Genomic DNA, 144,179 nt, shown 5'->3' on the forward strand with positions numbered 1-144,179 from the left:
ATCAAGCCTTGGTAAATTTAAGAAAATTGAAATCATATCAAGTATCTTTTCAGACCGCCACACCATGAAACTAGATATCAATTACAGGAAAAGATCTGTAAAAAATACAAACACATGGAAGCTAAACAATACACCACTTAATAACCAAGTGATCACTGAAGAAATCAAAGAGGAAAGCAAAAAATACCTAGAAACAAATGACAATGGAGACACGACGACCCAAAACCTGTGGGATGCAGCATAAGCAGTTCTAAGAGGGAAGTTTATAGCAATACAATCCTACCTTAAGAAACAGGAAATATCTAAAATAAACAACCTAACCTTGCACCTAAAGCAATTAGAGAAAGAAGAACAAAAAAACCCCCCCAAAGTTAGCAGAAGGAAAGAAATCATGAAGATCAGATCAGAAAAAATGAAAAAGAAATGAAGGAAATGATAGCAAAGATCAATGAAACTAAAAGCTGGTTCTTTGAGAAGATAAACAAAATTGATAAACCATTACCCAGACGCATCAAGAAAAAAAGGGAGAAGACTCAAATCAATAGAATTAGAAATGAAAAAGGAGAAGTAACAACTGACACTGCAGAAATACAAAGGATCATGAGCGATTACTACAAGCAACTATATGCCAATAAATTTGACAATGGGAAAAATTGGACAAATTCTTAGAAAGGCACAACTTGCCGAGACTGAACCAGGAAGAAATAGAAAATATGAACTGACTGATCACAAGCACTGAAATTGAAAGTGTCATTAAAAATCTCCCAACGAACAGAAGCCCAGGAGCAGATGGCTTCACAGGCGAATTCTATCTAACATTTAGAGAAGAGCTAACACCTATCCATCTCAAACCCTTCCAAAATATAGCAGAGGGAGGAACACTCCCAAACTCATTCTACGAGGCCACCATCACCCTGATACCAAAACCAGACAAGATGTCACAAAGCAAGAAAACTACAGGCCAATATCACTGATGAACATAGATGCAAAAATCATCAACAAAATACTAGCAAACAGAATCCAACAGCACATTAAAAGGATCATGCACCATGATCAAGTGGGTTTTATTCCAGGAATGCAAGGATTCTTCAATATACGCAAATCAATCAATGTGATACACCATATTAACACATTGAAGGAGAAAAACCATAGGATCATCTCAATCGATGCAGAGAAAGCTTTTGACAAAATTCAACACCCATTTATGATAAAAACCCTGCAGAAAGTAGGCATAGAGGGAACTTTCCTCAACATAATAAAGGCCATATATGACAAGCCCACAGCCAACATCGTCCTCAATGGTGAAAAACTGAAACCATTTCCACTAAGATCAGGAACAAGACAAGGTTTCCCACTTTCACCACTATTATTCAACATAGTTTTGGAAGTTTTAGCCACAGCAATCAGAGAAACAAAAAATAAAAGGAATCCAAATTGGAAAAGAAGAAGTAAAGCTGTCACTGTTTGCAGATGACATGATACTATACATAGAGAATCGTAAAGATGCTAGCAGAAAACTACTAGAGTGAATCAAGGTATTTGGTAAAGTAGTAGGATACAAAATTAATGCACAGAAATCTCTGGCATTCCTATACACTAATGATGAAAAATCTAAAAGTGAAACTAAGAAAACACTCCCATTTACCACTGCAATAAAAAGAATAAAGTATCTACGAATAAACCAACCTAAGGAGACAAAAGACCTGTATGCAGAAAATTATAAGACACTGATGAAAGAAATTAAAGATGACACAAATAGATGGAGAGCTATACCATGTTCTTGGAATGGAAGAATCAACATTGTGGAAATGACTCTACTACCCAAAGCAATCTACAGATTTAATGCAATCCCTATCAAACTACCACTGGCATTTTTCACAGAACTAGAACAAAGTATTTCACAAATTGTATGGAAACACAAAAGACCCCGAATACCTAAAGCAATCTTGAGAACGAAAAATGGAGCTGGAGGAATCAGGCTCCCTGACTTCAGACTATACTACAAAGTTACAGTAATCAAGACAGTATGGTACTGGCACAAAACCAGAAATACAGATCAATGGAACAGGATAGAAAGCCCAGACATAAACCCACGCACATATCGTCACTTTACCTTTGATAAAGGAAGCAACAATATATGGTAGAGAAAAGACAGCCTCTTCAATAAGTGGTGCTGGGAAAACTGGACAGGTACATGTAAAAGTATGAAATTAGAACACTCCCTAACACCATATACAAAAATAAACTAGAAATGGATTAAAGACCTAAATGTAAGGCCAGACACTATCAAACTCTTAGAGGAAAGCATAGGCAGAACACTCTATGACATAAATCAGAGCAAGATCCTTTTGACCCACTTCCTAGAGAAATGGAAATAAAAACAAAAATAAACAAATGGGACCTATTGAAACGTCAAAGCTTTTTCACAGCAAAGGAAAACACAAACAATACCAAAAGACAACCCTCAGAATGGAAGAAAGTATTTGCAAATGAAGCAAGTGACAAAGGCTTAAGCTCCAAAATTTACAAACAGTTCATGCAGCTCAATATCAAACAAACAACAGCCCAATCCATAAATGGGCAGAAGACCTAAATAGACATTTCTCCAAAGAAGATACACAGATTGCCAACAAACACATGAAAGAATGCTCAACATCATTTTTTAAAATTAATTAATTAATTTATTTATTTTTGGCTGTGTTGGGTCTTCATTTCTGTGCGAGGGCTCTCTCTAGTTGCAGAAAGCGGGGGCCACTCTTCATCGTGGTGCGTGGGCCTCTCACTATCACGGCCTCCCTTGTTGCGGAGCACAGGCTCCAGACGCACAGGCTCAGTAGTTGTGGCTCACGGGCCCAGTTGCTCCGTGGCATGTGGGATCTTCCCAGACCAGGGCTCGAACCCATGCCCCCTGCATCGGCAGGCAGATTCTCAACCACTGCACCACCAGGGAAGCCCTGCTCAACATCATTAATCATTAGAGGAGTGCAAATCAAAACTACAATGAGATGTCATATCACACCGGTCAGAATGGCCATCATCAAAAAATCTAGAAACGATAAATGCTGGAGAGGGTGCGCAGAAAAGGGAACGCTCTTGCACTGTTGGTTGGAATGTAAATTCATACAGCCACTATGGAGAACAGTGTGGAGGTTCCTTAGAAAACTAAAAATAGAACTACCATACGACCCAGCAAACACACTACTGGGCATATACCCTGAGAAAACCGTAATTCAAAAAGAGTCATGTACCACAACGTTCATTGCAGCTCTATTTACGATAGCCAGGACATGGAAGCAACCTAAGTGTCCATCAACAGATGAATGGATAAAGAAGATGTGGCACATATATACAATGGAATATTACTCAGCCATAAAAAGAAACGAAATTGAGTTATTTGTAGTGAGGTGGAGTCTGTCCTACACAGTGAAGTAAGTCAGAAAGAGAAAGAAAATACCATATGCTAACACATATATATGGAATCTAAGAAAAAAAATGTCATGAAGAATTAGGCGCAAGACAGGAATAAAGACACAGACCTACTAGAGAATGGACTTGAGGATACGGGGATGGGGAAGGGTAAGCTGGGACAAACTAAGAGAGTGGCATGGACATATATATACTACCAAACCTAAAATAGATAGCTAGTGGGAAGCAGCCGCATAGCACACGGAGATCAGCACGGTGCTTTGTGACCGCCTGGAGGGGTGGGATAGGGAGGGTGGGGGGGAGGGAGATGCAAGAGGGAAGAGATATGGGAACATATGTATATGTATCACTGATTCACTTTGTTATGAAGCAGAAACTAACACACCATTGTAAAGCAATTATACTCCAATAAAGATGTTAAAAAATCAAAAAAACAAAATAAGAGAACAAAACCCAAAGTTAGTACAAGGGACAAAGTCACAAAGATCAGAGAAGAAAGAAATGAAATAGATTTTAAAATATATAAAATATCAATGGAGGTAAGAGATGATTCTTTGAAAAGGTAAATAAAATTGATAAACCTTTCGCCAGACTCATCAAGAAAAAGAGAAAGAGGGTCCAAATCAATAAAATCAGAAAAGAAAAAGAGGTTAGAACCAACACCACAGAAATACAAAGGATCATAAGAGATTACTATGAACAATCATACATCAATAAAATGGACAAACTAGAAGAAATGAACAAATTCCCAGAAAGGTACCGTCTCCCAAGACTAAAGCAGTAAGAAATAGAAAATTTGAATACATCAATTATCAGTAATGAAACTGAATTGGATAATAAAAAAAGGATATATTTTACAGCACCAGGAATACAGCCAATATTTTATAATAACTTTAAATGGAGAATAATCTATGAAAATGTTGAATCACTGTGTTGCACATCTGAAACTAATATAACATTGTAAATCAAATACACCTCAATAAAAACAGACATTAGGGAGTAGAGAGCAGAAGCAAGAAGAACTACAATCCCACAGCCTGTGGGACAAAAACCACAATCACAGAAAGATAGACAAGATGAAAAAGGAGAGGGCTATGTACCAGATGAAGGAACAAGATGAAACCCCAGAAAAACAACTAAATGAAGTGGAGATAGGCAACTTTCCAGAAAAAGAATTCAGAATAATGATAGTGAAGATGATCCAGGACCTCAGAAAACGAATGGAGGTAACGATTGAGAAGATGCAAGAAATGTTAAACAAAGATCTCGGAGAATTAAAGCACAAACAAACAGAGATGAACAATACAATAACTGAAATGAAAAATACACTAGAAGGAATCAAGCGCAGAATAACTGAGGCAGAGGAACAGATAAGTGACCTGGAAGACAGAATGGTGGAGTTCACTGCCACGGAACAGAATAAAGAAAAAAGAATGAAAAGAAATGAAGACAGCCTAAGAGACCTCTGGGACAACATTAAACGCAACAACATTTGCATTGTAGGGGTCCCAGTAGGAGAAGAGAGAGAGAAAGGACCCGAGAAAATATTTGAAGAGATTATAGTGGAAAACTTCCCTAACGTGGGAAAGGAAATAGCCACCCAAGTCGAGGAAGCACAGAGAGTCCCAGGCAGGATAAACCCAAGTGGAAACACGCCGAGACACATAGTAATCAAACTGACAAAAATTAAAGACAAAGAAAAACTACTGAAAGCAACAAGGGAAAAATGACAAATAATATACAAGGGAACTGCCATAAGGTTAACAGCTGATTTCTCAGCAGGAACTCTACAAGCCAGAAGGGAGTGGCATGATATACTTAAAGTGATGAAAGGGAAGAACCTACAACCAAGATTACTCTACCTGGCAAGGATCTCATTGAGTTTGATGGAGAAATCTAAAGCTTTACAGACAAGCAAAAGCTAAGAGAATTCAGCACTACCCAGCCCGTTTTACAACAAATGCTACAGGAAGTTCTCTAAGTGGGAAACACAAGAGAGGAAAAGGACCTACAAAAACAAACCCATAACAATTAAGACAATGGTAACCGGAACATACGTATCGATAATTACCTTAAACGTGAATGGACTAAATGCTCCAACTAAAAGACACAGGCTCGCTGAATGGACAGAAAAATAAGGACCATATAGATGCTGTCTACAAGAGACCCACTTCAGACCAGGGGACACATACAGACTGAAAGTGAGGGGATGGAAAAAGATATTCCATGCAAATGGAAATCAAAAGAAAGCTGGAGGGCTTCCCTGGTGGCGCAGTGGTTGAGAGTCTGCCTGCCGATGCAGGGGACACGGGTTCGTGCCCTGGTCCGGGAAGATCCCATATGCCACGAAGCGGCTAGGCCCGCGAGACATGGCCGCTGAGCCTGCGCGTCCGGAGCCTGTGCTCTGCAACGGGAGAGGCCACAACAGTGAGAGGCCCACGTACCACAAGAAAAAGAAAGAAAGAAAAAAATAGCTGGAGTAGCAATACTTGTATCAGATAAAATAGACCTTAAAATAAACAATGCTACAAGACACAAGGAAGGACACCACATAATGATCAATCCAGGAAGAAGATATAAGAATTATAAATATATATGCACTCAACATAGGAGCACCTCAATACATAGGGCAACTGCTAACAGCCATAAAAGAGGTAATCGACAGCAACACAAAAACAGTGGGGGACTTTAACACCTCACTTACACCAATGGACAGATCATCCAAACAGAAAATTAATAAGGAAACACAAGCTTTAAATGACACAATAGACCAGATAGATTTAATTGATATTTATAGGACATTCCATCCAAAAACAGCAGACTACACTTTCTTCTCAACTGCGCATGGAACATTCTCCAGGACAGATCACATCTACGGCCACAAATCAAGCCTCAGTACATTTAACAAAATTGAAATGATATCAAGCATCTATTCTGACCACAACGCTATGAGATTAGAAATCAATTACAGGGAAAAAAACGTAAAAAACACGAACACATGCAGGCTAAACAATACGTTACTAAATAACCAAGAGATCACTGAGGAAATCAAAAAATACCTAGAGACGAATGACAATGAAAACACGATGATCCAAAACCTATGGGATGCAGCAAAAGCAGTTCTAAGACGGAAGTTTATAGCAATACAAGCCTACCTCAAGAAACAATAAAAATCTCAAGTAAACAATCTAAACTTACACCTAAAGGAAGTAGAGAAAGAAGAACAAACAAAACCCAAAGTTAGCAGAAGGAAAGAAATCATAAAGATCAGAGCAGAAATAAATGAAATAGAAACAAAGAAAACAACAGCAAAGATCAATAGAACTAAAAGCTGGTTCTTTGAGAGGATAAACGAAATTGATACACCATTAGCCAGACTCCTCAAGGAAAAGAGGGAGAGAACTCAAATCAATTAAATTAGGAATGAAAAAGGAAAAGTTACAACAGACACTTCAGAAATACAAAGCAACCTAAGAGACTACTACAAGCAACTCTATGGAAATAAAATGGACAACCTGGAAGAAACGGACAAATTCTTAGAATGGTATAACCTTCCAAGACTGAACCAGGAAGAAATAGAAAATATGAACAGACCAATCACAAGTAATTAAATTGAAACTGTGATTAAAAGTCTTCCAACAGGGCTTCCCTGGTGGCGCAGTGGTTGAGAGTCCGCCTGCCGATGCAGGGGATGCGGGTTCGTGCCCCGGTCTGAGAAGATCCCACATGCCGCGGAGCGGCTGGGCCCGTGAGCCATGGCTGCTGAGCCTGCGCGTCTGGAGCCTGTGCTCTGCAACGGGAGACGCCCCAGCACTGAGAGGCCCGCGTACCGCAAAAAATAAATAAATAAATAAATACATCTTCCAACAAACAAAAGTCCAGGACCAGACAGCTTCACAGGTGAATGCTATCAAACATTACAGAAGAGCTAACACCCATCCTTCTCAAACTCTTCCAAAAATTTGCAGAGGAAGGAACACTCCCAAACTCATTCTATGAGGCCACCATCACCTGGATACCAAAACCAGACAAAGATACTACAAAAAAGAAAATTACAGACCAATATCACTGATGAATATAGATGCAAAAATCCTCAACAAAATACTAGCAAACAGAATACAACAACGCATTAAAAGGATCAGACACCGTGATCAAGTGGGATTTATCCCAGGAATGCAAGGATTCTTCAATATATGCAAAACAATCAATGTGCTACACCATATTAACACATTGAAGAAGAAAAACCAAATGATCATCTCAATAGATGAAGAAAAAGCTTTTGAGAAAATTCAACACCCATTTATGATAAAAACTCTCCAGAAAGTGGGCATAGAGGGAACCTACCTCAATATAATAAAGCCCATATACGACAAACCCACAGCAAACATCATTCTCAGTGGTGAAAAACTGAAAGCATTTCCTAAGATCAGGAACAAGACAAGGTTGCCCACTCTCACCACTATTATTCAACATAGTTTTGGAAGTCCTAGCCACGGCAATCGGAGAAGAAAAAGAAATACCAGGAATACAAATTGGAATAGAAGAAGTAAAGCTGTCACTGTTTGCAGATGGCATGATACTATACATAGAGAATCCTACAGATGCCAACAGAACACTACTAGAGCTAACCAATGAATTTGGTAAAGTTGCAGGATACAAAATTAATGCACAGAAATCTCTGGCATTCCTCTACACTAATGATGAAAAATCTGAAAGAGAAATTAAGGAAACACTCCCATTTACCATGGCAACAAAAAGAATAAAATACCTAGGAATAAACCTACCTAGAGAGACAAAAGACCTGTATGCAGAAAACTATAAGACACTGATGAAAGAAATTAAAGATGATACCAACAGATGGAGAGATATACCATGTTCTTGGATTGGAAGAATCAACATTGTGAAAATGGCAATACTACCCAAAGCAATCTACAAATTCAATGCAATCCCTATCAAATTACCAATGGCATGTTTTACAGAACTAGAACAAAAAAATCTTAAAATTTGTATGGAGACACAAAAGACCCCGAATATCCAAAGCAGTCTTGAGGGAAAAAATGGAGCTGGAGGAATCAGACTCGCAGACTTCAGACTATGCTACAAAGCTACAGTAATCAAGACAATAGGGTACTGGCACAAAAACAGAAATACAGATCAATGGAACAGGATAGGAAGCCCAGACATAAACCCACGCACCTATGGTCAACTAATCTATGACAAAGGAGGCAGGGATGTACAATGGAGAAAAAGACAGTGTCTTCAATATGTGGTGGTGAGAAAACTGGACAGCTCCATGTAAAAGAATGCAATTAGAACACTCCCTAACACCATACACAAATATAAACTCAAAATGGATTAGAGACCTAAATGTAAGACCAAGCACTATAAAACTCTTAGAGGAAAACATAGGAAGAACACTCTTTGAGATAAATTGCAGCAAGATCTTTTTTGTTCCACCTCCTAGAGTAATGAAAATAAAAACAAAAATAAACCAATGGGACCTAATGAAACCTAAAAGCTTTTGCATAGCAAAGGAAACCATAAACAAGGCCAAAAGACAACCCTCAGAATGGGAGAAAATATTTGCAAATGAAGCAAGTGACAAAGGATTAATCTCCAAAATTTACAAGCAGCTCATGCAGCTCAATAGCAAGAAAACAAACAACCCAATCCAAAAATGGGCAGAAGACCTAAACAGACATTTCTCCAAAGAAGACATACAGATGGCCAAGAAGCACATGACAAGCTGCTCAACATCACTATTATTAGAGAAACGCAAATCAAAACTAAAATGAGGTATCACTGCACACCAGTTAGAATGGGCATCATCAGAAAATCTACAAACAACAAATGCTGGAGAGGGTGTGGAGAAAAGGGAACCCTCTTGCCCTGTTGGTGGGAATGTAAATTGATATAGCCACTATGGAAAACAGTATGGAGGTTCCTTAAAAACTAAAAATAGAATTACCATATGAGCCAGTAATCCCACTCCTGGGCATATACCCAGAGAAAACCGTAATTCAAAACGACACATGCACCCCAATGTTCACTGCAGCACTATTTACAATAGCCAGGTCATGGAAGCAACTTAAATGCCCATCGTCAGATGAATGGATAAAGAAGATGTGGTACATATGTACAATGGAATATTACTCAGCCATAAAAAGGAACGAAATTGGGTCATTTGTAGAGATGTGGATGGATCTAGAGACTGTCATACAGAGTGAAGTAAGTCAGAAAGAGAAAAACAAATATCCTATATTAATGCATATATGTGGAACCTAGAAGAATGGTACAGATGAACCAGTTTGCAGGGCAGAAATAGAGACGCACATGTACAGAACAAACATATGGACACCAAGGGGGGACAGTGGGGTGGTGGTGGTGGTGGGATGAACTGGGAGACTGGGATTGACATATATACACTAATATGTATAAAATGGATAACTAATAAGAACCCGCTGTATAAAAAAATAAATAAAATTCAAAAATTCAAAAAGGTAAATATATAAAAAAAAATAAAAACAGACATCACTAATTATCAGAGTAATGCAAACCACAAGTACAATGAGATATCACCTTAGAATAGCTACCGTCCAAAAGACAACAGGGACTTCCCTGGTGGCGCAGTGGTTAAGCATCCACCTGCCAGTGCAGGGGACACGGGTTTGAGCCCTGGTCCAGGAAGATCCTACATGCCACAGAGCAACTAAGCCCGTGCACCACAACTACTGAGCCTGCGCTCTAGAGCCCTCGAGCCAGAACTACTGAGCCCGTGTGCCACAACTACTGAAGCCTGCGCACCTGCAGCCTGTGATCCACCACAAGAGAAGCCACCGCAATGAGAAGCCCGTGCACCGCAGCAAAGAGCAGCTCTGGCTCACCTGCAACTAGAGTAAGCTCGCGCACAGCATCGAAGACCCAATGCAGCCAAAACTAAGTAAATTAATTAATTCTTAAAAAGACTACAAATAACAAATATTAGTGAGGATGTGGAGAAAGGGGAACCCTTGTACACTGTTGGTGGGAATGTAAATTGGTGCAGCCACTGTGGCAAACAGTATGGAGGTTTCTCAAAAAACTAAAAATAGGACTACCATATGACCCAGCAATTTCAATCTTGGGTATATATCTGAAGAAAACAAAAACACTAATTCAAAAAGATACATGCACCCCAATGTTCACAGCAGCATCATTTACAATAGCCAAGATATGGAAGCAACCTGAGTGTCCATCAATAGAGGAACGGATTAAGAAGATGTGGTATGCATATACAATGGAGGATAAAAAGAATAAAAATTTGCCATTTGCAACAACATGGATGGACTTGGAGGGTATTATGCTTAGTGAAATAAGTAGGACAGAGAAAGACAAATGATCTCACTTATATGTGGAATCTAAAAATGAAAGCAAACTATTGAATACAACAAAAAAGAAACACTCTCATAGATATAGAGAACAAACTAGTGGTTACCAGTGGGGAGAAACAGGGGAGAAGGACGAGATAGGGGCTGTGGATTAATAGGTACAAACTACTATGTATAAAATAAATAAGCTACAAGGATACATTGTACAGCATGGGAAATATAGCCAATATTTTATAATAACTATAATGGAGTAGAACCTTAAACAATTGTGAATCACTATATTGTACACCTGAAACTTATATAATATTGTACATCAGCTGTAACTCAATTTAAAAAAACCCCGATAACCCTAAAGTCTCCACCAAGAAACTGCTAGAACTAATAAATGAATTCAGTAAAGTTTCAGGATTCAATTTAATATACAGAAATCTGCTGCTTTTCTCTACACTATAATACACTATACTCTGAGAGAGAAAGCAAGAAAACAATCCCATTTAAAATAGCTTCAAGGGCTTCCCTGGTGGCGCAGTAGTTAAGAATCCACCTGCCAATGCAGGGGCCACGGGTTCAAGCCCTGGTCTGGGAAGATCCCACATGTCGCGGAGCAACTAAGCCTGTGGGACACAACTACTGAGCCTGCGCTCTGGAGCCTGTGAGCCACAGCTACTGAGCCCGTGTGCCACAACTACTAAAGCCCGCGTGCCTAGAGCCTGTGCTCTGCAACAAGAGAAGCCACCGCAATGAGAAGGCCCCACTTGCCGCAACTAAAGAAAGCCCACGTGCAGCAACAAAGACCCAACGCAGCCAAAAATAAAATTAATTAATTAATTAATAATAATAAATAAAATAGCATCAAAAAGAATAAAATACCTAGGAATAAACTTAACCAAGGAAGTGAAAGACCTATACTCTGAAAACTATATATAAAACACTGATGAAGGAATTTGAAAATGTTCCCCCAAAATGGCAAGATATACTGTGTTCTTGGATTGGAAGAATTAATATTGCTAAAATATCCATACAGGAAACACAGGGGACCCCGAATGGCCAGGGCAGTCTTGAGAACGAGGAACGGAGCTGAAGGAGTCGGGCTCCCTGGCTTCGGGCTGTACTACAGAGCTGCAGTGGTCGGGACACTGTGGTACTGGCGCAGAGGCAGGGAGATGGATCAATGCAACAGGATGGAAAGCCCAGAGATGAACCCACGCACATATGGTCACCTTATCTTTGATAAAGGAGGCAGGAGTGTACAGTGGAGAAGGAACAGCCTCTTCAATGGGTGGTGCTGGGAGGACTGGACAGGTACATGTAAAGGTATGAGATTAGACCACTCCCTGGCACCATGCACAAAAGTAAGCTCAAAATGGATTGAGGGCCTGAATGTAAGGCCAGAAGCTGTCGGGCTCTTAGAGGAAAGCATAGGCAGAACACTCTATGACATAAATCACAGCAAGATCCTTTTTGACCCACCTCCTAGAGAAATGGAAATAGAAACAAGGGTGAACAGGTGGGACCTAGTGAAACTTCGGGGCCTTTGCACAGTGGAGGAAACCATAAGCAAGACCAGGGGACCACCCTCAGAATGGAAGAAGGTGTTTGCAGATGGAGCAACTGACAAAGGATTAATTTCCAAAATTTGCAAGCAGCTCGTGCAGCTCAATAACAGAAAAACGGGCAACCCAATCCAGGAATGGGCAGGGGACCTGGGTAGACATTTCTCCAAGGAAGTTGTGCAGCCTGTCAGCAAGCACATGGAGGAATGCTCAACAACATTAATCATTAGGGAAATACAGATCAGGGCTGCAGTGAGATATCATCTCACACCGGTCAGAATGGCCATCATCAAAAAATCTAGAAACAATGAATGCTGGAGAGGGTGTGGAGAAAGGGGAACGCTCCTGCACTGCTGGTGGGAATGTGAATTGGTACAGCCACTATGGAGAACAGTATGGGGGTTCCTTGGAAAACTACAAGTGGATCTGCCACGTGACCCAGCGGGCCCACTACTGGGCATATACCCTGGGAGGACCATGGTTCAAAGGGAGCCATGTACCAGGATGTTCATTGCAGCTCTATTTACAATGGCCCGGAGATGGAAGCAACCTAGGTGCCCATCATCGGATGAATGGATGGGGAAGATGTGGCACATATATACAATGGAATATTACTCAGCCATAAAAAGAAATGAAATTGAGTGAGGTGGGGAAATTGGATGAAGGCAGTCAAAAGGTACAAACTTCCAGTTATAAGATAAATAAGTACTAGGGATATAATGTACAACATGATAAATAAAATTAACACTGCTGTATGTTATATACGAAATCTGTTAAGAGAGTTCCTAAAAGTTCTCATCACACAAAAACCTTTTTTTCTGTTTAATTATGTATCTACGTGAGATGATGGATGGTCACCAAACTTATTATGATAATCATTTCATGATGCACGTAAGCCAACTCATTATGCTGTGCACCTTAAACTTATACAGTACCGAATGTTAATTACATCATAATAAACTGGAAGAAAAAATATTTATCAGGCAGCTCTAGACATCCAAATCAAGGGGCATCTTGAGTTTGACACTTTTGAGAAAGGGAGAAATTGGGCTGATCCAATTATCACACCACAGCAAAAAGCAACCGAACTTGGAGTAATCGAGTTGAACAGAAAATCCTAAACCGAAGTTGATGCTACTTACCATCCCTTCTTGTTGAATCGTCTCCTACCGCCATCCAGGTTTCCACGATACGGTTTGCCTACAAACAGCCTCTCCAAACACTCCTCCTCTGTCTCTTGCAAGCTTCTTTTATTGTCTTTCAATATTCCCTAGCTCAGTGAATATACCAGCAGCCATTCATTTGGGCAAATCAGAAAGTTATACATTTTTCTTAAACATTTCCTTTTACCCCCGTGTTCAAATTACCATGAATTGCTATCAATTTTACCTGCTAAATATCTCTTTAATCTGTTCACTTCTCTCCATCGCCACTACCCTGGACCAACACACCATCACCTCTGGCCTTGCCTACTGAACAGCCTCCTAGGATTGAATCCCAGCTCTGCCACATTCCAGCTGTGCCATCTTGGGCAAGTCTCATCACTTCTCTGAGCTTCAGTTTTTTCACAGTTATAAGTGGGGATAATAACAGTGGCTACCACATTCACAAGGGGCTGTGAAGATTCAATGACAGTATGGAGAAAAACCCTTTAAAACAAGTGCTTAACACACAGTAAGCACAATGTAAATGATAGCTTTTTAAATTTTAGCCGCATTCACAGGTACTCAGCAACCCATTCATTCTCCACACTGAAGTTTGCTTTAGGGAACAATTCTACCTCAGGCACAAACTTCAGGGGTAACTAAAAATTCAGTAATCGGGTTTCCCTGGTGGCGCAGGGGTTAAGAATCCACCTGCCGATGCAGGGGACACGGGTCCGAGCCCTGGTCCGGGAAGATCCCACATGCCGCGGGGCAACTAAGCCCGTGTGCCACCACTACCGAGACTGCGCTCTAGAGCCCGCGAGCCACAACTACTGAGCCCACGTGCCACAACTACTACGGAAGCCCACCCGCCTAGAGCCCGCGCTCTGCAACAAGAGAAGCCACCACAATGCCTGCACCGCAACTTAGGGTAGCCCCCGCTCGCCGCAACTAGAGAAAGCCCGCGCCCAGAGCCCAAGAGCAGAAACAAGGACCCAATGCAGCCAGAAATGAATAGATTGATTTCTTTTTAAAAATTCAGTAATCAAGATAAAGGATGTTTTCATGTAGTGTTTAAACTAATGCAAATATAATCCATGAATAACTGATGATCAAAGTTTCAGATAAAAGTACACTCCAACTCTGCATTTGCTCCAGCACGTCTCGGGCAACTCATTATTTATGTGAACCGGTGGCCCACAAAGCTCCCCAATGTGACTTATTCAAACACCGCACGGAAATATCGACCTCGATTCCCGCCAGGCAGAGTCCCCGCCCCCGTCCTGGGCCTCGAGTGTACCGGAAGGGCGGGCCGCCGTCACGCCCCGGGGCTTTCAGATCCGGAGCCGAGGAGAGGGACTCGCGAGAGCGCCGCCCACCACCCGCGCGGCAGCCCGCGCCACCCGAGACGCCCGCTTACCGCGTGAGTGCGTTGGGGTACTGAGTGTGCTGGAAAACGCTCTCCAGGTCCTGCACCTGCACCTGCACCTGCGTGAACCTGGCGCGGGGGGCCCGCCGCTGCCCGTCTGCGGCCTCGGGACCCTCGACGGCGGCCCGCGGGGTCTGCTCCTCGCCGCCCGCCTCGGCCTCGGCCTCGTCCTCGCAGCTTTCGCCGTCCGCGGGGCCGGCGGCTCCGACGCTGACCTCGCAGCCTTCCTTTCCTTCTCCTTCGTCTCCCGCCTCTTTCCCCTCCGCGGCTGCTCCCTGCTCCGGTTCGGACTGAGCTTTCTGCTCCTCTCCCCCCTCTCCGGGAGGCGACATCTCCGCGGGCTTCACCTCTGCAAGGGAGGAAACCCAAAGAGAAAGATTAGGCCGTCGAGTGAGCCCGGCTCTGGGGAGGGCCTGCGTCCGAGGGGGGTCCTGCCGTTCGCCCCGCCCTGGGAAAGTACCTTTCCTGGAATCCGTTAAAGCGAGTGCCCCACCCGCCACTGACCTTTCGCTTCTTCCCGCTCCTCTTCGACCCCCAGCTTGAAGAAGCCGGCAACGGCTGCATCCGTGACGTCATAGGCATCGTGGCTGCTCTGCGGCTGACGCTCCATGTCCCGACTGCTGTCGAGGAGGCTGTGAGCTTCAGCGGAGGCTGCTCTGGATCTCCTGAGACCCCCGGCTCACGACTCAAGGCTAGAGCGGTGGCCCACGATCCAGCACGTTAAGGCTCCTCTGGCGGCTGGTGGTGTTTCAGAGATTCTGGTATGACGCCCGCAGTGGGTTTACCGCAGCCTGCTGGGGGTTGGGTTAGCTGATGTGCGCATGCGGCAGGGCGTCGGCCGTCTAGGGGCCGTCTAAGGGGGCACGGGCAGGGCGGGGAGGATGTTGCGTGCCGCCCAGGCGCTGGTAGGGAGCATGCGTGAGAGCAGAATTCCGGGTCCCAGGTTGCAACCTAGCTGACTAAGTACTCCGCACTGGGTCGGGCGCCTTCCCAGACCAAGGGGCTGTGCCCGATTTGTGGAGGGTAAGAGAGAGACCTCACCCCAGCTCCATAGACCTTGGAGAAGCGTTTGGGGACTATCTTGACCGAGCCCTCCATATCCGGCAGCCAGTACCAAGAAGGGAACAGTAATCAAAGTAATACGGTCGCCCCTTGGTATCCGCGGGGGATTGGTTCCAGGACCCGCCTCGGATACCAAAATCGGCGGATGCTCAGGTCCCATAGTCGGCCCTCCACATCTGCTGATGTGAAACCCATGGCTATGGAGGGCCGCCTGTATATTTATTGAAAATTTTTTTAAGAACACCAAAAACCTGTGTTTAAGTGGACTTGCAAGTTCAAAAGCCGTGTATTTGAAGGGTCAACCGTATTATGAGCTAGGAGTTTGCTTGCTCTGAATTTTTGCAATGAGGTTGAAGTCAGAGTCCGCCATACTCCCCGGGTCTCCAGGAGCAGGAGTTCAGGGCTGGGTTTTCTGAGCATGCCTGGTGCTCAGATCCACTATGCAAACAAAACAAAAAAAAAGCGCAACCCAGCGCCCCCCCCCCATTAGCCTATAGATTTTTAGTAATGAATCAACATCAGATTGCAGGTGTAGAACCCTGCACAGTGTTTCAAGCACTCAAGAATGCTTACCGGGTACAGATTTCCTGCCTTTTTTCTTTTTTTTTTTTTTTGTCCTTGTTGCAGCTATGGACTATGCTACATCTTTGTGCACAGCCCCTAAGCTCCTATTGCTTCTGGCTGTAGATCTTCTACAAAAGCATACATGTCCCTTGTGGTGGGCCCCTGTGGACATGGGTAAATTTACCCGCTTTCTTGCCGCTGCCTATCCCCCCATCTCATCTCCTCACGTTTTCTCGAAATGTTCTCCTGAGCCCTTGCTGAGGAGTAAATAAATTTTATTTATTGTCAAATAAAAGAGGGCCAGGCCAGATTTACAGCTCTATGGTTATTCCTAGGAGAAGTGTTTTATAGATGCCCCAAGACTTAATATCCTAAATATTGAAAATAGCTTATAATGATGGGCCCTGTACTTGACAATGTACTTGATTTAGCCTGTGTTTCCTTGGACGCCATTTTCATCAACCCCATTGGGGATCAGAAGCCAAATCATTTTTGTGGGCTCCTAAATATATATTTTGTGGGCTCCTAAATAGATATAAATATATATATATATATATGGGACCTAGTCCCCTCACCTACAGTGCCTAAGGGATAAGTGCCCCTGCCTCATGTCTGTGGAGGGTGGTCCAGAAACTAAAAAAGGTTTGTTGACCAATTCTCTTTCAAAAACTGGTAAGACATGGCAATATGAGGACCTCCTCCTGATTTTAACCAAGACATTTCCTCCTCAGGTTGGCCCTCGGTGAGTTCGGCAGGCCTCTCCCTCTCTTGGCTGGATACCCTATACACAATTTTGGTTCCATATTAGTTATCGCATGAGAGACCTATGAGGGTTTTTATCATGATTTGCATTAGACAAGCTAGGAGGTCTGTGACAGCTCCGGAGGTGTGTCCTTCCACATCTCAGATTTCCACAGTGAATTTGTGTTTTCTCAACTTTAGTCACCCATGTGACCCTTGACAAGTGTTGCCCTACCTTGGCATCAGTCATGGTCGTATTTATTTAAAAGTTTTACTTAACTTCACACTTTGAAAACCTTAAATACTGAATGGAGCTTCATCCTAAGCAGTAACAGCCATGAATCGTAGTCGATGTAGAAGATTTATGGGAGCAGGGGCCCTGGAGCCAGATTGCTGGCATCTAAATCCTGGCTTTGCTCAACGCTTGCTAGCTGGCTAAACTGTTAGGTTGCTTATTCTCACTTAATCGTGGTTTCCACATCTGTAAAATGAGGATAGCAATAGTAACTACCTCACCAGGTTATCGTGAGGATTAACTGAGATGGTAAAAACACAGTGTTACCAATGGCCATACCGTGCTGTCTCACATTTCCAATTTTCATCAATTTTGTGGTTTATTTATTCACAAAGGTCCATGAGAGAAGAAAGATGATGGCTATTCTCTGGCAGTTGGCAATGAGGACAGAAAGTTTTCTTGTGAATATGTCGCTACCATGTTTTTGTGTCCCTTTATATGCTTCAGTCAGTAATCCTCTGTTGGCTGCTCTGTTTACAAGGCCCTGCCTCAGGCAGTGTGGAGAGTGTCATGATTCCAGACGCAGCTATTGTGCCATGGGTTCTCACAGTCTGGGGAGAGAGATCAGCCCACGTGAGAGAGAGAAGCTGAAAATTTTGGAGACAGAGTGCCCAGCCCCACCACCACTAACTTGCTGTGTGGCCAGAGGTAAATTAGCTGACCTCTCTGTGCCTCAGGTGCCACATCTGTAGGATGGGGATCGTGATGGTACCTGCTGTACCGTGTTGTGAAATTTACATGAAGGAATACAAATAAGGCCCATGGTGAGGGCTCAGATAACTTTAGCTGATGCTAGAGTTAAGGGGTCGGGACTGACTGCGGTCATTCTGCACAGGAGCCTGCACTGTGACTGAGGATGCTGGACACGGAGTGTCGCCCCTGCCCCTGAGTGGATATGAGAGTCTGTGGAGTGGCACAGAGCTGTGCTTGCTCAGGCTGGTGACACCATGTGGGTGCTCACTGTGCACCAGGGCCTGGCTAATCGATCTTATAGCCGTCCCCTGAGGAGGGGGCCGTCACTCTCCTTAGTTCCTAATGGAAGAAATGGAGGCTCGGAGAGGTTCAGTGACTTTCCTAAGGTTACATAGGTCAGTGGAAGAGGGCCAGGATTCAAACCGTTGAAGAGACTTTGTTCTTAGCAGCCCGTGGTAGAAGCAGATTTGGCTTTTTTTGCAGGGTGGTGGGGTTTCCCTTACACCTCACAGAGTGAGTCAAATTTTGGTAAATGCTAAGCAGGCCGTGCATGGAACTTCAGTTCAGGGAGGTAGTATGAGCAGCCCCAGGAGTGATCAAGTGTAAAGCTTGTCTTAGGGAACACCAACCCAAACAGGGTGGCCAGGAGAATGAATGCATATGAGGTGCTGACCTTGAGAGGGAGCTGGAGGGGGAGCCTGGAGAGAACTCTGTACTGGGTGGGAACTAAAGTTTAAAAGTTAGGTTGGGGTCCAATTTATGGAAGGAGTTAGAATGTCTGCATTTGGGATCATGGAAAACTGTAAGAGTTTTGTGCCAGGGGAGTGCCTTAATGAAAGCAGTGTTTTAGGATGTGTTTATAGGAAGGGAATCTCTAGGCTGGCTCTTGGTTCAGTTCACTGCAGTTACTGGGCCTGCGGGACAAGGTACAGATCCGGAGGGCTTACTTGGAGGCCACAGCTGGCTGTCAGCGGGATTGGGAGTCCCCTTGAATTTGAATGTAAAGTTCCGTGTGTATGGTGGCATTAGAATAGTGTGTGCACTTTTCATCAGAAAAAGTGGGACACAGTGCCCCTAACCACCCCCTCCCACCCAAAATAATAAGAAGAATAAATAATAAGTAGTGATAATAATCGGAAAGACCAAGGAATTGAGTAATGGAAGCAGTCTCTGGAGTTGCAGCATATGCATCTGGTTTTAGGGCACTTCTACTTTCCTGCTCATAGCAAGAGCTTTGGCCCTGAATTCTCACTACACGACACTGACAAGCCTTATTGTCCCTGAGCCTTAGTTTCCCGAACTATAAACAACTATTACTCTTACTACTATTATTTGCTAAGATAAAGATAATCATCTCACGGGATTCTTATGAAGTCAGAATGAAGTATGGAAAGATACTCTATTAACTTTAATTGTGTATAAACATAAGGGGTGATTTATGTAATTGTTTTATTCTTTTATTGAAGTATAGTTGAATTATAATGCTTTGTTAATTACTGCTGTACAGCAGAGTGACTCAGTTATACATATATATATATATATATATATACATTCTTTTTCATACTCTTTTCCATTATGGTTTATCATAGGATATTGAATATAGTTCCCTGTGCTATACAGTAGGACCTTGTTGTTTATCCATTTTATATATACTAGCTTGCATCTGCTAATCCCAAACTCCCAATCCATCCCTCTCCCACCCCACCTTCCCCCTTGGCAGCCACCGGTCTTTTTTTTTTTAATATTTAATTTTATTTATTTTTGGCTGAGTTGGGTTTTCGTTGCTGCGCGCGGGCTTTCTCCAGTTGTCGCGAGCGGGGGCTACTCTTCGTTGCGGTGCACGGGCTTCTCACTGCGGTGGATTTTCTTGTTGCGGGCATGGGCTCTAGGCATGCAGGCTTCAGTAGTTGTGGCACGCGGGCTCTAGAGCGCAGGCTCGGTAGTTGTGGTGCACGGGCTTAGTTGCTCCACGGCATGTGGGATCTTCCTGGACCAGGGGTCAAACCCGTGTCCCCTGCATTGGCAGGCAGATTCTCAACCACTGCGCCACCAGGGAAGTCCCACCAGTCTATTCTGTATGTCCCTGATTCTGTTTCTGTTTCATAGATAAGTTCATTTGTGTCATATTTTAGATTCCACATATAAGTGATATCATATGGTATTTGTCTCTCTGACTTACTTCACTTAGGATGATAATCTCTGGTTGCATTGTAATTGTTACTTGTGATAGGGGTTTTACTCATTTCTTTTGAAAAACACTTTTTATCATGAAAATATTCAAATATACACAACAATGGCAAGAGTACTGGAACGGACTCCCATAAAAACCATCATCCAGCTTCAGCATTTATCACGATCTTACCAAATTGTTTCATCTATCTTCTTTCCTTGCTCCCTCCCTCCCTGCTTCCCTCCCTCCCTCCCTTCTTTCCTCCCTTCGTTCTTTCTGTCCTTCTCTCTTCCTCCCCTCCCCACTCACTCTCCTCTTCTTGCTGTGCTGATTTAAAAGAAACTCAAGACAACTTGTGTTTTCATCCCTGTATCTTTATGTGTATATGCACTTTCTAAAAAATACAGTCTTTTTTCCTACATAACCAGAGTGCCATCCAGGCGCCTGAATGGTAATACTAATCCGTTGGCGCCATCACCCAGTCGCTTGTATTCTGAATTCCCTGATTGCCTCAAAAAATGACTTTTTACAGTTGGTTTTTTTAGGATATAAGTTTTTCTGTGTCTATGCTGATAAAATAAAAGGAAAACTTGAGGGGGTGGGCATTTGCATATCTAATCCCAGCCTTAGAAAGCGGAGGAGGAAATTAAAGACAGCCCTGGATATATACTACTGCTGGTGGTTGTATGTGGCAATAAAAGTGATTCAGTGTTTGCATTCACTGCCCTATCTCAGGACAGCATGGACCCTTTGGGTTTGTTCCAAATCATTTGCAGACTAAATCCCAGTCCAGACACTGGGACAGTGCATCCCTTTGCTGTAACCAGGCATTAAGGGTAAAATTGCATGATTTTCCTTTAAATTCTGCCGGAGATATTAGGCCATTATGAGCAGCAAGCTTGTAGAACCACCGCTGTTCGTGGCTCCATGTGGTGAAGCATGAACCAGGCGTCTCGCTAAGGATGTCTTTACCTTAGGCAGCCTGGGCTCAAGCCTCAAGGGTTGCTCCCTGTAGCCACATTCTCTGCGGGCATCCTTCAGAGGGAAACCTTACATGACATTCTTGAGCCTTGCTAGGACTGGGAAAAGCTATTTGCTTTTTATTTATTTATTTATTTTGTTTGGCTGCATTGGGTCTTCATTGCTGCGTGCGGGCTTTCTCTAGTTGTGGCGAGCAGGGTCTGCTCTTCGTTGCAGTGCACGGGCTTCTCATTGCGGTGGCTTCTCTTGTTGCGGAGCATGGGCTGTAGGCACGCAGGCATCAGTAGTTGTGGCACGCGGGCTCAGTACTTGTGGCTCGCCGGCTCTAGAGCGCAGGCTCAGTCGTTGTGGCGCAGGGGCTTATTTTCTCCGCGGCATGTGGGATCTTCCTGGACCAGGGCTTGAACCCGTGACCCCTGCACTGGCAGGCAGATTCTTAACCACTGTGCCACCAGGGAAGCCCAAGCTATTTGCTTTTAGTCTACTCGATGGTAGAAGAAATGCAACGTGCTAATTCCTGTCAACTTTCAGATTTTTCAAGTTCTAGCTCAATCCCCATCTCTTGGAGGAAGCCACAGTACTCTCATCTTCTGAGCTCTTACTGCTCTTCAAATGGGACCAATTCATTGGATCCCTATCACACATTGCTTCCATTGCGAGTCAGTCTTAAATGTATGGAAGCATGAACGGTGTATGTATGTATGTGTGTGTCCATGGGTGAATGTAATATGTATGTACACGTATGTGCATTTTGTGACTTCTCAGTTACGGTGTAAGCTGGCACTTGACACACTTGTTAGCATTCCCCATGCAGTACCCCAGAGCAGTGCTGTGTACATAGCGGGCATTCAGTAAGGACTTGTTGATTGGTTGAAAGTGAATATAGAAGAAGGGTGGATGGCCTTGACTAAGGCCACTGAGCCTGGGGACTTTTACTAGCTGAGCTTGTCCAGTGTTGGCTCCATTCTCTTATTTTCCTCCCAGCCCATCTGGCAGTCCTGAGTGACAGACTCTGAGGTAGCAAAGATCTTCCCAGAAAGGCTCTAGCACTTAGCTGGTGGCCTTCCATAGGGGTGGAGAAACAGATCAGCAACGTGCTCTCCTCTGTGTCTGAAGCACTGTGTGTGGAGCTGCCCTGGAAGTCTGAATTGCAAAGGCTCTTCTCTCCTCTTTCTCTCTCCTTCCTCATAGTTATCATCCTTTTCCTCCCTATCATTAGTGTGTGTATGTGTCGGTGTGTGTGTATAATTTTTTAATTCATTGTCCATGTACTATAAATGAGGGCCAAAGAAAGACATAAGCAAGTCATGGAGAGAAAGAAAATACATGAGTTAAAGTCACATATATTCTGGAACAAGACAAATGCCACAGGTGAGTAACAAAGCAGTAATATGGGAGTTCAAAGAAGGTAGATGTTACTTTCAATACAAATCTGGAAGCATACTTGAAGAAGTGGACTTAAAGATGACTCAGGTGTGCGTGGGAGTTCTTATTTGCCTTCCCCAAAGAAACACTCAAGAACAAAAGTAACAGATTATCATTGTAATTTACATGGAGATGATGAAGAAAGCAAAACTGAAACAAATTAAACTGAACTATAACCTTGTCTAACATCCAAGGGTGATAATGAAAACTACCTCTTCAGTTTCTTATCCTATAATTTCTTTTACAAGTACTATATTCCACATACTGTAGATAGTGTGCAGAGTCCTGCTCTTTGTATAATTTGAATTCATGCTAGATTATCTTGGCACTCACAGGTAGAAGTTTAATTTCTAGGACACCAAAACTTCACAGACAGTAACTATACCCACCACTTAGCTCAATAGCCGATGGCGTGCAGGGAAAAAGGCTTTGTAGCCTGGTTCCCAAGCCCTGGGCAGCAATTACATAAATGTTGATGCAAATGAATATGAAGAAGGCATACAGACAATGAACTTAAAATGTTTGTACACCTTTTAAGGACCTATTCTTTTTTTTTTTTTTGCCTTGTACACTTTTTTAACGTTTTTATTGGAGTATAATTGCTTTACAATGGTGTGTTAGTTTCTGCTTTATGACGAAGCGAATCAGTTATACGTATACATATATCCCCGTATCTCCTCCCTCTCGCGTCTCCCTCCCTCCCACCCTCCCTACCCCACCCCTCTAGGTGGTCACAAAGCACCGAGCTGATCTCCCTGTGCTATGCGGCTGCTTCTCACTAGCTGTTTTACATTTGGTAGTGTGTATATGTCCATGCCACTCTCTCACTTTGTCCCAGCTTACCCTTGCCCCTCCCCGTATCCTCAAGTCCATTCTCTAGGAGGTCTGCGTCTTTAGTCCTGTAAGAACCTATTGTTGAGCAATTGACTTCATATGTGCTTGAGTAGATGGATAGAGATCCATAATCAAATGTATGTATATAGGTATAGTTTATACAAAGGTGTATACATATATATACAAACAGATATATATATGTGTGTGTATATATATACATATATGTGTGTGTGTATATATATATACATATATATATATCTTTGTATAGACTCTGCCTATATAAACTTATATATTATATGTCTCTGAATTCTACACACACACTCACACACACACGTTCAATTCCTTCTAACACTGGCATCCTTTAGGTACCACTTCTGTGTGGAGTCACACTGAGGTTAAGTCTGAAGTGGCAATTATTCAAATTAATGCACCGAGGAGCCCAACTATATTAAGTTATTTAAAACCAGGCATAAATGCTTTGCATAAGGAGTGAATATGTGAATACTTAGGCATTAGAGTGAGGGGATAATTCACACTCAGAACACAACAGACGAGCAACTGATGTATGTTTAGTGAAGGTGACGCTGATGCGGAGGGGAGAGCGTAGAGTCCAAGTCTGCTCCTCCCGCAGCTGTTCTTTTGTTATCTTTTCCACAGAGAGTGGTTTCTTGCTTTTAGAACAAAATAAGATGCTCTCAGAACTTTGGTTAGCAAAGAAAATACTTTTAGGACTTTAGAATCTTTTAGAACTTTTGTAAAACACCATTTTGTCAGCTGATGAAGGAGGCACTTGAATGTCGAACACTTTCCAGAGGCGAGGGCCCGGGCTGGGTGGCACAGCTCACAGGCTTTGGGTCCCCGAGCTGTCCCACTGGAGGCAGCTCGCTGCCTAGGGCAGGGCTTGAGCTGCTGCCAGTGTGCTGAGGGGCAGGTCTGACTTCCTTGCCCTGACGCCCGCGGTGCCCTTCTTCTCCAGCACCCACTCAGGGCTCTTCCTCGCCACCCCCGCCTCACAATCCTGCACGGGACCCTGTGCAGGAGACACAGCTGGGGGCTGAGGGCTGGAGCGGCCTGGCTGGCGCCCAGGTCAAACCAGGCAGGGAAAACGGTGAGCTTCCCCCCAACTGAGGTGGCCTCAGAAGTCCTTCTACAACAGCCTCCGTGCCTGGACCCCGTTCCAGGTGACATCCGCCGGGAACAAGCAGTTGTGTCTAGGAGGGCAGGAGGTGAGAGGCCCCCTCACTGGCGGGTGTCTGTACAGTAGGTGATCACTTGTTGGGGGTGCATACGTCCTTGCCTGGGGACAACCTAGGCCAGGATCAGCCCATGAGAGCCTGGCAGTGTCCTGGGAAGGAAAGCCAGAGGCCCCGTGCCCAGTGCTGCCACGTAAGGCCCAGCCTGGTGTAGACCAAGTAGGGGCTCCCAGCAACTACAAACGTCTGAGGTAGGAAAACAAGGCTGCCCAGCTCATGGCAGCCCCGACAGGGATCCCCCAGGGCTGATCTGCACTTCCAGCCCAAGGGCTGAGGAGAAGAGGTCCCCTCCCCCCACACACACAGCCCCATAGGAGAGAGGCCCTCTCCTGCTGGAGTTTCTAAGTGTTTGGTAAAGTAGTGGAGAGAGTGGCAGCCCTAAATCCTCATTTTCTGGAATTCTTTGATATGCCAGCCTGAAAGCGTGGCTAACATAGTAGGTTTTGCATTATAGTGGAGGTGGGAGGGCGAGTTGCAACCTTTGAAATATGTCTAAAGAGCAAAACAAACTAAAACAACAATTTCAAACAAAGTTTCACCGACCTGAGAAAGGTGGAAAAGAGTTATACAGAGTGGAACGTACGCCGTGAGGATTCCTCACACCTTCAAAGTTTTGAGACAACCAAATGCATTCGTGAATAGTCTCTTGACGAATTTCTGACACCTGAGGCTTTTCTTCCTTTTCGTGGTACTGTTAGGAAGAGATGGGGTGTGTGGAATTTGTTGGTAGTGGAGGATGACTCTTAGTTCAGGCAGGATTCTTACCTGTGGTAAGGTGAAATACTTATGCTCTTCCAGTGATGAGTAGTTTGTGAGTCAAAGGATCAGGAGTGATTATTTGAGACTATAGAAAAGCCTAAGTTAAATCAAAGGAGTATTTGTGGGGGGAAAGAAGAAGAAAAGAAAGAAAGAGAGAAAAAGAAGAATCGGGATGGGTTCACTAGCTTTGCTGCAGAGAGCGTGTGTGAGGGCAGTGATGGACATGGGCTGCAGAACTGGTGGTGGGGTCTGGAAAGCAGTGCTGGTGGCCTAAGGCCACGGGCTGGGCTCACAGTCAGGTCTGGCCAGGGCTAGGGAGGCGCAGACCTCTGCTTTCTCAAGCAGGCAAAGCAAGCTCAGAGGAAAACAGAAACTGAAGTTTTGGTGGCTTGCTTCTCCTGGGTTTACGTACTGGTCTCTTAATGGAGTTATGAAGGCAAAAGGAGCAACAAGAAACACATGAAGAAGACGAGAGAATGTTTTCATCTATCTCCAAACTGTACAGCATGAGCGTCCCAAAGAAACATTTAATGGACACCCTCCCTTGGTTTGCAAGGACAGTAGGAGTTGTTTTATGAAACCAGTATTGGAAATATGGAAGTAGTGTCAGCCTGAACCTCACATAGCCAGCTTTGCACATTGCTTATGTTTATGCAGATTTGACCATTGGTACACTCGAACCCCCCAAAGTGAGCTCTATTACACTGGCTTTTCTCGACTACATATTCATGCAGCAGAAGGACCCAAATACTAAGATGGGAGAGGGAAACTGGGGCGACAGAGAGAGGAGGCCCTTGGTCTCATGTAAAATTTGCCGCGTGGAAACATCCAGAAATCTAAATATGGCATAATTCCATTAACTGAGATGCTGAGGGAGCAGTGCAGCCCCCAGGACAGGTTTTACTCTCAGTTGTTAATAGTTGGCAGATGTTTAGGGGGGAGCCGTTTTGTGACGCCTCACTCACGTGGTTGTCGGCTGTCTTCCTAAAATGCAGGTTGCGCCCTCTTGACTTAAGCCTAAAGGACAGGATGGGGATCTCCTGGTTGATTAGCAGCACCTAGAGGGCGCAACCTTGCTGGGCACCAGAGGCTCTGGTCCAAGGCCCTGCAACTGTAGCCAGAGCGGAGTGAGCTGACCTGGTCCTGAGCCCAGGAAGGTTTGGAGGGTGGGGCAGGTTGGAGAGTACAGAATTGACAGTGGTGACAATGGTATGCCTCTTTCCCCCAAACCCTTGTCTGGGCAAAGATTGTAAGAATTATAGTAAATTTGGGCTGAGTTCGTCTAAGCATTTGTTACCCCTATAGTCTAATATTAAGGCAGTGTCCAGGGCTTCAGTTCCGGTGTCCAGGAAGAGAAGCCACAAAGTCCCTGGGCCCCCCATGACCAAACCTCCCTCACAATACCATCTCCATCTTTTTAACCATCGCATGGTTCCAGAGGATGAATGACCCTTTTTACTCATCCTTTGGAAAAACTTTTGTTTAAAAATCCAACCCACTCGTATTGATTACTTACTGTAACCAAAGATGGGTTTTTCAAAATGGGGACCGTTCCCATCAGTATGATTTTAAAAGGCACCCACTTTTTCCTATGCACAACTTCCCCCATAACTAAGGTGACACCTGCCCAATGAGTAGGGATTAGTGGCAGCTGGAGCTGACGGTCAGTTGTCAGGTCGCAGACCTACCAGGCATCGTAACAACATCAGGGAAAGAGCGCAGTTGGTCAGCTCCACCTGCGTGTAAGAGTGGGGGAAACAATAGTAAAGGTGGGAGGGGAGAGACAAAGCCATATGCCAATCCAGAGCCTGGCACATAGCCGATGCTCGCTGTTGGGGGGGATGGCGGCTGAAGGGAGCGCCTTCAGCTACATATCCTAAGATACTTTAGCAAGAAGGAAATAGCTTCTCCTGATGCACTTTCAAATCTTCAAGGCACTGAGAGCTCCCTGCTGCAATTTTTCATGTCTGACATGAAATGCTCAATATACTAATCAATCCCTTTTTCTCTCTGCTTGAAGGTTTGGTTTAAGAGTAGAAGGGCTAAGTGTCGGAGACATCAGAGGGCAGTAATGCTCAGAAACGTGCCCCACGTGCCCCCGGTCCTCCCTGCTGTCATCAGCGTGTGTGAACGCTGCCGTGCCATTCTGCTTCAGGAGCTGGATTGGGTCCACGTTTTTGTGGAGCAAGTGCCACTGGAGCTGCCTCTGCTGCCCATGCCGCCCATGCCACCCATGCCGCCCATGCCACCTAACGTGCCTGTGCCGCCTGAGCCACCCAGGCCGCCCATGGCACCCTTTCCTCCTATGCTGTTGCCTCCTCCGCCCTGTCATTTTCCACACGTGCTTCACTGTCGGTGCCCTCATGTGGCATGGCGTCATTCCTTTCCATTGGAGATCCTTCAGCTGCCCCAACTTTCTATTGAATTGTGTCTGTGACACTTTTTTCCAAAGGGCCTTTGAGCCAGTTTCAAATTCTGCATACCTCACCACCAAGAAGAGTTCCCCAAAGGCCTGCAAAGTATATTAATTACAAGTAGAGTCCTTGACCCACTGTTTTAGGGCATGTTTTGTATTTTCAATAAAGTTGTGAGTTCTCTGCATAGTTGTTCTCTGTGTCACATGGGGTTAGTAAATTTGATGGAAATTGCTAAGCCAACGCCATTCAGACCGAATGCCCAGGAGGCCTCCTTTCATGCAGTAACAGCCCTGAGTCACCATCATAGGCCATGCACATCTCAGAGGTTTGCCAGGTGCCCATGAGATGTTTACACAGACCCACCTGTTCTCTTCCACCCTCTCCTCCAGAACCCATGCTCCCCGCACCCTGCCCCAAGGGGACCACCTAAATGTGGAAGAGGGGTGGTGTGAGTCTCGAATGGTAGAATAGTGTGTTTCAAAGCCGCATTTATGGTGACCAGCTCAGGTACAAGGAGGATTCCAAGGGACACTTCTGCAGTGACTACTCATAGGGCTTCACGGAAGAGAGGGAGCGGGGCACCGTCGCCTTCTCTCCCAGTTCTGTTCACCGCCTTCCCTGTTGTGAAGGGCACGTGGGGAGAGAAACCACGCTAGCGGAGGGGGAGGGGCCTACCTCTGCGAAGGTAACACAAGAGGAGACTGTCCAGGCCCGCATGCGTCTCTTATCACCCCCTCTCCCCCAACCCCAGATACGGAAAGCATATCGTAGCTCCTTCCCCAGCTCAGAGCTAACGGATGATGTGGCCTTGAACTGTATTTTGTCACCTTCAACATCCTTGGGAGAACCCTGGTTCCAGCTAATTCAACACTGAAAGGGAGCCTCTTGGATGAGTGTTGCCTGAAGCCAGGAGGTGGTGGTCCCTGAGCACTGATCCAGGATAATCACTTTATTTAAAAGAAGCAGGTAGGGCTTCCCTGGTGACGCAGTGGTTAAGAGTCTGCCTGCGGGAAGGTCCCACATGCCGCGGAGCAACTAAGCCCGTGCGCCCCAACTACTGAGCCTGTGTGCCACAACTACTAAGCCCGTGCGCCCCAACTACTGAGCCTGTGTGCCACAAATACTGAAGCCCGCACACATAGAGCCCGTGCTCCGCCACAAGAGCAGCCACTGCAATGAGAAGCGCCGCAACTACAGAAAGCCCGCGCACAGCCACAAAGCCCCAGCACAGCCAAACATAAAATAAATTCATTTTAAAAATAAAAATAAATAAAAGCAGCAGGTATGGGAACATATGTATATGTAAAACGGATCCACTTTGTTATAAAGCAAAAACTAACACACCATTGTAGAGCAATTATACTCCAATAAAAGTGTTAAAAGAATAAAAATGAAAAATAAAATAAGAGCAGCAGGTAGACCTTACCTTTGCTCATGGGGCCTTCTTCAAATGGAAGTGTCAGGTAGAAAACACACACGCACACACACAGATACTACACAGGTATGCACCCTATATCCCATGTCTGTGATAGAAGCACAAACATACCCAGAAAATACCCGGAACACAAGCAGAATTGGCTTGTGTTATTAAAATAACCCTTCTGAAATGTATCTAGTGGCCTGTTGTCCTTGCCTTCGGTTATCTCAGCTTCGATGCTGGGAAAGAACGTGTGTCCTCGTCCACCCTGGCCTTGCGGACGGGGAGGGGCTCATGCGGAACTGAAGCAGTGTCCATGCTGCATCGCCAGTTTATTTACACAGGCACACACAACCCTTCTTGTTGGTAGGACGACCCCAGCCTGAGGAAGAATTTTGCTGACGGACCAAAAACCGTTTCCACGGCTAGTCAGGTTTGGGCGGTAGCACTGCAGAGGGTTCTTGGAACCTGGACACCTGAGATCTTCTCTGAGATCGGAATCGCCTCCTTCTTACGCAGTAGCGATGGTTTCAGCATCGTGCCTCCGGATGGAGAAAAACATAGCCTTTCTTTGAAGTTCCCCAAGCCCAGCAAAGTCGCAGGCTCCACGCTTAGACACCACTCTCGCTCCCATTCTAACCTCAGGCCCGAGACCTGGATGGCCTCAGCCATCAGCTGTGTAGGCTTCAGCCCAGGCTCCCGAAACCAATCCTACAGCTCCTGCTCAAGGTGTTACTCTCAAGAGCTGTCCTGGGCACCATCTTCCCTTGTGACTCCAGGATACTTCTGCGCAAATGGCAAGTTTTGAAACTGCCTCTTGGTACGTTCCTTGATGGAGGTCTTGCTATTCTTTTCCTTTGTGCATTTTAATAGTCAGGTGCTAGAGGGGAAACTGGCTATTTTCATTTATTTATTTTATTTGGGTGGGATAATGACATCTTTATTTTGGACTACCTCGTAAAGAAATGTAGCATTTCCTTCCTCCCCCCAGTTTTATTGAGATATAATTGACATACAACACTGTATAAGTTTAAAGTGTGCAGTATAATGATTTGACTTACATACATCATGAGATTATTAGCACAAGTTTAGTGAACATCCATCATCTCATATAGATACATGAATAAATAGAAAAAAAACTTTTGTGTGTGATGAGAACTCTCAGGATTTACTCTCTTAACTTTCATATGTAATATACAGTTGTGTTAATTGTATTTATCGTGTTGTGCATTACATCCCCAGTGCTCATTTGGCTTATAACTGGAAGTTTGTATCATTTGATTGCCTTCATCCGTTCCCCACCCCACCACAAATCAGATCTCTTTTTCTATGAGTTTGTGTGTTTCTTTTTGAAGTATAATTGACCTACAACACTCAGTTAGTTTCTGTTACATAGTGATTGGGCATTTCTATCTATTTCAAAATGATTTCCACGATAAGTCTAGTCATGATATGTCACCAGAGATATCACATTATATTCCCCACACTGTACATTTCATACCTGTGACTCATTTATTTTGCAAGTGGAAATTTGTACCTCTTAATTTCCCTCACCTATTTCTTTCTTTCTTCCACCCCCCTCCCCCTCTGGCAACCACATGTTTGTTCTCTGTATCTGTGACTTTGTTTCTGGTTTGTTATGTTTATTCACTTGTTTTCTTTTTCAGATTCCACACATAAGTGAAATCATACAGTGTTTGTTGTCCTCTGACTTATTTCACGTACCATAGTACCCTCTAGGTCCATCCACGTTGTCACAAGTGGTGATATTTCATTCTTTTTAATGGCAGACTAATATTCTGTTGTATTTATATAATATACAAGTTCTTCATTCATCTATTGATGGGCACTTAGGTTGCTTCCATATATTGGCTAATGTAAATAATCATGTAATGAACATACAGGTGTATCTATATTTTCTAATTAGTGTTCTTGTTTTCTTTGGATAAATACCAAGGAGTGGATCATATGGTAGTTCTATTTTTAATTTTTTGAGGAATCTCCATACTGTTTTCCATAGTGGCTGTATCAATTTTCATTCCCACCAACAGTGCACAAGCGTTCCTTTTTCTCCACATCCTCACCAACACTTGCTATCTGTTGTCTATTTGATAAAAGCCATTCTGACAGGAGTGAGGTGATATCTCATTGTGGTTTTGATTTGCATATCCTTGATGATTAGTGATGCTGAGCATCTTTTAATGTTCCTGTTGGCCATTTGTATGCCTTCTTTGGAAAAATGTCTATTCAGACCCCCTGCGCATTTTTAAATCAGATTTCTTGTTTTTTTGATGTTGAGTTGTGGCAGTTCTTTGTATATTTTGAATATTAACCCTTGATCAGGTATTTGTTTGCAAATATCTTCTCCCATTCAGTAGGTGGCGTTTTCGTTTCGTTGACAGTTTCCTTCACTGTGCAAAGCTTTTTAGTTTGATGTAGTCCCATTTGTTTAGTTTTGCTTTTGTTTCCCTTGCCTGAGGAGAAATGTCCAATTAATATTACTAAGACCAATGTGAAAGAGACTACTGCCTCTATTTTCTTCTACAAGTTTTATGGTTTCTGGTCTTACATTTAAGTCTTTAATCCATTTTGAATTGATTTTTGTGCATGGTGTGAGAGTAGTACAATTTGATGCTTTTGCATGTAGCTGTCCACTTTTCCCAACACCATTTATTTTTATTTTATTTTTTTATTTATTTTTTTTTAAACATCTTTATTGGGGTATAATTGCTTTACAATGGTGTGTTAGTTTCTGCTTTATAACAAAGTGAATCAGCTATACATATACATATGTTCCCATATGTCTTCCCTCTTGCGTCTCCCTCCCTCCCACTCTCCCCATCCCACCCTTCCAGGCTGTCACAAAGCACCGAGCTAATATCCCTGTGCCTGATGGCTGCTTCCCCCCAGCTATCTACCTTACTACGTTTGTTAGTGTGTATATGTCCATGACTCTCTCTCGCCCTGTCAAAACTCACCCTTCCCCCTCCCCATATCCTCAAGTCCGTTCTCCAGTAGGTCTGCGTCTTTATTCCTATCTTACCCCTAGGTTCTTCATGACATTTTTTTCCCTTAAATTCCATATATATGTGTTAGCATACGGTATTTGTCTTTTTCTTTCTGACTTACTTCACTCTGTATGACAGACTCTAGGTCTATCCATCTCATTACAAATAGCTCAATTTCATTTCTTTTTAAGGCTGAGTAATATTCCACTGTGTATATGTGCCACATCTTCTTTATCCATTCATCCGATGATGGGCGCTTAGGTTGTTTCCATGTCCTGGCTATTGTAAATAGAGCTGCAATGAACATTTTGGTACATGACTCTTTTTGAATTTTGGTTTTCTCAGGGTATATGCCAAGTAGTGGGATTGCTGGGTCATATGGTAATTCTATTTGTAGCTTTTTAAGGAACCTCCATACTGTTCTCCACAGTGGCTGAACCAATTCACATTCCCACCAGCAGTGCAAGAGTGTCCCCTTTTCTCCACACCCTCTCCAGCATTTATTGTTTCTAGATTTTTTGATGATGGCCATTCTGACTGGTGTGAGATGATATCTCATTGTAGTTTTGATTTGCATTTCTCTAATGATTAATGATGTTGAGCATTCTTTCATGTGTTTGTTGGCATTCTGTATATCTTCTTTGGAGAAATGTCTATTTAGGTCTTCTGCCCATTTTTGGATGGGGTTGTTTGTTTTTTTGTTATTGAGCTGCATGAGCTGCTTGTAAATTTTGGAGATTAATCCTTTGTCAGTTGCTTCATTTGCAAATGTTTTCTCCCATTCTGAGGGTTGTCTTTTGGTCTTGGTTATGGTTTCCTTTGCTGTGCAAAAGCTTTGAAGTTTCATTAGGTCCCATTTGTTTATTTTTGTTTTTATTTCCATTACTCTAGGAGGTGGGTCAGAAAGGATCTTGCTGTGATTTATGTCATAGAGTGTTCTTCCTATGTTTTCTTCTAAGAGTTTGATAGTTTCTGGCCTTACATTTAGGTCTTTAATCCATTTTGAGCTTATTTTTGTGTATGGTGTTAGGGAGTGATCTAATCTCATACTTTTACATGTACCTGTCCAGTTTTCCCAGCACCATTTATTGAAGAGGCTGTCCTTTCTCCACTGTACATTCCTGCCTCCTTTATCAAAGATAAGGTGTCCATATGTGCGTGGGTTTATCTCTGGGCTTTCTATCCTGTTCCACTGATCTATCTTTCTGTTTTTGTGCCAGTACCATACTGTCTTGATTACTGTTGCTTTGTAATATAGTCTGAAGTCAGGGAGCCTGATTCCTCCAGCTCCTTTTTTCGTTCTCAAGCTTGCTTTGGCTATTCGGGGTCTTTTGTGTTTCCATACAAATTGCGAAATTTTTTGTTCTAGTTCTGTGAAAAATGCCAGTGGTAGTTTGATAGGGATTGCATTGAATCTGTAGATTGCTTTGGGTAGTAGAGTCATTTTCACAATGTTGATTCTTCCCATCCAAGAACATGGTATATCTCTCCATCTATTTGTATCATCTTTAATTTCTTTCATCAGTGTCTTATAATTTTCTGCATACAGGTCTTTCGTCTCCTTAGGTAGGTTTATTCCTAGATATTTTATTCTTTTTGTTGCAATGGTAAATGGGAGTGTTTTCTTGATTTCACTTTCAGATTTTTCATCATTAGTATATAGGAATGCCAGAGATTTCTGTGCATTAATTTTGTATCCTGCTACTTTACCAAATTCATTGATTAGCTCTAGTAGTTTTCTGGTAGCATCTTTAGGATTCTCTATGTATAGTATCATGTCATCTGCAAACAGTGACAGCTTTACTTCTTCTTTTCCGATTTGGATTCCTTTTATTTCCTTTTCTTCTCTGATTGCTGTGGCTAAAACTTCCAAAACTATGTTGAATAAGAGTGGTGAGAGTGGGCAACCTTGTCTTGTTCCTGATCTTAGTGGAAATGCTTTCAGTTTTTCACCATTGAGGATGATGTTTGCTGTGGGCTTGTCATATATGGCCTTTATTATGTTGAGGAAAGTTCCCTCTATGCCTACATTCTGGAGGGTTTTTATCATAAATGGGTGTTGAATTTTGTCGAAAGCTTTCTCTGCATCTATTGAGATGATCATATGGTTTTTCTCCTTCAATTTGTTAATATAGTTTATCACATTGATAGATTTGCGTATATTGAAGAATCCTTGCATTCCTGGAATAAACCCCACTTGATCATGGTGCATGGTCCTTTTAATGTGCTGTTGGATTCTGTTTGCTAGTATTTTGTTGAGGATTTTTGCATCTATGTTCATCAGTGATATTGGCCTGTAGTTTTCTTTCTTTGTGACATCCTTGTCTGGTTTTGGTATCAAGGTGATGGTGGCCTCGTAGAAGGAATTTGGGAGTGTTCCTCCCTCTGCTATATTTTGGAAGAGTTCGAGAAGGATAGGTGTTAGCTCTTCTCTAAACGTTTGATAGAATTCACCTGTGAAGCCATCTGGTCCTGGGCTTTTGTTTGTTGGAAGGTTTTTAATCACAGTTTCAATTTCAGTGCTTGTGATTGGTCTGTTCATATTTTCTATTTCTTCCTGATTCAGTCTTGGCAGGTTGTGCATTTCTAAGAATTTGTCCATTTCTTCCAGATTGTCCATTTTATTGGCATAGAGTTGCTTGTAGTAATCTCTCATGATTTTTTTTATTTCTGCAGTGTCAGTTGTTACTTCTCCTTTTTCATTTCTAATTCTATTGATTTGAGTCTTCTCCCTTTTTTTCTTGATGAGTCTGGCTAGTGGTTTATCTATTTTGTTTATCTTCTCAACGAACCAGCTTTTAGTTTTATTGATCTTTGCTATCGTTTCCTTCATTTCTTTTTCATTTATTTCTGATCTGATTTTTATGATTTCTTTCCTTCTGCTAGCTTTGGGGTTTTTTTGTTCTTCTTTCTCTAATTGCTTGAGGTGCAAGGTTAGGTTGTTTATTCGAGATGTTTCCTGCTTCTTAAGGTGGGCTTGTATTGCTATAAACTTCCCCCTTAGAACTGCTTTTGCTGCATCCCATAGGTTTTGGGTCGTTGTGTCTCCATTGTCATTTGTTTCTAGGTATTTTTTTATTTCCTCTTTGATTTCTTCAGTGATCACTTCATTATTAAGTAGTGTATTGTTTAGCCTCCATGTGTTTGTATTTTTTACAGATCTTTTCCTGTAATTGATATCTAGTCTCATGGCGTTGTGGTCAGAAAAGATACTTGATACAATTTCAGTTTTCTTAAATTTACCAAGGCTTGATTTGTGACCCAAGATATGATCTATCCTGGAGAATGTTCCATGAGCACTTGAGAAAAATGTGTATTCTGTTGTTTTTGGATGGAGTGTCCTATAAATATCAACTAAGTCCATCTTGTTTAATGTATCATTTAAAGCTTGTGTTTCCTTATTTATTTTCATTTTGGATGATCTGTCCATGGGTGAAAGTGGGGTGTTAAAGTCCCCTACTATGAATGTGTTACTGTTGATCTCCCCTTTTATGGTTGTTAGTATTTGCCTTATGTACTGAGGTGCTCCTATGTTGGGTGCATAAATATTTACAATTTTTATATCTTCTTCTTGGATCGATCCCTTGATCATTATGTAGTGTCCTTCTTTGTCCCTTTTAATAGTCCTTATTTTAAAGTCTATTTTGTCTGATATGAGAATTGCTACTCCAGCTTTCTTTTCGTTTCCATTTGCATGGAATATCTTTTTCCATCCCCTTACTTTCAGTCTGTATGTGTCTCTAGGTCTGAAGTGGGTCTCTTGTAGACAGCATATATAAGGGTCTTGTTTTTGTATCCATTCAGCCAATCTGTGTCTTTTGGTGGGAGCATTTAGTCCATTTACATTTAAGGTAATTATCGATATGTATGTTCCTATTCCCATTTTCTATATTGTTTTGGGTTCGCTACTATAGGTCGTTTCCTTCTCTTGTGTTTCTTGTCTAGAGAAGTTCCTTTAGCATTTGTTGTAAAGCTGGTTTGGTGGTGCTGAACTCTCTCAGCTTTTGCTTGTCTGTAAAGGTTTTAATTTCTCCATCAAATGTGAATGAGATCCTTGCTGGGTAGAGTAGTCTTGGTTGCAGGCTTTTCTCCTTCATCACTTTCAGTATGTCTTGCCACTCCCTTCTGGCTTGTAGGGTTTCTGCTGAGAGATCAGCTGTTAACCTTATGGGGATTCCCTTGTGTGTTATTTGTTGTTTTTCCCTTGCTGCTTTTAATATGCTTTCTTTGTATTTAATTTTTGACAGTTTGATTAATATGTGTCTTGGCGTGTTTCTCCTTGTATTTATCCTGTTTGGAACTCTCTGTGCTTTCTGGACTTGATTAACTATTTCCTTTCCCATATTAGGGAAGTTTTCAACTATAATCTCTTCAAATTTTTTCTCAGTCCCTTTCTTTCTTTCTTCTTCTTCTGGAACCCCTATAATTCGAATGTTGGTGCGTTTCATGTTGTCCCAGAGGTCTCTGAGACTGTCCTCAGTTCTTTTCATTCTTTTTTCTTTATTCTGCTCTGCAGTAGTTATTTCCACTACTTTATCTTCCAGGTCACTTATCCGTTCTTCTGCCTCAGTTATTCTGCTATTGATCCTATCTAGAGTACTTTTAATTTCATTTATTGCGTTGTTCATCATTGCTTGTTTCATCTTTAGTTCTTGTAGGTCCTTGTTAACTGTTTCTTGCATTTTGTCCATTCTACTTCCAAGATTTCGGATCATCCTTACTATCGTTATTCTGAATTCTTTTTCAGGTAGATTGCCTATTTCCTCTTCATTTGTTAGGTCTGGTGGGTTTTTATCTTGCTCCTTCATCTGCTGTGTGTTTTTCTGTCTTCTCATTTTGCTTATCTTACTGTGTTTTGGGTCTCCTTTTTGCAGGCTGCACTTTCATAGTTCCCGTTGTTTTTGATGTCTGTCTCCAGTGGCTAAGGTTGTTTCAGTGGGTTGTGTAGGCTTCCTGGTGGAGGGGACTAGTGCCTGTGTTGTGCTGGATGAGGCTGGATCTTGTCTCTCTAGTGGGCAGGTTCACGTCTGGTGGTGTGTTTTGGGGTGTCTGTGGCCTTATTATGATTTTAGGCAGCCTCTCTGCTAATGGGTGGGGTTGTGTTCCTGTTTTGCTAGTTGTTTGGCATAGGTTGTCCAGCACTGTGGCTTGCTGGTCGTTGAGTGAAGCTGGGTGCTGGTGTTAAGATGGAGGTCTCTGGGAGATTTCCACCGTTTAATATTATGTGGAGCTGGGAGGTCTCTTGTTGACCAGTGTCCTGAAGTTGGTTCTCCTACCTCAGAGGCAGAGCCCTGACTCCTGGCTGGAGCACCAAGAGCCTTTCATCCACACAGCTCAGAATAAAAGGGAGAAAAAGTAGAGAGAATTAGTAGAAGTATGAGTAAAGAAAGAAGGAAAGGAGGAAAGGAAGGAAGGAAGAAAGAAGCAAAGAAGGAAAGAAAGGAGGGAGGGAGGGAGGGAGGGAGGAAGGAAGGAAGGAGGGAAAGAAGGAAAAAAGACAGAAAGAAAGAAGATACAGTAAAAATAAAATAAAGTATAATATAGTTATTGAATTAAAAAATATTTAGAAAAAAAAAAAGGGACGGATAGAACCTTAGGACAAATGTTGGAAGCAAAGCTATACAGAGAAAATCTTACACAGAAGCATACACATACACCTTCACAAAAAGAGGTAAAGGGGGAAAAATCATAAATCCTGCTCTCAGAGACCACCTCCTCAATTTGGGGTGATTCGTTGTCTAAAGGAGGGAAGGAAGGAAGGAAAGAAAGAAAGAACGAAGGTAAAGTATAATAAAGTTATTACAATTAAACTTAATTATTAAGAAAAAGAATTTAAAAAAAAAATCATGGACGGATAGAGCCCTAGGACAAATGGTGGAAGCAAGAGTATACAGACAAGATCTCACACAGAAGCATACACGCACACATTCACAAAAAGAGGAAAAGGGAAAAAAATCATAGATCTCGCTCCTAAATTCCACCTCTTCAATTTGGGATCATTCCTTGTCTATTCAGGTATTCCACAGATGCAGGGTATATCAAGTTGATTGTGGAGCTTTAATCCGCTGCTTCTGTGGCTGCTGGGAGAGATTTCCCTTTCTCTTCTTTGTTCTCACAGCTCACAGGAGCTCAGCTTTGGATTTGGCCCTGCCTCTGCGTGTAGGTCGCTGGAGGGCGTCTGTTTTTTGCTCAGACAGGACGGGGTTAAAGGCGCCGCTGATTCGGGGGCTCCGGCTCACTCAGGCCGGGGGTTGGGGGATGGGGGAAGGAGGGGCACTGCGTGCGGGGCGGGCCTGCGGCGGCAGAGGCGGCGTGACATTGCGGCAGGGGCCGGCGTGACGTTGCACCAGCCTGAGGCCCGCTGTGCGTTGTCCCGGGGAAGTTGTCCCTGGATCCCCGGAACCTGGCAGTGGCGGGCTGCACAGGCTCCGCGGAAGAGGGGTGTGGAGAGTGACCTGTGCTCGCACACAGGCCCCTTGGTGGCAGCAGCAGCAGCCTTAGCATCTCCCGCCCGTCTCTGGGGTCCGCGGTTTTAGCCGCGGCTCGCGCCCGTCTCTGGGTTCGCGCTTTTAGCCGTGGCTCGCGCCCGTCTCTGGGGTTCGCGCTTTTAGCCGCGGCTCGCGCCCGTCTCTGGAGATCCTTTAAGCAGTGCTCTTAAACCCCTCTCCTTGCGCACCAGGAAACAAAGAGGGAAGAAAAAGTCTCTTGCCTCTTTGGCAGGTGCAGGCTTTTCCCCGAACTCCCTCCTGGCTAGTCGTGGTGCACTAACCCCTTCAGGCTATGTTCAAGCCGCCAACCCCAGTCCTCTCCCTGAGCTCCGTCCAAAACCAAAACCCGAGCCTCAGCTCGCAGCCCCGCCCGCCCCGGCGGGTGAGCAGACAAGCCTCTCGGGTTGGTGAGTGCCGGTCGGCACCGATCGTCTGTGCAGGAATCTCCCCGCTTTGCCCTCCGCACCCGTCGCTGTGCACTACTCCGCAGTCCCGAAACTCCCCCCTCCGCCTCCCGCAGTCTCTGCCTGCGGAGGGGCTTCCTAGTGTGTGGAAACTTTTCCTCCTTCACAGCTCCCTCCCACTGGTGCAGGTGCCGTCCTTATTCTTTTGTCTCTGTTTTTTCTTTTTTTCTTTTGCCCTACCCAGTTACGTGGGGAGTTTCTTGCCTTTTGGGAGGTCTGAGGTCTTCTGCCAGCCTTCAGTAGGAGTTCTGTAGGAGTTGTGCCACGTGTGGATGTATTTCTGGTGTATCCGTGGGGAGGAAGGTGATCTCCACGTCTTACTCTTCTGCCATCTTCAAGGTTCCCCCCGTGGGTTCATTTCTGAGCCCTATGTTCTGTTCCATTGGTCTATGTGTCTGTTTTTAATGCCAGTGCTGTACTGTTTTGATGACTGTAGCTTTGTAGTATAGTTTGAAATCAGGGAGCATGATACCTCCAGCTTTGTTCTTTCTCAAGGTCATTTGGGCTATTTGGGGCCTTTTGTGTTTCCATGCAAATTTTAGAATTATTTATTCTAGTTCTGTGATAATTCCGTTGGTATTTTGATAAGAGATTGCATTGAATCTGTAGACTGCCTTTCTTTTATAATGCAAAACAGATTTATCGGCATGCACGACTATGAGGATTAGGATCCAAGATGAAAAGGAAAGAATACTTCTGTCCAACAGAGAAGAAGATCAAGATTCTTAAGTAGCTGACTTTGGGACCTGCTGGGCGGGAAGACTTGCTGTGTTGCCTTCAGATGTTGTCTCTTTACCTGATGCTTCAGATGCTTTAGCAGCCTTTTCAAGCTGTCCCTCACTCTGGGCTGCCTTTTCTAAGTCCTTGGGATAGTTAAGTTGGTATTCCAGATAGCTTATGTTCCTGGTGTGTTGATCCAGGAACTTTTTCATGAAGCGTGAGAGATTGGTTTCTGTATTTTTAGAAGCCGAGGCCTTCACGTGTTGCAGGAGGTTGTTTAATGCGTTCTCCAACTGCGGAGCAGACTCTACGGCTTGTTTGTCAGTTCCCTTGTGTCGTGTGGCCATTTTAACAATATTATAAGTGTCTGCTTATTTAGGCTATATTTACACCAGTTGGATAGGTACCTTTGAGCTAACGGGTCCCGGTCTGCTGTGAAGAAGTAAACAATATAGAACCAATATACAGAGTTAATCTTGGGCTCACTTGTATTACACCGCAAAGAATCATGTAACATTATGCTCTATCTAGAAATAGATTATAGCTAGTTAGGAGAAATGATAGTATCATTTTAATTCCTAACAGTAATCATGCGTTATAGGTACTTGTTTGATGATTAAATCATGAGTACAAGCAGCCACCTGTCCAAATCTGTTTTGGCTACTTACAGAGTGATAGCTTAGATTTGTTTTGTGGCCCACTATCTACAAAGTGTATTCTAGAAGCTGAATTAGTTTTTTTTTATGACATAATTAATTCATTAGTACATCTTATTTCAAAAGTTTTGATAATACAGAGAAAAACCCCAAAGTTCCTCTTCTCCAAGCCCCAACACCCAGAACATGCAGAGGGAAGCCTGCAATCCTACCCTTGGTTTTTCTGCTCCCCTACTGATTTAAGCAAGTGAGTGTTTTGGTTTGGTTTGGTTTCGTTTTCTGGCCACACCGTGCATCGTGAGGGATCTTAGTTTCCCGACCAGGGATTGAACCAGGGCCCTTGGCAGTGAAAGCGCCGAGTCCTAACCACTGGACCGGCAGGGAATTCCCAGCAAATGGCTTTACACACCTGAGACTCAACTTCCTCATCTGTGCAACGAAAAAAATAGTTTCTATCGCAAATCCAGAGACAGAAAGCAGATTAGTGGTTGCCAGGGGCTGGAGGAGGGAGGACTGGGGAATGACTGCTGAATAAATAGGGATGTCATTTTGGGGTGATGAATACGTTTGTCTGCTTTTATTTGGCTGCACCAGGTCCTAGTTGCGGCATGCGGGATCTTTGCTGCCGCGTGTAGGATCTTTAATTGGGGCATGTGGGATCTAGTTCCCTGACCAGAGATTGAACCCAGGCCCCCTGCATTAGAGTGCAGAGGCTTAACCGCTGGACCACCAGGGAAGTCCCGATGAATATGTTTTGAAGCTAGATGGTGGTGATGGTGGCAGAACATTGTGAATGTTCTAAATGCCACTGAACCATACACTTTAAAACGGGTAATTATATATTATTTGAATTTTACCACAATTCTAAAAAATGATATAAGAGGAAAATAATTGTTGTGGATAGACTGTGATAAAGGGTATGAGTGGAATAAGACGTGGGACAAGGCGTCAGTTTGACTGTCCTAAGCCTCTTTTAGGTATTGGTGTTCCCCTAACCCAATCCCACTCTCATTAACTCTTATTTTTGTTTGTTTGTTTGGGCACCTATTGTTGTCCTCTTGGATGCACCTGGTGATAGCAGAATAAATATTGAGAAGAAAAGCCTTCAGGTATAAAGGGGCTACATCTAAAATTAGGTAATTAGTCCTTTTATATTTTTAATTCTTTCAGAAATTTGTGTCAACTTTTGAGTTGTGAGATGCTTGATGATATTTTTATCTATGGAAAACGGAGATCTAATGGCCAGATTTCAAGGTCAGGTAAGAGCTTAAAACCATATGCTACATTTGGGCTTACGTGTTTATACTGAAATTAATACAGATGATGCAAGTAAGACTTTAAATGAGCACTAAAAACGTGACCTATGTCATGACAGCATTCCATATGAGGGCTCATAGTAGTTAAATCCCTTAGGATACTCATGAGACAATCAAAGCCAGAGGACCAATGAAGCCAGTTGTTACAATTCAAAATAGTCAGTTTGTGAGAAATTAGAAGTTTTTAAACAAAGACTTAGAAAATATAAAGAGGAACAAAACAGAGATGAAGACTATAATAACTGAAATGAAAAATACACTAGAAGAAATCAACAGTCCACCCTGTCTTTACATTCCAGATCAGTGAATGCAAAGACACGGGAGTGGAAATCACTGAAGCTGAACAGAACAAAGAAAAAAGAATAAAACGAAATGAGGACAGTTTAAGAGATGTCCAGCATACTAATATTCACATTATAGGAGTCACAGACGGGAAAGAGAGAGAGAGAAAGAAAGGGGCAGAGAACATATCTGAAGACATAATAGCAGAAAACATCCCTAACCTGGGAAAGGAAACACACATCTAGGTCCAGAGAGCACATAGAGTCCCAAACAGGATCAACCCAAACAGGACCACAGCAAGACACATTGTCATAAAAATGGCAAAACTTAAAGATAAAGAGAGAATACTGGGGACTTCCCTGGTGGTCCAGTGGTAAAGAATCTGCCTTTCAACGCAGGGGACATGGGTTCAAAACAAGTGAGTAAACATTACATAACAGAAACAAAGTCACAGATTCAGAGAACAAACATGTGGTTGCCAGAGGGGGAGGGGGGTGGAAGAAAGAAAGAAACAGGTGAGGGAAATTAAGAGGGACAAATTTCCACTTGCAAAATAAATGAGTCACAGTTATGAAATGTACAGTGTGGGGAATATAATCAATACCTATGTGATATCTCTGGTGACATATCATGACTAGACTTATCGTGGAAATCATTTTGAAATAGATAGAAATAGCCACTCACTATGTAACAGGAACTAACTGAGTGTTGTAGGTCATTTATACTTGAAAAAGAAACACACAAACTCATAGAAAAAGAGATCTGATTTGTGGTGGGGTGGGGAACGGATGAAGGCAATCAAATGATACAAACTTCCAGTTATAAGCCAAATGAGCACTGGGGATGTAATGCACAACACGATAAATACAATTAACACAACTGTATGTTACATATGAAAGTTAAGAGAGTAAATCCTGAGAGTTCTCATCACACACAAAATTTTTTTTCTATTTATTCATGTATCTATATGAGATGATGGATGTTCACTAAACTTGTTCTAATAATCTCATGATGTATGTAAGTCAAATCATTATACTGCACACTTTAAACTTATACAGTGTTGTATGTCAATTATATCTCAATAAAACTGGGGGGAGGAAGGAAATGCTACATTTCTTTACGAGGTAGTCCAAAATAAAGATGTCATTATCCCACCCAAATAAAATAAATAAATGAAAATAGCCAGTTTCCCTCTAGCACCTGACTATTAAAATGCACAAAGGAAAAGAATAGCAAGACCTCCATCAAGGAACGTACCAAGAGGCAGTTTCAAAACTTGCCATTTGCGCAGAAGTATCCTGGAGTCACAAGGGAAGATGGTGCCCAGGACAGCTCTTGAGAGTGACACCTTGAGCAGGAGCTGTAGGATTGGTTTCGGAGCCTGGGCTGAAGCCTCGACAGCTGATGGCTGAGGCCATCCAGGTCTCGGGCCTGAGGTTAGAATGGGAGCAAGAGTGGTGTCTAAGCGTGGAGCCTGCGACTTTGCTGGGCTTGGGGAACTTCAAAGAAAGGCTATGTTTTTCTCCATCCGGAGGCACGATGCTGAAACCATCGCTACTGCGTAAGAAGGAGGCGATTCCGATCTCAGAGAAGATCTCAAGTGTCCAGATTCCAAGAACCCTCTGCAGTGCTACCGCCCAAACCTGACTAGCCGTGAAAACGGTTTTTGGTCCGTCAGCAAAATTCTTCCTCAGGCTGGGGTCGTCCTACCAACAAGAAGGGTTGTGTGTGCCTGTGTAAATAAACTGGCGATGCAGCATGGACACTGCTTCAGTTCCGCATGAGCCCCTCCCCGTCCGCAAGGCCAGGGTGGACGAGGACACACGTTCTTTCCCCACATCGGACCTGAAATAACCGAAGGCAAGGACAACAGGCCACTAGATACATTTCAGAAAGGTTATTTTAATAACACAAGCCAATTCTGCTTGTGTTCCGGGTATTTTCTGGGTATGTTTGTGCTTCTATCACAGACATGGGATATAGGGTGCATACCTGTGTAGTATCTGTGTGTGTGCGTGTGTGTTTTCTACCTGACACTTCCATTTGAAGAAGGCCCCATGAGCAAAGGTAAGGTCTACCTGCTGCTCTTATTTTATTTTTCATTTTTATTCTTTTAACACCTTTATTGGAGTATAATTGCTTTACAATGGTGTGTCAGATTCTGCTTTATAACAAAGTGGATCCGTTTTACTTATACATATGTTCCCATACCTGCTGCTTTTATTTATTTTTATTTTTAAAAAGAATTTATTTTTGGCTGTATTGGGTCTTTTTGGCTGTGTGCGGGCTTTCTGTAGTTGCGACGCTTGTCATTGCCGTGGCTGCTCTTGTGGTGGAGTACAGGCTCTAGGTGTGCGGGCTTCAGTAGTTGTGGCACACAGACTCAGTAGTTGGGGCGCACGGGCTTAGTTGCTCCGCGGCATGTGGGACCTTCCTGCAGGCAGACTCTTAACCACTGCGTCACCAGGGAAGCCCTACCTGCTTCTTTTAAATAAAGTGATTATCCTGGATCAGTGCTCAGGGACCACCACCTCCTGGCTTCAGGCAACACTCACCCAAGAGGCTCCCTTTCAGTGTTGAATTAGCTGGAACCAGGGTTCTCCCAAGGATGTTGAAGGTGACAAAATACAGTTCAAGGCCACATCATCCGTCAGCTCTGAGCTAGGGAAGGAGCTACGATATGCTTTCCATATCTGGGGGTGGGGGAGAGGGGGTGATAAGAGCCGCATGCAGGCCTGGACAGTCTCCTCTTTCGTTAACTTCGCAGAGGTAGGCCCCTCCCCCTCCGCTAGCATGGTTTGTGTCCCCACGTGCCCTCCACAACAGGGAAGGTGGTGAACAGCACTGGGAGAGAAGCCGACAGTCCCCTGCTCCCTCGTCTTTTAAATGGTCTTATTTGGTAAGATTCAAAGATAATGACCTATATCAGAACCCAGTTTTATGTTACTAATATTATTAGTCTATGAAATCTCTCAGGCTGGGATCCTCTGCCCTTAACCAGTGTGCTTTGTATTTGGAGTGGTTGGTGTCTCATGTAAGACAATCTGTCTCAATTCCAACAAAGAAAGGAAAGTGCTTTGCTAAGTGTCATCTCTGAGCTCACTGCCTGGAAGACACCATACAAACGCAGGACCCACACAGACGTGCTGCTGAGATGGCATGGAGTGGTAGAGGCATGCAGTTTGGGAGGAGGAAGTGTAGAAGGCATTGTGGCTCAATAGGAAGAAGACAAACTTCGGGCTCAGAGGGTTTCAAATCATAGCTCTGCCACGTACTGGCTTTGTGACTTTCGACAGACTGTTTCAGCTTTCTGAGCCTCATCCATACAATAGGATCTTAATAATAGTTCATAGGGCTGAAAAGAAGATGAAATGAAGAGATTCATGTAGAGCACTCAGAACAATGCCTGGCAAGCTGTAGGTGTTCAATAAACATTAGCTACCGTGATGATGATTAAATAAGACACTAACAACAACAGATGGAAAAAAACAGTAAAGGAATCAGAAAGAGCCCACTGCTTCCCTGAAGCTGGGAGAATTTTCTCAGTACTACAGGGACAGATGTGTCTTGAGCTGTCACTGATTAGGGTCTATGCCCAGCAGCCAAGGAAGAAGAAGGATTTGTATGGACACTCATTGATGAGCACACAAGCTGCAGAGCTATGAATACTGCTGCTGCTGCTGGGGACTGGCCTCAGTTCTGCTCACTTGTCTGAATCCCACAAAGCCCATAAGACTAACTGCTATGATCCTTCTAGTGCCACAGCAGGCCCCAAACCATAGCTTTGCCCTCTTTCTGGGCACAGGAAAAAAAAAAAATTTACTGCAAAAATAGCAAAACTTGACCAACGAAAAGAATAATGTAAAAATGGTTTTCAGCCGCCCTCTTCTGGAAAATCTGGGCAAGGGCTTTCCCAAAGACATCTCTGGATCTGGTCACTCAATAATGGGGCCTCAAGGGAGATTGATGGGCTCCCCATTTAGGAACTCGGGGCCAGGTACCAGATTACCTGGAGAGGCTGCATGGTGATAGCCCTTTGCCTTTCTTGGTGAGTCTGAAGATGAATGAGAGGGCTCCACTGTCTTAGCTTCGGACACAATTATTGGCCTGTTATTGGGCCTTGGTGGATATTGAGCACATGATTCATGGCTGTGAAGTAATCTTAAGACCATAAGTTCCAATCATGTCATGGATACAAGCAGATGTCTCAAGTCACCTCGTGGAGGTGGCTCAGGAATCTTCTATGTAAATGGTACATAGGAATGTGCAAAACTCGGCCCAGATGGGGTCTCAGAACTCCCTGAAAAGTTCTCAGGAGTGTCCCTTTGGCTGTCTGGCATACTGCCCGAAGAGCCAGTGCCTCCACTGGCCCTATGAGGGTCCAGAGACAAAGACCTCCCTGGACCATAAATGGGCCTGATCAGCACACCTGATGGCTCCTCCCGGTTAACTACTAACGAGCAGGAATAGGGCGCAGCTGCCATCCAACCTGAGAACGACCTTTCCCTTACGGAGCATGGTAAGGGATGCTCAGCACAATGGGCAGAGCTTCATGCAGTGGGGATGTCTGTCCAGGTCGCTTCAGCAAAGAAGGCTTTCTGTATCTTCACTGACTCATGGATGTGGCTAATGGCCTTGCCATTTGGTCAGCCTTCTGGCAAGACTCAGACTGGCATACAGAACAAGCCTCCCTGTGGAAACAATCTGTGTTCCTCTTTAGGTAAGGTGTTTTTATTCTCTGACTTTTTTTTCAAGATTTTCTCTTTGTGTTTGGTTTTCTGCAATTTGAATATGATATGCCTAGGCGGGTTTGGGTTTTTTTTTGGCACTTATCCTGCTTGGTGTTCTCTGAACTTCCTAGATGTGTGGTTTGATTTCTATCATTAATCTTACAAAAATCCCAGCCATTATTACTTCAAATATTTCATCTGTTTCTTTTCTTTCTTCTGCTTTTGGTAGTCCCATTATACATATGTTATACTTTTTGTAATTGTCCCACAATGATTGGAGATATTCTATTCCATTTTTAATTTTTTTCTCTTTACATTTAAGTTTGGGAAGTTTCTACTGATATATATTCAAACTCTCTGATTCTAATCTCAGCCCTTTCCAATCATCTGATGGGTCCATCAAATGTATTCTTTATTTCTTTACAGTGTTTTTTATTCTAGTATTTCCTTTATATTCTTTCTAAGGGTTTCTATCTCTGTTTACATGATCCATCTGTTCTTGTATGTTGTCCACCTTTTCCACTAGAGCCCTTAGCATATTAATCATTTATTTTTAATTCTCAGTCTGATAATTTCATAATCTCTGCTATACCTGAATCTGGTTCTGACACTTGCTTTTTCTCTGCAGACTCTTTCCTATTATCATGCCATGTAATTTTTTTGTTGAAAGCCAATCATGAATTGTCAGGTATTAGGACATAGACAGGCCTTTGTATGACATCTTACTTTTATTTGGCCAGGAGATATGCTGTGTTTACTGTTTTCTGTATCTGTAGTATCAGAGGATTCAATTTCCACAAGCATCTTTGATTTTGTCTGCTGGCATCTTTAGTTTCCCCTACAAACCCCATTGAGTCTGAGCCTTCATTTCTTTCCAGCTGTGACCCGCTGTCACAGCTGAAAGAGTAAGGAGCCCTTACTGAAGTTTCATCAGGTCTGTGTTGAGGAGACACATTCTGTAATCCTATGATTTGGTCTCGGTCGTTTAGTGTGCCTGTCCCCTGGGCTGTGACCTTCACAAGTACTTCTCAGGTTTTTTCTTCCCTTATGTGAAGGCGGATGGCCAGAGGGTCTGAAGTTTAGTAATTTCCCTTACCCCAAGTCCAAGAAGGCTCTGGTGAAGTCTTCTCCCTTGCTGGGTAGGCCATTGTATGGAAAATGCTCTTGGCTTATTTCAAAATGGTTACTTCTCCCCTCTCCCTGGCCAAACAGCAGGCAATTTTTCTCTGATATTTACCAAGAAAACCTGTTGAGGATCCGAAGGGTAAACACCACGATTGTCGGGGGTGGGGGGGGGGGTGCTTAGATTAGGCCCCCAGGAGTTTTTAATTCTCAAGTTAGTCCACACTCAGTCACCAGCAATTCATTGAAGCTACCATTTAAGTCCCAGTTTTACAGATTCCAGCAGTTTCTGCCTCAGGTGTGCTGATCTGTGTTCACTATAATCTGTAATCTCTAGCATCACCTGTTTCTCCAGTTTGGTGGTTGCAATTTGTCCCGTGACCTCAATTCTCTGATGTGGCCAAGAATAGTCATTGATTTTTTTTAATTTTTTTAAATTTTTTTTTTTTTTGCGGTACGCGGGCCTCTCACAGCTGTGGCCTCTCCTGTTGCGGAGCACAGGCTCCGGACGCGCAGGCTCAGCGGCCATGGCTCACGGGCCCAGCCGCTCCGCGGCACGTGGGATCCTCCCGGACCGTGGCACGAACCCGCATCCCCTGCAATGGCAGGCGGACTCTCAACCACTGTGCCACCAGGGAAGCCCTTTTTTAAATTTTTGAATTTCATTTTATTTATTTTTTTATACAGCAGGTTCTTATTAGTTATCCATTTTATACATATTAGTGTATACATGTCAATCCCAATCTCCCAGTTCATCCCACCACCACCCTGCCCCTCCCCCAGCACTTCCCCCCTTGGCGTCCATACGTTTGTTCTCTACATCTGTGTCTCAGTTTCTGCCCTGCAAGCCGGTTCATCTGTATGATTTTTCTAGGTTCCACATATATGCGTTAATATACAATATTTGTTTTTCTCTTTCTGACTTACTTCACTCTGTATGACAGTCTCTAGATCCATCCACGTCTCTACAAGGAGGACTTCCCAGAACTTCTGCTGCCAGTGTCCTTGTCCTCATGGTGAGACACAGCACCCCCGCCTCTGCAGGAGACCCTCCAACACTTGCCGGTAGGTCTGGTTCAGTCTCCTATGGGGTCACTGCTCCTTCCCCTGGGTCCTGATGTGCACACTACTTTGTGTGTGCCCTCCAAGAGTCGAGTCTCTGTTTCCCCCAGTCCTGTCGAAGTCCTGCAATCGATTCCCACTAGCCTTTAAAGTCTGATTCTCTAGGAATTCCTCCTCCCGTTGCCGGACCCCCAGGTTGGGAAGCCTGACGTGGGGCTCAGAACCTTCACTCCAGTGGGTGGACTTCTGTGGTGTAAGTGTTCTCCAGTTTGTGAGTCACCCACCCAGAGGTTATGGGATTGGATTTTATTGTGATTGCGCCCCTCCTACCATCTCATTGTGGCTTCTCCTTTGTCTTTGGATGTGGGGTGTCCTTTTTGGTGAGTTCCAGTGTCCTCCTGTCGATGACTGTTCAGCAGTTAGCCGTGACCCCAGTGCTCTCGCAGGAGGGAGTGAGAGCACGCCCTTCTACTCTGCCATCTTGAACCAATCTCTAGTCATTGATTTTTAATCTGTTCATATTTTTTCTTGTGAGGGTGGGAATAAGTTGCAAGTTCTTTACTTATTGGAGTGGAATCTTTACTTTAGATTTTAGACATTGTTTTCTTTAGCTCTTTGGACATATTAAAATATCTGATAAAAGTCCATGAAAAGGCATGGAAGAACCTTAAATGCATTATTACTAAATGAACAAAGCCAACTCAAAAAGGCTACATACTGGGACTTCCCTGGTGGTGCAGTGGTTAAGACTCCGCACTCCCAATGCAGGGGGCTGGGTTCGATCCTTGGTCGGGGAACTAGATCCCACATGTATGCCGCAACTAAGAGTTCACATGCCGCAACTAAGGAGCCCATGTGCTGCAACTAAGGAGCCTGCCTGCCACAACTAAGACCTGGCACAACCAAATAAATAAATGTTTAAAAAAAACTAAAAAGGCTACATATTGTATGATTCCAATTATATGCCATTGTGGAAAAGGTAAAATTATGGAGACAGAAAAAAAGACCAGTGACTGTCAGGGGTCGGGGTCGGGGAAGGGATGAGTAGGCAGAGCACAGAGGATTTTTAGGGCAGTGAAAATACTCTGTTCGATACTATAGTGATGGATACACGTCATAATACATTTGTCCAAATCCACAGAATGCATAACACCAATAGTCCCCTGGTTCATTCTCCAAACTCCTTTGGAGCATCTCTCCTCCTCACTCCTGATATCCAGTCACACGGCCTTTCATAGAACATATGAAACTTTCCCAATTCAGGATTTTTGCCCAACACCTTTCATCTGGCTTATTTATCTTTCAGGTTAAGCTTTCGTGTCCCTTCCTGGAGGGGCCTTCCTTGCCCTCACAACCTAAATCAGAATCCATTGTATTCTCTCTCCTTGTACCATGTTCCTTACGTGGACACACTTACCACCATTCATGTATTTATTAGTTTATTGTCTGAGTCCCTAGTAGGGAGGCAAATTTCATGACAGTAAGGAAAGCATCTGTCTTGCTCCCTGATGTACTCCCAGCACCTAGCCCAGGGCCCAAGTGGAGTAGGTAGGTGCTCAGTTGACACATGTGGAATGAGTGAATAAAGGAGGTTTATTCATCCACTCTGTGAGGTTGATGCCATTACCTCAGAGTAGTTTAGTGACTGCCACACAGCTAGCAAGTGGACATAAATGGGTGAGATCTCAGAATTAAGTTCTTAGGTGAATACACCATCTAGGAAAGTATTTGCTAAGGGGATGGAAAGTAGGGGTGGGGGAGGAGTGGGGTGTGGAGCAAGGCAGTTTGGACGATTCCAGACCAGTCACTCTCAGGGAAATGGTCCCCGGGGGAGGGGAAGGGGAGAACCTGCAACACATATGTTCAGCATTTTACATGTTGAAAATTATCTTCTGTTTTCATAATACAGACTGCCCTGGCTGGGAAGGATAATAGAAAATTATCCTTCTTCTGAGGACAGATTTTCCGATTTATGGGAAGGAAGCAGGTTTAAAAGGCGACAGGGAAACTGCCCCCAGCTTTCTACCATTTCCCTAAGCAAGTAAAGGGCTGAGGGGCGTAGGAGATGTGTCGGCACGGGTGACGCCAGGACCACACTCGCGCAGGGGAAAGTGGATCTTGGTGGCATGGCGCCCCACAGGCTGCACATCCCTCCCCGCCGCAAAGACTCCCTTCCACAACACCCCCAGCCGGCCTGCACCTTACTTCTCAGACTCCACACGCCCCCCACCGCAGCCCTCCGCGAGCTCCACTTCACCCCACGTCACCTAGCAGTCACACATCAACCCACGAATGGCGAGAAGCTTGCAGGGAAGGCACGGCTGTGGGGAGTCCGCGCTCAGCGGCGGCGTGGAGCCGACTCCACAGCAGAGGGCGCCGGAGAGCCTCGCAGCGCCGGCCCGCCGGACGCTCGCGCGCAGGGGCCGCCTCCATGCCGGGTAGCTCGCAGGCAGGTAGTAAGCCAAGGCCGCCAGCCACGCCCTTCTAAGAAACAGACTCTTCCCGACTTCCGAGGCTCCGCAGTGAGTTCGCTACTTTGAATGGCCCTATGGATAGCTGCAAAATAAAGGTTAATTGCTATTATTATTATCATTTATCACATGTATCGGTAACAGGTGATCTTAAGAAAGAAGCCAAGGATCTATGGAATAAGAACAGAAGTGCAGATTGTGTTTGGGTAGTTTGCTTTTGTTTCTTTTGTGGTTTGGGTTTCAGGGTGTGCTATTTCGGCATATAGTGTTTTTTGTTTGTCTGTTTCTTAAGGTATAGGTTAAAAATTGTCTTTGTGGGGAGATTGAGATTGACATATATACACTACTATATATAAAATACATCACTAATAAGGACCCACTGTATAGCACAGGGAACTCTACTCAGTACTCTGTAATGACCTACATGGGAAAAGAATCTAAAAAAGAGTGGATATATGTATATGTATAACTGAATCACTTTGCTGTACACCTGAAACTAACACAACATTGTAAATCAACTATACTGCAATAAAAATGAATTTTAAAAATTGTCTTTCTGGGAAAAGACTTATTCTTCTAGAGTGATTTGACACATTTCTGGAGAAATGCATTAACATTCCCTTCACAAAAAACTGATGGGAAGGGGATAATGGGAACAACAACTTCATATGCCAAGGAAAACAGATAAGGTGTGAGGAAACCATTTATTGACATTTAAACCCCCACACGCCCTTTTTGTATTTTTTTTTTAAATAAAGAACTTCTCTAGGAATGAAATTGACCAAGTCAAAGAACATTAGACCTGGAAGGAATTTTCGAAATTAAACCACCTTCTCATTATTATATATGTGGAACAGGAGGCGCAGAGAGGATAAGTGTCGTTCAAAGTCGCGGAACACCTGTGTGCAGTCAGGGCTGATTTCCAGTCTGGAGCTCAAGTGGGAAGCAGTATCTCTCAGGGAAAGGACAGTAGTGTGATGTTTAAGGATTTTATTCTTTATTAAGTAATTATTGTAGGAAAAGTTGGGAGAAGTTAACATTTGAATTTACCTAGAGTCCTACCACTTCGAAATGCTCATTGTATTTTTGCTGTATAATATTCCAGACTTCTTCATGTATGCAAATACTGGTAAAAATGCTGTATTTACTAAAATTGGATCATCCTATCCATACTTCTTTGCAATATAATTCCTAACAGATGCATAACTATTCTGTTGGATGGAGTGACTTTTATTAATTTAATCAGTCCCTTATGATAAACATATAAGCTTTTTCTAATGTTAAACTCTTATAAAAGATGCTGCACTAAACATTCCTGTTTGTACATCTTTTGCTGAAGTGATGTCTGCCTATTGTTCAGTTTGAATTTTTGTAGGAATGTAGTGCAACGGTATAGGCTGGGTTTGAACTCCAGCTCTGGAATTTACTGTGTGTCTTTGCACAAATCACAGCCTTTCTAGGCTCCAGTTTCCTCATCTTTAAGTGGAAGCAATCAGACTACTGATTGCCTACAGCTATTGGGAGGATTAAATGAGATAATACACGTAAAATAATTGGTTAGTGCCTAGCACATAGCAAATCCTCAATCAATATTAGCCATTATTATTATTATTACCACCATGACCCCTGAAGAAGGCTGTTTCTTCAAAATGACTCCCATAGTTTCTATTACTCTTTAAAAGAGAGTAATCAGAATTTCATAAAGAAGTTTTTAGGTGTAAAACTTTAGTAGTTAAATGAATATTTCCTATTTCTAACTTCATTTATCCAGAGGATAAATAATAAAGTGTGGGCTGTAGAGCTACTTAACCATGTTCTAGTTATAATAGGCTTACTGTCAGTCAAACCAGGAAATCATAGCTTTTCATTGGAAGTTCTTATGTAAAAATCAACTGCTTTGTGACAAATAAAACCACCCCTGATTCTTTCTTCTTTGGAAAATCCTCAAAGCACAGCTTATCCAAAAAAAACAGCAGAATATCTATGCTATCACCTATGCAGCTTCCCAGTGCCTTCAAGCTATTCTCTTCTGATTTTCTCTTGTATCCATGGGCCCACTATTTCTTATTCTTAATAGGTGTGGGAGAGAGCACAGAAGAAGTTGTTGCCTCTGAAGCTTTGCTTTTAATCTGGGAAGACACCATGAGTCACACTGGGACAGATTTCAGGTTCATGTTCCCATCTGAAGCTTTGGAAACTAGTCACTATTCCTACCAAAGCCTATACAGTTAACCCAAGCCTGTGTTACCCTTATTTCTCCAAGGGCTGTCAAAAAATAAGGAAACACTCACTCTGTTTTATTGATTGATTTGTATATTTTTAATTCAGGTATAGTTGATGTACAATAAGTTTCAAGTGTACAACATAGTGATTCACAATTTTTAAAGGTTATAGTACATTTATAGTTATTATAAAATATTGACTATATTTCCTGTGCTGTACAGTATATCTTTGTAGCTTATTTATGTTACACATAGTAGTTTGAGTCTCTTAATCCCCTTCTTCTATCTTGTCCCTCCCTACTGCGTCTCTTCCACTGGTAACCACTAGTTTGTTTTCTATATCTGTTGCCAAAATTCGGCCTTTGTTCACAGGTGCTGAATAGAAATGTGGAGACAGAGTTTTGGGTGAAGTAGGAAAGAACAGCTTTATCGCTTTGCCAGACAAAGGGGGCCACAGCAGGCTAATGCCCTCAAGACTGTGTGACCTACCCTAGAGGGGGTAGTGAGGACTCTTATAGTGTTCAAGGAGCAGGGCGTGATCAGATTCTTCTGATTGGTTGGTGGTGAGGTAAGTAGGGGTCAGCATCATCAACCTTCTGGTTCCAACCGGTCTGGGGGTCTCCGTGCTTGTGGGCAGCATACAGTTAACTTCTTCCACCTGGTGGGAGTTTCAGTCTCTGCAAAACAGCTCAAAGGAGATGGCTCAATATTATCTATAGTCCTTGAGGAGGAACTAAAGGTCCTTGACTTTGTTTAATGGCTAAAGTACTACTATTTTGTCTTGCTTGACTGTTTTCCTTTCTGCATTTTCTCACTTCTCTGATTTAATTTCTTCTTTTTTAAAATATTTATTTACTTATTTATTTATTTTTGGCTTCATTGGGTCTTCGTTGTTGGGTCTTCGTTGCTGCCCGTGGGCTTTCTCTAGTTGTGGCGAACAGGGGCTACTCTTCGTTGCAGTGCGCGGGCTTCTTATTGCAGTGGCTTCTCTTGTTGCAGAGCATGGGCTCTACGCACATGGGCATCAGTAGTTGTGGCACGCAGGCTCAGCAGTTGTGGCTCGTGGGCTCTAGAGCGCAGGCTCAGTAGTTGTGGCACATGGGCTTAGTTGCTCCGTGGCATGTGGGATCTTCCCAGATCAGAGCTTGAACCCGTGTCCCCTGCATTGGCAGGCGGCTTCTTAACCACTGCACCACCAGGGAAGTCCCTTAATTTATTCTCTGACTAAAGTTTTTCTACAGACAAAAGGCAGGCGGAGGACATGGGTAGGGGTCTATTCTGGGAAGGCCTCATAGGGTCTTTCTCAGTTACATATCTGTGAGTCTGTTTCTTTTCTGGCATATTCACTAGTTTGTTTTGTTTTTTAGATTCCACATATAAGTGATATCATATAGTATTTGTCTCTCTGACTTATTTCACTAAGCATAATACTCTCTAAGTCCATCCATTTTGCTGCAAATGCCAAATTTTCCTTTTTATGGCTGAGTAGTATTCCATTGTATATATAGATACCACATCTTCTTTATCCATTCCTCTGTTGATGGACACTTGGGTTGCTTCCATATCTTGGCTATTGTAAATAATGCTGCAATGAACACTGTGGTGCATGTATCTTTTCGAATTAGTGTTTTCAGTTTGTTTTCAGATATATACCCATGACCACTCACCCTCTTTGAGAAGCTGGATGGAATGTTCAGAGTTTGATGGCCTATCTCAGAAGTCAGCAGTCAGTGACCAAAATTCATGGCGGCCAGAAGATTTCCAAAATGCTGCCAGTAACTCCGTGCTTACTTACGGTTCCTTCCTCTTCTGCTCCACTGACACTGTGAACAGAGACACTCAACAGGATCGGTGGAATAAATGTGGTGGTTAAATGAGTCCTTCCTGGACACAACTCTTGTGGAATCTGAGCACCAAATGCTGGGAAATCCTTGCCTATAACTGAGGCCCGGAATGACCTCCCGTGTGTCTTTTGCCATGGTGTGCCATCCTTCTTTCCAGTAATGACCAGTTACACTCTATTATAGTGTCTCACACTTGTTGTAGTGGCTTTGACAATTTAGCTAGGCTAGAACTACGTTTCCCGGGATTGCCTTCCCTGTCCTGAATTAGGGTTGGCTGGAAGAAAAATTGGGGCAAGATTTGGGAGGTAGAAGTGAAGCCACAGCCATTATGTTCTGAAATTTGGTATAAGACCAGGTGCTATTGCCACTTGTGCACGTTGGCACTGACCCTCTGGCATATCTTTTTGGCATGGGACAGCAGTGGGGCCCGCAGTGACTCCACCCACAAGATCTCCTCCAACGTCTCCGGATCCTGGGTCGGGTGTGTGTGCAGCTCCGTGGCAAAGGATGGCAGTTCCTTCTCTAGATTGGAGACAGTAAGAGGCAGTTATAGGGTCCACAGAGTTTTGTGTCTTCATGGGTTTTAGTTTGTCCTCATGGGTTCAAGGGAATCCTTGCAGGTTCCAGTTGGTCTTTGCTCTCCCCCATTTCACATGCACTTGTCTGCCCAACTATTGGCCTTGAATATGTGCATTGACTTCAGGCCACCATCAAATGCAGAGGCAATAGCCTTTCATAGACTTCTTCCTCAGCTCCCACAACTGCATGAGATCTAATCCCTATAATAAATTCCCTCATTGTCTTTCACTCTGCTTCTCTGATCAAACCCTACAACTGTGTTTAGGTGAATCTTATTTTATACCCAAATTTGAAAGTCAGATACAGGATTACAGACATGACAAAAGAATGGTTTCTTTGTTTTTTGGCCGCGCTGTGCGGCATGTGGGATCTTAGTTCCCCAACCAGGGATTGAACCCATGCCCTCTGCATTGGAAGTGTGGAGTCTTAACCACTGGACCACCAGGGAAGCCCAAGAATTTTTTAAACTGAAGTATGGTTGATTTACAATATTGTGTTAGATTTAGGTGTGCAGCATAGTGATTCAGTTTTTTGTTTGCAGATTGTATTCTATTATAGGTTATTATATTACAAGGTATTGGATATAATTCCCTGTGCTATACAGTAAACCCTTGTTGCTTATCTATTTTATGTATAGTAGAGTGTATCTGTTAATCCCATATTCCTAATTTGTCCTTCACCCTCTCCCTCTCCACTTTGGTAACCGTACATTTGTTTTCTATGTCTGTTGAGTCTCTTTTTGTTTTGTATATAGATTCATTTGTATTATTTTTTAGATTCCACACAAGTGATATCATGCAGTATTTGTCTTTTTCTGTCTGACTTATTTCACTAAGCATAATATTCTCTAGGTCCATCCATGTTGCTGCAAATGACAATATTTCATTCTATTTTATGGCTGAGTAATATTCATATATATACACACACACACACATATATATATATATATATATATATATATCACATCCTTTTAAGCCAATCGTCTGTTGATGGGCGCTTGTGTTGTTTCCATGTCTTGGCTGTTTGTATATTTTGGATATTAACCCCTTGTTGGTTGCATTGTTTGAAAATATTTTCTCCCATTCAGTAGGTTGTCTTTTTGTTTTGTTGATGGTTTCCATTGCCGTGCATAAGCTTTTAAGTTGATTAAGTCCCATTTGTTTATTTTTGCTTATATTTCTTTTGCCTTGGGAGACCGATCTAAGAATATATTACTACAATTTATGTCAAAGAATGTTTCGCCTATGGTTTTTTCTAGGAGTTTTATGGTGTCATGTTTTACATTTAGGTTTTTAAACAATTTTGAGTTTATTTTTGTATACGGTGTGAGGGAGTTTTCTAATTTCATTGATTTACATGTGGCTGTCCAGCTTTCCCAATATCACTTGTTGAAGAGACTGTCTTTTCTCCATTGTATATTCTTGCCTCCTTTGTCATATATTAATTGGCCATAGGTGTGTGGGTTTATTTCTGGGCTCTCCATTCTGTTCCATTGATCTATGTGTCTGTTTTTGTGCCAGTACCATGCTGTTTTGATTACTGTGCCTGACAAAAGAACCTTTGATTTTTCAAAAGAAAAAAAAAAGATTTGTACGTGACAGTTAACTAACCATCTATTACCCTTGCTTTCGTTTTGATGTCAAACTCCTTTAAATTGTACTCTACGTTTATAGCCAACTTATTTTATTTTTCTTCCTCCCACTTTCTCTACAATCCCTTGAATATGACTCCTCCCTTACAAAACACTTTTTTACTTCAGTAGGGACTTACCAAACAGCACATCCAGGTCTCAGTCTTCTTTATTTCTTCTTCGTACTTCTTTACACAGTTGGCTGCTTTCTCTTTCTTGAATTTCTCTCCTCTCTTGGTTTCTGTAACCTGCAGTCTTTGGGATTTTCTCCTCTCTCTCCAACTGCTCCTTCTCTGTCTTGTTTGCTGACTTTTCTTCTCCCCACTCCTCAAGGTGCAGTTGTTGCCCAAAGCCCAGTTCTTAGCACTCTTGAATTCTCACTTTACCCTTTATCCCTTTATGATCTCCTCTGCTCTCATGGATTCAACCATCATCCCTTCACACTCATGATTTACAAACCTATGTCTTTATCTCTGCTGTCTCTCCTGAATGCCAGGATCATATTTCTAAGCGTTCATTGAGTTGCACAATGGTATCACTGTTCTTCAGTCATCCTGCTCAAAACTTCAGAGCTGTTCAACACTCTTCCCTCTAATCATCTTCAAATCCATGAGTGCTCTGACTCTCCCCTTCGTCCAGTTCCCCTTGCCAGGCCCTCATTTGGGCTTACTTTTACAACTTACTATTACAACAAACTCCTACTTGATTCCTAACTTTAGCTTCCACCTATCTCCTTTCCTACCCCCTGCAGCCTGTGTTACTTTCCCAAAATATGCATGGGTTTATGTAACTTCTTTGCTGGAAATATCTCCTGGTTCCCCCTTACATATATAATAAATACCTGCCAGTTTTGCACAGCACGGCCACATCTTGATTCCTTCCCTTTCAACCTCATGTCCTACGATACTCCAATTTCCCAGCATGCACAGTCTATGGATCCCTGGACATACCTGCCTGCTCCCAGCCTAGGGCCTTGGCTCAAGTCTTTTCTGCTTGGGCTCTGTACTATATTGAATTCCTAACCATCCTCTCTATCCAGGCTCAATTCTCACTCCTAGCTAGTGAATTGGGTAAGAATCTCTGAATCAGAGGTAGTTTTCATCAATAACATGAAAATAACAATACATATAATAGCAATAGCTCTCATGGCTCAAGTACTTGCCTACTGTGCCAGGCACTGTTATACATGTTTTACATGTATACATTCTTGTGTTCTTCCCAATAACTCCTCACCTGACATCTTCATGTCAGTGCGGACGTGGATACAGACTGACCTCACTCTTGATCCCTTTACTTGAGCATCGGCTGATGTTGGTTGAGTGCTCACCATGGGCCTTATCTTTTTTTTTGTTTTTGTTTTTGTTTTTTGCGGTACGCGGGCCTCTCACTGTTGTGGCCTCTCCCGTTGCGGAGCACAGGCTCCAGACGCGCAGGCTCAGTGGCCATGGCTCATGGTCCCAGCTGCTCCGCGGCATGTGGGACCTTCCCGGACCGGGGCACGAACCCGTGTCCCCTGCATCGGCAGGCGGACTCTCAACCACTGCGCCACCAGTGAAGCCCATGGGCCTTATCTTTATTACGTTATTTAAACCTCACAACACTGTAAGGCAGGTACCATCATGATATCCATTCTACAGATGTGGCAATTGAGGCACAGAGGGAGGTCAGCCAACTTGCCCAGGGTCACAGAGTGAGTAAATGGTGGGGCTGGGCGATCTGCCTCCATAATTTGTGGCTTCCTTCTCTGGCGTGGGCCGATCTGCCTCTCGAGACTGAGAACCCACAGCACGATGGCTGGGTCAGGCATTGTGACATTCCCCACATTGCCTGGCACAGGGCCCTGTATACCAGCAGCTGACATAGGCTTACTGACTGATGCTCGCAGGTACAAAAAGCGGCAGGAGGGACATTATTTTCACAGGAAAACATCCTGTCCTCGTTGAGAACTGCCAGAGGATAACCATCTCCCCTCTTACAGACCCTCATGAATACATAAATAAATAGAAAGTGACTGAAGTGGTGAATATAAAGCAGTGTGGTGTGGTCATCTGTAAAGTTTTATTAGAAATATTCAATCCCAAAGTGTTACTCCCCATGATGTAAGTAACCGCTACTCCCAAAGACAAGCTTCCAAAGAGCACATTAGTGATGCGTGCACAAATCTCACGTCACCTCTTCTCCTCCACACCTGCACTAAAGTGTCATTAAGAATGAGACATTTAAAGAATTTATAAATGGAATTAATTAATGACAAAAATGATTAATGTCCTCCAGGGTAAAGGTACCTAAGAGGCTGCTTAATCAAATCCCCTTGTCCCCTCAAAGGCAGGTTGGCTGACACAGCAGCCCAGGCTCTGTCTACCAGCTCCTCCTTCTCTGTTCCAACTCACTGGTGGACGAGGGGCCACATCTGAAAGTGCAGTGAGTAGAACCACTTCATCATCCGGGCAGGGCAGGGCTTGTCTATGAGTGAGGTTGAGCCATTCCACCCTGGTGTAATTTCTTTAAAAAGGGGATGATGATAATGATGATTGTGAAGGTAGAAATAGGATAAGTCATGTACAATGTCAAGCACAGGACCCATGGTTAGAAGCTATTCTTAGTATTCAGGATATTAACACGCCCCTGGGGACCTGTAAACACCTCTTGAAGAACCATAAAACCCTCAATCTGGCCTGGCTTTCATTTGGCCCTTCTTGGTGGGGAACAAGAATTCCAATATGGAGAACAGTATGGCGGTTCCTTAAAAAACTAAAAATAGAACTGCCATAGGACCCAGCAATCCCACTACTGGGCATATACCCTGAGAAAGCCATAATTCAAAAAGAGTCACGTACCACAATGTTCATTGCAGTTCTATTTACAATAACCAGGACATGGAAGCAACCTAAGTGTCCATCAACAGATGAATGGATAAAGAAGATGTTGCACATATATACAATGGAATATTACTCAGCCATAAAAAGGAACGAAATTGGGTTATTTGTAGTGAGGCGGATGGACCTAGAGTCTGTCATACAGTGTGAAGTAAGTCAGAAAGAGAAAAACAAATACCGTATGCTAACACATATATATGGAATCTAACAGAAAAAAAAGGTCATGAAGAACCTAGGGGCAAGACAAGAATAAAGACACAGACCTACTAGAGAATGGACTTGAGGATATGGGGAGGGGGAAGGGTAAGCTGTGACAAAGCGAGAGAGTGGCATGGACATATATACACTACCAAACGTAAAATAGCTAGCTAGTGGGAAGCAGCCGCATAGCACAGGGAGATCAGCTCGGTGCTTTGTGACCACCTAGCGGGATGGGATAGGGAGGGTGGGAGGGAGGGAGACGCAAGAGGGAAGAGATATGGGAACATATGTATATGTATAACTGATTCACTTTGTTATAAAGCAGAAACTAACACACCATTGTAAAGCAATTATACTCCAATAAAGATGTTAAAATAAAATAAATTTTAAAAAAAGAGGAGAAAGCTACCAAAAAAAAAAAAAAGGAATTCTGGAAGTTAGAGAAGAGACAGAGTGGGAGGGGTAGGGTGGGAGATGGGGTTCAGGAGAAAAGGGCGGCATGGGGAAGATGGAAACTCTCCCTGGTCTACAATACAGGCCCAAGTAAAGGGCAAACATGCGCCTATGTAGGGCACCTGCAGCCAGAGGTGTGGAGCAGAGTCCAGCGGACGATGCATAGCTCCACAGTTACGTCCAAAGTCGAAGGAAGGGCCCCTTGCACTGTAAACGTTCTTGGGAGCACTGATCACTGGCAGGGTTCTACACTTGCACTCTGACGTGGGTTAGTACAAATCTGGAGTACTTGTTGCATTCGGCAAGGGACAGGTTGGGTTTCTTGCAGCAGGCATCTGAGCACACAGAGTGCTCCGCAAACACAGCCCCAAGCTCCCACTATAATGCGCCCCAGGGAGCCAGAGCAAGCAGCTCCCTGATCATTTCATATGAACCACTAACCCGATTCGTGGACTTTGCGGGCGAATGTAACAGAACCAGAGTCCCATCCATTAGTTACCGACTTTCGGGGGGTTAGGGGGAGAGTCGTGCTCAGAGCCCACACGACAAGTCGTGCTCAGAGCCCACACGACGGTGGTGACCGGGCTGGGGCTGCTGGGGCCCCGTGTGCTTTCTCCAGCCCCACCTCTGTGTCTCTCGCTCCGGGGTAACTAAGGGCAACGAGCCTGCGCCCATCTAGGGGCCAGGCCGAGAGATGTTCTCCCAACATTTTTCCCGGGCCCCGGGGGTGAGTGAGGTCTCATTCCCATGCCCCTCCCCCGCCTCAAGTTGGCACCCCTCTACGGTCACTCCCTGGCCTCGTGCACGCCTCAGCGGGTCCCACCCACTGCAGGCCAGGTGGGGGCGGGCACCTAACCATGAGCGGGTACGCACTGCACCTGCGACAGACACGCTATAACCGGGACCAGGCGCCAAAAAGAGGACCTGACCTGGCCACTGGCCCTAGCTCTATCCCCGACGAGGGCATCCCCACAGATCCCAGCGCAGCTTTATCCACAGCACTCAAGACGTGGAGCCTCGGCTCGTATGGGGGCGGGGCAGTGGAGTAGCCTTGATGATACTGGCTATCACAGCCCGAGTCCGTGAAGACCGGGAAGAACCACAAGGCCAGTGCCCGGACCGGGACAGGTGCTTTGGCAAAGCCCAGGAAATGCCCTTTCCCTGGGAGAGGCGAGTGGACGGGATGCTGCTGCGGCTCAGTGACGGCCCTTCGCCTCCCTATAGGCTCTCTCTTTGCCTTTCCCCCTTTTCAGATATGAAGCCCTCCGTGATCTCAGCGATGGATGGTAGCGGGAGGTGAAGAGGAGGCAATGTGGTCCGAACTGGGGCGGGGGAGGACGAGGAGGCGGTGGCCAGGAGCCCACAAAGCAGCAGCAGCAGGAGCTGACCTCCCCAGGTCCCTGAGGGGCGGAAGCCTGGGGACAGGTAGCGGCGCTTCTACCGCATCACATTCACCCCTTTGCAGCTACGGATGGAGAGCCTTTTACACCGCACTGGATACCCCGCCGTGTTCCCCAAGTACGCGGCTAGCCCTGGAGGTGCCTAGCTCTCCAGGGGGCTCGGTTGTCTCTGGGTGTCTCTGGCTCTCTTCCGGAGTCTGAGCCAAAAGCCACCTAGAGGGCCCAAGGCCACCAGGGCCCCTCCCCCAGGACTCTGGGGTGGGGGCAATACGTACCGGGCATCAAGGTAAATATTTTCATGCGGTATTTAAATCCATCAAGTAGGGAAACTTTGGCCGGAGGCCTGTTTTGTAAATAACGTTTTGTTGGAACCGTGCATGAGGCACGGTGGAGCAAGTGCAGGGTCAGAGTCTACCTATGTTTAAATTTTGGTAATATTTTCATCATGGGCTATTTTTGCACTAATTTTGGTATTTGTTAAATACTACACTAAAACATCATTTATCTTGATTACTGACTTTTTTGGTGTCCCATTAAATTTTGCGTGGGAGGGAAAACCACCTGCTAAGGCGAGCCTGGAGCTGGGTATTACAGAAAAGTGTACTGTGGTGGGGGGCATGAAGGGGATAGAAAATTTAAAACAACAATGAAATAACATCCATATATTTAATTTCATCCACATCTCAGAATACTGAACATTTGTGATTTTCTTCTCTCAGAAAGGAGCTTGCAAGACACATGGATGATACTGAAGCCAAGGTGCAGGTGAGTAAACCTGAAAAAAACAACCTGGCAGGGCAGCCATCCTAAAACCTGCTTTGGGACTTGGACATCTTTGTCATGGACATTCTCACGTTTGTTTGTTTTTATTGCCTTTTCCATGATTGGAAAATAAGTTTTTGAACTTTGGGGGCTTTAAGGGGTAGTAAATGGGATCAGTAAATTCCAGTTTATGGAAACTGCCCATCATTCCCAAAGAAGAAAAAATAGAACACAGCCACTTTTCCTACACCTGTGGTATCTATCCATCTGAATATATATAGATATGTGTTTTTTCCAATAAAATTCAAGTCCTCCTAACACAAGTATCCTTTAGGGAGGATGTTAGCCCTCCTTAAAGCAATACTTCTATCTTCCATGCAGTCATGTTGGGACTCAATCTGACCTGGAAGTATTTACATTAATACACTGAGGAGCTGGGTTATAAGAGGGTTCAACAGTGCTAAATTATTTAAAATATTCAAAACCAAGCATAAACTCTGAGGTAAAATGAGTGATTCTGTAAACATTTCAGCACTGGTGCAAGGGAGTAATTGGTCCAGAGAACACACTATAGGAGTAACTAGCTTAGATGCAATGAGACAGATGGGGTTGACAACTTAAAGTTCAAGTCCTCCTGCTGTTGTTTTTCAGCATTTGGTAAAGCAAGGTAGGGAGTGGTAGCCCTAAAGTTGTCTAAGAAGACAAAAACAAAAAAGAACAATTATGGATAAAATTCCACTGACCCAAAAAGGGTGAAAATGAGAATTCTAATATATTGTCAAAATATGCCTTGGAGATATCACACAAAATCAATGTTGTGAAACTACCAAATGCATAAATGAATATTCTCTTGAGGAACTTCTCATCTAAGGACTTTTTTCCCTTTTGATGGTACAATTAGGAACAAGTGGGTTTTGTGGAACTTTTTGGTGCTGGTGGGGTGGCTGTCAATTCAGGGTAGAGTTGGACCTGTGTTAATCTGAAGTTCCTTTTCATTTCCTCAAGCAGGGATGACTTATTTCTAGGTCATGGAATCAAGAGGTGACTACTTGAGATCACAGAAAACCTTAGGTTGCATCAAGGAAGTATTGGTAGGAGGAAAAATCAGGATGAGCTTATTATTAGCTTTGCTGCAGAGAGCGTGTGTGAGGGCAGTGATGGACACGGGCTGCAGAGCTGGTGGTGGGGTCTGGAAAGCAGTGCTGGCGGCCTAAGGCCACGGGCTGGGCTCACAGTCAGGTCTGGCCAGGGCTTGGGAGGCACAGGCCTCTGCTTTCTCAAGCAGGCAAAGCAAACTCAGAGGAAAAGAAAAACTGAAGTTTTGGTGGCTTGCTTCTCCTGGGTTTACGTAGTGGTCTCTTAATGGAGTTCTGAAGGGAAAAGGAACCACAAGAAAAAAATAAGGAAAAAGAATGTTCTCATCTATTTCCAAACTACAGCATGAACCCCAAAGAACCTCCTTTTCTCTCTTTTTTTTAAATTGAGGTATAATTGATATACATTAGTTTCAGGTGTACAACAAAATGATTTGATATTTGTAAATATTGCAAAATGATCACCACAATAAGTCTAGTTAACATCCGTCACCAAACCCAAAATTTTTTTTCTTATGATAATTTTTAAGATTTACTCTCTTAGCAACTTTCAAATTAGTACTATTAGTACTTTCAATAGTACTATTAACTGTAGTCACCATACTGTACATTACACTCCCCATGACTTAAGTTTGTACCTTTGACCCCCTTCACCCATTTCTCCTACCTCCCTCCTCTGGCAACCACCAATCTGTTCTATGAGCTTGTTTTCTTTTCTTTTCTTTTTTTTTTTTTTGCTGTACGTGGGCCTCTCACTGTTGTGGCCTCTCCCGTTGCGGAGCACAGGCTCCGGACACGCAGGCTCAGCGGCCATGGCTCACGGGCCTAGCCGTACCGCGGCATGTGGGACCTTCCTGGACCGGGGCACGAACCCGTGTCCCCTGCATCGGCAGGCAGACTCTCAACCACTGCGCCACCAGGGAAGCCCCTATGAGCTTGTTTTCTTTAATTGACGGGGGGTTGTTGTTTGTTTATTGCTTTTAGATTCCTCCATGTAAAAGTGAGATCACACATTATCTGTCTTTCTGATTTATTTCACTTAGCATAATGCCCTCAAGGTCCATCCATGTTGTAGCAAGTGTAAGATTTCATTCTTTTTTGTGGCTGAAAAATATTCCACTGTATATACAGGCACACCTCATTTATTGTGCTTCACTTTATTGCACTTTGCAGATATTGTGGTGTTTTCTTTTTTTAAAACAAATTGAAGATTTACGGCCACCCTGCATCAAGCAAGTCCACTGGTGCCATTTTTCCAACAGCATTTGCTCACTTCTTGTCTCTATGTCACATTTTGGTAATTCTGGTGATATTTCAAACTTTTTCATCATTATTATATTTGTTATAGTGATCTGTGATCAGTGATCTCTGTTTCTATTGCAGAAATATTACAATTTGCTGAAGGCCCAAGATGGTGGTTAGCATTTTTAGCAATAAAGTATTTTTTATTTTTCACGGCTTAAACAACAGAAATTTATTTATTTTTTATTGTTATTTTTTTAACATCTTTATTGGAGTATACTTGCTTTACATTGGTGTGTTAGTTTCTGCTTTATAACAAAGTGAATTGGTTATACATATACATATGTCCCCATATCTCTTCCCCCTTGCATCTCCCTCCCTCCAACCCTCCCTATCCTACCCTGCTAGGTGGTCACAAAGCACCGAGCTGATCTCCCTGTGCTATGCAGCTGCTTCCCACTAGCTATCTATTTTACGTTTGGTAGTGTATATATGTCCATGTCACTTTCTCACTTTGTCCCAGCTTACCCTTCCCCCTCCCCATATCCTCAAGTCCATTCTCTAGTAGGTATGCATCTTTATTCCCATCTTGCCCCTAGGTTCTCCATGACCATTTTTTTTAAGATTCCATATATATGTGTTAGCATATGGTATTTGTTTTTCTCTTTCTGACTTACTCTGTATGACAGACTCTAGGTCCATCCACCTCACTACAAATAACTCAGTTTCATTCCTTTTTATGGCTGAGTAATATTCCATTGTATATATATGCCACATCTTCTTTATCCATTCATCTGTCGATGGACACTTAGGCTGCTTCCATGTCCTGGCTATTGTAAATAGAGGTGCAGTGAACATTGTGGTACATGACTCTTTTTGAATTATGGTTTTCTCAGGGTATATGCCCACTAGTGGGATTGCTGGGTCGTACGGCAGTTCTATTTTTAGTTTCTTAAGGAACCTCCATACTGTTCTCCATAGTGGCTGTATCAATTTACATTCCCACCAACAGTGCAAGAGGGTTCCCTTTTCTCCACACCCCCTCCAGCATTTATTGTTTGTAGATTTTTGATGATGGCCATTCTGACCAGTGTGAGATGATATCTCATTGTAGTTTTGATTTGTATTTTGCTAATGATTAATGATGTTGAGCATTCTTTCATGTGTCTGTTAGGCAATCTGTATATCTTCTTTGGAAAAATGTCTATTTAGGGCTTCTGCCCATTTTTGGATTGGGTTATTTTTTCAGTATTGAGCTGCTTGTAAATTTTGGAGATTAATCCTTTGTCAGTTGCTTCATTTACAAATATTTTCTCCCATTCTGAGGGTTGTTTGTCTTGTTTATGGTTCCTTTGCTGTGAAAAAGCTTTTAAGTTTCATTAGGTCCCATTTGTTTATTTTTGTTTTTATTTCCATTTCTCTAGGAGGTGGGTCAGAAAGGATCTTGCTGTGATTTATGTCATAGAGTGCTCTGCCTGTGTTTTCCTCTAAGAGTTTGATGGTGTCTGGCCTTACACTTAGGTCTTTAATTCATTTTGAGTTTATTTTTGTGTATGCTGTTAGGGAGTGTTCTAATTTCATTCTTTTACATGGAGCTGTCCAGTTTTCCCAGCACCACTTATTGAAGAGGCTGTCTTTTCTCCACTGTATATTCTTGCCTCCTTTATCAAAGATAAGGTGACCATATGTGCGTGGGTTTATTTCTGGGTTTTCTATCCTGTTCCACTGATCTGTATTTCGGTTTCTGTGCCAGTACCATACTGTCTTGATTACTGCAGCTTTGTAGTATAGTCTGATGTCAGGGAGTCTGATTCCTCCAGCCCCGTTTTTCTTTCTCAAGATTGCTTTGGCTATTCAGGGTCTTTTGTGTTTCCATACAAATTGTGAAACTTTTTGTTCTAGTTCTGGGAAAAATGCCAGTGGTGGTGTGATAGGGATTGCATTGAATCTGTAGATTGCTTTGGGTAGTAGAGTCATTTTCACAAAGTTGAATCTTCCAATCCAAGAAAATGGTATGTCTCTCCAACTATTTGTATCATCTTTAATTTCTTTCATCAGTTTCTTATAATTTTCTGCATACAGGTCTTTTGTCTCCTTATGTAGGTTTATTCCTAGATATTTTATTCTTTTTGTTGCAATGGGTAATGGGAGTGTTTTCTTAATTTCTCTTTCATATTTTTCATCATTAGTGTATAGAAATGCAAGAGATTTCTGTGCATTAATTTTGTATCCTGCAACTTTACCACATTCACTGATTAGCTCTAGTAGTTTTCTGGTAGCATCTTTAGGATTCTCTATGTATAGTATCATGTCACCTGCAAAGTGACAGCTTTACTTCTTCTTTTCCAATATGGATTCCTTTAATTTCTTTTTCTTCTCTGATTGCTGTGGCTGAAACTTCCAAAGCTATGTTGAATAACAGTGGTAAGAGTGGGCAACCTTGTCTTGTTCCTGAACTTAGTGGAAATGGTTTCAGTTTTTCACCATTGAGGACAATGTTGGCTGTGGGTTTGTCATATATAGCCTTTATTATGTTGATGAAAGTTCCCGCTATGCCTACTATCTGGAGGGTTTTTTTTTTTTTTTTTTTTGGCGGTACGCGGGCCTCTCACTGTTGTGCCTCTCCCTTTGCAGAGCACAGGCTCCGGACACCCAGGCTCAGTGGCCGTGGCCCACAGGCCCAGCCACTCTGTGGCATGTGGGATCCTCCCGGACCAGGGCACGAACCCGTGTCCCCTGCATCGGCAGGCGGACTCCCAACCACTGTGCCACCAGGGAAGCCCCTGGAGGGTTTTTATCATAAATAGGTGTTGAATTTTGCCAAAAGCTTTCTCTGCATCTATTGAGATGATCATATGGTTTTTCTCCTTCAGTTTGTTAATATGGTGTATCACGTTGATTGATTTGCATATATTGAAGAATCCTGCTTCCCTGGGATAAATCCCACTTGATCATAGTATATGATCCTTTTAATGTGCTGTTGGATTCTGTTTGCTAGTATTTTGTTGAGGAATTTTGCATCTATGTTCATCAGTGATATTGGCCTGTAGTTCTCTTTCTTTGTGACATCTTTGTCTGGTTTTGGTATGAGAGTGATGGTGGCCTCATAGAATGAGTTTGGGAGTGTTCCTCCCTCTGCTATATTTTGGAAGAGTTTGAGAAGGATAGGTGTTAGCTCTTCTCTAAATGTTTGATAGAATTCACCTGTAAAGCCATCTGGTACTGGGCTTTTGTTTGTTGGAAGATTTTTAATCATAGTTTCAATTTCAGTGCTTGTGATTGGTCTGTTCATATTTTCTATTTCTTCGTGGTTCAGTCTTGGAAGGTTGTGCCTTTCTAAGAATTTGTCCATTTCTTCCAGGTTGCCCATTTTATTGACATATAGTTGCTTGTAGTAATCTCTCATGTTGCTTTGTATTTCTGCAGTGTCAGTTGTTACTTCTCCTTTTCCATTTCTAATTCTACTGATTTGAGTCTTCTCCCTTTTTTCTTGATGAGTCTGGCTAATGGTTTATCAATTTTGTTTATCTTCTCAACACACCAGCTTTTAGTTTTATTGATCTTTACTATCATTTCCTTCATTTATTTTTCATTTATTTCTGATCTGATCTTTATGATTTCTTTCCTTCGGCTAATTTTGGGGGTTTTTGTTCTTCTTTCTCCAACTGCTTTAGGTGTAAGGTTAGGTTGTTTATTTGAGATGTTTCTTGTTTCTTAAGGTAGGATTGTATTGCTATAAACTTCCCTCTTAGAACTGCTTTTGCTGCATCCCATAGCTTTTGGGTCGTCGTGTTTTCAGTGTTATTTGATTCTAGGTATTTTTTTATTTCCTCTTTGATTTCTTCAGCAATCTCTTAGTTATTAAGTAGTGTTTTATTTAGCCTCCATGTGTTTGCGTTTCTTACACATTTTTTCCTATAATTGATATCTAGTCTCATGGCGTTGTGGTCGGAAAAGATACTTGATAAGATTTCAATTTTCTTAAATTTACTGAGGCTTGATTTGTGACCCAAGATATGATCTATCCTGGAGAATGTTCCATGAGCACTTGAGAAGAATGTGTATTCTGTTGTTTTTGGATAGAATGTCCGTAAATATCAATTAAGTACATCTTGTGTAATGTATCATTTAAAGTTTGTTTCCTTATTTATTTTCATTTTGAATGATGTGTCCATTGGTGAAAGTGGGGTGTTAAAGTCCCCTACTATAATTGTGTTACTGTCGATTTCCCCTTTTATGGCTGTTAGTATTTGCCTTGTGTATTGAGGTGCTCCTATGTTGGGTGCATAAACATTTACAATTGTTTTATCTTCTTCTTGGATTGATCCCCTGATCATTATGTAGTGTCCTTCTTTGTCTCTTGTAATAGTCTTTAAAGTCTATTTTTTCTGATATGAGAATAGCTACTCCAGCTTTCTTTTGATTCATTTGCATGGAATATCTTTTTCTATCCCCTCACTTTCAGTCTGTATGTGTCCCTAGGTCTGAAGTGGGTCTCTTGTAGACAGCATATATACGGGTCTTGTTATTTTATCCATTCAGTCTATCTATATCTTTTGGTTGGAGCATTTAATCCATTTACATTTAAGGTAATTATCAATATGTATGTTCCTATTCCCATTTTCTTAATTGTTTGGGGTTTATTATTGTAGGTCTTTTCCTTCTCTTGTGTTTCCTACCTGGAGAAGTTCCTTTAGCATTTGTTGTAAAGCTGGTTTGCTGGTGCTGAACTCTCTCAGCTTTCGCTTGTCTGTAAAGGTTTTAATTTCTCCGTCAAATCTGAATGAGATCCTTGCTGGGTAGAGTAATCTTGGTTGTAGGTTTTTCTCCTCCATCACTTTAAATATGTCCTGCCACTCCCTATTGGCTTGCAGAGTTTCTGTTGAAAGATCAGCTGTTAACCTTATGGGGATTCACTTGTGTGTGACTTGTTGTTTTTCCCTTGCTGCTTTCAATGTTTTCTATGTATTTAATTTTTGATAGTTTAGTATGTGTGTTGGCATGTTTCTCCTTGGATTTATCCTGTATGGGACTCTCTGCACTTCCTGGACTTGATTAACTATTTCCTTTCTCATATTAGGGAAGTTTTCAACTATAATCTCTGCAAATATTTTCTCAGTCTCTTTCTTTTTCTCTTCTTCTTCTGCAACCTCTATAATTCGAATGCTGGTGCATTTAATGTTGTCCCAGAAGTCTCTGAGACTGTCCTCAGTTCTTCACATTCTTTTTTCTTTTTTCTGCTCTGCAGTAGTTATTCCCACTATTTTGTCTTCCAGGTCACTTATCCGTTCTTCTGCCTCAGTTATTCTGCTATTGATCCCTTCTAGAGAATTTTGAATTTCATTTATTGTGTTGTTCATCACTGTTTGTTTGCTCTTTAGGTCTTCTAAGTCCTTTTTAAACGTTTCTTATATTTTCTCCATTCTATTTCCAAGATTTTGGATCATCTTTACTATCATTATTCTGAATCCTTTTTCAGGTAGACTGCCTATTTCCTCTTCATTTGTTAGGTCTGGTGGGTTTTTGCCTTGCTCCTTGATCTGCTGTGTCTTTCTCTGTCTTCTCATTTTGCTTAACTTACTGTGTTTGGGGTCTCCTTTTCGCAGGCTGCAGGTTCGTAGTTCCCATTGTTTTTGGTGTCTGTCCCCAGTGGCTAAGGTTGGTTCAGTGGGTTGTGTAGGCTTCCTGGTGGAGGAGACTAGTACCTATTCTGGTGGATGAGGCTGGATCTTGTCTTTCTGGTGGGCAGGTCCACGTTTGGTGGTGTTTTGGGGTGTCTGTGGGCTTATTATGATTTTAGGAATCCTCTGTGCTAGTGGATTGGGTTGGGTTCCTGTCTTGCTAGTTGTTTGCCATTGGGTGTCCAGCACTGTACCTTGCTGGTTGTTGGGTGGAGCTGGGTCTTGGCGTTGAGATGGAGATCTCTGGGAGATTTTCACCGTTTGATATTACGTGGAGCTGGGAGGCCTCTTGTGGACCAGTGTCCTGAACGTGGCTCTCCCACCTCAGTGGCACAGCCCTGACGCCTGGCTGGAGCACCAAGAGCCTCTCCTCCACACGGCTCAGAATAAAAGGAAGGAAGAAAGGAAAGAAAGAAAGAAGAAGATAAAATAATGTTATTAAATTAAAAATTATTAAGAAAAAAATTTTTTAATAAAATTAAAAAGAAACGGACAGAGAGAACCCTAGGACAAATGGTAAAAGCAAAGCTATACAGACAAAATCACGCACAGAAGCATATACATACACAGTCACAAAAAGAGAAAAAGGGAAAACAACATATATATCATTGCTCCCAAAGTCCACCTCCTCAATTTGGGATGATTTGTTGTCTATTCAGGTATTCCACAGATGCAGGGTACATCAAGTTGATTGTGGAGATTTAATCTGCTGCTCCTTAGGCTGCTGGGAGAGATTTTCCTTTCTCTTCTTTGTTTGCACAGCTCCTCGGGTTCAGCTGTGGATTTGGACCCACCTCTGCGTGTAGGTCGCTGGAGGGCATCTGTTCTTCGCTCAGACAGCATGGGGTTAAAGGAGCAGCTGATTCGGGGGCTCTGGCTCGCTCAGGCCGGGGGAAGGCAGGGGTACGGATGCGGGGCGAGCCTGCAGGTGCAGAGGCCGACATGACGTTGCACCAGCCTGAGGCGTGCCGTGCATTCTACTGGGGAAGTTGTCCCTGGATCACAGGACCCTGGCAGTGGTGAGATGCACAGGCTCCCAGCAGGGGCGGTGTGGATAGTGACCTGTGCTTGCACACAGGCTTCTTGTTGGCTCTAGCAGAAGCCTTAGTGTCTCCTGCCCATCTCTGGGGTCCACACTGATAGCCGCATCTCGCATCCGTCTCTGGAGCTCCTTTAAGCTGCGCTCTTAATCCCCTCTCCTCGTGTACCAGGAAACAAAGAGGCAAGAAAAAGTGTCTTGCCTCTTCAGCAGCTCCAGACTTTTTCCCAGACTCCCTCCTGGCTAGCTGTGGCACACTGGCCCCCTTCAGGCTGTGTTCACTCAGCCAACCCCAGTCCTCTACCTGGGATCTGACCTCCGAAGCCTGAGCCTCAGCTCCCAGACCCCTGCCCAACCCAGCGGGTGAGCAGACAAGCCTCTCAGGCTGGTGAGTGCTGGTCGGCACCATTCCTCTGTGCGGGAATCTCCCCGCTTTGCCCTCCGCACCTCTGTTGCTGCGTTCTCCTCCATGGCTCCAAGGCTTCCCCGCTCCGCCACCCGCAGTCTCGGCCCACGAAGGGGCTTCCTAGTGTGTGGAAACCTCTCCTCCTTCACAGCTCCCTCCCACTGGTGCAGGTCCCGTCCCTATTCTTTTGTCTGTTTTTGTTTTTTCTTTTGCCCTACCCAGGTACGTGGGGAGTTTCTTGCCTTTTGGGAGGGAGGTCTGAGGTCTTCTGCCAGCATTCAGCAGGTGTTCTGTAGGAGCTGTACCACATGTAGATTTCTGATGTATTTGTGGGGAGAAAGGTGATCTCTGCGTCTTACTCTTCCACCATCTTGAAGCTCCTCACCAATAAAGTATTATTTTTTTTTTGCGGTACGCAGGCCTCTCACTGTTGTGGCCTCTCCCATTGCGGAGCACAGGCTCCGGATGCACAGGCTCAGTGGCCATGGCTCACAGGCCTAGCCGCTCCGTGGCATGTGGGATCTGCCCGGACGGGGACACGAACCCATGTCCCCTTCATCAACAGGCAGACTCTCAATCACTGCGCCACCAGGGAAGCCCACCAATAAAGTATTTTTAAGGTATTTACATTGTGGGTTTTTTTTTTAATATTTATTTATTTATTTTTGGCTGCATTGGGTCTTCATTGCGCACGGGCTTTCTCTAGTTGCAGCGAGTGAGGGCTACTCTTTGTTGCCCGGGTTTCTCATTGCAGTGGCTTCTCTTGTTGCGGTGCATGGGCTCTAGGCGCACGGGCTTTAGTATTTGTGGTTCACAGGCTCAGTAGTTGTGGCACGTGGGCTGTAGAGTGCAGCCTCAGTAGTTGTGGCACACGGGCATAGTTGCTCCATGGCATGTGGGATCTTCCCAGACCAAGGCTCGAACCCATGTCCCCTGCATTGGCAGGCGGGTTCTTAACTACTGGGCCACCAGGGAAGCCCTTTATGTTGTTTCTTAAGACATAATGCTATTGCATACTTTAATAGACTACAGTATAGTGTAAAAATAACTTTTACATGTATTAGGAAACCAAAAAAATCCATGTGGCTCACTTTATTGCGATATTCGCTTTGTTGCAGTGGTCTGGAACCACACCGACAATATCTCTGAGATGTGCCTGTATACACATTTTCTTTATTCATTCATCCGTAGATAGACAATTGGGTTGTTTCCTTATCTATCGCAAATAATGCTGCAGTGAACACGGGGGTGCCACACTGTTGTTGACCTTGTTCTAAAATGCCTAGTTCCACTCTCCTGCCTTAGAACTCTTGTTGGTGTTGGGATCTCCTAGTTGAGGAGTAGGGCTGGCAGGACCTACTCCAGCAACATCACCTTCCATCCAGAATCCTGAACCTGGAGGTAGAACCGGGTTAGCTGACAGTGTCCTGAGCCCATGAAGACTGGAGGGTGGGGGCGGGTTGGCACATGCAGAATTGACAGTGGTCTGCCTCTTTCCCTCCGAATTATTGGCTGGGCAGAAACTGGGTTTGAATGGAGTTGAACCTAGTTAGGTTGAACTTTCCTTAGCATTAAAGACTAAGATATCAAGGCAGTGACCAGATCTTCAGCAACTCTCACGTCCCAGTAAGACAAGTCAAAACCCCACTGGGCCCCCCTTGCCAGACCACCTTTCTAACTTTCAAGATGTTTCAGAGGGTGAATGACTCCTTAGTCATCCTTGAAGGAAGCCTTCTGTCTAAAAATCCAACATGTTCCTTCCTATTAATTATTTACTTCAGACTGAAGATGGGGTTTTAAAATAGGGGCTGCCTCCCTCAGTATGACTTTGAAAGGGGTTGAGTTTTTACCATGCTCAGCTCCCCCCATCACCAGGGTGACATTGTCCCTAGTGAGGAGGGGCAGGGCAGCTCGACTGCTGTCAGAACACTAACATGTCTTTACCCTGTTACCAGGCAAAGCATTAACAGCAAGGACACAGTGCAATTCGCTAGCTGGTTTGCATGTAGGACATGCAAAATAGTTAAAGAATACTAAAAGTGGGAGGACAGGAACAAAGCAATAAGCCTAGACCAGAGCTTGGCACATATAGCCTATGATCACTAAGGGTGGGCTGAAGGGAGGGGTGCAGTATTAATTTTCCTAAGATATTTGAGCAATAATGAAATAGTTTCTTCCATTTCATCAATAGCACATAGATTTGCATGTTGTGTTTTTCTATTAAGACATTAACTGTTCAATATACTAAACCAATACCTTTTTTCTCTCTGATTAAAGTTTTGGTTTAAGAATGGGAGGGCCAAGTGTTGGAGATATCAGAGGGGTTTAATTCTCAGAAATACATCCCCTGTGGCCATGGGTCACCCTGTCATCATAATCCTGGATGGACCCTATAATGCCATATTTATTCTGCAACCCAACTGGAGTTGGGTTCCTCTGGTGCCACTGCAGCCCCAAATACCTGGGCCACCCATGCCATCCTTGCCTTGTCTGCCCTTGCCTCCTCCACCTATGCCTTCCTTTGGCTTAGCTTTGCTTGGCCTGGCATGGGTCCCTGTCATCAGCATTCATTTTCTAGTCCCTATCTTGTAAGACATGTTTTCTATGAGTTTTTCCAAAGTATTTTTTTGCCAGATTGAAATTTTTCATAGCACCTCAAGAGCAGTTCACCAAATGCCTAATAAATGAACTGAATAAATGAAAACAGTGCACTGTGTTTTTAATAGGGCATATTTTTTGTATTTTCAGTAAAGATGTGAATTCTCTTGTATATTTGTTTTTATGTGCCAAATGGGGTTAGTATGATATGGGTAAGAATTGCTAAGGAATGTCAAGAAGGTCTCTTTTCATGAGGTGACATCCCTAAGCACTATCACTAGACCCTGCACTTCTCAGATACATACACATGTAAGATGAGGTGGGAAAAGTCCCTAGTGAGAGAACAGTGTGCTGCAAAATGGGACCAAGCTCCATTCATGATGAGGAGCTCAGGCACAAGCCTGGACTCTAAAGGAACCTTCCTAAGAAATTACTATTCATAGGGCTTTATGGGAAGGTAGCATCCAAATATTCACCTAGTTTTGTTCTAGATGCTCCAGATTCTGTTCACTACCCTCCCTTTTTGTGAAGGATATAGGGGAACAAACCATTCTGGCCCAAAGGAACTTCTGCTTCAAAGGGAACACAAGAGGTGCCTCCATTGAGGCCAGAAAGAGGCTCTTCTCCCTTTTCACCCCTCCCCCCACCACAGGAGCCATATTGTTGTGTCTTCCCCGGCTCAGAAGTGACAATTATGCCTTCAAATGTATTTTGTCTCATTCAGCGTCCTTGAAAGGACGCTAGATCTGACGATTGAACACTAAAAGGGAACATTTTGGTTTACTGCTGCTGGAAGCAAGAGGGAGGCCCTGATTAATATTCCAGATTAATAGATCACTGAAAAGAAGTGGTCAGACCTTGGCTTTCTTCATGCTGTCTTCCTCATGTGAAACTGCCAGGCTAGAAAACAAAATAAAAATGAAGTGTGATAAAAAACTGAGGAATTACTGTTAAATTTTTAGGCATAGTAATGGTAATGTGGTTATGTTTAAAAAAGAATGTCTCTCTTTTAGAGAAGCATGCTGAATTGTTTATAAATGAAATGATATCTGGGATTTGTTTCAAAATAATTGGGAGGTGGTGGCAACTTCTCACAAGTTGATAATTGTTCAAGTTGGTGATATGTACATGGGAGATCATTACACTATTCTCTATACTTGTATATATATTTGACCTTTTCCATAATAAAAATTAAATTAAAAAACCTGATCATCTGTGTTTCTTCTTTTTCTTTTGCTGGGCTTTTTTTTTGCTTTCCTTTGTATCTTCATCTGAAAATTAAAACACATTAAAATTGAAAAAAAAGTTTACCTCTAAACATTAATACCTTTTTATAAATTTATTTATGATTTATTTATTTATTTATGGCTGTGTCCAGTCTTCGTTTCTGCGTGCGGGCTTTCTCTAGTTGCAGTGCGCAGGGGCTACTCTTCGTTGTGCCACACAGGCTTCTCATTGCAGTGGCTTCTCTTGTTGCGGAGCACAGGCCCTAGGCGTGCAGGCTTCCGTAGTTGTGGCACGTGGGCTCAGTAGTTGTGGCTTGCGGGCTCTAGAGCACAGGCCCAGTAGTTGTGGCACACGGACTTAGTTGCTCTGTGGCATATGGGATCTTCCTGGACCAGAGCTCGAACCCAAGTCCCCTGCATTGGCAGGAAGACTCCTAACCACTGTGCCACCTGAGAAGTTCCCATGTTAATACCTTTGACAAGATAAATATGCTTTTCCTGTCCCATTTGTTATATCAGAGAAATTCACTCATTCAAACGCTTATGTCACAAACCGTGCTAGGCACTGGAAGCATAGAAATTAAAGTCACACTAGGTATTAGATGATATAGGGAATTATTAACTTACTGGTGAGATAATGGTATTGTAGTTAAGTAGGAAAATGTCATTTTTTAAAGCATTGCAGACAGAAATATTTAGTGCATTTTACCTTGACTATCTCAACAAAAAAATCCCTATCTGAAACAAGTATGTCAAAATGCTAACAAATGTTAAACCTGAGTGACAAGTACTGTACATGGCATTAATACTACTACTCCCTTTAGTTTTCTCAATGTTTGAGTATTTTCATGATGTGTGTGTTTGAGGGTTTGCTTTCCAGGAGCACATTCTAGTGGAGGAGACACAGGGAAAGAGGCAACTAGAATCTGAGTGAGAGGGAAGCATGGGGTGCTCTGGGCATACAGAGGAGTCTCAAAATCAGGCTGATTTGGGGATAGTGGTTGAGGAACGGTTGACCAGGAAAAGGTGACTCTTAAGCTAGTTCTTTTTAAAATCAGTTTCATTACAAAAGTAATGCATGCCCATCATAGCAATGAGTAAGCCAAGCCGCGTGCAGGGAGAGACCGGCATTGTAGGCAGACGGACTCTCTGTATCAAGTGACAGAGTCAAGAGAAAGGACGTGCAGTATCAAGGAGATGGAAAGTCATTCTTAGGCCAAAGAGGACGCTGCAGGAGAGCCACAGGGTACGTGTGATGTGAGAGATCAATTGGGATCTGACTTTACCCTGAAGGCCATGGAGAACTGCAGAAGGATTTTAAGTAGGGACCACCATGCTCAGATTTGTTCTTCAAGAAAGCTCAGGCTTCTAGCAGTGAGGAAGAAAGGTGACAGTGAGGGCCAGGAAACCCAGGTGACATCAGAGGAAGGGGTGCCTTAGTGTAACGTGTCCCTAGAGGAGGCACCCTCTGTCAGTCATCAGCTAGGCATTGTAGGCAGACGGACTCTCTGTATCAAGCGACAGAGTCAAGAGAAAGGACGTGCAGTATCAAGGAGATGGAAAGTCATCCTTAGGCCAAAGAGGACGCTGCAGGAGAGCCACAGGGTACGTGATGCGAGAGATCAACTGGTGTTGCAGTTTTCTTATGACAGGGCTGAAAGTCAGCTCATCACACGAGACGAACTGTGCTGAAGCACAGCAGTAGAGGGCTGCTGCTCGCTCAGGCAACACAGCGCCGTCTCATCCTGCTGTGGTGACCTTTATTTAAGCATTATCTATGTTTACATCTTAAGACTTAAAATTTTAACATTCCAGAAAAGCCAAAGCAGCAATATATGCTTTTATTGATTAGACAAGCAACAGTGGGCTTTCTTGAAGACATGCCGTGCTTCATCCTTGAGCTCACAAGCAGCACAAGGACATCTCCTTGTGTTCCCATCATTCTGATTTTACTAAAGTAGCACAAGGACATTTCCTTGTGTTCCCATCATTCTGATTATACTGAGGTCATTTCATGGATCAGCGCCCCAAGTATCCAGGACTGCCTGCAGTTCTGGCTTACTCGCTAACCCTCGGTCTGCCGAGGGGTTCGTGGGTCACGTCTCCTTTCCATGTCCTCAGTTATTCCTCTACAATTGGGATCTGACTTTACCCTGAAGGCCATGGAGAACTGCGGAAGGATTTTAAGTAGGGACCGCCATGCTCAGATCTGCGCTTCAAGAAAGCTCAGCCTTCCAGCAGTGAGGAAGAAAGGTGACAGTGAGGGCCAGGAAACCCAGGTGACATCAGAGGAAGGGGTGCCTTAGTGTAACGTGTCCCCAGAGGAGGCACCCTCTGTCAGTCATCAGCCAGGAGAGGGCACAAAAAGGTGACTTTTTTGTGATGTGCCGCCCCACAGGAAGTGTGATACATAAATCAGCTGCTGGCCAGAGGGAGTCCCCTATGGTGTACCTTTTTGAAAATTGCACAAAGGTGCCCACTAAGTGTGAGAATCTCACAAAAGAGCTGCTCCACTGGGCTGAGGCAGCCCCCTGTGGCTTGGTTTAGCACCACACGTCTCACAGACTAACCCCAACATGGTTTGGTGCCACATGCCTTGTACAGCTACACACAACCAATCTGGAGTCACACGGCTTAGGTTTGAATCCCAACTGTGTGGCCTTGGGGCGGTACTTATAACCTGCTCTGGGCCTCCATTTCTCCATCTCTAAGATGTGTCCTACAGTGACTGTGTGGATTAAATAGCAATAATGCATATCAAGCACTTAGCAGGGTGCCCAACACAAAGTCAGTGAGTGTTCAAAACTCTTGGCTATCATTGTTTTTAAGAACCTGCTTCTAAAATAAGCTTTCAAGAAGTACAACTAGTTTTGAAGCAAGGCTCACAGAAGGATGTTGGCTTTCTTACCACTGGAGTCTGTTTCAGAATCAGAGTCACTGTCACGATCATCAGAATACTTCTTGTGTTTTCTTTTAGATGATTTTTTCTTCCTCTTTTTCTTGGACCTTTCTTTTGAATGACTAGACTTCTTCTTCTTCTTTTCTTCTACATAAAATACAAATAAAAAACTAACTTCTAAAGAAGTATTTCTGAGCATCAATTTTATTGTATTAAAAATACTGAAAAGATGGGCTTCCCTGGTGGCGCAGTGGTTGAGAGTCCGCCTGCCGATGCAGGGGACACGGGTTCGGGTCCTGGTCCGGGAAGATCCCACATGCCGCAGAGCGGCTGGGCCCGTGAGCCATGGCCGCTGAGCCTGAGCGTCCGGAGCCTGTGCTCTGCAACGGGAGAGGCCACAACAGTGAGAGGCCTGTGTACCGCCAAAAAAAAAAAAAAAAAAAAAAATACTGAAAAGGAATTGATGACAGGCGATTTGAGTAAAGTCTAATATTCAACTATTTATAAACGTATTTTTTAAACTTCTCAATAAAAAAGTCCTATATTTAAAAAATACCTTCTGAAGTAGAAGCTAAAGTGGTGCTTTTCTTTGGCTCTTTGTCCTCTACTGGTGTATGTTCATCAGAGCTGAATTTAAATAAAACTGTAGTAAGAATCAGAAAAGTGATAAAATATGGACCACAGAGTATAAAAATATACACTTAAAAATTTTCAGTAACAAACTGATTGTCCAAGAACCATTCAAAGCCAGCACCTGACTGCTTTTGTAACAGTACAGCTTATTGGCCAACCACCTTCATAACAGTAGAATAATCATTTACATTTGCATAATGCTTTCGAGTTAACAAAATGCTATTCACACTGAAAGCAGCATGAAGGATTTATATTTTCAGAAGAAACCACAGGGCAAATGCAGGGAAATAGGAATCATAAGGAAAGATGAAAGAAACTGGACATAAGAAGGCTGAGGGAAGACTTCATAATTTCATTCTACATGTGGAACAGACATACAGTACAGTAGCAACTGTTGTGTCTCCCCAGAGTGAGAACCTAACACACTACAGTATAGAGATTTCATCCTGTTGTAAGAGAATTCTGAAAATGAGTATTATTAGCCTTCTACAATAGCTTAAAAAGGGCATTTCCGTATCACAGTCTTTTCCTCTTAACATCACATCTGGAATAATTTAGGTATTTCCTAGAAAATTATTTTTAGGGCACCTTCCAACTCTAACTCTCTGATTTCATGTTCTTATAAGGATATCTGTAAGTACAAGTTTCTAATAATAATGCTTTATCAACTAGTCACAAATTAGAAGTTTATCTGTGAAGCACATTGTCTCAACTCAACCTAAAGTAGACACAGAAACAGAGGAAAGGGAAGCAGCAGCTAATAAATAGCACCAAAGAGAAAAGAAACAAGGAAAAAGAAGAAGCATTAAGCCTTCAGGTAGTATTGTATATAGGAAAATTAACTAAACAAAACCATACTGGCATATTCATCTTTAAAATCCCTTTGTAATGCTAAAATCTGGCATGCAATCTGTTATTGGGTTAGTTGAAGAAAAAAATAATTCAAAATAACATAAATGCATTATTTGTCTTAACACTGAACCCTTCTATGAATAGGAAATTAGCACCCCATGAATTATAATTTAAAAAGAACAATTAGCATGCTAAAATCCACTGGCAACATGTTTTAATTCTTAGGTATGTTCCATATTTTTAAAACTTAAGGGACATAAAAGGATAAATCACAAGAAAGAAGAAATATGTGAGACGCACTTAAAGTTCCTCACTTAATTAAAAAATTTTTAAATAGGCACTGGATTTAATAAATGTTATAACATATTTTTAAAATACATTTTTAAAAGACTTACTGTGGTTCAGTATTGTATTAGTCAGCTAGGGCTGCCATAACAAAATACCATAGAGTGGGTGGCTTAAACAACAGAAATTTATTTTCTCACTGTTCTGGAGGTTAGAAATCCAAGATCGAGCATTGGTTCAAGATGGCGGAGCAGAAGGACGTGCTCTCACTCCCTCTTGTGAGAGCACCGGAATCACAGCTAACTGCTGAACAATCATCGACAGGAAGACACTGGAACTCACCAAAAAAGATACCCCACATCCAAAGACAAAGGAGAAGCCACAATGAGACGGTAAGAGGGGTGCAATCACAATAAAATCCAATCCCATAACTGCTAGGCAGGTGACTCACAAACTGGAGAATGCTTATACCACAGAAGTCCACCCACTGGAGTGAAGGTTCTGAGCCCCACGTCAGGCTTCCCAACCTGGGGGTCTGGCAACGGGAGGAGGAATTCCTAGAGAATCAGACTTTGAAGGCTAGCGGGATTTGATTGCAGGACTTCAACATGGCTGGGGGAAACAGACTCGACTCTTGGAGGGCACACACAAAGCAGTGTGCTCATCAGGACCCAGGGGAGGGAGCAGTGACCCCGGGAGAGACTGAACCAGACTGACCTGCTAGTGTTGGAGGGTCTCCTGCAGAGGCAGGGGGTGGCTGTGTGTCATCGTGAGGACAAGGATGCTGGCAGAAGAAGTTCTGGGAAGTACTCCTTGGCGTGAGCCTTCCCAGAGTCTGCCATAAGCCCCACCAAAAAGCCTGGGTAGGCTCCAGTGTTGGGACACCTCAAGCGAAACAACCAACATGGGGGGAACCCAGACCCACCCATCAGCAGACAAGTGGATTAAATTTTACTGAGCTCTGCACACCAGAGCAACAGTCAGCTCTACCCATCACCAGTCCCTCCCATCAGGAAACTTGCACAAGCCTCTTAGATAGCCTCATCCAGTGGAGGGCAGACAGCAGAAGCAAGAAGAACTACAGTCCTGCAGGCTGGGAACAAAAACCACATTCACCGAAAGATAGACAAGATGAAAAGGCAGAGGGCTATGTACCAGATGAAGGAACAAAATAAAACCCCAGAAAAACGAGTAAATAAAGTGGAGATACGCAACCTTCCAGAAAAAGAATTCAGAATAATGAGAGTGAAGATGATCCAGGACCTCGGAGAAAGAATGGAGGCAAAGATCAAGAAGATGGAAGAAATGTTTAACAAATGTTAAACATGTTAAACATGTTTAACAAAGACCTAGAAGAATTAAAGAACAAACAAACTGAAATGAAAAATACAAATTCCTAGAAGGAATCAATAGCAGAATAAATGAGGCAGAAGAACGGATAAGTGACCTGGAAGACAGAATGGTGGAATTCACTGCTGTGGAACAGAATATAGAAAAAAGAATGAAAAGAAATGAAGACAGTCTAAGAGACCTCTGGGACAACGTTAAATGCAACAACATTCACATTATAGGGGTCCCAGAAGGAGAAGAGAGAGAGAGGACCCGAGAAAATATTTGAAGAGATTATAGTTCAAAACTTCCCTAACATGGGAAAGGAAATAGCCACCCAGTCCGGGAAGCACAGAGAGTCCCATACAGGATAAACCCAAGGAGAAACACGCCAAGACACATAGTAATCAAATTGGCAAAAATTAAAGACAAAGAAAAATTATTGAAAGCAGTAAGGGAAAAAATGACAAATAACATACAAGGGAACTGCCATAAGGTTAACAGGTGATTTCTCAGCAGAAACTCTACGAGCCAGAAGGGAGTGGCATGATATACTTAAAGTGATGAAAGGGAAGAACCTACAACCAAGATTACTCTACCCAGAAAGGATCTCATTCAGATTTGAAGGAGAAATCAAAAGCTTTACAGACAAGCAAAAGATAAGAGAATTCAGCACCACCAAACCAGCTTTACAACAAATGCTAAAGGAACGTCTCTAAGTGGGAAACACAAGAGAAGAAAAGGACCTACAAAAACAAACCCAAAACAATTAAGAAAATGGTCATAGGAACATACATATCGATAATTACCTTAAACACGAATGGATTAAATGCTCCAACCAAAAGACACAGGCTCGCTGAATGGATACAAAAACAAGACCCATATATATGCTGTCTACAAGAGACCCACTTCAGACCCAGGGACACATACAGACTGAAAGTGAGGGGATGGAAAAAGATATTCCATGCAAATGGAAATCAAAAGAAAGCTGGAGTAGCAATACTCGTATCAGGTAAAATAGACTTTAAAATAAAGAATGTTGCAAGAGACAAGGAAGGACATTACATAATGATCAATCCAGGAAGAAGATATAAGAATTATAAATATATATGCACCAAACATAGGAGCACCTCAATACATAAGGCAACTGCTAACAGCTATAAAAGAGGAAATCAACAGTAACACAATAATAGTGGGGGACTTTTAACACCTCACTTACACCAATGGACAGATCATCCAGACAGAAAATAAATAGGGAAACACAAGCTTTAAATGACACAATAGACCAGATAGATTTAACTGATATTTATAGGACATTCCATCCAAAAACAGCAGATTACACTTTCTTCTCAATTGCGCACGGAACATTCTCCAGGATAGATCGCATCTTGGGTCACAAATCAAGCCTCAGTAAATTTAAGAAAATTGAAATCATATTAAGCATCTTTTCTGACCATAACGCTATGGGATTAGAAATCAATTACAGGGAAAAAAACGTAAAAAACACAAACATGGAGGCTAAACAATACACTACTAAATAACCAAGAGATCACTGAAGAAATTAAAGAGGAAATCAAAAAATACCGAGAGACAAATGACAATGAAAACACAACGATCTAAAACCTAGGGGATGCAGCAAAAGCAGTTCTAAGAGGGAAGTTTACAGCAATACAATCCTACCTCAAGAAACAACAAACAGCTCAAATAAACAACCTAACCTTACACCTAAAGGAAGTAGAGAAAGAAGAACAAACAAAACCCAAAGTTAGTAGAAGGAAAGAAATCATAAAGGTCAGAGCAGAAATAAATGAAATACAAACAAAGAAGACAATAGCAAAGATCAATAAAACTAAAAGCTGGTTCTTTGAGAAGATAAACAAAATTGATAAACCTTTAGCCAGACTCATCAAGAAAAAGAGGGAGAGAACTCAGATCAATAAAATTAGAGATGAAAAAGGAGAAGTTACAATGGACACCATAGAAATACAAAGGATCACGAAAGATTACTACAAGCAACTCTATGGAAATAAAATGGACAACCTGGAAGAAATGGACAAATTCTTAGAAAGGTATAACCTTCCAAGACTGAACCAGGAAGAAACAGAAAATGTGAACAGACCAGTCACAAGTAATGAAATTGAAACTGTGATTAAAAATCTTCCAACAAACAAAAGTCCAGGACCAGATGGCTTCACAGGTGAATTCTATCAAACATTTAGAGAAGAGCTAACAACCATCCTTCTCAAACTCTTCCAAAAAAATTGTAGAGGAAGGAACACTCCCAAACTCATTCTACGAGGCCACCATCACCCGGATACCAAAGCCAAACAAAGATACTACAAAAAAAGAAAATTACAGACCAATATCACTGATGAATATAGATGTAAAAATCCTCAACAAAATACTAGCAAACAGAATCCAACAACACATTAAAAGGATCAGACACCATGATCAAGTGGGTTTTATCCCAGGGATGCAAGGATTCTTCAATATACACAAATCAATCAATGTGATACACCATATTAACAAATTGAAGAAGAAAAACCATATGATCATCTCAATAGATGCAGAAAAAGCTGTTGCCAAAATTCAACACCCATTTATAATAAAAACTCTCCAGAAAGTGGGCATAGAGTGAACCTACCTCAACATAACAAAGCCCATATACAACAAACCCACAGCAAACATCATTCTCAATGGTGAAAAACTGAAATCATTTCTTCTAAGATCAGGAACAAGACAAGGATGTCCACTCTCACCACTATCATTCAACATAGCTTTGGAAGTCCTAGCCACGGCAATCAGAGAAGAAAAAGAAATAAAAGGAATACAAATTGGAATAGAAGAAGTAAAACTGTCACTGTTTGCAGATGACATGATACTATACATAGAGAATCCTAAAGATGCCACCAGAAAACTATTAGAGCTAATCAATGAACTTGGTAAAGTTGCAGGATACAAAATTAATGCACAGAAATCTCTTGCATTCCTATACATTAGTGATGAAAAATATGAAAGAGAAATTAATGAAACACTCCCATTTACCACTGCAACAAAAAGAATAAAATACCTAGGAATAAACCTACCTAGAGACACAAAAGACCTGTATGCAGAAAATTATAAGACACTGATGAAAGAAATTAAAGATGATACAAACATGATAGGAGATATAACATGTTCTTGGATTGGAAGAATCAATATTGTGAAAATGACTATACTACCCAAAGTAATCTACAGATTCAATGCAATCTCTATCAAATCACCAATGGCATGTTTTACAGAACTAGAACAAAAAATCTTAAAATTTGTATGGAGACACAAAAGACCCCGAATAGTCAAAGCAGTCTTGAGGGAAAAAAACGGAGCTGGAGGAATCAGACTCCCTGACTTTAGACTATACTACAAAGCTACAGTAATCAAGACAATATGGTACTGGCACAAAAATAGGAACATAGATCAATGGAACAGGATAGAAAGCCCAGAGATAAACCCATGCACCCATGGTCAACTGATCTATGACAAAGGAGGCAAGGATATACAATGGAGAAAAGACAGCCTCTTCAATAAGTGGTGGTGGGCAAACTGGACAGCTACATGTAAAAGAATGTAATTAGAACACTCCCTAACACCATACACAAATATAAACTCAAAATAGCTTAGAGTTTAAATGTAAGACTGGACACTATAAAACTCTTAGAGGAAAACACAGGAAGAATACTCTTTGAGATAAATTGCAGCAAGATCTTTTTTGTTCCACCTCCTAGAGTAATGAAAATAAAAACAAAAATAAACAAATGGAACCTAATGAAACTTAAAAGCTTTTGCACAGCAAAGGAAACCATAAACAAGACCAAAAGACAACCCTCAGAATGGGAGAAAATATTTGCAAATGAAGCAAGTGACAAAGGATTAATCTCCAAAATTTACAAGCAGCTCAATATCAAAAAAACAAACAACCCAATTCAAAAATGGGCAGAAGACCTAAACAGACATTTCTCCAAAGAAGATATACAGATTGCCAACAAACACATGAAAGGATGCTCAACATCACTAATCATCAGAGAAATGCAAACCAAAACTACAATGAGATATCACCTCACACCAGTCAGAATGGCCATCATAAAAAAATCTAGAAACAATAAATGCTGGAGAGGGTGTGGAGAAAAGGGAACCCTCTTGTACTGTTGGTGGGAATGTAAATTGATACAGCCACTATGGAGAACAGTATGGAGGTTCCTTAAAAAACTAAAAATAGAATTACCATATGACCCAGCAATCCCACTACTGGGCATATACCCAGAGAAAACTGTAATTCAAAAAGTCACATGCACCCAATGTTCATTGCAGCAATATTTACAATAGCCAGGACGTGGAAGCAACCTAAATGCCCATTGACAGACGAATGAATGAAGAAGGTGTTGTACATATATACAATGGAATATTACTCAGCCATAAAAAGGAAAGAAATGGAGTCATCTGTAGAGACGTGGATGGATCTAGAGACTGTCACAGAGTGAAGTAAGTGAGAAAGAGAAAAACAAATATCGTATATTAACGCATATACGTGGAACCTAGAAAAATGGTAGATGAACCAGTTTGCAGAGCAGAAATTGAGACACTGATGTACAGAACAAACATATGGAAACCAAGGGGGGAAAGTGGTGGGGGGTGGTGGTTGTGGTGGGATGAATTGGGAGATTGGGATTGCCATATATACACTAATATGTATAAAATGGATAAGTAATAACCTGTTGTTTAAATAAATAAATAAAATTAAATAAAATTAAAAAAAAAAAGAAATGCAAGATCAAGGTGACATCAGTGTTGGTTTCTGGTGAGACCTCTGTTCCTGGCTTGTAGAATGCCACCTTCTTGCTGTGTCCTCACGTGGCCTCTTCTCTGTGTCCTCTGTGCTCAGGTCAGGAGAGGTGGGAGTGGGGAGAGAGGGAGAGAGGAAGAGTAGAGGGAGAGAGGAGGATAAGGGGGAGATAGAAGGAGAGAGAGAGAGAGAGAGAGACAGAGAGATACTGATTGACTGAGATCTCTGGTGTCTCTTCTTCTTATAAGGACACCAGTCCTACTGAATTAGGGTCTCATCCTTATGAGCTTATTTAACCTTAATTACCTCCTTAAAAGCCCTATTGCCAATTACAGTCACTTCGAGGGTTAGGGCTTCAACATATGAATTTTGGGGGCACACAATTCAGTCTAAAGCAAGGATTCTTTGCAGAAAGTCCTCATACTTCATGAGCTTCCAATTCTCTAATCCTATCTCACTTAATTTTCCAGAAGATATAGGCATGTAAATTATAACTCAATAGGTGAATTCTAGAAAAAAGGGGAAAGCTAGAATGAACGCTGTGCTATGGATTGGAATTTGAGGTACTGGTGTGAACTCATGGATTTCAATAGGTAGAAAGGTTATGAAATATAAATTTAAATATAGAAATAAAAAAATTTAAAAATAGCTGAATTCGGGCTTCCCTGGTGGTGCAGTGGTTGAGAGTCCGCCTGCCGATGCAGGGGACGCGGGTTCGTGCCCCGGCCCGGGAGGATCCCGCATGCCATGGAGCGGCTGGGCCCATGAGCCATGGCCGCTGAGCCCGCGCATCCGAAGCCTGTGCTCTGCAGCGGGAGAGGCCACAGCAGTGAGAGGCCCGCGTACCCCAAAAAAAAAAAAAAAAAAAAAAAAAAAGCTGAATTCCATTATATATATAGATATATATATATAAATTTTATATATATTCAAATTCAACAAGTCCAGTTATTCTATTCTCCCTTTATGTTTTAAACTTTAAATTAATAAAAACTTGGTATAAATGTAAACTTAACACTTAGGGTCTGATGTTCTGATAGTACTATCAAACGGTACAGACTACAGACAGCCTGAACAGCCAGGCTAGAAATGCAGCCTGGGAGGCTGTCAAGCGCATCCCTTCTGCCGCATGCATGACAGAGCTTCTAATTGCTCATTTCATCTTCTGCAATATGTGACAGAAACAGTTTTACATTTGGAAATAACTTCATTTGTTTATGCATATTTATGAAAGGAAAAAGGAGTCTGTTCCAATTTGGTTAAAACTTTAGTTTTCAGAAACCCAGGACCTAGTAAAGACAGCTTTTAAAAATGAAGCACTACTGATTGGCATCTTTAGATTTCTTGATTAAAAACCTAACTAAACTGATTACATGTTAGGCATTCTTTCAGTGATGAAGAGGTTCTTGGTGAAAAATTTGGGAACTATTTGGTGCTTAGTAGAAATATTTTGAATTAATGTACCAGTTATTGCCATTTCTTTACCAAATTCAAAAATTTTCTGTCAAGTAAATATTTCAATTTTGAAAAAAAATGAAGCACTACAAGAAGTAGAAAATAAAGGGAGCTCTGAAAAGTTCTATGTGACAGAAGTTGTATTCAATGAGATCCAGGGTTTGTTTTCTTTGTTTTTCCTTTAGTTCCTTTTTGGAAAAGGAGTACACTGTCTATCTGTTCTTTGGAGGACATTTAATTTTTTTTGTTTTATTATAATGTTTGTCATTTCTTCTGTTTAGTATTTACTATTACTCATAAACTGAAAAAAAAGAAAAGGAGAAAACTAACAGAGGCTCAATTCTCCGAAGTTTAGCTGCTTGTGTCTCTGTTTTTTTTTTAATCCTTACAAAATAAATATATTTGGTCTCATTGCTTAAATAAATTATTTTTTACTTCTTTATTCAGGGGAAAAGGTATTATAACTGCAGATTTGGACTCAGAGGGTCACCCAGTTCCAGAAGCAGATAATCTAAAAGTAAACATACAAATAATAGTTCTTGGAATATATAAGTATAGGGGCCAATGATGCATGCCAGACTGTAAAGACACACAGTCCTTGTGGTGTAGGGCCTAAAATTAAGGCCCAATATTATGTGCTGCCTTGACATCTGGGGAAACCAGTAGGGCCTCCAATGGCCTAACTGCAAATTCCCCTTCCCACTCTGCTCCTGCAGAAAAGGTCCCCTAGCCAAACAACCCTCTTTATTAAAGGGACAGGTGCAGTTCCAGATTATCCCTGCATAGTGGATCTTATGTGTCCAGTGTCAGGTGTCCTATGTTCAGCTGCCCCATAACCCTAGGGAGGGATTACCTCTCTCACCAACAGGGTGAATAAGAGACCATTAAAACAGTCCCTGCTGCTACCTGGTTTCATCTGGACTCAAGATGAATTATCTTCTACATGCACAAATGCAAATCTCATCCAAGCTGTTCTTACACCTTTTGGTTGGGATTCTAAAATAACCTGTTTGGTTTTTGATTGACACAGATTGTGGGTGACCTTTCTGAAACATATAACTTGGAGAGATAGGTCTCCAATATAACTCAGGACTATTTTTACTGTTCCTCCTCCCAGGTGTGAAACCCTAATAGCTAAAACATAATGTGTATTATGTTCCAGGCACTAAATCATTACAACAACCCTAAAAATGTCAGCACTATTTTTATCCCCGTTTTTACAGGTGAAGAAATGTACCTTGGAGAGGTTAAGTAATTTGCTCAATGTTTTGACTTCCTTAAATTAACATTTGTTAAGTGGAGCACAGGGTGCCAGATGGTGAGCCAAAGTTCAACAACAGACCACAAGAGAAATTGAAATAGAGAAGTTTATTACTCACAGGTCCAGTAGGAAGTATCCAGCACACCTCGAGGGGTTACATGGGGAGGTCAAGATAGGGTGCAGAGAGTGACAGGACCTGGGGCACATGCTTTTATTACAGTCTGTGGGTGGAGTGCTTTGGGGTTCCCAGGCTAGGGCCATTTTGGTCAATTTAAACCAAAAGAGCGCGGGTTTTGGTAAGCCCCACGAGGGTCTTCTCTAAGGGGGCCATACAGCATACCAGCACTGGGAGGCAGGGGAGACTGCAGATCACAGGGGCTGTTAGGGAAGTCATATCAGGAACTTACATTTGCTTGTGATTTTACGGGTTGCTATCTAGGGCATGTGCTTACAGGAGAGGGCTAGTCCCTGCAAACAAAATGGATGCTGAGGCAGCAACACCACAGAGTAGCTCAGGTAAACTCTCAATACCCAAAGTTATACAGGTATTAAGTGGCAAAGCAGGGCTTCAAACTCAGGCAGTCTGAATCCATCCACTATCTTCCTCCTCACTATGCTTTATTACCTTCCACTGCTGGAAGAAAAAAAATCATCAAGACATCTCCCAACTGTTGTAATTTCAACCTGCCCCTCAATGCCTGTAATGTTTGTAAATTTCTCATTTTTAACACATTCAAGGCACTTGGGAGGTATGAATACTTACACAGCAATAATTAGAACTTTTCCTTCTTAAACTATTTTTCTGCTCCAATACTCACTTTCATTAGAGGAAAATTGATCTCACCCTTCCCTCATTCTTCAAGGTCAAGATTGAGACCATTTCACAAGACCTTTCTCAAGGTAGCCCCACTTGCAGTTACGCACATTGCTTTTCCTACATTCATCCAATCCTGTCGTGGGGGAAGGTTTTCTCTTCTCCAGTTTAAACCCTTAATCTCAACCCTTCCCAACTCCCTACAAAGAATTTCCACTTACACATCCTGTTATCATCTCAAACCAATCTGTTCATTCATTCAACACACAATGGTTGAGCTCTTACTAAGTGCTAGGCACTGCGAATTCTGTGATGAGTAAAATCGGGCTCCTCCTTTCCACGAACTCAGTCTAGTGGGGAATAAAAACTTGCTCACAAATGATAACACAACGTAAACAGGTCTGGGACCCTTGGTCATGTCTTCTGCCAGACAAGAGGTGAAAGGGGGTGGAGGGGTCACAGCACCGTATGAAGGAGCCCAAGGATGAGTGAGAATTAAGGGAGAAAAAGGGCAAATAAGGAGCTGTCGTGGACTGAAGCAAAAGATGGAAATGGGCGCAAAGAAGGTAGAAAATGCTTAATTGGAACCGTTCAGAAGCGGGATGAGAGATGAAGCGAACTCTGAAGGCAAGTGGGCTCCTCAGAGCGAAGGTGCGGCCGCATCACTCACCTCCTCCCGGTCCAGGAGGCTGGGTCCCGGCTCGTCGCTCCCGCAGCGGCGCGAGTGGCGGCAGCGCTCAGCGGACGAGGACGCAGAAGCGGAAGAGGAGCACCGAGGTGCCGAGGGCAGCTCTCGCGAACGACACCGCAAGCCAGGGCCGCAGAGCTGGTTTCGGGAGCCTCGGCTGAGGCCACCCAGCTGATGGCCGAGGCCATTCCGGTCCCCGGGCCGAGAGCAAGAGTGCGAACGAGAGCGGCCGCCCCGCGGGCTCGGGGCTCTTCGACGAACTGCGACACTTCCCACTCCGGGCCGCGCGAGCGAGACACCCGAGCCATTGTTGCCGCGAAAGAGGTAACACTCTCAAGAGCCAGGGAAGATCTCGGTCTCTTCGGCTCCCAGAACGCGCCGCCGCGCTACCCTCCCCCGCCCAACCAAAGCGGAGGAAACCATTCCGGGTACGCCGGCAAAATCCTTCCCCAGGCCTACGTGGCCTCTCGCCGACGTGAAAGGGGTGTGTGCATCCGTGTAAATAAACCGCCGCTGCAATCGGTTCCTCTCATCCTTCCGGTTCCTCAGGAGGCGCGCCAGGTCCAAGTTGGATCGGAGACCGTGTTTTTCTCAGCCTCGTACTTGAAATGACTGAAAGGAAGGATGACAGACCACAAGATACATTTCACTGAGTGGCCTTATCACCAACACAGTCAATTCTGCTTGTGTTCCAGGTGCCTTCTGTGCGTGTGTGTTACATATTCTATACTATTGGATGCTTTTACTGTTTCTCGTGTGTGTGTATGTATGTACATACGTACATATACATAATATCAATATATGCACAGATGTGGGCGTCTATGTACATGTAGAATATATAGGAATGGCTCAAATCGAATTACATTTTTTTTTCTGAGTCTATCCTGATTTCAAATAAAAATCTAAGTGGGACGAGAAGAAAAAGCACCAAGTATTCAAAGTATTTCTTATGCAGCTGACAGTGTTTTTATTTTAGTGTTGTCAGATTTAGCAAAAAGAAAAAAAATACAATAGGTTCGCTTACATTTGAATTTCAGCTAAACAATGAATAATGTTTTAGTATAAGTATGTCCCATACAATAATAATGCACTATTAACTATTTTCTACTAAAGATGAGGAGATAGCCAATATTATACCTCCTCCCTCCTCTCCCACCACCTCTAAAATTTATTCCTTATATTCTAAGGCTTTTCACTTGCTGTTAGAGAAAATGGATTGGGAAGCAGCCCCTGATATCTGGAAGCTGACTAGCACTCAGGCCATGTTCTTCTGTTGGACATAAACTCACAGAACACCAATCTAAGACAAGGTCACTAGGTGACTGACAACGTGAGACGAAATAAGACCACTTCATAATTTTGTCTAAGCACAGACAAAAAAAAAGTCACTGTGCCACCCAGAAAACACCAAACACCCCCTCTCTTGACCAAAATGGGTGACTGCTACTTTATCAATTACAGCTTTATCTTTGCCCTAGTCTGCCCTCCCTATATATGAGATTATTGAGATGCCCAATCATACAATTGCCCCTGCTTTCTGACAGCATCTGATTTAGAGCGAACTGCCACTTCCTTAGACCCTCCCGTAAATCACTCAAATACTATAGTAGGTTCTTTCTAACATTCTCTTACTGAAACACCCCATGGTTCCCTATGGTGTTCATTCTCCCTGCCTGCAAAGAATAATAAACCCAACTTGTCAACTATGAGTAAGTTCCTGATGGTCTTTGGTTGAAGGGCATTGACATGTTCCACTGCCTAGAGTGCTCTTCCCCAGATATTTGCATGGCTCTTTCCCTTAGTTCATTCCGTTCTTTGCTCATCCATCATCTTTTCAGAGAGGTCGTCCCTGACCACACTATTTACAATAGCACCCTCATTATTCTCTCCCCCTTTATGCTATTTATTTTTCTTCATAGCACTCATTACTATCTGATATTATGTTATATATTTAGATAATATGTTTACTGTATGTCTCTCCCATTAGAATCTAAGTTTCATGAAGACTGCGACTTCATCTTGATGATGATTGTATCCACAGTGTGTAGAGCATTGCCTGGCACGGAGTAGGTACTAAGTGATATGTATTTAATGAACGAATGAATGAATGGATTTTTATTGTGTCAGGGTTTATAATAGTTTCATTCTATCACATATTCATAACCTTGTTGTTTGGTCTTAGTCCTCCATTTACATAGACTGGCGCACTGCAAAATGTTCATTCTTAATTCTTCATTTTGACTCATTTCTTATCAGATTTGATTTCATATTGCCAAGTAATTTTTCACAAAGGACACATTTGTAGTATATTCTCTCAACCTTTTTAATATTCGAAATATTCTACCTGTTGCTTTTGGGGGGTAGATTGTATTATTGTTGGCAATATCCACTTCCTGTTTCTCAGTAGGAGGGTTATATATCCCTATCCAATTGACTTTAGAAGGTTTTTAGAAGAAAAGGAGAATCAGCTGTATCAAACAAGTCACTTAAAGAGAGAATTGTTGGGATAAAGCAGAAAAGGGGAGAGTGATGAAAAAGCAAACATATATTTAGAACTTACTGGGTTCCAGACACTCATTCATTCAATATTAAGTAACCATATCTGTCTATCATCTACCATCAAGGCAGGCTTCACAAACATGTTAGTGTTTGAGTTGTGTCTTTCTTGAAGACCAGGCACTTGCCAAACAACAGGAGAGGCACAGTGTGAATACAAAAGGAATGGTTATTACAGGCTTAGGGTTCCAGGCACAGACATGAAAGCAGTAAACACCATGTCATATTTTGGAAACTGTACGCATTTTGACACTATCGGTAGTTAACTCATTTAATCCTCAAAACAACTCTATGGGAAGGTATTATTATCTCTATTTTACATATGAAGAATCAGGCTCAAGGTCACACAGCTAAGTGGGAGTACCAGAATCCCAACCCACTCACATCTGCCCAAGTCTTTGTTATTTCCACTATACCTTACTGTGGTTTCTTTTTATACTTGTGTAGTGACCGTACTAAATCTGTGTAGCTAAGCATAACTCAGTGGAAGGGCTCTAGGACTGAATGAATGCCATTTTTTATCTTTTTAAAAATTTATTTATTTATTTTTGGCTGCATTGGGTCTTCGTTGCTGCACGTGGGCTTTCTCTAGTTGAGGCGAGCCGGGGCTACTCTTCGTTGCGGTGCGCGGACTTCTCATTGCGGTGGCTTCTCTTGTTGTAGAGCATGGGCTCTAGGCGCGTGGGCTTCAGTAGTTGTGGCACGCGTGCTCAGTAGTTGTGGCTCGCGGGCTCTGGAGCACAGGCTCAGTAGTTGTGGTGCACAGGCTTAGTTGCTCCATGGCACGTGGGATCTTCCTGGACCTGGGCTCGAACCCGTGTCACCTACATTGGCAGGCAGATTCTTAACCACTGCGCCACCAGGGAAGTCCTGGTTTTTTATCTTTTATCATCATCAATTAATATATTAAGCATCCACAAGATTCTTGACATTTTAACACAGGAGAGGACAGTTGCTGGCCTCATGGAATTCATAATCAAGTTCAAAAAAGGCAAAGGCAAGCAAACACTGACACATGGTTATAAAACCTGATTCCATTATCAGCCAATCAAAAATCTTTTTAGAATGTGAAACAATTGATACCTCCAAATCCATTTGATAAAGGTTCTTGTCTTTAAAAGCTACTATGTTGTTTGAAGTAGGGTTAAGCCTTCAGATAAAAAGAAAGTGAAAGGTGAAATAACTTGTTGAGAAACAGAAAATTAATGAAACTTTCCAAAGACCTTGTCCCAAAAGCTGCTGTTAAGGCCACTCAGATTTCTTGGTCTGCTCTGCTTTTCCTACCAAAAAATTCCTTTCCTGATCATTGGATCCCCTTTAATTATAGGTAACTTTTTTCTTTTTAAATTTTTTTTAATTTGAAGTATAGTTGATTTACAATATTGTGTTAGTTTCAAATGTACAACAAAGTGATTCGGTTATATATGTATATTAATTTTTTCAGATTATTTTCCATTATAGGTTATTATAAGATACTGAGTATTGTTCCCTGTGTTATACAGGAAATCCTTGTAGCTTATCTACTTTATACATGGTAGTGTGCATCTATTAATCCCATACTCCCAGTTTGTCCCTCCCCCTCTCCCTCTACCCTTTGGTAACCATGAGTTTGTTTTCTATGTCTGTGAGTCTGTTTCTGTTTTGTATATAGATTCATCTGTATTATTTTTAGATTCCATATATAAGTGATATCATATAGTATTTGTCTTTGATTTATTTCACTAAGCATAATACTCTCTAGGTCCATCCATGTTGCTGCAAATGGCAATATTTCCTTCTTTTTTATGGTTGAGTAATAATATTCCATTGTATATATATACCACATCTCTAAGCCAATCATCTGTTGATGGGCAATTGGATTGTTTCCATGTCTTGGCTTTTGTAAATAGTGCTGCTATGAACATTGGGGTGCGTGTATCTTTTTGAATTAGAGTTTTTGTTTTTTTACTGATATATACCCAGGAGTGGAATTGCTGGATCACATAGTAGTTCTAATTTTAGTTTTTTAAGGAACCTCCATACTGTTTTCCATAGTGGCTGCATCAATTTACGTTCTCACTAACAGTGTACAAGGATTCCCTTTTCTCCACACCTTCTCCAGCATTTATTATTTGTAGACTTTTTGATGACAGCCATCCTGACTGGTGTGAGGTGTTATCTCATTGTGGTTTTGATTTGCATTTCTCTAATAATTAGTGATGTTGAGCATCTTTTTTTGTGCCTATTGGCCATCTGTATGTCTTCTTTGGAAAAATGTCTATTTAGGTGTTCTGCCCATGTTTTTGATTGGGTTGTTTGTTTTTTGGATATTGAGTTGTATGAGTTGTTTTTATATTTTGGATATTAACTCCTTGTCAGTTGCATTGTTTGAAAATATTTTCTCCCATTCTTTTAGTTTTGTTGATGGTTTCCTTTGCTGTGCATAAGCTTTTAAGTTTGATTAGGTCCCATTTGTTTATTTTTGCTTTTATTTCTTTCGCCTTGGGAGACTGAGCTAAGAAAATATTGCTACGATTTATGTCAAAGAATGTTTCACCTATGTACCTTTCTAGGAGTTTTATGGTGTCATGTCTTACATTTAGGTTTTTAAACCATTTTGAGTTTCTTTTTGTATATGGTGTGAGGGAGTGTTCTAATTTCACTGATTTACATGTAGCTGTCCAGCTTTCCCAACACCACTTGTTGAAGAGACTGTCCTTTCTCCATTGTATATTCTTGCCTCTTTTGTCATAGATTAATTGACCTTAGGTGCATGGGTTATAGGTAGCTTTTAAATTTTAGCTTAATTTTTGCTGAGTTAGGGGCTGAGCGACATGGACAGAAGGGAAGAGACAGTTTCCTGCACTTCGAAGTAATAGGCCTTCATCATACCTCAGTTGTGGCTCCACACTTTTAAAGCCCTTTCAGGAAAGGGACAAAGGGAAGGCAATTCTGTTGGGGGCCTTGGTGTTGTTGGTGCTGGTGCAAAAGAAAATGTATTGCATCTTACAATTTACTGAGAGGTAACCAACAACATTTGATAATCAAGAGTGGCAGCTACTGCCACTGTGATCTGTATTTCAAAGAAATGTCTCATTTTAGTTTTAGTCAACTAAGCTACTGAAAGATAAATAGATCCTAAACTTTCAAAATGTACTTTGTCTTATTTCCTATTTTTTTTTTTTTTGCTACTAAATTTTGGGGGAGGATGACTCAGAAAAATGGTCATTAATCTGCTAACTAGTTTTGTTAAGTGCTCAGTTACCAGGAAAATACTACCATCTGTCTTCGTTTCTTTTACAACAGCACACTCCTATTTTCCATGAAATGTTTTTATATTAAACAATAAAACTTTCATAATTTTAAGGCATAATCAAAAACTAATAATGCAGTAATTCCCACATAGATTGTTTTCCCACAATACCAAACCTTGGAGAAACGCCTAAGGAATTTCATTTGGATTTCTTATCTCCATGTGAAAATACAGCTGTATTACACTACTTTGATGTTATGCTATGTGGCTTTACTTTATTGAGGAGAATGTAGAATAGATGAGAGATGGATAGATGATGACATCTTTGTCTGATTTTATGTTGAAGAAAATTAGAGATAGTTAGTAGCCTGGTGGACATTCCAACTGAATGGTAAATAAGTGCCAATTCAAGTTTTTGGAAACTGATGCAATATTATCCTATACATATTTTTTAAAAGAAAATGAAGGTAGTCAATGGCTCTAATTGTTGAAGAAAATGCTGCTATTTTGTTCTTTAGTTGAATGTGATCAATAACCAGCCTAAAGGGAAATATTTTGCTCTCCAAACACCCATCCCATTGCTCCATTCATCATGGTACTCAGTCGGAAGTGTATTGCCAGAAGAGTTTTTAAAATTAGCACAACTCATTCATATATTCATTCACTAAATTAATGAACACCTACCATGTGTCAGACAGTAAAGCCCTCTGAGGAGGAAATGCTATGTAAATAAGAATAATAAATTAACAATGCAAGTGTTAATATTATTTATCTTTCAAGATGCAGCTCAAATTCAGTTTGCTACTCCTTTCTCTGTGTTCTGTACCTTACAAATATTTTGTCGATGTTTGAGTACCTATTTACTGAGCTCTTTGAAAAGGTAGAGACCTTGGTTTATTCATTTTTGTATTCCACAGAACCTAACATAAGATTTGGTACAGATCAAACAGGTGGTCAGAAAACGATAGTTGAAATGAAGGAATTAACATAGTGTTGCATCATTTCGTATTCAGTTAAGAAGATAGTACTTGTCCAAAAACTGAATTTATTTCTTCAAAGTATATATTATAATGAAGTTGTCATCGTGTTATCCTAGAACTTGGATTATCATAAATCATAATGAGTCGATACATTGTTTGATTATATTCTGATTATATTTCAAGGTGGTTTATCATCTAACAGGCTATTAAATAGAGCAGTTTCAAACTTTCAAAAGAAATGAAACCCGTCTAGTCTCTCAGTTTTTACTCCCTAGAAGCTTACACGGAACGTAGATGAAAGCGACTACCTTCCCTCGCATCCCAACCGTTTGTGACCGCATTACCCCATCTTTCCTTTTTCCCACCCTTTCGCCCTCCGGAAGGGGCCGAGCTCTCCCGGTACTTCCCAGTCTTCCTCCGCCCCTTGCGGAAGGAGCCGAAGGCGGAGTGGGGCGCCGAAGCGGCGCGGCCTAACGCTCGGGCCCCTCCGGGAAGAGCCGAACCGCACTCGGAAGAGGAGGGCGCCTTTGCCTTTGGCGCCTCGCCCCCGCGCGGTGCCCTCTGTCGGCGGCTTGGGGCAGCTGTGGCAGTGGTGGCGGCGGGAGGCGGTAGCCGCGTCGACGTCGACCAAGACTGGAGCGACGTTTAAAGAAGGAGCCGAGTCGCCGCGGAGTCCGGCTTCTGGTTGTTGGAGGACTCCCACCCTTCCGCACGGCCCGACGACGAGAAGCTGCAGCGCTGGGAAGCAGGTGAGGAGCCGGCCGCGACCCGGGAGGGGGCGAGGGATCGCGCCTGCTTCCTCCGTCCCTGGGCCGCGCCTGCCTTCGCTTTCTCCTCACTTGAACCAGGAAGCGGCGGAGACGGAGGCTCCGCTCCTCCGGCCCTTTCTTTGTGTGGGCCCGGGAGCGAAGGAGGGGACGAACCGGGAGGGCCGCGGCGCGGTCCCCTCCGCCGTCAGGGGCCGAGGGTCTGCCGTCGCCCGGGGTAGGCCCGGAGCGTGGGGAGCCCACCGCGGAGAACCGCTCGGCGTTTTCCTCGCCCCTCTGCCTGCCTTTTTTGCGCCTCTTTTCCCCTCCTAGCCCTTTGATTTAGAGCTTTTCGGCCTGGCCCATCCTCCCCTTCCGTCCCCTTCCCAGGGCATAACAATGCCGCCTGCTTGGCCTCATCCCCTCCCAACACCCCACCCTCCGGTTCGCCACCTTCTACTTTCCCCGGCTCGCCTCGCCTTACTACCCCCGCCCTGACTGTGCTGGCTGGACCTCCATCTGTATTTGCGAGAAGCTGCTTTTCCGCGTGAATGGGGGTTAAAAACCTCGGTTGCAGCCGGCCGGGTGCGAATGGGAAGAGGGGGTGGAAGGAGGAAGATGGGGTTCAGCTGCCGCAGGGAGCCGCGTGTCGGTTGTTTCAGTCTCGCGGGTGGTGTTTCTCTTTCCCACCTTCACCTGCCTTCGGTCAAGGATTTGTCTCACAGGAATGAGGAACGGCTTTTCCACAGTCGGATCGCAAATCTTGGTTGGGGTGGGTTCAGACCGATTTGTGCTGTTCCTGGGGAACAGGGAAGAGGAGGTAACCTAAACAACAAAATGAAACCAAGTCCCGGTGTCACCTGGACACGTACATTTAAATCATTCCCCCATTGGGAACACCCATGTGCAAACGACAAAAATAGTGGGACCGTATTCAGAAAACCTATCTATCCACTGAAAAGGGACGTGTGTCGAAATCCCCATATTTCGGTAGCCCAGGTTGCTGGCTCGCTGTCCAAAGGTCACCCTTTCTGATGAATGCCTTTATGGTAACCTGGAATTCCTTGGTACCGTTAACAAGCAATGCCTTATAACATGATGTTTTAAATCCTTGATTTCTAGACTTTTCTCCTATTTTTTGTTTTTAAGCTATTATTTTGAAAAATTTAGAAGATATTTGAGAGGCCCTGTCTTCCACGTGTATCTAACTTAAGAACTGTGACAGTGGTACTACTTTGGTAACTCTAAAGGGAAAGAATATTAGCAATAAAAAGTGTTTCTTTACCAAAAGTACTTATCAACTAATTTTCCCCCGCTTATCTATTTTATTTTATTTTATTATTTTTTAACATCTTTATTGGAGTATAATTGCTTTACAATGTTTAGTTTCTGCTGTACAGCAAAGTGAATCAGCTATACATATACATATATCCCCATATCTCCTCCCTCTTGCATCTCCCTCCCACCCTCCCTATCGCACCCCTCTAGGTGGTCACAAAGCATCGAGCTGATCTCCCTGTGCTATGTGGCTGCTTCCCACTAGCTATCTGTTTTACATTTGGTAGTGTGTATATGTCCATGCCACTCTCTCACTTCATCCCAGCTTAACCTTCCCTCTCCCCGTGTCCTCAAGTCCATTCTCTACGTCTGTGTCTTTATTCCTGTCCTGCCCCTAGGTTCATCAGAACCATTTTTTTTTAAGATTCCATATATATGTGTTAGCATACAGTATTTGTTTTTCCCGTTCTGACTTACTTCACTGTATGACAGACTCTAGGTCCATCCACCTCATTACAAATAACTCAATTTGTTTCTTTTTATGGCTGAGTAATATTCCATTGTATATATGTGCCACATCTTCTTAATCCATTCATGTATCGATGGACACTTAGGTTGCTTCCACGTCCTGGCTATTGTAAATAGAGCTGCAGTGAACATTGTGGTACATGACTCTTTTTGAATTATGGTTTTCTCAGGTCAACTAATTTTTAATTATATATACATGTATTTATTTATCTATTTATTTATTTAAATTCCGTGTCATTGTTATTGGATATATCTTCTGCAAAGTGCCAAAAATTGTTTTGGGGGTGGTACACAGCAATACTATTTATTGACAGTCCCCCTCCCCTTTTTTTCTAGAGTGATGTCTGCTCTGTTCCAGTAAGTTTATATCTTAATTTTCACTAGTTCATTTGGTGTGAAGAAAGTTCTCATATCAATGCTCATAATTCTTTACCAACAAAATTCAATGTTTTGTGTTTTCATGCAAATGAGCTTTAAGAAATGGTAAACTTTTCTTTTCCTTTGTTTTATTTTTTCACAACAGCATCTGTTGACTTCATTTGGCACTCTTTAACATTCCACCTCGAGATTGTAAGGGTAGGCAGGTGAGCGGAAGTGGGAAGTGGCAAGGGGAAGAAGAAAGAGGAGAGGGTAAGAAAGGTGTTTCATAGTTTATCCAGATGAGGCATCCCAATCAAAGTAAGAATAGAAAAATAATAGAGGTAATAATTGCCAGTGTTTATAAATTCTGATTTAGTCACTGGCTGCAGGGAATAGCTGTTGAATATGTTCTTAAAGATAAGTTAAAATTTAGGAAGACTACATATTTTGGACTCAGTGTTGTACACACCAAGCTTTTCTGACATTCAAAACATTCATTTACAGGTGAAATAACTTTTATGTGTTCATGATGAAGATTTTTCTTAAAGTTTTAAGACAGTTAAAAATTAACTCTTAACTCTTCTTGAGAAAATCCAAAATTGGAACTAAGAAAATTAATTTTAGTCTTTAAAACTAACTTAGTGGTGATGCATGAATCTAAGATTCAAAGGAAGAGATTAATGTTCAAATCTGTAGATCAATTTAAAACTGGCTTGTCTCTTCTCAGGGGAAAGTCATGAGATTTGACATGTCCAAAAACCAGCCTGTAAGAATAATTTATATAAAAACCAAAAAGTTATATCAAACTTTGGGTAAAACTCCAATAAACTAGTTAATGATGCTGTAGCTGAAATTCTGAATGATGAAGTGCTTTTGTCCTTCTTTCCTAATCTCCCATCCTCCCCCTCCCTTTCTCTTACAGGCATGGAGAGTAGAAAACTGATTTCTGCTACAGACATTCAATACTCTGGCAGTCTGCTGAACTCCTTGAATGAGCAGCGCGGCCATGGACTCTTCTGTGATGTTACCGTTATTGTGGAAGACCGAAAATTCCGAGCCCACAGGAACATCCTTTCAGCTTCTAGTACTTACTTCCATCAGCTCTTCTCAGTTGCTGGGCAAGTTGTTGAACTGAGCTTTATAAGAGCAGAGATCTTTGCAGAAATTCTCAATTATATCTATAGTTCTAAAATTGTTCGTGTTAGATCAGATTTACTTGATGAGTTAATTAAATCAGGGCAGTTATTAGGAGTTAAATTTATAGCAGAGCTTGGTGTCCCATTGTCACAGGTTAAAAGCATCTCAGGTACAGCTCAGGATGGTAATGCAGAAACCTTACCTCCTGGTTCTAGTGACAAGAACCTTGAAATACAAAAATCAAAAGATGAAGCCCAAGAAAATGGGGCCACTATAATGCCAATTATAACAGAGTCTTTTTCCTTATCTGCTGAAGATTATGAGATGAAAAAGATCATTGTTACCGATTCAGATGATGACGACGATGACGTCATTTTCTGCTCTGAGATTCTGCCTGCAAAGGAGACTTTGCCAAGTACCAATACAGTGGCAGAGGTCCAGCCTAACCCAGGCTCTGTTGCTATTTCAGATGTTGCACCTTGTGCGAGCAATAGCTCTCCCCCTTTAACAAATATCACACCTACTCAGAAACTTCCTACTTCTGTGAATCAGGCAACTCTGAACCAAACACAAGGAAGTGAAAAATTATTGGTATCCTCGGCCCCAACACATCTGACTCCCAACATCATTTTATTAAGTCAGACATCACTTACTACACCACCAAATGTCAGTTCTTCACTTCCAAATCATATGTCTCCTTCAATCAATGTACTTGTGCAGAATCAGCAGCCACCAAACAATGCTGTTTTAACAGGAAACAAGGCCAATGAAGAGGAGGAGGAGGAAATTATAGATGATGATGATGACACTATTAGCTCCAGTCCAGACTCGGCGGTCAGTAATACATCTTTGGTCCCACAGGCTGAGATCCCCCCAAATACTGCTTTTGATGGATCGTTGATACAGAAGATGCAGATTCCTACACTTCTGCAAGAGCCACTTTCTAATTCTTTAAAAATTTCAGATATAATTACTAGAAACACTAATGATCCAGGTTTAGGATCAAAACATCTAATGGAGGGTCAGAAGATTATTACTTTAGATACAGCTACTGAAATTGAAGGCTTGTCGACGGGTTGCAAGGTTTATGCAAATATTGGTGAAGATACTTATGATATAGTGATCCCTGTCAAAGATGACCCTGACGAAGGGGAGGCCAGACTTGAGAATGAGATACCAAAAACATCTAGCAGTGAGACGGCAAATAAACGTATGAAGGTAAAACATGATGATCACTATGAGTTAATAGTAGATGGAAGGGTCTATTATATCTGTATTGTATGCAAAAGGTCATATGTCTGTCTGACAAGCTTGCGGAGACATTTTAACATTCATTCTTGGGAGAAGAAGTATCCTTGCCGTTACTGTGAGAAGGTATTTCCTCTTGCAGAATATCGCACAAAGCATGAAATTCATCACACAGGGGAGAGAAGGTATCAGTGTTTGGCCTGTGGCAAGTCTTTCATCAACTATCAGTTTATGTCTTCACACATAAAGTCAGTTCATAGTCAAGATCCTTCTGGAGACTCAAAGCTTTATCGTTTACATCCATGCAGGTCTTTACAGATCAGACAATATGCATACCTTTCTGATAAGTCAGGCACCATGCCTGTCATGAAGGATGATGGTATTGGGTATAAGGTTGATGCTGGGAAAGAACCTCCAGTAGGGACCACATCTACTCCTCAGAACAAGCCAATGACCTGGGAAGATATTTTTATTCAGCAGGAAAATGATTCAATTTTTAAACAGAATGTAACAGATGGCAGTACTGAGTTTGAATTTATAATACCAGAATCTTATTGAACTCCTTTGAAATATCAGAAAGTTTTGGTTTGGATTAAAGGTCAGGGCTTTCAGAAGACCTGTAAAACAAAGGTGAAAACAAGTTGATTTGATCTGCCATGTCATCTGAAGGTAGTCTAGTTGGATTATTTGTTGATAATTTTTTAGAAGCAAATTATTCTGAAAGTTTGAATAGAAATTGAGAAGTTTTTCCCCCCAAGTATCCATTTTTATAGTTAGCTTTCAGCACATTTAAAAGAGGCAAAAAGAAAAAAAAAGCTTGGAGAGATAGTTTCCTGAATAGAATTTGAAGCAGTCTGAATGTTCTTTGAAAATAACTGGAGTTATTAGCATACCCTAGTATATCTTGCAACTTTCCCCTTCTGTGTTAGCACTTTACTGATGAATTCTCAATTTTCTTATTATTGAGACTATAAATGTGTCGTGTCTTATATATGGCATAAAAAGTAAACAAGAACTTCTAAAGTTGTCCTGGAAATTTTCAGAATAAATCTCTGCTTGGTTGTGTATTCTGCTAACCCAAATGGATAGCAACCTCCTGCCCCTCATGAAAATGGCCGTGCAGACAAATCTCTCATTTGAACAATGAAGTAGTTTTAGCTAATTAGAATTAAACCTTGCTTTTATTGCCATAGTCTGGAAAAGACCTGTGGCTGGACTACTGTATATATACCTTTGCAGTGTGGTTTCCATGGGCAAAAATACTAAAGGAAAACAAATCTCTGTAGTGCAGACAGGAAGAGGTGAAATGTTCTGTTGCATTTGTTTTGAATTCTGCACTTGTATATGATAGCGACAGAGAATGGAAGTAAATGGAGATTTCCTTTTTGCTTGTTATGGTTAAAAATATTCCCATGACATTTTTCAAATTTTGAATCTGAAAGCCACCAAATTAATCTTTATGTATAAATCTTTATAAATGACAAATTTCACAAATGAGACGCCTATATATTTTGGGCGGGAGGCTACTGGCATATATTTTTAAATGTTCATATTACTTAGAATCTCTAATAGGAAGTTTTTATTTGACATAGTTGAGTCAGTGATCTAGTATTTTCCTTTCAGCAAGACCTTTTAGGTTTTTACTCCTTCTAAAATAAGTTCCATTCCATCTGCAAATTGCTGCAGTATTATAGCATTCAGAAGCTATACGTGGAAGTTAAATAGGCTTGTTGATTCCCATTTATCTTGAGAACAATAAATACCACCTTTCTCCCTTTTAAAATGACACATATTTAAACACTTAGAAAATAAAATAAAAACTTATTGAAGTGCTAGTACTAAAAGGGAAGCAGGTTGGAACAAATATATAGCCTAGCATTTATAACAGGATTGACTTGTCGAACTTCTGTAAATGAATTTTTGCAAAGGAAAAAAATTAATAGATATTGAAAAAGATTGTTGTGCATAGTTATTAGTCATTTGTAACCTTGCTTAAGTATTTCTTAATTCAACATAGATATTTTCTTTCTCCTTAACCACGTATTTTTGAAAATAGTCTATTTCTTGACTTTGAACTTAAAGCTTTAATCATAATTTCTTATGTATACGTCATTCTTCTTACAGTAATCTAGACTTGAAGATAACGGTTTTGGTGTTTCTTAAGATGGTAGCTGAGGGTATCAGGCATCAGTATTTGCAGTTATATGAGAAGAAAGAAAAATAATATACTCCTTTGCTTTACCAAGGATTAGAATGATGTGCATCTTTCTGTTTTCTGTTCTGTGAGTTGAGACCTTAAGACCATTTTGTAAACTAATCCTTGGAAATTTTTTAATTACCTTACAACTTAAGAGTCTGATCTCTGGAATTGCAATATCTGTTTCCTTTCTTTGTAGATACTGATAACATTACTCTTTGACTATAGGGTACACTCTGAAATCTTTTCAGTGGAAATTTTTTTGTTTCATTAATGCTGTTTTACCAGTTAGACATAATTCTTCTACAAGTGTGAATGATACTGATATCAGCAGAGCTTCCAGTCCTTTCAGACTAAACTGCTAGGTAAATTAGTTTGTCATAATAAAACTTGGTGGTTTCTACAAGGCCATTATGACAAACCAGGAGTTAATTCTATAATGGAAAACTATCCATTCTTAATTATCTGGATATAATTATTTGCTGCTGCTGTGCTCTATGTAAATTCTGAGGGTGAAATTTCAACTTTGCCTACTGAAGCTATCGTCTAGAGTTTTTTGGGAGGAGGAAAACTGGAAAAATCACTTAAAATTGTATTTTTGCCAGAAGACTTTTACTTGCATGTATGTCAGGGTCTTCTGTTTTTCTACAAGTCTCTATATATACAAAGTTCAGAATTCATGCAAAATACTCCTTTGGGATTAAAACCATTCACCCCCAGTATTTATGGGGTTGGAAATCTGTGGCAAGAGGCTGTTCAAAGCTTGTCATGGGGTGTTCCTATTTTATACTTAGTTTTCTGGCAATTGAACTTCCCTTTTTTTCCTTTCAAGTTGGCTTCAGATTTGCTCCTATGCTAAATTACCTATAAATATTCTGGATAGGAACTTTGAAATAGCAATTTGTTAAAAGAGATGACAAAATGAAAGTGCTCAAACTAAGCAAAGATTTTTTTTTTGCGGTACGCGGGCCTCTCACTGTTGTGGCCTCTCCCGTTGCGGAGCAACAGGCTCCGGACGCACAGGCTTAGCGGCCATGGCTCACGGGCCCAGCCGCTCCGTGGCATGTGGGATCTTCCCGGACCAGGGCACGAACCCGTGTCCCCTGCATCGGCAGGCGGACTCTCAACCACTGCGCCACCAGGGAAGCCCCTAAGCAAAGGGATCTTCCCGGACCAGGGCACGAACCCAAGTCCCCTGCATCGGCAGGCGGACTCTCAACCACTGCGCCACCAGGGAAGCCCCTAAGCAAAGATTTTTAAATGTTGTAGCAATCTTGCAAGATTCACTTTAGAATAAATCTTAAATGATTATCATTTTGGTGGTAATGATCCCACACACAACCGCTATGAGGAATTGATGCTGGGTTTTTCCCGTTGTACCAAAAAGATAAAACAAATGGTAAAAATGATGAAGGTATTTTGTATTGTCAAGGCGTGCATATTCTAAAGAATTAAATACTAATTCAGCAGCACTGGCTTTCTCATCTCTGTCAATCATATGAAACCTTGTTCATTTCCATCCAACACTGTAATGTTCATACTTGTTCACGCTTCTCTGTCATGACTTTAAGTTCTACTTTTCATTAACCGTTACCTGATATTAGTTCGTAGAGCTTCTTATGGCAAAAATAAAATGTTTTAATTCTGATTTTTTAGTGCATTTTTTACAAGATGTTCTTTCAGAAATTATATAGCTTATGTTCTGTTGTTTTTCAGTTTTTGTAGCAGGAGACTGGAACTGTATTTCTGATGACAGCATGACAGAATTTCCCATTAGGTTTTATATGTTGGTTAATCACATGCCCATTGTATCTTGAACCATAATAGTCAAAAGTGAGTCAGCTGCTGTCAGTTGCTTTAGAGTGTTTGTGATACTTCTGTTGATTCCATGAAGACACATGTAAGTTGATAAGGAGGAGGATAGTTTTATTAATTTGAAACATCACAAAAGCAGTCTGGGTTTCCAACATGGCAGTGATACAGATTTTAAGCAACATCCAGTTATACAGGTTCTGGATTAATATTTTAATGTTTCATGCCCAGTTCAATACTTTAAAGCAGAATTAGGAATAAAGCAGTAAATATTACAAAATGCAGTCAAGGTACATTTTGGAAATACAAATTCCTTCATTACAGCAAATGTTTTTGCAAAAGAGTAAAGCAGCAAATATTATCTTTTCTAAGGCAACATGCACTTTTTATAGCTCAATGTGATAAAAAAAGAAGCTGCTCAAATTAAGTGTTACAAAATCTATACTGTTTCAAGTTACTTTGTAAAGTAAGAAAAATACATAGAAATGAGTCATAGAATCTTAACACTTTAAGAAATGTGATAAATGTAGGATATACTATGTAATGGTGCCTTTAAAAAAATTAAATACCCATACACGTTCACTAAAGCAAAATGTAAAGTGTAAACAGCAAGAAATTTCACTGAGTATTACAAGTTGATATTTGTATAGTAAGTCAATTGGTTATTAGTCCCTTTTTGAAATCCAATAGAATTTTAATATGCTCAGAACTGTAGAAAATAATAGTAACTTTATATAACGCAAAAGGATTATAGTTGTTCAGATTTGAAATCCAGATGAGACATCAGTCGTGATGCCGAAAGTTAAACTGAATGTTTTGCAAACATTTACTGTGAACAATGAGCACACTGGTTGTACCTTGGTAACTCTTGATGGCTGGGTGTCTACAAGGTAGATGGGAGCACCAGCATTTGCCTGCTACCTCTAATCCATGAAGTTGGGAGGTAGCGAAATTGGCTGGAAATTTTTCCTGGTTGTGTTCTGTGTTTGCAGAACTGTCTAATTAGGTACCCTCCTGTAGCCCTGTATTTTTATGTTGTACAAGTGTAGGATTATCCATCTTCCTTTAAATCAATCGATTCTCAGGTTAACGTAAGATCACAATGAAAGTGTTCATTCTGAAATGAAGGCATGGAACCGAAGTGTTAAATTCATCAGATTGAGGTTTAAAGCTATGTATAATTAAAAGAACTGTACAAACACCTACCACAATGTGCCAGATGGATTTTAAATCTACAATAACACTTAAGAATTTGTCAAGTTGGCTACATTTGAGGTATTGCAGACAAAGCGGCATTGTAACACTTTCATAACCTTGAACGCTGTCATGATTGGTCTCAACAGAAAAAAGGACCAATAGAGCAGTGGCATTAAAATACAGATGGTTCTTTTGGGGTGGGGTGCAGGATACGTGCGGTTTGCTGGGATTGAAGCACAATATTTGAAGATAAACAGTCACAAAGATTAGTAACAATCATAACACGACCCAAGAACCTAATCTAGCATTTTTGAACTCAATTTTAACCGTAAGATTTGTATCTCCTGCAGCAAATGCAACATGTAGTAGAACCGCTGTCTCCTAAGTTACCCGATGTATAACTGAGATCCACTTAAAACATCTCACATGTTCTGTGTATTTCAGTGCTTCTTGAACAATCAGTCCTGTTCCCCACTACTCAAAGGACTATTGCACTTTTCCCTTTGGGAGGTACCAATCACAAAAGCTGAGCTGAATGATCACAATAGCCATTTTTACGATACAGAGAAGAAAGGAGTAAGAGACATGGGCAGCTTTTTTCAGCATCCAGACACAAGCAAACAAAGTCTTAGAACTCTGCGTTGGAACTACCGTGTAGCCCCATCATCTGGGAAATTTTCCTTAGGGACTGACTTTAGTGGTAGGGAAAGACAGGGCCTATAAGCCAGGCGCTTCAACCAAGGTGCTAGGGTGGCGATCTGCCAACGGCCGGAGGACAACACTCCATTTACACAAAGTGAAGCAGATGGCAACCACACTTCTGCTGCACACAGAGGCGGGGCCATAGGGTAATGCAGGTCCAAACAAGACAAGCTGCTTGCTGGGATGGCTCTCCAGCCTTGCGCTGCCCTTCTTGGAAGTGCTGGGCTCAGTCTAGCCACCCCTGCTCTGCACTGATAACAAATAAGCTTCTTCCCTATCTTTCCTTAGCCTGGCAGGCCATTGCAAAACTTTATGCATAAGAATCACACTTTAAAGTTTGTACCCTACACACTTCCACTAAAGCAGAAATACAAAAGCCACAATAATCTCAATAGCCAGCAGACATTCCTCTTTAGGGGCTGTAAGGGGGTGGCTTTTCAAAAGGCGGATAGTAGGGTGGAGAGTATCGGGGTGGAGCACTCGAGGACCACATGTAGCTGGGCGAAGGAGAGGCAGACTGGGGCTCATCAGAAAGTCCAGAGGGTGGGGAGGATGGAAAGACACTGGAATGCTGTGTAATCAAAATAGAACAACATCAGTTTAGGCAGTGAGGTTGCGTTTCTCCAACGTCAGTCATTATTTTAAAATGAATATGGACCCAGTGTGTTTCTGTCTGGAACAACCAAGAGTTCCTAAACCTCGCAGGGTTAATGAGGGGCATGAAACTGAGCTGCTCCCACCTTCTCTCAGTCACTCAGGCTGCAGAGCTCACGCAGAGAGGCCTTGGAATCCTCCCCCACCCCTCCCTTTGGACCCCTCATTCAGTCAGTTACCGAACCCTGTTGCTCCTACTTCTGTGTTGTCTCTGGAATCCATCACTCCCTTTACCACGTTTATAACTCAAGCCTCCAACAACTACCCCCTGAGCCATGGCAACAGCATCCCAACTAGTCTTCAAAAAGGTAGTTTGGGCCTTAAGAATATTTGAGGTTAAGCCATTAATACCTGGGAAAGTCTTTGCTACAAAAATATATCATCACAGAGCCCATCTCACAGACCAAAACAAAACAAAACCAAAAAACTAAGGTCAGAGAGGTTAAATGGCTTTCTTGGATCTGGGGTCTTCTAACTTGAAGTCCAACAATTTCTATTTCATCTTAACTGTGGCCCACCACCCCAAAGTGCAGGGTATGTTGGAGGGCAAAGAGGAACAAAGGCGTGGAGGTAAGAATCACAAAGATAAGAGTGAGGAGCGATCTACCAGGTTGCAGGGACACTGAGGACTCTTACTTTGTGCTGTCTAACTTTTGTAGTCTTTGGGAAGGGAGCAAGATATAGGTTAAAAAAAAAAAACCCAGTGAACTGGCGTGTTAGGAGTCATCTGCCACTTCTCTTTCCGTGGCCCATGTATACACCCTTGACCCTAATGATTTTCCTGCTCAAGGAGAGTTGGCCTGTTTTGTTCACTGCTCTCTCCCCCAGAACTCAGAACAGTGCTTGGCAAGTAGGAGGTACTCTAACTTCAGGAGCATAGAAGATGAACTTGGTATGATTTTTAAAAACATAAAATCTATTTTCAAAGACTACGGTCACATCTTGTGGGTACTGTTGCCTTGCTCCAGTGGTGGAGCATGGCTGAGGCCTGAAGGCTGGAGGGGTCTATAGGGATGGCAAGAGGCAGGAGGCCAGTTTTAGGCTCTCAGGAAGAGCAAACGTAAGCCAACGAACGGGGCTGCAGAACTGCAATTTTCTGTTGTGCCTTAGCTCTAGGAGGAACTGCTATATTTAAAAAAAAAAAGGACCCACTTAAATCAAAAAATTTCTCAAGAGTTCAAGTGCTGTCTGGGGAGGTCAATGCCTTTTCTTTGTTCAGCTGGCCGGAGTCTAAGTAGATCACGTCATTTTCAGGCCTAGAGCAATCTAGAGTCAGCCTTGCCATGAGGTATCTGGAGCCTGAGACCAGTTGGCTGATTCTCCTTATCACCAGTCCTGACCTCTGCACTCCTTAGAAAGCGTTGTCCTGCTTTCTAGGTCTTGCTTGAGACACTGAAATCTCCATCTCCCACCACATAATGTCAGGACTGAGAAGAGGCCGTAGCGGCCAACATCCCCTCCTTCCCCATCACATCCATCCTTTCGATCTGAGAGAAGGGATGACAGGGTCATAGAAAGCCTTTAAAGACAAAAGAACTTGAGGCAGTGGACTCGAGACAAGCCAGATTCCTTCCAAAAATCTCAAAATTTCTCCTCCCTCCAGGAGGAGATATGCTTTCTAAGACACTGGAATCGTGATTTCCTAGTTTTCCACTCCGCACTGCACAACTCTCTCCTCTCTCTCCCTCCTCTTCTGTTGCTTTCCTCAACTAAGAACGCTGTCCTCTTAAACCAGAGAGGAGAGCAAAAACCCACCAGGGACAAGATCTCTGTGGCCGGGGATGTGCCACTCTGCCCTTCTAAATCCCGTTCCAGGATAGTGAGAGCCAGGAGGCCAGTTCTCTGTGGCCCAGCCACAGAAGGGAGGGGCAAGTTTCTGAAGGTGGAGCTAAAGGCCGTTCCGTCCTGAGAGGCAGTAAAAGGCTGCCGTGGGTAGCAGCTGCCGTGGGTGGCAGTTGTACACTTTGATAATAAGAGGGGGTGGTACAACGGCCTTGGGTTTTCACTTCTCAGTTTCATGTTTGGGAAAGTATTAAGGGGGAAGGGGGTGGGATGCTTCTCACTTCCTTTTGAGGATGCTGGGAGTCTTAGGGATAAACTCAAAGGGCTCCTGGCAGAGCTAGGGAGCTAACTGGCTGCAGTCCACACACACCCTTGGGATTTGTTGCGGGCGGGGGTGGGGGGGGGCGGGTCACCCACCGTACCAGTGCATAGTTTCCTAGCAACAGGCAGGCACCTTGGGAAAGATCTGGCTTTGTTGCAGCTGGAGAGCTGGCCCGGCGCATGGTTCCTGCTTAAGAGTCGACTTGACTAGGGACAGGCAGCTCAGAAGAACAGAGCTTTGAATCCTTTCGCACCACAAAGCATGAAAAGCATGAAAAGCATCTAAATAGCCTACTGCTGGGCCTGGTCAGCTAGAGCTTCCCGAGCTGCTGCTTAGAGGCTGGGGTGGCCTAGGGCGGTGGAGCTACAGAGGAGGGAGCGGGCTCTCTCTCCCGCCTTAGCCTGCCCCTCCCTGCCCCATGCAGACCCACACTCCGCAAGACCCTTGTGCGTTTCTGTCACGTGTGCTTCTCTCTTCAGAAGCACTGGGAGGCAGTGACTCCAAAAAGAGCCCCGGAACTGGCCGGGTGATAAAGGGTACCAGCAAAAGATGCTGTGTCCCAAGGGTGAAATCCAGGGTCTCTTGTTTCTTTGCATTCCCCCTCTGCTTCTGACCCAGAAAGCAAAGCCAGGGGAGACGGAGAGAAGAGTAGAGAAAAGGAAGAGGAAGAAAAAGGGAGGGATCAGAAACAAGAGAAAGGAGGAGAGGCAAGGAGAACCTCAGCAGGAGAGGGGAAATAAAAAGTTGAGTGGCGGCAGCAGCGGCGGCCTCCTAAGGCTCTCAGCAACCTACGCCATCTACCGCCTGCCCCTGGACTAGCGCGACTCTCTCATTCAAGGGGCCCGATTTATAATGGGTCCTGTTCAGTGGCCACGATGAAACCTAGAGTACCTTCATGTTATTTAATAAAGAGCATAAACAGAGGTGCTCGCATTTTGCAGAGGCTTTTGTTTTAAGCTAAACTTGGCGATTCACCAAATGGCTAGAGTGAAATAGCGGGTCTGGCCCAGTAGGCCAGACTGGGGAGTATGGCTGGAAGCCTTAAGGGATTTACCCCAAAGCTACACTGGGTTGAATTTCCCAGAAGTAGAAATGGATGCTTTATACCCTACAGGATATGGACTGCTTGGCCATGGGGAAATGAGTGCAAGGGGCAAGAGAAGTGAGCGCTGGGGAGGTGAGCAAGGAGGCACCAGCAGTCTTGGCTTCTAAGCTTGGACGCCTTGGAGTCCAACATTTGCAAGAGTCACAACATCCTCAGGGCCGCTGACCAGACCCACGTCCTCGCTCCCGTCTGACCACAAGAAATGTTTCCCAAGCTTCCTGACTGGACAGCTACCCAATAAGAGCATGACTTTGAGGGGTGAAAACAAAACCCTATAAATCTCCTCTTCCTTCTATCAGCCTTGGGATAAAAAGGAAAGAGAAGTCTTCAAAGGCAAAGTGACATAAATAGTCCTATTTGGAAATGACCAGAATGGGGAAGTCATTCAGGAGAAAGTCTAGAAAGGTCAGTTTTCCTGCTATGATTTGGGCCCTTTTACAATCTGAGATGAGACTAAGGGAGCTCTGGCTTTTTTTTTTTTTTTTTTTTTTTTTTCTTGGGTAGGTCTGTGCTTCTGGTGGTTTTATTGTCAGAGGTGGTGTGCGTTTTGCTGACTACTTTCTATTTATCTGGGAACATAACAGATGTTCCTTCATCCTCTTGGCTTTCTTGGGGAAAGACTGGTATTTCCTCCTATGAAACAATAAAGGAATGGAACTTGGTGAACAAAAGAAAGCTCCACTCAAATACTAAAGTGAAATACTTTGTAAGCTCTAGAAGGAAACAAATCACTTAAAAACATACACCTTAAAACCCATAAATTTATAAAATCTCCAAAAAGGAAATACAAAAGACGGCTTGAACCTACAGAAAGAACCAGGAGAGGTATAAGAAGTGTCCCAGAAGTCCTTGGAGTGGGGAGCAATTTAATAACATAATAAGAGAAAGTAAAGGGAATTCCCTGGCGGTCCAGTGGTTAGGACTCCGCGCTTTCACTGCCAAGGGTACGGGTTCAATCCCTGGTCAGGGAACTAAGATTCCACAAGCCGCATGGCACAGCCAAATGGAAAAAAGAGAGAGAGGGAGAGTAAAGAGACCCTTTCTGAGTCATGATTAGGAAGCCCATAATTTAAACCAGTAGAATGTGTAAATATCCTAAAATTAACTGGGGAAAAGATCAGTGCTATACTCAGACTTATAGCTTCTCCAAAGAATCCCTCAAGCCAATCTCTGGCATCAGACAGACCTGGATACATATTCTTGTCCTCCACTTACCATCTCTGTGACTGTGGAGAGGTTACTTACTTCCTCCATGACTCAGTCATCTCAACTTAAAAATAGCAATGACAAGAGTTATTTCCCTCAAACGACAAAAATGAGATGATATCTGTAAAGCACTTAGCACAATGCTTGGTACATAGTAGGTGCTCATTGAATAGGAGCTGTCATTAAAAAGCAGAGGCTTCCACAAATCCCTGAAGTGCCTGCTTTGAGCCCACGGTGTAGGGTTGGGTTAGGTGGCTAGATTTGGATCCCTTCTCTGAGTTAGGTACCCTGTGTCTGGGTTTCCATAGCACTCTGGGTAATAGTCTACTTACTGTTTTGTCCCCACTGCTGTCCCCTAACCAGTCCCCTTCAGGTCCCTAGACTGGTCTCTTAATGCAGGGCCTATGTCTCCTTCAATCTCTACATCCATAGCTCCTGGCACAGTTCCTGGCACATGGGAACACAGAGTCAACATTGACTGAACTGAAACCAACAGCCTGGGCCACCACTAGCATTGGCAATCTTGTTTTCATGCCTGGGGTAGTGTTTGAATGAGGAATGATGGACAGAGAGATGGCTCCATCCTCTAAACAGGGGCTTCCTATCTCAGAGTTTGCAGCAGCCATCACCAAGGAGATTATTGTTACTACTTCAGGGGTTCGTTATAAAGTGAAAAGTCCTAAAATCAATATAGTCAATATAATTTACTTCGATATAAAAAAATGGAAGCAGCCTCTTGGGAGCCATGCATGGCCCCTCTGTCCCAGGATGAGTTTTTATTATGGGCGTCCCCAAAGAACGGTGACCCTCTTGTGCTAGGTTCAACATCCCTGCATTCTTTTAAAGGATTCCTTTGCCTCTGTCACTACTGCAATTATCTATGCCCTTTTAGAACATATTTGTGTTTTCCGGTCTATATTGCCTATTTGGGGAACAAGTTCCCTGAGTTGTCTACCTGTGAATACAGTAGGCTTTAAAACAAGTTCTAACATCTTTTCCCAAGCTTTAATGGATGCCTCCTTGTGCTGGTGCTATATTTTATGACAGCAAACAAATCCATCTTCACACTATAGATACGTATTCCTATTGCCATATAGAGTCCTAGACCTCCCTGTACAGTATGTAAACCAAACCAAAGTACACTTTATTCAACTAAATAGGGGGTTTTTCAGTTTCAATTATTTTGTTAATCTGAAGTGGAAATTAGGTTGCCCAAGGGCTCTGTTTTTCTAAACTGGCTGGTTAATTGGGACCACCCCCAAACAGTCATGCTTTTATGTCCCCTTGGAGCATTCAGGGCTCTTGGTCAATAGAAGTAAATTCATTATGAGCTTCCCTCCTTTCAAAGGCATTTCCTTGGTCCCCAAATTTTGAATTAACCAGATTCGAGTGTAATCCCATCCTTCTGTGGTCCACGGTTTAGGGTCACTGTAAATGCCTAAAAGACTGTTTCGTTTGTTTTCCTGAAGTGTCTAGTTCAGTGCTCTGCATACAATGAATTCCTTTTAATTAAGTGCCTTTTGGGTTCTGTTCTTCTGTGCTTAGTCTTAGCTCAAAAGGAAAATGGTAAAGGGCAAATTTGGTAACACTTATTTCTGACCCACGTGATAACAAGGCAAAAAAAGGGGAGGAGGGTGTTATAAAAAATATTTTCTCTGTAGAGTCCCAGTTAGGAAGTCTGGAGAAAAAGAAGGGACTTCTTCCTCATTACAGATTTGATTCAAACCCGTGTGTGGCTCAGAATGCCCTTGTGCTAAGGAGGCAGGCCTCTCCCAGTGGCAGAGAAATGGAAAAGGCCACTGTTGGACAGGGGTCAATGGTGACATACTCATGAGTACCTCGGTGTAGGTCAAGGCAACTTGGGACACCTGGATCCTATCTCCTCTCCCCTTTTCTTCCCTCATTCTGTTTCTTCTCCTCTTGTGTCTTTCCCATCCTCCCCATCTCTCCCATCATTGCCTGCCTATGCAGTCCTTAAGCTAGTCACTGGTACCCACAGGCTGCTAAAGGCCCTCAGGGATAGAGAGCCTGGCTACATCATATATATTAGGAAGGGTCCATAATTAGGGAGAGAACGAGACAGCATGAGCGAGAGCAAGGGTAATGGAGAGTTCTTTTTCTCTCAAAACATACCTGAAAGTCATAAGCAGAATAAGGTGGCAGATGAGGAGGGCTATGGTAGTAGGTATTATAGGATGCCACTTGAGGACGAGCGTAGTAAGAAACAGTCGGATGGGCATTTTCAACAGAACAGTTCAGTGCTGGGAGAGCTGGGTTCTGCAGAAAAACATAAATTAGAAACAACATAAACGTTCATCACTAGGAGAATGGTTAAATAAACCATGGTACATTCGTACTACAGAATACTATGGAGCTACTGATAAACAGTGATGTGCACCTATATTTAGTGACAGGGAAGTTGTCCAGGATATATTGTTAAACTAAAACAACAAAAACAAGCCATTGGCAAAACTATGGAGACAATAAAAAGATTAGTGGTTGCCAGGGGTTGGGGTTGGGGAGAGGAATGAATAGGCAGAGCCCAGAGTATTTTTAGGACAGTGAAAATACTGTTTGCCACCATAATGATGGATACATGTCATTATACATTTGTCCAAACCCATAGAATTACAACAGCAAGAGTGAACCCTGGGGCTTCCCTGGTGGTGCAGTGGTTAAGAATCCGCCTGTCGATGCAGGGGACACGGGTTCGAGCCCTGGTCCGGGAAGATGCCACATGCCACGGAGCAACTAAGCCCGTGCGCCACAACTACTGAGCCTGCGCTCTAGAGCCCTCGAGCCACAACTACTGAAGCCCACACGCCTAGAGCCCGTGCTCCACAACAAGAGAAGCCACCACAATAAGAAGCCCACGCACCGCAATGAAGAGTAGCCCCCGCTTGCCGCAACTAGAGAAAGCCTGTGCGCAGCAACGAAGACCCAAGGCAGCCAAAAATAAATAAATTTATTTATTTTTTAAAAAAAGAGTGAACCCTAAGGTAGACTATGAACCTTGGGTGATTCTGATGTGGCGATATAGCTTCATCCTTGGTAACAAATGCACCCCTCTGGTGGGGGCTGTGGGTAATGGGGGAGGCCATGCACGTGTGGGGAAGGGGTACATGGGAAATCTCTCTATCTTCCTCTCAATTTTGCTGTGAACCTAAAACTGCTCTAAAAAATAAACTCTTTTTAAAAAGGCACCATGTTACATTAATGTAGCATAATCCCAGTTTATGTAAAAAATAAAGACTCAATTATACACACATGTGTGTTTGTCAATGAAATTAACCTGGAAAGATTCACAACAGACTGTCAACTATGGTTATCTCTGGGGAGGGCAGCAGTACTAGGAAGTAAATGGGGACTCTTCACTTTCAATTACATAGCCAAGGTTTTCACAGTTATGTATTACTTGTGTCATTCCCCCACAACTTATTATTTTAAAAAATTCAAACCTATAGAAAAGTTGAAATCATTTGTATGATTTTCAAAAACAAAAAAGAAAAAGAATTGAGACCCCAAATACAAAATGCCAAACGGACAAGGCTATTGCTATTGCTGTGACAGAAATGTGATCAATCACAAAGGGTTTATAAAAGTTGTAAGGATTCTTGCAGATTCCACCCCCACTTTTTGGGAAAACAAAGCAATGCAGAAAGAATTTAATACCATTTTTATAACATGGTGACATGTGTAGCCCTTCAAGGGTTAAAGCTAATCTTATCCAGGATGGGGCTGCAGATTTCAACAAGGCCAAAACACTGCTCAAGGAAGCCACCACCGCTCATTAGTTCCCAAGCAGGACTGTGCGCTGTACCTTATGAGTGCCACATGGGTCAAGGTGTGGGTAAATGTTCTTTCCATCATCCATGTCATTGACACCCCCTCCATTCATGTGGATAATCGACAGCTGTCTGTAAAATCAACATGTCTTGTTTCTGGTACGTATCTACTTTGCACTAACGGAGAGCAGAAGCTTCCTCTCAAGTGATGAAAATGTGTGGGCAGGCTTTGGCAATGTCACAGGCAACCATGGTGGGATGTTGGCAGAGGAAACTCCCTTATAGCAAGTTTCAACACAGTCTGTTGCTCTCTTCCTTGGAGTGGGTTACTGTTTACATCTCTAGGAGGTTTGAAGAGCTACAAGCCTCAGTCATTATGATGCTGCTCACAGACAACCAGAGAAATGTTTCTCAGCCTCTCTCTTGTGTGGGAGAGAACTTAGATCTTGACCATTCCAAGGGCTGGCTCGCGTTACAGAAGAGTGCTCAGAAATGCCCTTACCTCTCCACAAGGATTCCAAAAAGAAATGTCATCCCTGAGGAAGTCTGAGAAACCATGTTCCGTTGGCCTTGTGTCAGTTAAAAACACACCCTCCAGCTCTTGCAAAACGAAACCAGTTCTTCTATGCAAATAAACTAAGCCTAACCATAGAGAAGCAATCATGCAATGTAAACTCTGTCTAGAAAAGGTTTTGTGCGTGCAGAGAGGCTGGGGGTCCAGGATAATCTTTGAGAGGAAGTTGACTATTATAGAGAAAGAAACACAGGCGGAAGATTAAATAAGCACAAGAAAGCCACAGAGCAGAAGTGTAGAGGACGTAGAGAAAATGGACAGGGCACCAAGAGAGGTTGAGGGAGTGAAGGGGGGTGAAGTCAGGAGTCAGGCAGGGGAGAAGCAAAAGGGATGGCCCCAAATAATGGTCTGGTTATGGTTTTTTTTTTTTAATATTTACTTATTTTGGCTGCTCCTGGTCTTAGTTGCGGCATGCAGGATCCTTTGTTGCGGCATGCGGGATCTTTACTTGCGGCAAGTGGGCTTCTTAGTTGCAGCATGCATGTGGGATCTAGTTCCCTGACCAGGGATCGAACCCGGGCCCCCTGTATTGGGAGCATGGAGTCTTACCCACTAGACCACCAGGGAAGTCCCATGGTCTGGTTATGTTTTAAATCAGTAATTCTGATTTTCCAATAAATCTGGGCTCCATCTCTACTTGTGTGTGCATATAGGAGTGTGTGTATTTCTGTACCAATAATTCTGGGGCTTAAGTTATGAGAGCCCCGTTTTTGACCAGTAGCATTCTGAGCTCCAGTGAAACAAACAGTTACTAGGTAGCACAGGAAATGGTCAAAGCCGTCTCTCCTGGACAACACTGAGTCTCTTCTGAGACAACAATTGCGGACTTTGGAGAGAAGGTCGCTTTGACTTCTCACTTTACTCTAAACCAGAGACATCAAGTAGGAGAAAATGGCAAGATAGCATCATCTTTTAAAGATTCACCTCAAATTCTTATATCTTTGGGCAGCAAGCACTTTGGTCAACAAACATTTGTTCAAGACCCTTTTCACCAAGCCCCTCTGGTCAGGGAAAGAAGACGTCTTTTTTCCTTTCAGGTTCCCACAACTCTGGAAACGATGCTCTGAGCTGATCTCTTTGAAGGCTGCCAGCTCACAGCTTCGGGCTCCTGGCCTCCCTCCTCAGGAATGCCCTTCATCAGCCAGCACCCTTGGGCCTCCCTGCAGCCCCCAAGGCATTCTACTCAAGGCGGAGGCGAGCCAAGAGTCACCAAGCACATTTGGACCCAGGCCGAGGATTTTATGTAGGCCTACATGGTTGATGTTCCAGGATTTTCCACACCATGCCTCATTTTAATAAAGTGATCGAAACAATGGTTCCTCCTTGGTGCTCCCATCTTATAACTCCCGCTTGTTCTCTCCCGTCATGAATCAAATCTCCTGCCCCTGCTCTTTGCCTTATCTTTCGTTTTCCCCACTGGCCCTTGATTGGGTTCCCAGGCCTGGCATTTGATGACGCTCAGGTCTTCCCTCGCTCTCCTCCTTTCCTCTCCGAGAAGCTCCCAACAGGTGGAAACAACTTGCTTTTAATTTTTTTAATGAAAGCAACTAAACAAAGGAGGTAATATCTGTTAAAACACTTGTAAAACCAGAAAGGGTTCCACTCCCAGCTCTGCTATTTAGCCCTGGGCAGGTAACTTGACCTCTGTTGGCCTGTTTCCTCATCTGTTAATGGGGGGAATAATATTTACTTCATGAGGTACTAGTGGTGGTGAGAAGCGGAGAAAGAGGAGAGTAAAGGGACCATTACTGGCACCTCTCAGGACAGACTGTCAACAAACCCCTATTCCCCTAGAGATCAAGGTCACAGTGAAATTACCAGCGCAGACTGTACACCTGAAACTAATACGCTATTGTAAGTCAACTATACTTCAACAATTAAAAAGAGTTCAGAAATAAACCTAAACATCAATGGTCACCTGGGTTTTGACAAGAGTCCTTGCAGGAGCCCCACAGAGCCTACCAAGTGGCCGCCAGCCACTCCATTTGTACATCAGGGCGCTTGGCTGTCCATGTCCGAGAGCTCGAGGGATAATTCAGAGAAGCCTTAACACTCACCCTGATGTCCCATCTCAACTCGCCAGCCCCAATCAGAAGCTTCGTTTCCAGCCAGAGCGGCTCAGATTCTACACAAAGCCTCTGCTTTCACCTGCCCCCTGGGGAAAGTCTCCAAGAACAAAGGGCATTCTTTTCTCCAAAGAAGCTCCAACCCAGAAACAGCTTTTCTGAAGCTTTCTCACCCCAATGCTCCATCAGGCCTGAATTTACAGGACAGCCTTCTCCCTCCAAGGGGCCCCGCTACCTTGAGGCTTCCCCTGAGCTTGGGCTTTCCCGAGTGGGAGGAGGGGCCCGGGAATGAGAAATGCGCGTATGAGAGAGGGAGGGGAAAAAAGAGGAGGACAGTCGGGCTGGGCAGGAGCAGGGTCACCAGCGGGAACACTCAATACTTCCAGTTAGCCCGGTTCTACTGGGGACTTGGTGCCCAAAACTGCAGTTTTTTTCTCTTCCCTGGTCCTACCGCACCTTTCACTTTCCATTACTCATCCTTTTGACAGTCCAGGGCCAAACTACAAACTGTCTTTCAGCTTCCTGTTCCTCAGTGACCCCCCAAATGGGACAGAAACAGCTAAAGCCCTAGGGGTTATCTGCCTCATTTCTGGGGTCAAAGGAAAACCCTTTTTAGGCACAAAATGATTTCCTAGACGTGGGTGGGACATTTCTTTAAAGCAGCCATACTCAACCATGGCCACAGTTGGAGTCACCTGGGGGGCTTTTTAAAAAGTATTGATGCCTGGGCTTCAATTTAGACCAATCAAATTGGCATCTCTGGAGGAGCAGTCCCGGCAGTCTGAATTTTTAGAGCACCTCAGGTGATTCCATTCTAATCTGAAGCCAGGTTGAGAACCATAGCTCTAAAGCTATTATCTCCATTATTAGAGATCAAGGTTTATTAAATAAGCAAATAAATGCTTTGAAATGCTTTAAAAGCAAAAGAAGGAAGGACCCCACTATTATGGAGCACCTATTGGGCGCTGAGTCCTGGGGTGCCTTTTCAGACATACACACGAATATGGAAAAGAGTTGAAAGGGAGCACAGGGGACGCAGGGAGACTGAGAGTGAGGTTAAGGTTGAGGACAAGAACTGACCAGCAGTTTAGCCTAGGGCTGGGCCTTCACATGCAGAAAGAGTCCGGAGGCTCTTTCTGGAGAAACTCCAGGAGGAAATTCCTGGGGAGGGGGAGACGAGCAGTACTCTTACCTGTAGCTAAAAACGTCTTTGCTTCCAGCTCTCCCAAAGTCTGTTAATGGAAATACCACCCAAAAAGGTTTCTACTAAATGTGTGTGTGTGTGTGTGAAGGGAGTGGGGGGCGGTAATTAAAGGCTATGTTTACATAACTAGCATGAGCTCCACCCGCCCCCAGAATGTGCCTCAAAAACACAGGCAGGGCTTCCCTGGTGGTGCAGTGGTTGAGAGTCCGCCTGCCGGTGCAGGAAACACGGGTTCGTGCCCCGGTCTGGGAGGATCCCACATGCCGCGGAGCGGCTGGGCCCGTGAGCCATGGCTGCTGAGCCTGCGCATCCGGAGCCTGTGCTCCACGACAGGAGAGCCACAGCAGTGAGAGGCCCGCGTACCACACACAAAAATAAAACAAACAAACAAAAAAAACCACAGGCAACTCATGTTAACAAGAAATGTCTGCAGGCTGATGGCATCACCTGGCTCCTTCGACTTGAGCTGTTTGAAACCAGCTACATTTTTTTTTTGGCCCCACTGCATGGCATGTGGGACCTTAGCTCCCCGCCCAGGGATCGAACCCGGGCCCCCTGCAGTGGAAACACGGAGTCCTAACCACTGGACCGCCAGGGAAGTCCCAAAGGCAGCTACATTCTTGAACCAACGGTTTCTGTTCCTCCCTTCAAAGCGTGGGTCCCCATTGCCCCCAACCCTCTTGCCTCGCCCCAGCCCTGACAGGAGGAGGGGCCTCTGTGGGATGGGAAGTCACTTCCTTCCTTACCATGTCCTTAAAGCCCCCCAGGACAGCGGCAGTGATGATGCCCAGGAAGAGGCCGACGATGTTGAGGATGGTGGCGGACCAGAGCAGGTGGTAGAGGTGGATGATATCCTGGCAGCTGCTGACGTCAATGTACTCATAGTAGCCACCGGTGATCTCCACCCGGCTGGACGGGGAGAAGCACATCCAGTCAGTCTCCAGGGAGCAGGCTGTCCCTCTAGGGTTTTGGCTACCATGCGGCTCAGTGAAAAGACAGATGGGCAGGTGGGGAGCTATTGTAAGGGACATCGTAGCCAACAATGCACTCGGGGAGCAAGATACGATAATCAATCAAAGTGTGACTACCGTTTATCCCCAAAACCCTCCTACCTGCCAGAGAAACACTTGTTACCATCAGCTAAGGCTAATCCTAGATGGCAATTATTGTCACCTGCTATGCGCCCGGCAAGGGGCTAAGCATTTTACAGACATGAATTCATTACATCTGTGCTAATATGGCGGCTTCTAGTCAACAGGTGACTATTAAAATTAAGTTAAAAATTCAGTTCTTCAGTCTCACCAGACACATGTTAAGTGCTCAGCAGCCACAATTTTAAGGGCCACACTAGTGGCTGGTTACTGTACTGGACAGAGCAGATTACAGCATTTCCATCATCACAGAAAGTTCTATTAGGCTGCGCTGCAAATCCTTACAATATTGTGTGAGGTAAGTACTACCACCATTCCCGTTTCACAGATGAAGAAACTGAAGCACAGAGAGGTTAGGAATTTCCTCAAGTCGTAAGCGGTAGAGCTGGGATCTGAATTCAGGCTTCAAAGATTTCAGTGTTTCCTCTCCCAAAACAAAACACCAACAAACAAAAAACCATCCCAATAAAGTACTAAAGCTGAGTTCCTGCACAAAATCTGAATATCACCTCCTCAGAGAGGCCTTCCCTGACCACTCTGTCCAAAGACATCCCCACCCCCACCCAGCCTGGTCACTCTCTAGCCCACTACTTGCCATGAACTGAATTGTGTTCCCTTCCAAAATTCATATATTGAAGCCCTAACTCCCAAGGTGACTGTATTTGGAGAAGGGCTCTTAGGAGGTAATTAAGGTTAGATGAGATCATAAGGGTGGGGCCCTAATCTGATAGGATTGGTGGCTTTACAAAAAGAGGAAGAGAGAACTCTCCACAGGCATGCACACACTGAGGAAAGACCACGTGAGGACACAACAAGAAGGTGGCCATCAGCAAGCCAGGAAGAGAGCCCTCACCAGAACCTGACAATGCTGGTGCCCGATCTCGGACTTCCAGCCTCCAGAATTATGAGAAAATAAAGATTTGTTGTTTAAGCCAACCAGTCTATGGTATTTTGTTATGGCAGCCCAAGCTAATTTCCCTTCCCTAAATCCTCTGCAGCACTTACTCCTTATTAATGTGTGGTGCTTCATTACTGTCTGTCTCCCTAACTTGAATGTGAGCTCCATGAGGGTAGGGACTTGGTTTGTTTTGTTCATTGCTGTGCTGGACACATAGTTGGTGCTACATAAATACTGGTTAAATTAATTAAATGGAAGCTCCTGTCTTCCTGGATGTTGCAAACTAGTTTACAACTTGGCCACTGGAATCAATAATGAATCTTAAACACTGTGATTCTTACAATTAAACTTAGAACCAAACCCCCTGGCATCAGGATAGTTATGTGTGACTCCACTGCTATAAGAATATAGAAAATGAAAAAGAAAAAAAAAGTAAACGTTAACCTCCAAAATGAATCAGGGAGAGATTATTCACAGAAGACTTTTAAACTTTACAGATGAATTATCTTAGAATTCTTTAAAACCAGTGCTTCTTTAAGGAATTGAAATCAGTGTGGTTACAGGACAGCCTGCGTCAAAATCTGTGTTTGTGTGTCTATGTGCCTGCCTATGTCACTGTGTTATTTGTGTGTGCCTGTGGGAGTCTCTGTGTGTCTCTGTGTGTGTGCATGCATCTTTGAGAAAGAGATGGTTAAACATGCAGATTCTGAGGCCCAGCCACAGTCCTACTAAATCTGGCAGAATCTCTTGGGGTGAGGCTCTGGAATCTGTGTTAATGAGCTCATTGATATTTGAGACCCGCTGTTTTAAATAGTAAGCTTCCATAGTGAAATTTTAATGGTGTTTCAATTCATCAGAATTTGAGCTAGATTTCAGGTTTTTCGGGAACATAGCTGGACACCACCTGGAAGCATACATTGAGTGTCTCCTATTAGCTGGCATGGTACTCGAGCCTGGGGACGGGGCAGGGAGGATACACAGATTACTTACTGCTCAAAAAGGCACCGCTGTACAAGGACTCTCCCCTGAAAAAGGCAGGCCTGTGTATAAGGGCGAGTGTGGGGTTGTAGGGGTGCAGGGGAGGCTTGAGAATCAGCTTCTGACTTCTCCCCAGGTATCTTTGCTTATGTCCTAAAACACCGAGGGTGGGCTGGTAGCACATACAGACGGGTGGTACAGCAGAGCAGACTCTGGAATCAGACTGCATTTGAACCCTGGCTCTGTCACTTATTTGCTGTCTGACCTTGAGCAACTTTCTTAACTTCTCTGAGCCCAGGAGATTTCATGAGCGAATGCATGGAAGCAGTACTCTAGCACATTGTAAGGGCCCCCCCCAAAACGTGTAGCTGTGTTTTTTCCCTTTTAAGAGCCAGCCTCTGGCACAATGATTCAAACCTTTGAATCGTGTTCTTAAAGGCAGTGACGCTTTAAAAGCACAGACCACAACATGGGGCTAGGTTAGTAGTTCATTTAAAAGTATTCACTAATTGTAGAGAATATATGTTTGGTTTCAGATTGAGTGGGTTCAGCAGCTACTAAAATGATTTTTAAACTGAACCGTGAAGCAAAAGAACATTAATACTAGATCTGATTCAGGGTTTAGCTAATTAATGTGGTTTGTTTCTGTTTGAGATTCACGATTCCATTTGGTTCAGTCTCTGGGCAGAGCTCTGCCTGATATTCCATCGTTTGGATTCTCACTTCTCCCACCCTCAAGCCTCCGTGACTGCAGCGTCCTCCTGCCGGACCCCATCACTGCCTGGTTCGGCTTCCTAACACATTTGTAAAACTAAGTCATTCATTTAATCAAAAGCCTTCCCTGAAAAAAAAAAAAAAAAAAAAAAGCCTTCCCTGGCTCCCCATTACCTTCAGGAAAAAGTATCCCAATTCCTCAGTCTGCCATAATCCAACTCCAAAATGGAATCCACATTCCAGCCAGGCTGGAATCCTCAGAAGCACCAAACTGGCCATGCTGGGTACTTATTCCAGACCTTTGCTCAGATTTCTCCCCCTGAGTGGGAGGTACTGCCCTCTGTTCTCTGCCTGTCCTGATCTCTCCCGCTGCACAAAGCTTCAACACACACTTCTCATTCTTCAAGGACTCCAGCACCTATTCATTAGCTTTGTACCTGGACTCCCACAGCCTCAGTCTGTTCTTCTCAGTTTGGCACGTTGCATATGTCAATAATTCAGCTATTCATTTCATCTGATATTTACCGAGAGCCTACCCAGTGCTGAGTACCGTGTTGGGTGCTAAAACTACAACCAAGGCCAAGGTGGACACGATGGCTCCGTCTAAATTCTAACCTCTGGAGGGCAAGGTCATCTCTTACACTTCTTTTGTGTCTCCCTCACTGCCTCCTAGCTGGGTGGTAGAAATGTTATGGGTCATCAATAGATACTTGGTGAATGAGTAACTGAGTTCAAAGACGGATCATTGCATTGATCGTAAGATTGATTACCCAGTGCGGGCTTTTACCCCCTTGCTCCCAACTTGCTGGGTGTGACTGTAGAAACAGATAACCTCTCTGTGTTTCAGTCCCCATTCAACAGAGTAGGAGGCAACAGATCTTGGATAAAGCCAAAGGGCATCCTTCTGCTCTTCGATAAGGGTCTGGAACTATTCACCAACTGTTGGTGGACAGGCAGCGGCTATGGGCAGCCTCTGTGCATCTTTCTCTCACTGCGTGTATTCTGTGTATCAGTCTAAACCCCCCTCCCCATAATCCCCCTGGTAAATTGAGTTCCTTAAGGGCAAAATGTTATTTTAAGGATATCTATCCTTCTAGAACAGTCCCTGGCACACAGTAGGAGCTCAGTAAAAGTTTGGCAAAGGGAGGCATGGATGAAAGTGAGCTATCATCTTTCATTTTATTCATCGTCAGCTGCGGCAGTTCACAAACCACGCCCATTTCCTTTCGCGTCCTTTAGGTTACACACGGAAAACCAGTGATATTGACTTGACCTCTCCAAAGCTGAGTGAAGGCTGAAAGGCAGCTGCTGCAGAGCTGCGTCCTAGGGAAACCACCTTCCTGCACAGGGTGAAATGGAATCGTCTATGTTTGGTATTAAAACCTCGCTGCCCCTGACGTCAAAGAAGGTCTGTGGCTTCGAGGGGACAGCAGAAACTCTGTTTCCGTAGCGCTGGACAAATGACTGCCTGATGTTTTTGTTCCCACTTGTTTTTTTCTTGGCCTCCTTTCCAGGAAATGGACTAGAGGAGCTGGTAATTGATTAAAAATAGGCTTCGTGTGAGGAAAAAAAAATTCGCATTTGGCAAAATTAAAGTCTCCGAGCCTCAGAATGCTTGCAGCTAGCTATATTTAGGCCTGGAGATTAGGTCTCCTTCGAGCTGGCTGGAAAAAGTCTCGGGTCAAAGAAAATCTTTTCCTTCTATTGTAGGATCATCACCTCTTAAGTCTCGCACCTTGCTTTCTGACCGCATGGGACTGTTTCCTGATGAAAAGCTCAGTAAGTGCTTTTCTAGTGGCTTTGCCCTTGGAATCTCAAAGCTACAGACCTGGGCAAGGCCTCGATCGCCGCCTGAGGCTGGTCCCCAGGCATCAGGTAGGTGAACAGCGTTTCCAGCTCAAAGGTCATTAGGGGCAGTGTCCCCATGAACCCTCTTAGTTGTCTGGTCCAATAGTTTATTTTCCTGGGGAAAAGGGTGTTCCTTTTTGATCCTTTTTACCACATGTCACTCCCTTGTCATCAGGTTTTTCATTCAAGCCTGGTCCTGTGCCGGGGCCTGAGGATAAAGATAAGATGAAGTTGTGTTCGCTGCCTTTAGGGAGCCCAGAGTTTAGCAGAGCTCCTCATAAAATTCCTTTAGGGCCTTGAAGACGATCCTGGCACGACTTGCTATAAGAAAGTCAGTTATTATGAAGTTCAGATTGACAGGAAGATAAATTGGGCTTGAGTCTCCACTTAAAAAAAATTCACCTAAGGGCTCAGCTAAATGGAATTTAAGGTAGGATTTAGTTTATTCAGACCTTTTTCAGAAACACACCTAATTGTGGAGAGAAAGGTGTGCCCATAAGGAATCACTTCTCAGCCCTCTCAGCGGGCCTCATCTCTCCTCCTGGGATCTCAGAACGGAAAGGGAAAGGAGAGGAGAGAGGAGAGCTGGCCAGAGGACAGGGTGTCAAAAGGAGGGAGGGGGTAAAAACAGAGGGGAGGACTGAGCAGGGGGAGGGGGATGGACAAGGGGAGGCAAGAGGAAAGACAGCAAACTAACCCCAATTCCCCTAGGACCTATTTTACATTCCTTTGATCATTTTCGGAAGGATGGGCTCAGGAAGTACAATTATAGCCAGCTCTCCATCACAGCTAAGGAGGGAAGTCCTTTACAAGTGTTAGTTATTATTACAACATGAATAATTGAATCTCCCAGATAATCCCCAAACCTCATTTGAGTCTTTAAGTTTCTCTTCCTCCACCGCCAAACCTTTTAACAAAATGAGACCGAAATGAGACCGGTGCTAGCAAAGAAAGTAAAAGGGCTGGCGAGAGTCCCCCTTCTCCTCCCACCGCTCCACTGCCTCTGGTCTGTCAGGTCTTTAATCCTCAAACCAGAGACACTGGCCCCCCAAAACCATGAGTAGGGAGTGTGAGTGAGGAGGGGTGCATCCAGCTGACCTCTTTGGACCTAGCTCCATCCGGGCCCCTTCTGCCAACTCCTCCCTCCCTTCCACCCTCCCCCTCCTCAGCACCCCTGCACTGATAGCTGAAAGAAAATACGTGCATGGCAGGCACTGGCTGACACACCCCACGTACAGGGCCATTTACTTATGTTCTGCATCACCTGCTCACGCATTCCTGTCTATTCCACCTTCTAAATTGCTCTTAAAAGTACTCCTTGCTTTCCACCATCCCCAAACCAACTTAATCTAGACTCCGTTCCCTTTGGCCTGGACTCTTGCAGTGGCCCCCTAGTAGCCTCCAATCTCTAACCACTCAAATCCATCTTGCACGCTATACCCTTCAATGGCTCCCAGTTGCTCACAGGGTCAAGTCCAGAGGCATTCCTATGGCCAGTGAGCCCTCCATGATCTGATCTGTGACCAGCGCTCTGCCCTCACCTCCCCCACAACTTCTGGGAAGACCCTCCTCACCTCCACCCCACTTGGGTTTGTTTCCTAACTCCCTCCTTATCCTTTAAATCTCAGCTCCCACATACCCTCCTCCTTGACACGCCCCCCTTTGCCCCCAGTGACTCTGACTTCCAGTCATTTGCATAGAGAGGGTCTCCAGTACATCCCCAGATCCGCACCGCACTTCTCACACTAGACTGCAATCAATGGCTCACAGGTCGGTCATCCCTGCTAGTCTGCGAGTTTCTCCACAAGACTCTCCGTATTCCTGGCACCTAAATATGTCTTGAAAGAGAATAAATGATGTTTTAACAATTGAAGGGCAGAGCGCCAGAGTAGTTGTAGCAGAACTAGCACCAAAATCTAAGTTCTGTGAGGGCAAGGAATTTTGTTTTGTTTGCTGCTGAATCTCTAGCGTCTGGAACAGAGTCAGGCTATTTGTTGAATGTTGTTGAACTTGGACTTAGACAGAACTGCGTGTGAACCCTACCTCTACCATTTTCGAACTCTGTGTCACCTTGAACTAGCTGTCTGTTTCCTCTGAGCCTCAGTCTTATCATCTGTAAAATGGGGATAATAATTCTACATACATCATAGGTAAGAATTAAATGAGATCAGATACTTGACAGCACCTAGCATAATGCCTGGCACAGAGAAGGCAGGTAATGCATGTCAGCTGAAATCCTTTGAAGACCAATGTCTTCTACTTCTCTGATCCCTACCGTGCGCCCTTCCCCCACCCTAGCCCTGCTCGTGCCCACTGTGGTCAAACCATCAGGGGCTCGGCACTCACTTGCCGCAGTTGTAGAGGTCACAGCAGAAGCAGGTGTTGCCCCGGATGCGAGGTGTGCAGAATCCACGGCTGAGGTGAGGGCAGTTCACCTGGGGACACACCACAGTGAGTAGGTGAGCTGGCACTGGATGGGAGGCGGGACCCTCTGGGATTGGCGCTGTGAGTTAGTGACTGATGGAGACGGTAAGGATGGCTGTGAAATGAATACACCAATGCACGGGCAGGATGGGGCTGGGCAGGTGGCTGGCTGAACTCGTGTGTGAGGCAAGTCACGGTGGAGCGGGGCTCACGTGCAGCCACAGCCACAGCCCTCAGGGCCCCATCCCTGAAGGGTGGAGATAGAGAGGAGGAAGGACGGATGGAAGGACGGACAGAAGAACAAATGGATGGTAGGAAGTGAGGATACAAGGGGTGGGAATTCAGGGTATGGGGGAAAGGGGACCAGGTGGGAAGGAAGACAGAGGGGCCATCACATGCACTTTGAAGTACAGTAGTACCTCTCGAGCTGCCTGGGTAAGGTTCCTCATAACCCTCGCAGAAGGAGAATTTTTGGTTGAGGAACTTATGACCTTATATAGGAAAAATAGGGTTAGGGGGACCAGGGTTACAAGTGAACCTATGGAAGTCATTATTAACATTTTTACAGTCACCAAGTTAGCACAAGAATGAGAACACGATGAAATCCAGAGACTAGCAATGACATTTTACACATCTCGTGTTTGCAAAAAAAATGTAAAAATTAACTTCCATTTATCATCTCTTATTTGTGAGAAATCTTCCAGGCTCTCCCTCGCCCCATATGGATGCAATGAAATGCTTGTAAATTTGTTTCACTGTGTTATAGAGAATATTGGTGGTAAACGCGCACTTTTTTCTATATTGGGTCCTTCATCCAAAAGCTCATGCCTTTCTGATAAGCTGTTGGCACGTACATCTTTCTACTCCTTTCTAACCCGAGAATAGTTAGAAAAATGGTAAACTGGTGATTGGGGAAGGAAAGTGGGGCAAGTGGATGGCACTGTTCACACTGTATGTTAAGGAAAACAGCTTCCCCTGAAGTTAGGCAATGCAGTCACCATTTTATATCCACTTGCCACCTTTTTCTAACAGTCACAAGTTTACCATTTTTCTAACTATTCTCAGGGGCGGTGGGGGGGGCATTGACTTTCAATTTGAAGTTAATAGAGAACCAAATGGTCGAGGTTGCTAGAAGCACATGGTAGAGTTTTATATTAAAGGGCTCTCTGGATTGGAGAGAGGTGAATGTGAGCTGAAATGAAAGTTCTCCAAAAATGACCTGGAGCCGAGCTTCACCTCACCGCCCACTGCCTCTGCTTCTTTGTGAGGCAACAAGGAACCCAAGGAGAGCCATGCGGGGCAGGAGAGACACACCCTCACGTGTCCACTCAAGCAGCAACAGACTGGCCTCCGGGCATGTCGTGACAGGGGCCAGGCCGCCAGCCCAGGTCTCCCCAGAGCCTCAGAGTGGACAAGGCTTCTCAGTGACCCTCATTTGGCTTCCTGACCCCTCCCGTATGTGGGACTCAGATTCTGCCTCCCCGGTCCAGGCCTGCTGCCTTGGTGGGGCTCCCACTTTTCTTCCAGCTGGACATCAAGTCCAGGCAGCTGAACCATCATCCACGGACATGGGGGAGGGACCTACCCTGTGGCCTCTGTACTCTTCATCTGTCCCTCTCGGGATCAAAGCCACACACTGAGAGGCTGCCTGCTGGGGTCAGAGGGGCAGCCTGTGGCCACAGAACAAAGTAAATCTGATTAGGCCTCATGAGGCTCTAACCTATGACCATGGCCCCATTAGCACTGTGCTCTGACCCACTGGACAAATCAACTAAACATACCTTGTAGCAAGCTGTAGGCCTGGGAAAAAGAGTAAAAGAAAGGGGGTTCCAGGCAGAACAGGAGACTTTCCCCAAAGGTAAGACGTGCAGCCTCCTTCTGGCTCTTACCTCCTCAGCTTCCTTCTGGGATGTCTTGGGCACATAGTGGCACCGGTTAGCATAGAGTGGTTTCAGATCCTGGAAACGGAAACACCAAACCAAATGGGTTTTGGCTTTGGAAAATAGAGCAGCAAGGCTCTGATTGGTAATAAAAGATTTGAATACACACACACACACACACACACACACACACACACCCCAGAGCAGGTAGTGGGTTGGGTTGATTTCTGAAAGCTGCCCATCTAGGGAGCCTGAGAATGTGAGGATCAGATAAAAATGTTCTAATAACCGCTTTCTATTGGGCCACTTGGTTAATGAGAAATTAGGAAATTGACTGAGAAGTGGGTTTCTTGAAATTTCCACTCTGGTTTTCTTTTATTGCTAGTCTTTGTCTCTTTGCAAAGAGTCCCCAGGGAACAAAAGTCAAAACTCCAAGTGATTGCAACATCACACTCCCAATCGGAGGGAGGCCAGCTCCAACAATGAGGATTCATTATCACCTGGGGACAGGACCAGGGCTGGCTGACACGTACACTCTGCTGTCATTGCCACAGCTTTTTCAGAAGGAAGAGCTCAGGAAGCAAGCCCCAGGGGGATGGGTAGCCATGGAGCCTGCTGTAGATTTTAACTCAACCGAGCGATGAGCCATTTTCACTCAATTACACAGATTAAAGACAGTGAACTCCAAAAATACCACTGAAGCCCAGAAAACTAACATGGGGCTCAAGGACAGTTGACTAACCCTGCTGGCTTGGGCAGCTTCCTGGTGAGGGAGCTCTCAGACACAGGGGCTGGGGTGGAACAGATAGATGCAATCCAGTGCTACCTGGAAACTGTCAGTCAGGGGATGCTGCCCACTTTCCGGGGGACACTAAACATCCCCTGACTGGTAGGGGGCTTCGACCAAAAGCAGGTTAGCACAGGACAAGCAGTTTATGCAAACTGACCTTTGGAACTCGGCCAAAAGCACCTTGGCAGAGGGAGTTTATCTATTGCCCCTCCTTCCCCCTAAACCCACTTCTCTCACCGTTTTCAATAATCCTGGTGGCTGCTTTTCCCCACACATGTGATTGAGCATCTCCTGCACCTGACACCCAAGTGCCTCCGTGCCTCCCTGCCTGCTGCCCCGTCAAGGACCTAGGACCTTCCATCAGCTGCTTCCACATGAATGTCCTGACCGCTCCGTGTTCTGAAAGTACACTGCCCTGTGGGCTCAGCCTGGAGTCAGGCTGGAAAGGAATGAGGGCTCTTATGGTCACTGCCAGCAGGGTTTATTTTCCGACTTTGGGCAATGGCAAAAGTCATCATCATCCTGCCAAAGGGGAGGCTTGATGTGCTGGTCGTAGCCCTCCTGACCTCCTGGTTCTCCAAAGAGCATTCAGCCACCAACTGCCTAAATGAAGACAGATGTGTGTGTGTGATGGTCGCCCATATGCTGCCTCTGGGTGCTCTTGTGCACTAAGGCCCCAGGGGAGGAACAAGCCCATGTGACTGGCCGGTAAGAAAAGGCCACTTAGCCGCGCAGCCTTTTCCATCCGAAGGGCTAGCAACTCCGGAGTGGAGGGCTGGCCACGAGACTGCTTTCTGCTGAGTGTCAGTGTGCTCTGGGCGAGGCCCTCTTAGGGCGCGTTCACACCCATCATTTCATACCGTCCTCATGCTAACCCTGAGAGGCAACCAGGTTACTATCACATCCACGTGGAAGAGGAGAGACTGGGCGTGAGGAGGGAAAGGGATTTTCCCAGCTAGTTAATTGCTATATTCAGGGAGGGGAAAGGAAGGAAACTAGAGACGAGAGAGAAGGAATGAGACACATTTAGAGGGGGGTCAGGAGGTAGGTCTTAAGGGGAAGTGCATATGTCCCCAAGCCAAAGGACAGGGCACCAGGAGGTTAAAGGGCTCCAACAACAGGAAAGGCTGGCTCTAACCCACCCGAGCGGTGCTGGGGTCCAAATGTGCCTTTCATTTAAACTGGCCAACAGACATCACCATAGATTAATAAAGCCTTCTCCCTCAAAACTGTCTGGGTACCAGTGAGGACTGGCAGATGTCTTAGGACAGGTACAGTGTAGGCAAAAAGGTATTCTCAAAGACTCATCCAGCCTTACCCCAACCTCCCGAATCAAATGCTCTACTGCAAGCCACTAACGGCAGGAGGTACAGAGGGCCTAGACGCAGAAGCTGGAAGAAACTTCCAGTAAATATAATTTGGATTTTTCTCCCATTGCCTTTGGCTGAGGCCAGTGATCAAAACCTTTAGGAGTTTAGGAGTCAGGGAAATGCAAATCAAAACCACAATGAGAAACCACTTCATACCTACTAGGATGGCTAGAATTTAAAAGTCGGATAATTACGGGAGTTGGCAAGGATGTGCAGAGACTGGCACACTCAGATACTTCCAGTGCGAATGTAAAACGGTGCAGCCACTTTGGAAAATTGGCAGTTCATCGAAAGGTTAAACGTAGTTACCATATGACCCAGTACTTCCAATCATAGGTATATACTCAAAGGAAATGAAAACATATGCCCACGTAGAAATTTGAACACAAATGTTTATAGCAGCATTATTGATAACAGCCAAGAGGTGGAAACAACCCAAATGTCCATCAACTTGTGAATGGATAACCAAAATGTGGTATATCAATACAATGGAATATTATTAGACCATAAAAAGAAAGGAAGCAATGATACATGCTACAATATGGATAAATCTGGAAAATATTATACTAAGTAAAAAAAGTCAGGTTACAAAAGACCACATGTTATATGATGCCATTAACAGGAAATGTTAATTAATATAGGGAAATCTATAGAGAAAGTAGTGGTTGCCTAGGACTTGGGGGAGCAGGGGGAATAGGGAAGTGATAGCTAAAGGGTATGGGGTTGTTTGGGGGATGATAAAAATCTTCTAGAATTGACGTGATAGTTTGCACATACCTGTGAATGTACTAAAAGCCACTGAATTATATACTTCAGATGGGTAAATTATATGGAACGTGAACTATATCTCAATAAAGATGTTTAAAAAAAGAAACACTAGGAGTGGGAGGAGGAGGGAAAAGGAGGAAGCCATTTTAGCTCATGATGCCATGAAAATCTACTGCAGGCTTCTTGGCCACTAGGCCTGTGTTGCCATGGAGACTGCCTCAGAGTGAAGCGTGCTTGTCAAATGGGGATAATAACACCTGCCCTACGTATCTCACAGGATTGCCGTGGGTCTCAAATGAGATAATAAATGTTAAGGCACATTGAAACACTAAATTCACTATACAAAAACAAGGAATTATTGTTATTAAGATGGCGCCTGTTGAAACAAAACAGCACACGTACTATGATTGTCTACAAGCATGCTACAAAAATAGGTATATACTCAGAGGGTAATATGCAAAAATTGCATATGGAATAGAATTGCTATGTTAGGGTGGTAGGACAGTGGATGTTACAAGTTCCTGTTGTGTCACTTGCCTTTTCAAAAAGAAAAAGATGAAGAAAAAGATGGCTCTCTCAGCTAAACTCAAAAGGGATGAGTCTGATATAGGGGCTGACATATTCCTGACCCCAAAAGAAAACTGGGCTAAAAGCTTCTCTCTTCCATCCCATACTTTTCCCCCTGCCCAGTAATTATCTCCTGACATGCCAGCACTGACCATAGGAATTCCACTAATCTTGGCAAATGAGGGACTGACTCTTATGTCTAGGAGGAGAGTCCAAGAGCAAGTTGGGATTGAAATAATAATGTTGCGAATCATCCTTTCCCAGATCCATCCATACCCAGGACACTCCCTCAGGATGACCTGCACTATTAGCCGACGATTGAAACGGAATAAAATATGATGGATCCACACAATATTCTGATAATACAATTTTTCTCTAATTCAATTGTTTTAGAAAACATATAATTCCAACTAGTTCGTAGGATGTTTTCATTTTCAATGTTGGTTCACTTGGGGGAAAAAATGAGTATCTGAGGTTTTTGTGGGAGCTCAGGAAGCTGCTTGGTTTGCTCTCGATTTGGGTTTGTGGGCCAGATCAGGGCTATACTATGACCTCCCTGGGACTTCTGCCTTTTGTGGACAGCTTCCTCCATTAAAAATTGTTGAAAATGATATTTCATTTATTTTGATTATATCTTATGACTGCATTGGTATAAAGACAAATTTCTATTATGTGTGAAAACATTTTTTTTTGGCCTAAAAGTTCATCATTTTTCTTCCGATTTGGAAAGAAATGATCATATTTTTCTGGGACCCTGAAAGTCCGTGGGTCACAGGCACTGTTGTCTGCTGAGCCCAACGGAGAAGGCGGCCCTAGGCCAGATATCTGGAATCGTAAGAGATGGAAAGCGCCGACCGAAGGGTGAGGGCTCCTGCAGGGAGCCCTGTGGAAAGGACCCGAATCCCAGGCTTCTCCAAGAAGGAACACAGGTTTGGGTTTCAGGAGTAAAGTAGCCTTACTCGAGGCACAGCTTCTCCAGAACAGGAAGCATTTGGCGCCTCTACTCCAGGACTGGGCTCGTTTTGGAGACTTCCAGCTCTGGGGCTTCCTCAGGATCCCAATCACATCACACCTCTCCAACCATGAAGACAGCGAAGTTCAGGTATCCTAGAAAAGGTGTCTGTCCTCATGGGCTGCTCTTGTTACTGTTGGAGGTGGGGGAGGTCAGCTATTGCCACCTCCAAGGCTCTCAGGAAGTCATGTGGCTTCCTGCGGCTCTCTCCCTGCCTGCTCACTCCCAACACCAATTCCAAGCCAGTCCCCTGGCCCTTGTCTCTGACTTTTCCAAATGTCACCCACGTGTCAACAAAGGCTTAGCTCCAACCCCTCCACCATGGGGAAGCCTGCTCTGATCCAAGGTAAACCACTTGGGCACTTAGAGTTTATATGCCCAGCTTAGACCAATTTCTCTAGATGCCCATGTGTGTCCAGGGATGTCCTCATTTTGACATCACCTCCTTGAGGCCGGTGATGTCACCTCCCTCTCCTGTACCCCTCACAGCCCTTAGCACACACCCAGCACACACACACTCGATGAAGCCTTGTTGTATTGCCCATTTACTTTAACCCAGGACTAAAAATACTCACAATGTGTCTGGCAGCGAAGACCCCGTCGACTATGGCACAACAAAAGGCTGCAATCACACCAAAGCTGATAAAGACGATGGAAGCCACCAGCTGTGGGAGTAGGGGTGGGGGACAAAGCAAAAGTGTCTGTTAGCCTTCCACTATCGCTGCTTCTGGAGACAAGGCGATCCCCAAGACACCGCCAGCCACAGCAGAACTCTGGCCTGCCAGCCCGTGTGAAGCGTGAATGCCCTTTTCAGTCACGCAGCACGAGTGGGAGCGGGGGAGGGCGACGCGGAGAAGGGGCCATTGAAGCACTTCTTACACTTTCAGGGCAAGCTAAGAAATTCACTCCAGGAGTCTATGAGTGCCCAAGGAAGAGAAGGCTGAGGAACTAGACTGCATGGCTCTTCCATTCTCAGACTCAGAAAAATGTTGGACCTTTGACATCATGAAGTCCCACCCCCTATTTTATTTATTGTGGAATTGGAGGCTCAGAGAGGGGAAGTGGTGTGTCCAAGGTCACTATCCAGTCTATGGAAGAGGCTGTGCCCACCAACTCCTAGTCTAGTGTTCTTCCCAACCCCTCATGGTGGGCAATGATGAAGAAGGGATGATTCTGAGGCCCTGCACAACCCTACATGGCCCTGCATCACTGAAGAAAGAGAACACTCAACTTATTATGGCTTAGGTGTCAAAGACATTTTACAAGGTTTGAAGTCTCTGAAATTGATCAACTCTGTGTGGTACACACGAAAAAATTCAAGTAAGAGAAATGTTTGCTGGAAGCAGACTGTCCTATTCTCTGATCGTGTTAGATAACAGAAATTTTCCTAGTAATTTGTCTTCCATTACAAGGGCGATACCACAACCCAACGTGGGGGTAGGTGTTTCAAGGTGTAACCAGGGGCAGGGATAGGTACTGCCTAAGCCCACCATCTGCCTGTGTTGACCCTCAAAACACCCTCTTTGAGGTGTTTGGGGGGTAAAGTAGAGAAATAGCATGGCATTAAGCTGCTCCCCAGGGGGAAGGAGGAAATCACAGTCAAGGCCACCCTAAGGTCCTCCCATCTCATAGGCTAGAAGGTAATACTGATCTCCTTTGGGAGTTGTTCAGAAACCTCGCCCCATACATCTCACTTCACAGCACTACAGAGAGTTGGTAAATAATGGATGAAAGATGTCATGAAATTGGCATTATCAGCTATGCTATGATCAGCTCTACAATTAGAACTCCCCTGTCATTTTGAATAATTTAAACCCAGAGTGCAAACACAACTGGCAGCGGAGAGCCCAGGTGAAATGGAAGAAGAGAACTATTAGAACCCCCCTGAGGGTGATTCCCTACATTGCTGGGGGGAGAACACACGTTTAGAGTTCCCTGTCCCTGGAGCTATTACGTTATCTGATTAAACTTGCTGTTAAATAGACCCTAGCATCAGTCTAGTTGCCACTAGACTTGTACGGGGAAGCCTAATGAGTCCACCATCTGACAACTAACCAGGCATCTTGATTTACAAGCCCATAAAACTGCAATATGCTTGCAATTCGGTCTGTACCGTCTTCTCTTGCCCTCTAGGAAGCCTTCTCAGGCTGAAGCAAGAAAATACAACAGTCTGCCCTTGCGGGCCCCCATTCGGACATAGAACTTTGTGAGTTTTACCTCCTGTTATATGCGCACCCTTCCTCTCAACGTTACACATACTTAGCTTTGAACTATGTATGGGTAATGGGAATACTTGAGGTTGGCTTCGTAATTTCATTTCGTCTTCTTGCGCCCTAAATATATTTGTTCTGTTAATTAAAGTCCCCTAGATTGGAATCTCCTAAAAGGCAGGAACCCTCTGCGAAAACTCCTCTCCAAGATTATGCATCAGAGAGGAAGGTGTGAGGGTCGCCAGTGAGCCAGGGCTGCAGCAGCAGGAATCGAAGAAGCAAAGGCATCCGATGCGAGGACAACTGGCCTGACTGGATAGGCTGGCGCACTCCTTTGCGAAGGAGGAGAAAAGCAAGAGGCAAGATCCAGATTATTCCATCCCTGTGACTTAAGGAGACTAGCTGGGCCACTGAGGGGACATCAGGCAGGGTGAGAACAAGTCCCACACCACAGGGTCACTTTAAAACAAGTTCCCCGGAGGCTTAGGAGAAAAGTAAAGTAGCTGTTTCTTTTGTGGCCCAATTTGGGCAATCTTAAGAAATGTGTCACTTATCCACAGAAATGTTGAGCTTTTTCAGGTGAAGAATTTGATTCTATAACGATGAAAACTTACCATCTGCCGTTTGTTCTCCACGAGGTTTGATCCGATGATTCCAAGGAATGATCCAAAGCCGAGCTGCAAAGCAACGTGGCACAGATAGCACGTGGGAAGATGGTTAGCCTGACCTCACGGTCGTTCCACCCCTGGGATACAATTCAGGATAACAGAAAATACCCGGGGTACAGATGCTAAACCCGTGCAGCTGTTACACAAATACAGTATGAGTAAGAAAAGTATTTCTCCCACCATTTGCCAATTTTTCCTCGTAGATATGAATCACACCTAAAAAGAAACTCGTGTGCCCAGAAGCTGAAAGTAAAAGTCAATCATAGCTTTTCAGAGGCTGCTTATTTCAATTTCAATATCCATTACCTAGCATGTGACTGGTGAGTCAGTAAGAGACGGATAATGGTGAAAAGCACGCATTATATTCTGATCTTTATCTTTTCTTTGAAAGAGACCTTCTATCCTGATGCACGAATTACAAAATAAAGGTTTGAAATAGCGATTTTTGATGCATCAGACACGCTAATCAAACGCAGGAAGTACTTTAGAAATCAGCAAGCACCTTAACCTAGACTTAAAAAAAAAAGAACTATTTTTTTTGAAAGCCTGTATTTGTGGTTGACCCACTGCCATTTATGTTAGCGCTTATTCACCTCTTCTTCCATCTCTGCTTCATTTATGGACAGAAAGCATTCATTAAAGGGTGAATAGAAATGGCGGTGTAAAACCCTGAAAAACAATTTCCCTGCCTAAGCGGCTGGGATGATGGCTCGGGGTAGCAGGTTCCACTTTGCTCTCAGTTCTGCCATTAGTGGATTGAGTCTGCCATTCTCAGCTGAAAATGATCCCTAACCGATGGCTGCTGTCAGGGGTGAAAGTGGAAGAAGTAAAAAGTGGTGGGAATGGACCAATAAATCCTAACACAAGTCCAGCAATGTAGTTACATTTCTCTCGACCCTCACTAAGGATCTGGCCTTCCATCTGCCGCCTTACCTTGGCTCACAGGGACATCTCTTTCAGTCTGAGGCCCCCAAGCCTTACACTAAGTCTTGGAAATCTAATGGACCCAAGGGCTGGGCAGGAGCCTGGTGGGGCAGTGTAGGGGGACTGGGTGCTTGCCTCAGAAACCCAAGCATGAAAGAAGAGAATGAATGGAAGGAATGAATACAAATTTCCAAGGACTCATTCTGCAGGGCCACTCAGCCAGCAACTCCTCTTGAGAAATAGAAGCTGAAGAGAATAAAGGTGTAACCCATGCCGTCCAAGACTCTACTGAGAACATCCTCACTCAATGGTTAAACTATACCTGTCTCCCGCCTGGTCTTATTTGAAATGTAATTAAAATGTGTTGTGATGAAGTATAGTAATTAAAACCTGGTCATCAGACTAGCCTGGCTTCTAACCCCAGCTCTTCCACTTGTGGCTGTGCGACTTGAACAAACTGACTGACCTCTCTAAACCTCAGTTTCCTTATCTGGAAAATGGGGACCATAGCAGTAGCTGTCTTATAGGATTTTTGCAAGGATTATCCAGGACAATACAGTCAAAGAACTTTGCACAGGGCCTGGCACACAGTAAGTTCTCAGTAAATACGAGTTATTGTTCTAGTGATTATTATTACTATTTTTAAAGACACCTAACTTTGGGGCAGCTCTAACCTGATTTGAGCTGGCAAATCCTATCATTATTTGCTCTATTTCATAAGAGTTTCGTATTCTGTCTTATCTCCCCTCCCAACATGTTGCACAGCTTTTATTTTTCAGGAAGAATTCCATGAATAGCCTGTGCTTATGACACTCTGGGCCATTTGTGGAGACTGAAAGAAAGTCAGAGGGCAGTTTCTTACATGGAAAATAAGTCCTTTCACCGAGCGGTTCATCAGTTTCCACAGATACTCACTGAATGTTCTTCTGAGTCTCAACAGCAGTCTTTGCCTTAAGACGGGAAGCAAAGACACTCGCTCTTCCTGACACTCTCAAATAACTCTCTGATGGCAGTGACCGGAAGAGGTGGCCTGAAGCCTCATGGAATTGGCTGGAAAGACAAGGTGCTCTGGGACTGGAAATCCCAGGCCAACCAGTTAATTCATCCAGTTCCCTCCCCTTTCCTTCCATTCTATTTCTATTCCACTCCAACTCATTCCATTTTCTAACACTCACTGAGTACTTTTGGGAGATAAATAAGATGACATGGCCCCTACCCTGCAGGAGTGCATTGTCTAGTGAGGGAGAGACAGACTGTGGCTTAAGGACCACAGGCGAGGTAGAAACAAAGTGCTGAAGGAGCAGAGACTAATTCATTTTGTATTATATCCTTGGCTCTGCTACTTACAAACTGTGTGACCTTGGGCTAGTTCTTTAGCCACTCTGTGCTCATTCCTCATCTATTAAATGGGAATCATAATGGTCATGACCACACAGGACTGCTGTGAGGATTAAATGAGATAAGGTATGTACGTAGCATGACCTGCATAAGGTAGGCTGCTAAATACATATACATGGTCGTTCTCAGATCTCACAGAGGGGATAAATGGGGTCAAAGACAGGTAGACTTCACCAGGTGGGGAACTAATATCAATTGAGTCCTGGCTGGAAGAATTCATTCATCTGGATGACAGGTTTATGAACTAACTCACCAGTACCACTAAAACTACCTTACATTTGAAGAGCATTTGAATTTAAAGAAGCGCTTGCCCTCCACCTTGGTCACAGTCATGTTAGGGAGTTCGGTGGAGCTCATATCATTCCCATTTGATAGATAGCAAAACGGAGGCCTAGAGAATTGTATGGGCTCATTCCCTCTTACAGCAAGTTCACGGCAGGGCCAGGACGAGCCCTCAAGAACACCCTAACAGCTGGTGTTCTTCCAGCCACACTTTGCTGTATTTGTGGCCAGTGTTAGCAGAATAGTGACCTTCACCTCTGCCCCCCAGGGAAGAAGTTCCCTGTAAGGATGGAGTGAGAAGTTGTATTTGAGGAAGAGCTGAGGGGGTGAAAGTAAAGAAGGAAAAATCAACAGAATTTCCTGAAAATGGGCAGCTGCTTCTAATCAACTGTTTGCTCTCCTGAGGCCTCCGAAAGGTAAGCTCTGTGGTCCTTGCTCGAGAACTGCCCGGAATCATGGAATGTTCAGACCTTTGGAACTCCATCTTGACTCCCCATTACCTGAACAAATAACCAGTTTGCTTTGTTTTGGCTGCCCTCCACTTGTAGAAGAAAAAAAGGCAAATCATTAGAACTCAGTTTCAAGAGCTCTTTTTAGGCTGCACCCTATAATCTATGCCTATTCCCATCCACTGGGACTGAGGTGCAAATGGATTAATCATTCAACAAGTATTAATTGGACATCTACTCTGTGGCAGGTACTGTGCTACACCTGTGATCTGGAGGCCAGGAAGCGGGGTGGGGTATGATACCAAGACCAACAAGACTCAGCCTGGAGGAGCTGTAATTAGATAATGGGTCCACAATCCCTTTCTGTAATACTGAAATCAACAAAGCTCTTAAAACCAAAAGGGTTTTTGGTAACTAACTTGGTGGCAAAACCTGACCTTGAACTGACGTGAGGTTATTTTATAATGTTTATCTACTTAGTGTAAAAATTCACAGTTTATTGTAGAAAGATGAAGGTGCTTGATTATGGGGTATATCTCAAGACCCCACTGGGATGTTAGATAATATATGATATATGCAGTCTATTATCTTTCTGAAATTAAAAACAAAACACAACAGTCTAAATTTGCAAACACATCTCACCCAAGGGTTCAGATAAGGGATTGTGGACCTGTATAAACAAAGCTAAATGAGAATATAGCCCAACATCCCACAAAGCAGAATGTGACTATTTCCCAAGAGCTATGAGTGGAAGGAATCTACTGTAGGGAGTTCAAAGATGGTAGACACCACTGTGGATCACAGTAGCTGAGAAATGTCCCAGCTGTGTCTTTAAGTTGGAATAGGACAGAGCATTTGGATAGCTCAGTAGCTATCCAAAGTGGATCCCAGTAGCTGAGAAATGTCCCAGCTGTGTCTTTAAGTTGGAATAGGACAGAGCATTTGGATAAACAGAGAGCGAGAGCACAGGGAGGACGTTCCAGCCCAAGTCATGTTCAGGGGACTGTGAATTGACAATTTTGGTAAAAGAAAGGTATGGGAG

General features: G+C 43.4%; 3 protein-coding genes and 1 non-coding gene across 18 annotated transcripts in view; 1 reads left to right on the forward strand and 3 right to left on the reverse strand.

Annotated features, from left to right (window-relative positions):
* Window positions 1–25,118: 25,118 nt before the first annotated feature.
* LOC116748191 lies at window positions 25,119–25,262 on the reverse strand. The gene has a single exon (XR_004348202.1).
* A 26,379-nt stretch (window positions 25,263–51,641) lies between these two features.
* LOC116747839 (pre-mRNA-splicing factor CWC22 homolog) lies at window positions 51,642–92,580 on the reverse strand. 10 transcript variants are annotated; one of them, XR_004348124.1, is made up of 4 exons: window positions 80,012–80,145; window positions 77,083–77,148; window positions 76,735–76,777; window positions 63,708–65,187 (listed from the first exon to the last, which is right to left on the reverse strand). XR_004348124.1 is itself a non-coding variant. In XM_032620393.1 (3 exons), exons 1-3 carry the CDS (start codon window positions 92,441–92,443, stop codon window positions 51,864–51,866), a joined length of 441 nt encoding a protein of 146 aa, XP_032476284.1. In that variant the 5' UTR covers window positions 92,444–92,580; the 3' UTR covers window positions 51,642–51,863. The 10 variants fall into 10 exon arrangements, 6 of the variants coding, with proteins under 6 accessions (XP_032476284.1, XP_032476283.1, XP_032476285.1 ...); XR_004348123.1 differs by lacking the exon at window positions 63,708–65,187 and adding an exon at window positions 74,293–74,674; XM_032620393.1 differs by lacking the exons at window positions 63,708–65,187; window positions 77,083–77,148; window positions 80,012–80,145 and adding exons at window positions 51,642–51,935; window positions 92,118–92,580.
* A 6,758-nt stretch (window positions 92,581–99,338) lies between these two features.
* On the forward strand, window positions 99,339–108,045 carry ZBTB33 (zinc finger and BTB domain containing 33). The gene is made up of 2 exons (XM_032619948.1): window positions 99,339–99,652; window positions 102,738–108,045. The coding sequence occupies exon 2, from the start codon at window positions 102,740–102,742 to the stop codon at window positions 104,756–104,758; it is 2,019 nt and encodes a 672-aa protein (XP_032475839.1). The 5' UTR covers window positions 99,339–99,652; window positions 102,738–102,739; the 3' UTR covers window positions 104,759–108,045.
* A 253-nt stretch (window positions 108,046–108,298) lies between these two features.
* TMEM255A (transmembrane protein 255A) overlaps window positions 108,299–144,179 on the reverse strand; it is a 47,497-nt gene continuing 11,616 nt past the window's right edge. For 2 of the 6 annotated variants that reach the window (XM_032619951.1, XM_032619949.1), the window contains exons 3-10: window positions 140,031–140,093; window positions 137,782–137,871; window positions 132,709–132,777; window positions 131,239–131,310; window positions 130,742–130,830; window positions 123,553–123,715; window positions 117,311–117,454; window positions 108,299–110,679 (exon numbers count right to left, since the gene is read on the reverse strand). In XM_032619951.1, coding sequence (XP_032475842.1) covers window positions 110,521–110,679; window positions 117,311–117,454; window positions 123,553–123,715; window positions 130,742–130,830; window positions 131,239–131,310; window positions 132,709–132,777; window positions 137,782–137,871; window positions 140,031–140,093 — 849 coding nt within the window. In that variant the 3' untranslated portion in view covers window positions 108,299–110,520. Of the gene's footprint in view, window positions 110,680–115,175; window positions 115,242–117,310; window positions 117,455–123,552; window positions 123,716–130,741; window positions 130,831–131,238; window positions 131,311–132,708; window positions 132,778–137,781; window positions 137,872–140,030; window positions 140,094–144,179 lie in introns of those variants that run through there. The other 4 variants (XM_032619954.1, XM_032619950.1, XM_032619952.1 and 1 more) reach the window with 3 other exon arrangements.

The sequence above is a fragment of the Phocoena sinus genome, chromosome X, assembly GCF_008692025.1.
Source record: "Phocoena sinus isolate mPhoSin1 chromosome X, mPhoSin1.pri, whole genome shotgun sequence".
In the NCBI taxonomy this organism is placed as follows: Eukaryota; Metazoa; Chordata; class Mammalia; order Artiodactyla; family Phocoenidae; genus Phocoena; species Phocoena sinus.

What these genes read in the sequence shown, in the direction of transcription:
- LOC116747839 (XM_032620390.1), bottom strand. Translation starts at nt 92,443, where the DNA reads ATGGCTCGGGTGTCTCGCTCGCGCGGCCCGGAGTGGGAAGTGTCGCAG. An exon ending in GCCTCCTGGACCGGGAGGAG is followed by an intron (nt 80,630 to 92,117) that starts GTGAGTGATGCG and finishes ATTTAAATTCAG; the next exon opens with CTCTGATGAACATACACCAG. An exon ending in TTTAGCTTCTACTTCAGAAG is followed by an intron (nt 80,150 to 80,558) that starts GTATTTTTTAAA and finishes TATTTTATGTAG; the next exon opens with AAGAAAAGAAGAAGAAGAAG.
- ZBTB33 (XM_032619948.1), top strand. Translation starts at nt 102,740, where the DNA reads ATGGAGAGTAGAAAACTGATTTCTGCTACAGACATTCAATACTCTGGC.